At 41.5% G+C, this 121,896-nt stretch overlaps 2 protein-coding genes across 4 annotated transcripts; both read left to right on the forward strand.

Annotated features, from left to right (window-relative positions):
• The first annotated feature begins 14,076 nt into the window (after nucleotides 1–14,076).
• On the forward strand, nucleotides 14,077–55,787 carry ITPRID2 (ITPR interacting domain containing 2). Of its 2 annotated transcripts, XM_086466288.1 has the most exons (18): nucleotides 14,077–14,302; nucleotides 14,503–14,551; nucleotides 20,075–20,124; nucleotides 20,927–20,983; nucleotides 23,703–23,739; nucleotides 24,998–25,096; nucleotides 25,611–25,819; nucleotides 26,754–27,448; nucleotides 30,969–31,041; nucleotides 37,619–37,710; nucleotides 40,240–41,454; nucleotides 43,850–43,930; nucleotides 44,279–44,406; nucleotides 45,460–45,610; nucleotides 46,738–46,803; nucleotides 47,476–47,889; nucleotides 54,058–54,182; nucleotides 54,586–55,787. In XM_086466288.1, exons 1-17 carry the CDS (start codon nucleotides 14,077–14,079, stop codon nucleotides 54,166–54,168), a joined length of 3,753 nt encoding a protein of 1,250 aa, XP_086322414.1. In that variant the 3' UTR covers nucleotides 54,169–54,182; nucleotides 54,586–55,787. The 2 variants fall into 2 exon arrangements, with proteins under 2 accessions (XP_086322414.1, XP_086322415.1); XM_086466289.1 differs by lacking the exons at nucleotides 14,077–14,302; nucleotides 43,850–43,930 and having other exon boundaries at nucleotides 14,510–14,551.
• Nucleotides 55,788–63,875: 8,088 nt separating this feature from the next.
• On the forward strand, nucleotides 63,876–121,485 carry PPP1R1C (protein phosphatase 1 regulatory inhibitor subunit 1C). Of its 2 annotated transcripts, none has more exons than XM_009953183.2 (5): nucleotides 63,876–64,126; nucleotides 66,440–66,500; nucleotides 90,009–90,046; nucleotides 91,868–91,928; nucleotides 121,397–121,485. In XM_009953183.2, the coding sequence occupies exons 1-5, from the start codon at nucleotides 64,046–64,048 to the stop codon at nucleotides 121,483–121,485; spliced, it is 330 nt and encodes a 109-aa protein (XP_009951485.1). In that variant the 5' UTR covers nucleotides 63,876–64,045. The 2 variants fall into 2 exon arrangements, with proteins under 2 accessions (XP_009951485.1, XP_086321947.1); XM_086465821.1 differs by having other exon boundaries at nucleotides 64,046–64,126; nucleotides 66,419–66,500.
• Nucleotides 121,486–121,896: the final 411 nt, after the last annotated feature.

The following is a 121,896-nucleotide window of genomic DNA, read 5'->3' on the forward strand; positions in this document are numbered from 1 at the left end:
AGTAATTTTTCTCAAATAGTACTAGTTGATGACAGTATTTCAGCTTGTGATAAAAGGAAACTAATAGTTGAATTCTGAACAGCCGCCGCCTCTTCTTCTGGCACGATTTTTCAGGTATTTAAAAACAATTGCTTTCTCCCTTCAGAACCTTCAGTGTTTCTGATCAAAACCCCAGGTTTTCTGACACCTGGGACCAGAGCTACTACTTGGTGATGATGGGGGGTGGCTGCTGCCAGCACCCCTGCCCAAGCCACAGTGCCACAGGCATAAATCAAGATGGAGAGTAGTGGTTTTTGAGATTTATGTAGAGCCTGGGATATTTGCCAGATTGCTGCCCATATCTAGTGTCTGAAGAAGTGAATGCTGCACCATTCTTGATGGACTTAGTTTGCTGAATTTCCTCCCTCCTGTTGGAACAATGTCTTATTGCAAAATAGATTCTGAATCCATATAACTGAGAGGTTTGGTAGTCTTCACTGAATAGCTTAAAATTCAGCAGAAGCAAGCACATATGCTGTTCTCTCTGGTGAACAAAAGCATCTTCAGGAACTTGAACCATCACATTTATTTAGCAGATCTGGGAGAAAGGACTCACATTTGATTTTTAGTTGCTTTACTTTTCATATTTCTTAGAGAAAAAGCAATAGCAGAAATCAAGTTACCTGGTATATTTTTACTACCCCTAATGTGGTGCTGTACCCTCTCAGGTACAGCAGCTTGCCACTTCTTGTCAGGAACAGCCCTGCCACTCCCGTAGCAGTTCACCGTTTTCACGATGTTTGGACATCTAATAAAGTTTTTTTACTGTTGTTGGGAGACAGTACAAATATACCCATTTCCTAAGACACCACAACTCTACCCGGATTCTTATGGTTTCTTGTTAACTCCAGGTCATGAGCTAATCTGAATGGCTTCAGTTTTTTTCTCCGAAGCTGCTTTATCATGCTGTAAGGAGTGTGCCCAGAGCTCTGAGATGTCTTTTTGCCCCGCCTGTTGTAAGAGCAAAGCTCACCTCTGTCCAAGGACAAGTGCTCCTTGTCAAAATCCTTCTGGATCACCAGCATGCATAATGTCTCTTGGAAACTGGTAGGGACAGTCCCTGCAGCCCCCGGAGCATTGCGCTTTCCAGAGCTAACTGTTTGGAAATGCTGAATTACTTAAAATCCCATACATATAGCAAACGCATGCAGTCAAGGAAGAGTAGGAGAGTCGAGAATCCAGCTGTATTCAATATAATCTTGCAAAAACTGTTTGATAATATCTTATTTTTGTGAAGTTTAGCAGAGGGGCATGCTGTCATTCACCTCCCTTCTCTAATTCATTTCCTATGTGTTAGCAAAAGCTAAAAAATACTTGAGTACTGCACTACAGCTGTGGTGGCTTTATATGAAAACAAATTCCTGAGGCTGGGATAATGTGACTGGTCTGTGCATTCTTCTTTTTTCACTTAAATAGAAGAAGTGTGGAAAGTTTGCAAAGGATGGGGGTGGAAGAAATGTTTGCTGTGTTCCAAAAGCGGGTGAGAGGTTGGAATACAATTGAAATTAGATTGTTCAGATGGTCCTTGATGGTACAGACGAAGCCTGTTTGGATGGAGCTTTTAACTACTTTATTTCAATTATCTTAACCATAATTTTTGAAACCTCAAACAGTTTACTTAGGGGTCAATAGGAGCTCAGCTGGAAGCCTACACCATCGAAAGCTCAGTATTTAATTTTCTAGCAAGCTGTAAGCTCAGTTGATTGATATGTTCACAGTGTAACTGCTACTAAAGCATTGGTTTTCAAGAACCGATATATTACAATACACATTAATGCACAAAAGACCTGTAAGCGGCTGCACCTTGGATGTTGTGAAAAAATCATCTGTATTTAGAGCAATTTATTCCCTCTTCTAATTGACTTCTGAAGTGGGAATACTTTATCAGTACTTCGCTCAGGAGAGCACTAGGACCTTTTGTGAAGGAAATCGGCTCTCACCTGGCAGGAGAGGATGAGGAGGGTGGTTTGGGCTCTGGCACTGCAGCTGTAACTGGCACAGGTCCTCAGTGCTGGCCTGACTCTGCCGCCTTTGAAGTTAGACAGAAACCAGGAGCTGATTCAAACTGTTTTTTTGGAACCACCGCCCTTTGCCAGAGCATGCTGATTCCCTAAACACCAGCGTGTTGGAAATAAACATGAACTCCTCCACTCTGCTTTTATTAATTGCTAATGTGCTTTGTGAAAATCAGCTAAAGGGTGTTACCAGCTTATGAGTTTGCCAAGGCAGTAAGGTGGAGTTGCATGTGGGAATGAAGCCTTGTTTAATCAGGTTTTATAATTACTTTGATACAATTTTAGCTGAAGCATGTTGGGTCAAGCAGTTCCTGGTTTAGTACACTTACAGTTTAGTCTTAAATTGCAGATTTAAGAATTTACCAAATACCTGTTCAATAACCATTTTTTACTGTTGCACATTGATCATCTACAAATATGCATATAATAAGTGTATGTTGTATTTTTATTTGTTTTTACTTCAGTAACCAGTTTTAGATGTCAAATCTTCCCTGGAGTCTACTGAATTTTGTTAGGTTTTAAAGATGAGAGAAGTTAACTCTCAGTTTGAACTCGTCACAAAGGCAAGTGAGCACAGCAGTACTAGAGCTTTTCCCTCTCTCATGTCATGGGTGCGGTTTAGTTTTACAGTGTTTTCTTGACTACCCCTTTAGATCTAGAAGAGAGCAATATCCTCCACGGTGAGGTGTAGCCTAGGAGATAGGGCTGTTTCCATGCAGAAGCACCTAAGGAGCACTCATGGGTGAGCTCTCTGGGGTAGGGAGGACCCCAGAAGGAAACTTCATAGCAATGATAACCCGCTACTGGAATGCACCACACCTACCTGGGAATTCATACAGAAGCTATTGAGAGTTTGTAGCGATGAAAAGTTGATATTATAGGCAATGGGAATGTGTTTGCAACTGCAGGTGAGCAAATAAATGGCAAAATTTTATATTCCTTTATCATCTTCATTCAGTTGTTAAACCACAAGGTTTCTGCCCCAAGCAGCATACCTGTTTCTTTGGATTTCTTGATTTAACATCTCTAACCAAGGCATCTGCCAGTTACTCCGAAAGAAAGTTTAGAGAACTGCTTTTTGGTTTTGTAATACTTTTTAAAAAAGAATTCTAAGGAGTTTGAGGGAAAAAATCCTCTTTTTTTTTCTGAGAAAGGAACATCTTATAATCAGGAATAACAAGAAATTCATGTTTGTAACAAGTGAATTATAGCCTACAAAGCGGCTTGAACTTTTTCAGCTGAAAGATGCTTTGGAAACTTAACACGGGATTAATATTTGAAATACGTCTGGACTATCAAGAAGTTAATCAATGGAGTGTGAGCTATACCCACTTAAAAGGCACGGACATGGAAATCAGTGCATTCTCCACAAGAGGCTCTTAATGATTTCCTTTCAGAGGCTGTGCACACTATCTTAATTATACAGGAGCCTACGTAAAGGTACCATTGGATTAGATCCAATGAAAGCTAAAGCAAACAATATGACAACAAAAAGGGCACTTGCGTCATTTCACTTTAGCGTTTATAATACAAACAATAACTGGCAAATAAAAACCTCCTAGCCTTTGGTGTGCTCAGTAGTGCCAGGACAATTATTCCTTCACATGTAATCATTAAAACAAAGAATGCCATAACTGAAAATACTGGGACAGTTTTTCTTCCTTCATGATTTGTCTGCATAAAAGCAAGACCACCTTTCAGCAAGGAGGCATGTTTCCTGTGGTGCTCTGCTGGCTTCATGAGATTAATCACCTCTATGCATGAGTGCACACATCCACTGTAAAAAATGCATCAGAAAGGATGAGTGATAAAGCTGGCAGTGAGATTGAGATGCTGGACCTCTCTCTCATTAGACATGCCATTGCTTCCTGTAAAGGATAGATTTGAGATGCCCAGTAATGGCTATTAAAACGATGATATTTCCTGCATGGCAAGCCTGGCACTCTGATCAAATCCACCTTGTGAAACTAAAGCTTCTGGATCCATGAGATCCCAAGTTATTGTTCTGGAGACCTCAACATTAACATGTGATTTTGGCTGTGGCAGTGCACTGTTAACATGCTTTCTCTAACAACAAAGGGGAAAAATGCCCAAATCTTTGCATGCTAACCCCTGAAGGGGTACTGATGTGCCTTTGAATGTCAAGCCACTCCAACATTTCTCTGCATCTTTGATTGGTTTAGGTATATTTAGGTGACAGCCAGCACCATTCAAATGTTTCTTAATATCGCTACAAAAAAGTTATCACAATGTTACTTAGCACTATGTCATTGCCAAACCAACTGGATGGTGTTGGGAGACTTCAGAGGGTGGTAGGTAGAGGAAGGAGTTCTCCCTCATCTCTTATCAGCCTTTCTTACCTTCCTCTGACCACTTTGGGGGCACTTCCTATCCCTCAAAACTTCAGTCCTTCATGGAGGCTGCAGAGTGCCGTGGTTGGCTCCAGAGCCTCCTTGCACTTCTGGGGAAGAAGACCCTGGCACAGCCTCCTATGCTGCCTTTGGGGGACACTGAGACCTACCCTTGTTGCTCGCTTTGCTGTGTCTGAGTGTGTTTTGAGGAGTGAAGAGCACCATTTTCTGTAGGAAGATGGGAAGATGAATGGCTCTCCCCAAGCTTTGCACAAGTCAAAAGCCCTGAAAGGGGTGTACACATGGCAGGACAGGCACAGACATGCTCACAGGACTGTCAGCATGAGAGCAGTGACACTCAATATATGTTAGAGATTAATGTACAACACCTCTGGTCCCTACAGCCACCAGAGTACAAGACAGAGGAAGGGAGGATTGCAAATGGCATGTTTCTAAGTTAACTGCCTCCATTCATGGAGGAGTCAAAACAGTTTTAAACATTAACAATACATTTTTTAACATAATTTATGTTTTCTAGTACTAGTAAAGCCTAACTGATACATGAGCAGTGTTTGAAAACCAAATTCTGCCTGCTGTCAGGAAGCCCTGATTCAAGGCATGCTGACCTATCCCTTCACATGGAGAGGTTAGAAGCCTGTTGAAAAGAGGGACATGCACCAAATACACCATCACAGTCCAGCACTTCCTGCTCTAACAGCAGTGATAAGAGCTTTGATAACAGTATGTCACATTCTCATCCTCTAGGTGGTGTGTTCTGTAGTATCTTCCCTAATCAAGCTAACTCCTAACTTACACAAAAGGCAGAGTCCTTATCTTTAGCAGGGCAGTTTTTTCTCACCCTTCCATACCTACCATCCTAGATTTTCTACCTATGATAATCGAACTGTTCCTGTAGTAAGTAATTGTGTGCTTGGAGAGAGGCACAGGTGCTAGGGTAGGTAGGGCATGCTGGCTAACTGCAGGGAAGTGAGAAACAGTACAGAAAGAGTGAGCTCTCTGGGTTTAACCAGCCTTGTAGGGAAGATGCAGACATTGACTCTTCCCAGTGTACAGCAAAGGGAAGCTTTCCTCTGGCTGACAGCTAGTTTTAAAGAGATGAGTTTATTTTTTGGACACTGCACTTGAAATTCCAGTTAATATTTTAATCTATTAATTGGATGGGAAAAATTGATGACAGAGTTCAGGGCTTGGAACCATGCGAGTTTGAATTAATACTTTCAAAGGCAGTATTAATCCAGCATCTAAAGGGGGCCGAATAGATAAAGGTCTCCGATAATTTAGCACCAGAAGGCTTGAACCTCCATGTAAAGGAATAATTTATCTGGGCAGCACAGGTTCTGTTCCTATTTATTTTTGGTGTCACATTTACCACTACCAGTCCCTGCTATGCTCTTTAAGGAGCTGAGTTTAAAGTTAATGGGACTTCTGAATGCAAAGGGTTTGCCAGCCAGGATCGTAGACAGCAATGAGGTACCAGATTAGTATAAAATGTGACACTTTTGTGACTTGGCCTTCTGCCCAATGTGAGCTACTTCTGTTGAGCACATCAGATGAATCCACATAAGTTACCAAAGAATTGCAGGCCAGAAATGGCTGTCGGTTGCTGCTGGATCAGACCTGCTTCTGACCAGTCAGCTAGAGAAATATCTTGCACTCCAAACACTGATGTATCCATTTATAAACATTTAAAAATACATACGACAAGATGGAGTTGTTAGGCTGGAAAATCCTCTTTAGCATGATACCATCTGACCGTTACATGTCTACGGAAAAGGTTTGAAATAGAATAGTGACTCATCAAGGAGTTATTGAACTGTGTAAATAAATCTTTTTTTAGAATTTATTGATCAGCGTGGAAGAGCTCATGAAGTCAAATATGCCTTTTCATCTTTAAGCAGCTTCATGCAGGAAGTCTGGCCTTTACACAATTCTCTCACTACCCCTAAGTTCTGAAGTAGTTACCTTATGCATACTGCAAGAGAAAAAAATGTGATTTTCTTCCTTTTATTCCAGCTTCATTTTAATGAGATTATAAACGGACCTTTTTAAAAAAAAAATTCTTCTGTTTCCTGCCGCAATAGTCTTTAACTGACAGCCTGTTGTTGGCCAAGTATTAGTTCAAAGGAGCTGTAATGCCTGGATCCCCTCCCAGCAGGCAGGTTCTCCCTCTCTCCTGTGCCCCCACTGCCGAGGATTGAGTGGATACCAATGCTCTTCTGAACTATATTGTTTGAACTGATGTCTCAGCACTGAGTGAATGAGACTTATAGCAAATAATACAAATATGCCAAGACTGTGTAGCCCATCTTAGCTGTGGTTTTGCTTGGGAACTCTTACTGGTTTCCATTTAGAATTTTCTCCTGATGTTTTTTGTCCTACTGTTTGTCACAGCTACAGGATAACTTGGTCAACGCCTTTAAGTCAATACTATTATCACTCTGGAATTTCTTGTACTTCCCAAGTAAAGGAAATGCATTAATTTTAGAGCTGAGTCAAGCCCACAAATGAATTGGCACATTGGGTAAATATCTGAGAGCTCATTCTCATTAGTAACTAGTCACGCACACTGAGCTGTTTCAGTTTCAGATGACAAGTGAGGCACATGTCCTCTGGGCTTGATTATGCCCAGCCTTTGTGTGGACTTTGTGATGAGGAATGATTCTTGAGTTCATATTTTGTGTTGCTTTTTTAAAAATCTTAATTTCCTAAGAAAACAGAGTTATATAGATTATTTTCCTCTCCTCCTCTTCTCATAATTTCTGAACTCACTGGCCAATTTCAGTCCAATTCTAGACAGTGAAGAGGACTTGATGACTTTAAGTTTTCAGCACATTTCATGAAACAGAGAGCTGGACAGCTGAGTGGCAAAAGCTGCACCATGAAATTGCTCATTATCAGACAATAGGAAATATACAGAACAAAGACGCGTTACAAATGCTCCAATGAAGGAAGACTTAGTAGAAGCAAAAATGTCCAACCACAAAAACCTAAATCCATAGGAAACTTGATTGCCTTCATTCTGGAGCTGATGAAACTTTATTTCACTGATTCATCGCAAAAAATCCATCCAGTGAGATTTCTAAATGGATTTGGAAGGAAATGTATGGTATGTTGGTCAGACCTGGATGTGCTGAGTTCCCTTGTTTTGTCTTCCTGCAGAAGGACAGGAACAGTCAGCAATGTAACAGCTACTCCATACCTCAATCCATGTTAAAAAGCTTAATTATTATAAATACACGGTTTCATCAGCAATCCAAATGAGAGCAGAAACAGGACTCAAAATATTAGCAGTGTGCTTTTGAATGTGAAGGATAAGACAAAGAAAGATCTTTCAAGTGCAGTTAAGCATCTCTCTCCTCTGTTTTCCATGGGTAGTTCCTTTATCAGCCATTTGGAACACACACATTTAAAACTTACAAAGAGGAGTACTATTTATAAATGAAAGTACTGTCTTAAAGTTCTTCAACTGTAAAAGTAGAGCACAGAATCCTGTAGTATAGGATACAGGTGCATAAACGGACATGGTCCCAATGCCATAGTCTTGTAAGGGCGGTGTTCAGAACAGGAATGAACATAGTCACCACATTTAAAGAAAGTCAGCATTGAATGAGAAAATTTACAGAATCAGCTTTAAAATAAAATGAACCACAACCTTAATTTTCTGCATCTCTGGATTTATTTCTTTAGTCTGTTCTCTTGGCAAACATATTAACATCTTCAAAAATTACAACTACCCACTGACATAATTCAGTGGCATGAAGTGCATTTACATTTGGAACTTTTCTCTTTCACATCTTTTACACTTTTATTCTTCCTTCTTCTCCATGGTGTTTGTTTTCATACATTTATGTATACTTGGCCTCAGTATCCTCCATCTGATTTGGTGGTGCAGCTGTAATCCACTTCAGCACAGATATCCGGCTCTTCCTTTAGAAACTTCCTCTAGCTATGCTATAGCTCTTGTAAACGCCCCAACGGAAGCGGGTTTTTTCCTCCTTCTTACTGCTGCAAGAGGTCCCAGAAATACAAGTCACTTGTAAAACAGACATTTGGTTTGAAAAGAGCCTGAGGAGATGTAGTTTTTCATTAACTTGAACGCATTTGTTTCTTACCTTATAGAAACATCATGCGTATCACTCATGTATAAACAAAATGACTGGCAAAGCCATAGAGGCTGTCCTAAGATTTTAATTTATTAGAGTAAAACTGCCAGGTTATTTTCCATCCTTTCTGCTCCATATAATTGAGAGAGAACATCTGTCTGGTAACAGTGATGGTTCCAAATCAAGTATATGATTTTCTTCTTTACAGAGAAAGATGCTTGAATGGCACTCTAGATGTAATTACCTTTAACTTGCAGCAGTTCACTTTAAATATATAATTTTAAAAATGAAAATTTAGAAAAATATGAAATGTCTAATATTATTGTTTCATGGCATCATTTTCATTATTTATTATCTTATAGCACATATATTTCATAGGATATGAGGGGACACTGTTCTGCCTTAGCAATATAGTATTCCAGTTACTGAGTTTGGTTCCTGCAAGCTGTGATGATATGAAACAAATGATATTTACATTTTTAAGTATGTTAAGAAAATCCTCAAAGTCTAAAATAGCAGATATTATTGGCGTGCTTGGTGTCAGCATTGTGAGAGAGACAAGGCTCTCAAAAAGCCTAAAACAATAGATAACAGACTATGAGACAAAAAAGGAAAAAAAAAAAAAATTAGGTGTTTCCACAGGCAGAGAGACGAAGACTATAGATGCTCTGTAGGAGGAAGAGGTGCTGGGCGGTCTCCTGCCATCACTAGAATGGAAGGACCAGGAAGGTGAGATACACTTGGCAAGTTGGGAAGTTGCCAAAGCAACTTGAAGAAAGCCAGCAGCACCTTCCCAACCACCGTTGCCTCAGAGGAGTTCTGCAAAGACTGACTTCCAGCCTTTTTCTTTCATTTGCAGATGCAGGATGTGTAATGGAAAAGTCAGGAGACCAAAGCGCCTACCCCTGCAGTGGGCCCTCTGAACTCAAATATCGCAAAAGGCGCAGTGGCAGGCCCTTTCTATTGCCATGGAATAGATGCTACCCATGTCTGGCCAGGCTGTCTTTTTCATTTATAGTGTAACAGAGGCCTCAGTAGACGTTCTTTTTTTTTTTAAAAAAAATAATCTTGGCTCAGAAAGAAATTGCTTAATTTAACAAAGTGCGTTTACTAAAATGGTGCTGTGGAAACTTTAAAGACGTACATGACACTGGGTTGTGTGTTTCTTCATGCATTCTCCTGCTTTTAAACACAAACCCTGCCAAAGCAAGTAACTGCGTAGTATTTATCATAGTTTTGTTACTATGCAGGAACATTTTTGGTTACAATGCTTGCTAAGGTGAACTATTTGTTAGTTCCTCCTCTCTTCTGTCTGGAAAAAGCCAATCACATGGAAATCCAATTGTGGTCATGAAACATCATTGACTGGGAGCTGCCTGTCCCAGGATCAGACCTACATTAGGCAGCAGTGTGGAATTTCTCCCCTTGTCAAGAACCAGTTCTCACTGCCATGTGAAAGTCCAGCAGAAGGTTTTTGTCACATTGCACCACTTCTCTAAATGCTACAGCCTTCAAAATCACTCCCATTTCTTCTGTCAAAGGAAGGCAGTAGGAACAGAGAGTTTTGCTTGGAGGTTTTGGGTTTTTTTTGGTTGGATTTTTTTTGGTCTTTTTTTTTTTTTTTTTTTTGGTGTGTAAATCTATTCCTAATTACCCTATCTAGTAGCTTCTGTATGTGTTATCCCCTTGCATGGTCATAGTGTCCCTTCCATGGCGAGATCTGAGCAATGGGGCTTTGGGGGCTGATTGACAGCATGTTGTCCTGCTGCAGATGGTCCTCCTGGTTTAGCCCTCTGCTGAGCTGGAAAACAGAGGAACCAGCTTCTGAGTCTGGCCAGTCCATTGCTCACCAGCACCTCTTGATCCTGTTTGCTCCCATCCTTCTTGGGGGCGCTGGATGTCTGTAATTCTGAGGAGGCAGCAGAGGAAGAAGTGTAGGCTCTGACCATGCTACCAAGGGCCCAGCTATGTAGCCAAATATTTATTTGGTTTCCAGAGGCTTATCCCTATCCCTGCATGCTATATGGAGTCATAGAGATAAATCATGTAATCCTTCCTGAACAGTGAAGGATCTAGACATACAGATCTAGCAGCGAAATGATCGGCTCAAAAGCAGAGGTAAGCCCAGCCTTGCTAGTAGCAAAGTGCTACTTACAGTGCACTCGGACATGGGAACCAGTACCTAAGGGAACTGGTGGAAGCACTTCATTTATATCTTTTTGAGTTATGTAGGAATGTATTTTTTAAGACAGTTCTGTATCTGAAAGAATCCTCCGCAAGCAAAAATTGCATTAAGTTATCTTCAAAGGTTTTTGGTCTTTTAAGACCACAAGACAGTGACTTAGCGGCATTCTTTGGGTTAAAACGTGTCTCTGTGTGTGTGTATTATTTACACATTTATATATTCAGGGACAACACCCAGACGACGAATGTGATGGTTCTTCTATTATTATTCTCAAAATGCGTGTGTGGTTTTTACTGTGCCGCTTGGTAGTACTGCTAACGGTGCTGTGGTTACAAATCTTCCTTTGGGAATTTATAATGCAGTGTAAACCACATTTTCTCTCTTATCTAATTACTGCCTATGCACTTTTTTTTAATTTGAATACTTTCAAAAATATTTGGGGAAAAAATAATTTTGTCTGATTTAACTGACAGGATGGCGTGACTGAGTTTTTTCCCCAGTCATTTATTTCTTTGAAGTACAACTGACAAGTTACATTCTGAAGCAAGAGAAGCTCTTGTTCCAGAACAAAACTACTGTTTGGTTATTACAAATACTTTGTACAAATTACAACACTTACAAGTTTTAAAAGCAACAACAAGCCAGATTATTTTCCTTAGAGAATAGTTCTACTCAATATAGGATCTGAGGGTGTGGTCCTTATTCTTATAGAGTCGAAAGGGAACTTGATGGGATGGTACGAAGGTGCAAGTGAGGGCCCAGTGCTGTACTGGCAGGACTTCATCACAAAAAGCTGCTGGCTGGTGTTTACATTTCAAACATTCTCTGAATAAGTGTTGTCACAACAGACAAGCAATTACAGACAATAATGTCAGTAATTTGTGGATTAAGAACTCCTTAAGGATGTATTGGCACGGCAGACAGTAGCTGCTTTTAGCTTGCAACTGTTCACCCTTGGCTGCACCAGTGAAACTGTTACTTCCCAGAAGCTATTGTGTTCCCTCCGAGGCAGCAAAACAATGGCAGGGGTTAAACTTCTCCCGGTCCTCCCCCCTGCCCCCAGGCCTCCCTAACAGCTCTCACCCAGACAGCTTAACCTCAAAGAGTCATTTTTAATAGATACATCTATTTATGCATATGCATAAAACAGAAATCTTGGCCATTATGTCAAAGTAATGCTGTGCTAGGCTCTTGCCAACAAACCCATAAAAAATAGATTTTAAGATTCTGGTACTATAAATACACCTGTGAGGAACTTCAGCCGAAGGCCAAGCCTCAGCACTGAGTGGTGGAGGGTGTGGGACAGGTGCTGACCCTCTGACACCCCTCAGGAGACCCACGGCTCAGCTTATTAGCTTATGCAAAAACACATAGTGCGTGAATCATGCCCTGCTGAGAAAATGTTGATCGTTTTGAGGATCAACAAGAAAGATTCAAGTGTAGTTTGCTCTTTTTTTTTTTTACAAATACTGCCATTTAAAAATACAATCCTGAAACATGTATGTTAACAAACACTTTCAGGGACACATTAAACACAAATACAGTTTCTTTGTGCTACTGTTCTTGTTTTAATTTCTATACAATGCTTTCAGAAAATTAGAGTGTTTAGGAAAATGACTCGTGATGAAAAATTAATCTTAGGAAGGCTATATATATATGTAAAGTAGTGGATGGGTTGTAGGGGTTAGGAAAAAGAAGAAATGTTTTGTTCTCATTAAGTTTGTTTTTGTGGTTTTTTTGGTTTTTTTTGTTTTTGTTTTTTGTTTTTTTCTTAGGGGAAAAATGTCTCAGAAATTCCTTGCAAGGTTTTAACTATAAAGCTGGAAAATGAAAGGGTATTTATTGAGCACCGTTAAACTGGTCCTTCCATACACAGATTTACCTTTACACAAAAGGTATCTCATGTGCCTACTTGTCAACACCAGCTAAACCTCCAGAGGACTCTGGTCCTTATTGCTGTTTGTGCTTAGTGATTCATGAAGACACTGTAAAAGACCTTTTAAAAAAGCTTATTTCTCCCAGGCGCCACAGCTGTAGGTGAGCTTGCTGGGTGTGCAGGGTTCATTTGGCAGTAGCAGGGAGGTGACAGCCAGACCCCACGCAGGGAAGTGGTGGGGTCCTGCTCCCCAAGGCAGGCACGGTCTGGCCCATTAGGCCACTGTCAGGTCAGGTGCAGCCAAGGCAGGGTGCCTGGCATCAGGCTCTTGCTGCAGAGAGAGCTGGCATCTCAGTGAGCAAGCTGGAGATGGTGGCTGAGAGACAGCTCTCTGTCCCCAACAGTGAAAGCAGCCTTTTGTGTCATACTTCCTTCCCAGATGACCGGGACTTGTCTTTTGCTGGGTTTTCAGTTGATTCTGGATGCTTGAGCACACCCTGAAGCAGATGATAAAGGCTTCAGGTGCATCTAAGATTTTAACAGGCCTTCTTTGGTGCTGCTGGTGTCTGCCTGTACCCGAGCAGAGCAGAGGCTTATCTGCTTTCACACCCCTGATGAAGAAGAGACAGAAAGTCGTGTGTGCCTAGACAAGCTATTTGTCTTCTTGTGCCTTCCTTCTCCCCGGTACTTCAATTACCCGAGGAAAAAATGTCACAAATACTCTTCTGCCTGCTCTGCATGTGTTGTGGTTTGCAAACACCCTTTGCTCGTGGCCGGCCGGGCCCAGGCCAAGGAGCGCCGCCGAGCCCAGCCAGGCCCAGCCTTCACCCCAGCGCGGGGTGCGCAGGGTGCCGATCCTGGGGGGGCGCGGCCCTTCCGCCCCTTCCACGGCCGCGCTGCCCCAGCACCGGCCAGCCCGACCGCCGCATCCCTGCCCCGAGGCGGCTCCGCGGCGGGCCGGGCCGGGCCGGGCGGCCCCGGCAGGAGGCGAGCTGCCGCCGGCCCCGCTGCCATCACGTGGCCGCCGAGTTTTCTCCCCGCAGCGGTATGAGGAAGTCAGAGCCGCCGCCGCCGTCCGCAGCCCGGGCGGGCGCAGCCTCCGCCGCCGCTTTCCCGCGGCTTGATATGTGAGTACCCGCGGGCAGGGCACCGGCTGGGCCGACCCCAGCCCAGCCTCCTGCCCTCCCGCTGCGTGCCGGGCGGGACCCGGGCTGGCACCTGCGAGGCCAGGAGCGGCTGTCCGGGGGAAACTGGGGGCGGCGGGGAGTGGGTCTGGGGGCGGGCTGGGGTGCGACGGCCGGCGGGGGTGGGAGCCCCGGGCGGCGGCGCTCCCGCGGGGCTGCGCGGAGGGCGGCCCCGCGACCCCCGGGCGCCCGTCCCCGGCGGCGGCCCCCGGATAGACGGCACGGCTTCCCTTCCCCCTGCAGGCTGGCTCTCTCCGGTAGCCGCCTCCCGGTGTGAAGCCCCTGCCGGCGCCGCCGTCCCGATGGAGGAGCCCCCGGCGGCGGAGGAGCGGCAAGGGGCGACCCAGAAGAGGAAGGCCTGGGCCAAGAGCCGGGACTCCTGGCAGGCGTCGGAAGCGGAGGATTTCTCGGCAGCGGCGGCGGCGCGGGCCCGAGGTGAGGAGGAGGAGGAGGAAGAGGAGGAAGAGGAGGAAGAGGAGGAGGAGGAAGATCTCGCCGGCGGAGAGCTGCCGCTGACCGCAGAAGCAGGTCAGTGCCAGGTGGCGGCGGGGCCGGGGCGGCAGCCTGCGGGCCCCTGGGACCCCCGGGGGCCGGCGGCGGGGCCGGGGCGGCAGCCTGCGGGCCCCTGGGACCCCCGGGGGCCGGCAGCGGGGGCGGCCTAGGGGGGCCGTCCCTGACGGACGGGCCGTTACTGACTATCGGCTTTTCTCTCCTGCTCTGCCCTTAAGGCCACAGCGTTCCCAACGAGAAGATCGCGATATGGCTGAAGGACTGCAGGTGGGTGCTCCCACCGTGTCTGCCCCCGCCCGGGGGGGGTCGCTGCAGGTGCGGGGCCGGAGCCCGCGGTCCCCCGCGCGGGGTGGCGGACGGGCAGCTCCCGCGTCGCGGGGGGAGGAGATCGCGGCGGGCCTCTCTCCCGTGGGTTAGCGTGGGCATCGCCGCCCTCTGGAGCGGTGTTTGTCATCGGCGCTGCCGCGAGCCTTCCAGGAGCGTGAGCACCCTTCGGTATCGCAGGGGCTGTACCTTCGGTTGGGGTTGCAAGGGGAGCAGTAGCGTGTGTCCGTACGGCTAGAGAAGGGCTGGTGTTTGGCACCTTGGCTCTCCTTGGCGTCTCGTTAACGAGGCTGAAGACTTTCAGCTGCTGAGGAAGGAACTCAGTTGAGGGTAAGGAAGGCAGCATTGTTTTGGAAGCTGCTCTGTTTTTCACCGAGAGGCTCCAGTTTAAAGCCTCCCTGTTGCTTTGCCTGGTTTTTGCTGCAGATTTAAAGAAACGGTGCTTCCTCAGCGATGGCCTCTGCTTAGGGGTCTTCAGGAGCCATGGCAAAATTTAGACTAACTTTGTTTGTCCAAGTCTCTCTCAGTGTCCCACCATCCTTAACTTGAGATGCGGTATGTAAATTCCATGTTTCTGTTAACTGTTACAAAATACTTCCTTGGTATTTGGAATAGGCCGACGACATTACTTTTTCTTCATCCTCAGTCACATAAAAAGCATAAATGCTACATCTAGTAGCAGCTGCTTTTGTCCCGTCTTTCTTTCCATTCAGTCCTAGCAGCCCTTGGAGCCAGAGTTGATGGGGAGAAGCTAACAATTAGCTTTCCAGTAGCTAACAATGACATTTCAAGACCTCTCCTACTTGATATTTCTGGTTTTCTTCTCCTTTTGAGAGCAGCTATGTTACGATAAAAACTTAGCTCTGAGATTAGCTGTGCCTTTGTGGTCCTTTGATCTGGTAAGCGTCTGACTGAGCTTACTCCCCGTAACTGAAGTGTGGATTGCTTTATGGCTACAGCATCCTCAGTATAGTTTTCTTCAGATCATTACAGGCTGTGTTTTGGAGGGGGTGTTGGCAGCTAGAGGCTTGAAATCATATTGTATCCCTAAAATCTGATGTTCAGACCTGACAGACCGTTCTTACAGAATGGGAGAAGAATTTTTCTGACTTTACGTGGTCTGGTGTCCTGTTGGTCTAGCAAAGTATATCCATAAAAATAAATATTACAAATTCAGTGCTTTATTAGAAGGGAAATTTATTGAGCAGGGTGGGCAAAAACCAGAGGAGTAGAGGGGGAAGAGGCCCCTGAGGGAGAAGTCCATATTAATGTTGCAGTGCCACTTCTCTCTGTATCTGCAGGATTTCTGTCTAGAACCTTCCCTGCCCCTGTGATCCTTACCATTTCTGTACAGAATTTAAGGAATAGCACAAAACTGTGAACTGACAACATGAACATCTGATAGATGGGCTCAAATCTTGGGTAATAACACAAAGCTTGGAGTTTTATTCTTGAGCTCTGGTAACTATCTGTTGTTAAAACCAGCACCAAATGCTTCCCTGGAGTGTGTTTGCATGTTCGTCAGTTGATTACCAAAATATGAGAGTCTTACTTTACACTCTATTTCCATATTTTACACATAAGGAAATAAAACATGAGTTTACCCTTTTGCTAATATGGAGATGCAAATTTAGTTAATGCGTGTTTGTGAAACCCATTGTGGCCCTTCCACAGAAGTCTCCTAAAGTATAGCTATTTACTGTTGTAAATCTTCTCAGAAGAGTCTTGTGTTCTCCTCAGAAAGATAAAATATGATTTTTTTTTTTTAAGATCTCTTAAACCAAGCTATTCAGACTGGAGTTCACCTCTGACTCTGTAACGTGCAGAGTGCAGGCACATACAGTGGTATCTGGGAAGTGCGATCCTAGCTGCCTGAAGTGGTGCACAGTCCTCTGTTTTAAAACTTTATAATGGTTTCAGTTTTTTATATCTAATATGCATGTGAGTGGTACCTACTATGTGCAGTAAAATGATTATTGAGCTTGCACCCTTATAAAATGACTATCTGTATAGAAACCCTGAACTGATTGTCTCTTGGTAACAATGTATGTAGGAAAAGATGGCAGCGTTGATGACAGCATATAGCCCTACAGATACTATAGTATGTTGTTCAAAGAAGAATACTTAAAAACAACAGTTGTTGTGAAATTTACAGTTGTTGTCCTCTCTGAAAATTTTTACTTGTTTACTAACACTGTTTTTGCTATCGAGCTTTGACTGCTACAAAGTGTGGGTAACATACGCAGACTGAGCTTCTATTTCTTGTCCGTCGCGCAACTTCATTCTTACAAGTTAGCTCTGTTGCAAAAATATAAGCATGACTACAAGTGAACATTCAGTTACTAAAATAAAGTATTTTCTCTGTTACATATTTTCTAAAAGCAGTCCTTCCCATTTTATCTGAGTTTCTATAAGCTTTTGTGAAATGTACATCAGAAGAAAATTGGCACTTTTAAAATCTCATTTTCTGGTTTGAGTTGGCAGCAGGACAAAAAAACTTAATATCAACCCACTGCATAAATAGATCTGCTTATAAGATTTATTCCTTTGTTTGTTTCCAAAAGCACTGACAGTGTTATAATATGGATAAAAAGAATTACTAGCTGTCCCTAGATATTCATGTTAGTGGTTTGGGGCTTTTATTACTTGGCATCTCTGTTTCACATCTGCTTTGGAGGAGAGAAGAAGGTTCCTAATATGCCATGCTATTTAACTTGGTAGACACGTGTGTTGCTTTTTAAAAGAAAAAAACAACAGCAAGGCCCCCCCCCCCCCCCCCCCCAAGCAGCAAGTATGTATCACACTGTGATAAGAATTATGGAGGCTTAAGAAATGTCAGATGTTACCCAAAGTTTCTGGTTTGTTAATGTTTCAGGAATCACATTCCTTTGAGAAAGACATCTTTTGCTCTCTCCCTGGTGTTTTGAAAAGGTATTTTGAAGTGATAAGAAAGCTTACAAAGCTTTTTCGTTTTAACTCTTGTAAAGCTAAGATGGAAAACACAAGTGCTTGTATTATACTGATAGAAAAGGAATTTTTGTCAACTCTGTGGTGACGTGTGTTATTTTGACTGAGTATATTTAAACTCTGCCAGTAATACAGGGGATGCAGGAGGTATTTAGGAGCCATCTCCTGTAGATGTGCAGGAAGAGAGTTCTTGAAATACCTCAGAAAGAAGAGATTTTTTGCTTCAAGTTTAAAATAAACATGGCTCCTGCCCAATTAGGGCTTTAAAATCTGAGGTTTAAACACTTCTACAGCACAGTGCAAAACCCTTGTCCCATTCCTGAAGACCACTCTACCACAACTGGTAGCTGAGCAAATTAACTTCTGAGATGAGAGGAAGCCTTGAGGCTACATGTGGTCCTCTTACCTTCTCAGTAGCTACATGCCATGGCAATGTGAGCATTTTGAGAGTTCATTCAGTTCTTTTGTAGACCAATATTGAGAGAAGTTATTGCCATATATGTTAAAATACTGTATAAATGAGTGAATGCAAATGGAAAACTGTAGCATCCCTTGATCCAGGCACATACCTGCTTACTTGCTCTTTGCTCAGGCTGCCCTCCAGTCACTGTTGGCCTCCCCGTGCTGCTCCAACCTGGCCAGCATGTGAAGGCTGGCACGACTGCTGGGGACTTGCTGTGATGCGCCTCTGGCAGGGAGGCCTCATCCCGAGGACTCAGCAAGTGGAAGGGTCCCCCAGCCTTAACCCTCTCCAGTGCACAGGGCCACTCTGAGACAGAGCTGGCCAAGCCGGCTCATAGGCCTCACCGGTGAAAAACAGCCTGGCACAGAAACGCAGAGCTGTCCGTGAGTGTTTTTGTGTGGATGCTTGTCCCTTGTTTAAACTCATGTTGTGTCTGGTTCTTAAATGCAAGTTTTTTGAAGGCAGGGTGTATAAGGCAGCTGTGCCTGTCCACAGCAGTGCAAGCAGGGCAGCAGATGGGTGGTTGGCAGGGCTGCTTTTCGGGTAGCTGCTAACATACTGTAGAGGCAATGGACTTAATTTCTGAAAGAAAACGCCAGCTTCAGTGGTTACTTTACCATTTTCTGCCAGCCGGTGCATGCAGGACTGACCTTGGCTGTCAAAGTCACTGCCAGCAAGTTTCTGCATTGAAAACGTAGAGATGTGGAAGTAGCTACCAGGTAAGGAGAGGGAGAAGGATGGGAGTGCACCCGTTAAAGCCAGAGAGTAAACAACCAGCATAGTTATTACCTCAGAACATAAGGCTCGTTGTAGCATGACAGGTTTAGACAATATACTCTAAGTTTTTTCAAATCCTGAGAGGACAGATATGCAGAAACCCAGGAGATCTGAACCTTGGCAGAGTTTGTCCTGTCACCCGAAACACGCTTGTGGACCTGGATGCTCTGGCTGTTTGCCTTGGTGTCTCACCATATTGGGGCTTTGCTGTGCTTTGCAAAAGGCGTGTCAAACTGAGGTTGCTATCAGCAGGCCACACGTGGAAAGAGTGAACTCATTTCAGAGGGAAAGAAAAATAAGGTTGTGAAGTGTAAGGTCTGTTAGAAAGCAGATGCAAACTTTCCTTGCTTAATTTGGCCGTGGCACCAAAACAAATACTGTATCAGAGCACTGCTTACTTTCAGGTCTTTGGGCAGGTTTATGTGTTTGTCTAATTAAAAACCCAAATGAAACATACATAATATAGGCACATAAATCATCTACTTTCCCCTTCTTTATGAGTATTGTATTTCTGAATTTGTTTTGGGCTTTGAGGGTTAATGCTGCGCTACTTAATAGTGACAGGCCTTTGGTTAAACATGTCTCAGAGGCAAGATGTGGAAACATCCAGCTAGTGTCAAGTGTGGCATGAACCCAGAGAGGGATTGGACCTGTCATTTGTGCAGTTTCTGCTGCACCTTTTGGGCATTGTGAGGTTTAGCAAATCCCCTTCCCTTCAGGGAGCAGCAATAGGAATGATCATCCAAGTAAGAGCCAACATGAAGAGTCTATAAAGTATCAGAACTGGCAAAGTGATAGCTAACATAGCTGTCAAGATTCTATTTTGTTCCTGATCACCAAACACAGCTTTTTACCCCTCTCCAAGAAGTTTTAAATGTGTAGAAAAATGACAACAATTTTTGTCATACAAATGAAATCGAATTAGTCCATTCAGAAACCCATGCTCATTTTTTCTGGGTGTTTTGCTGAGAAGCCCCTCATTTTCCTTGACAGAGGGCTGCTGACCCTGAAGCTGTGCCACTGTCTGCTGTTTGAGCGTTGCAGTTATTATTAACCTGTTTTGTTGTTTTTCCCTACAAAGTGTATTTGTTCAGAGGGCTGGGGATTGTTTAGGAAGTTATTGCCAGTCCTCAGATGTTTGTGCGTTCTGGGGGCGGAGGGAGGGACAACTGCTGCTATCACAAGCTTATTACACACTGTAAGGAAGGACATGAAGCAGCAAGTTTTTAAAGTAGTATTAATCTCTTCTGTGGTTTCAGAACGCCTCTGGGAGCCTCCCTGGATGAGCAAAGCAATCCTCTGTTGAAGGGTAAGAAAGCTCTTTACCTACTGAAATCTCTTTTGCTGGGAACTGTGCTTTTGTGGATGTTCAGCTGGGACCTCGACTCTTTAGCAGTGGCACAAACCACAGCCTAGTCAGCGTTGCTGAGTTATTCTCGCTGTATTGTGCCCGAGAAACTGGAGAAGGGGGGGGAAAGATCCTGAATAAGCCCTTAAAAAACCCCTAAATCGCATGGAATAGGGAGGTTATAATTTCCTCTCCGAGCTGGCGAGCATTAAGCAGTCTCTGCCTCTAGTAAGTCTGGTTGCCACACCTAAAAATTTTACTATCTGAGCAGGTATGAATACTAGAGTTCAAAGTACAGTGAGAATGTACAGGTAGTGACAGAGTGCAGAGGAATTACTTGCTGTGCCTGGAGTCTTCAATTATTAATCCAGTACAGGGAGAGAGAGGGGAATGCCTAAACTGGACTCAGACTCTGGATCCCCCTGGTAAGGTGTCTGGAGGATAGATAGGCAGAAGGCACAGATGTGTTGGGTGGTACCTCCAGGTTCCCACTTGCAATTAATTTGCTTGCAGGCTGGCCCGGGGATGTTGATGAGCGCAAAACTAAAGCAATGTTGTAGTTGTTCTCTTTCAAAATAATTTTTCTATGTTCTCAAATGTAACTTCTCACTTAGTGCGTTTTTAGTGCATGAGTGATGCAGGTGTTGTAAATACAGTCTGTTTATGTCCTGTTGTATGAACTGAAGTGTCTTCCTAATACATTTAGTTATGCTGTTGGAAAGAAAGTATTTTAGTTGTTGAACTGCTAACTGTACATTTTCAGGCATGCTGGTGAGAAATGGAGGAAGTTTTGAAGATGATTTATCCCTGGGAGCCGAAGGTGGGTGTGGCAGGATTATGACTCTTTTTTTTCTAGCAAAAAAAAAATTATGTTCAGTCCTCTGATGTTTATTTTGAAAGACAGCATTTCCCTTCTGGTCAAAGGCAGCTGATAAAGCTGGCTAAAAACCCAGCATGAAGCACATAGAAAAATGCAGGAAGATTTGTTTTTTGAGTTTATTAGACTATTGCTGGTGTTATACATTCTGGTCTAACCTGAAGGCAGCCCTGAATTTGCTTCTGCCCTCTCATTTTAATGCCCACAGTGGCAGCACAGCCTGGAGAACTCACTGAGGCTGTGAGAAAGTGGTTTCTCCTACTTACTCTTCTTGTCCATGGGTTACGCTTGGCAGCCGTGTGTGCCCCGCTTCCACTGAATCCCTTGGGAGTGGCATGTGCAGGCTTTTGAAAGGAGGAATGAAATTCTGTCAGCTAAGAGGCAAGCCCATTAAGGGCTAAGTGCTTTTAAAAATGAAAAGCACCAAAGTAAGTATTTTGGATCAGCCACGGCACACGCTTTGCTGTTGCTAGCTGCTTGCCTTTTCTTTCTCTTCCCTTTTTTAAGGGGAAGGAGATGTGACTATTCGTGGTGGACTTTGTAGAAGACTTTTAGCCTCTCTATTGATCAGGGGTTAGAGGTGTCGATAAACAAACAAACAAACAAAACCACTGTGGATCATGTTTAACAGCAGCATCTTGAAATAAAATAGCAAAAAAATAGTCTCACAAACCAGGTGCTGGGGTTATCTGCAGGATAGGGGTTATAAGACAATATCTGTTTTCAGTGTCAAAAAAAAAAAAAAAGACAAAACCACTCACCCCTTTTAGCTTTTAATGAACATCATTTTTTTGAACTACAGCTTTTGCAAAGTGTCAGAACTGTATAGTGGAAAGCCCTGTTTTTCCACAGCAGTCTTGCTAGTGGTGTCAAAGTAGTGGGACAGGGCCTGGAGGAAGGAAATATCTTTAATTTTTAAAGATTCAAGACTTCTAAGGAAAACAGTTGATCTGATAATGATGGAGAAGCAGTAAATGAGTCCCTTATTGCAATGGATTAAATAAAAATAAATTTTGTTTCTGACAGTCTTTTCTGCTTGTTAGGTTGACTGCAGTACAAAGATTTAATAGGAAAAGTTTCTTTGTACTGGTAATCCAAGCTCTAAGCATATGACCAAGAATACAAGAGTCAGTACATTTTAAAATATCATGTCACTTTTTTCTTTTCAATTTTTTCCCCTTATCATTCCTAAGGATTTTTGGGTTTTATGAGCCTTTAGTATGATTTAGGCAGAAGGTTGTTTCCCTGCTTTTTAGAAGACGAAGGTCCCAATACTAGAATCACGGGTTGATTTTCCTGGATAAGGACGCGGGTGTTTCTGCAGGGCTTTACTTCCCGTCTGAGAACAAGGGGACAACAGAGCTGCTTGGAGCAGTGCTGCATGCCCTGCCAGACAGACAGCCCCTTTGAGGCTGGTGTGAATGGCCTGCCCTTGTGCATCCGTGACTGGCTGAATCCAGATACAAGCCAGAGCCCTGTGTGAATGGTACGGAGGGCATTGGGCAGGGTCCTGTAACCCCAGCACCCTACTGAGCTGTTAAAACCTGTGGTTTAGCTCTTCAGGCATCAGCTAATCCATATAGATAGGCTTACCTTGATATTATAGGCAAGAATATAAAAAAAAAAAAAAAAAAAGGGGGGGAAAAAAGATGTGGTGTCTGCATTTTATATACATTTAAGTTTATTTGTGATGCCTCTGAAGAGAAAGGTTTTGAGGTTTCCATGTTTCGCTCTCCATTGCTGACTGCACCCCGCTGGCACAGCGTGTCGAGATGCAGAGTTTTCCTGGCAGTGCATTTGACATCGCTTTGCTCTTTTCTTAGCTGATTCTGAGGGCTGCTATAACAAATACACGCTCCTTGCCTGTCTCCTGGGGCAAGTTAGTTAGTGTTGAGTCGCCTCTTTGGGGAACCTGTAATTTAAGGCTGGGGCTCAACTCTCTGGCTTGACAAGGTGTTGATTTTCTGAAAGACTAATGTTGCCTGGGATGTTCCCATGTGGAGCAGGGCCAGTCCAGCTGCAGAAAGTGCCGAATTCCCTGTCAGAGGCTGGTGACCAGGTGCTTGGTACCTGGTGGCTGGCCTCCCTACCTCCAGTGCCCTCTCAACTCTGGGTGTGGCCATTGGTCCCATCAGCGCTGCAGGCTTCACCTACCTGGTGTGCATGTGGATGGCAGCCAGGGCCCTGCCCCACTTTGATAAAAAGACTAACGAATATAGTCTCAGTACCTGGCCATGGGGCCAGCTGCCTGCCTTATGTCCTTTGCTTTCCCTACTGGAGCAATCCTTGCGTGCCCACTTCTCCTCCCTTTCCTGTCTGGGAACAGCCTTGCAGCTGGTAATCACGTCTTCAATTGCAAAGCAATAAATGGCTTATATAACAATTACTAGCTTGCTGCACATTAAATTTCAAGTTAATATGATTAATGACAGTATGTAAACATGTGTCCATGTGAGGTTTTGTTTTAAACAGAGCCTGAATAAACTAGATCATCTTTATATGAGCCGTATACTAGAAACCCTTGACAATCACATTTATACGGGAAGAGAAAAATCTGGCTTATGCAGGAGTATCAGTAAACATCTCGCTACTGATTCTTCATACTGGTTGTGGGAAGTGTAATTCTGAAGAGGTCTGTGTGTAACTTCTTGTTTCTCTACAGCTAATCATCTACGGAGTGATACCCAAATGGAAACATGGTAAACATCTTTTTTGTTTGTTTGTTTACTTCAGAGAAATATTTATACTGGAGGGCAGGAGGGAGAGGGGGCAGTGAAAGTCGTGGAGGCTACCTCAGAGCTAAAGCTCTTCTGCTCATGTCTGTTTATGTGAGAGGGAAGGAGAAGATCCAGGTGACACAGAAACAGTCATTAGGAGATGCAGGGGAAAAAAAAAAAAATTATTCTTCCAGCAGACCTGATGTAGATTTTGGGGTAGCAGGAGGAAAACAGGGAAATGACAAATATGAGTAACTTAGTATGATTTACCTTCTTTGCCTCCCTGATCCTTTACCATTTCAGAAATTTCAAGGGAAAATCAGTTTTACCTTTCAGAGCAGATGTTCTTTGGGAGTGGTGAAGAAAAAGACTTGTGAGAGAGGAGAGGGTCCTGCTTTACAGGGAAAGCTTCTAAATAAAATGTGCTGAAACTAAAACCCCGTTGAGCCTTCAGCCTCTGTGGGCAGCATCCTCGCTACTCCTCCTGAGCTGGGCTCTGTAAATGCACTTTTAGGCGAATCTCTGTTGTCTTTGATTTCTGGGTGGCTGTTCTGTGGGGGTATGTGTGTTAGGATTTGTATCATAAAATTCACCTCCAGAGAGACTGGCAGTGACAGTATGTTTGAGCCAAGGTACCACCTAATGCTGAGCGGTTTCTCCAGATGCAGGGAGGAGATAGTTTGGGATCGGGAAAGAAACTGGCAAGCAGTCTGGGCTGGAGCTCATCATGCTCTGTTTCCTCCAGCCTGGAGTGTCTTTAGCTTCCCCGGCCACCTCTGGGGCAGCTCACAGCCTTGCGCTGCTGGTGGGTGGCAACTGGGGGTGAGAAGGAGCTGGGTACCCATGCCATGGAGAGGTGGACCTGCCATGGAGAGGTGGTCCTGCTGGAGGAGGCAGCGGCATGGGGAAGGCAGAGAAAGGGAGGGCAGGGCAGCTCACCCAAGACCGGGCTTCCTTGCTGGAGGAGGGTGGGGCAACAAGGGGAGATCAGGGATTTGTTTTCTCAGCTTGCATTTGCCTTCAAATCCTTACCGTCTATGTACATTTTTACTGAGGCGTCCCAGGGTTCGCTTTTGTTATCGTATTTCAATAAATGACATGGCTAATATAAACCAGATAACACTGAAGGGGAAAAGAGAAATTCAGCAGTGCTGGAGGCTTAGCTCTCCTCTGAGACGGAGAATCAGGTCCCCGAACAAAAGGGGTTTATTGCAGGGGTCTTCTCCATTTGTGTTGGCAGCAATGGTGTGCTGGCGAAGGAGAGGAGGCTGCAGTTCCACCAGAAGGGGAGAAGTATGAACTCCACCGGGTCTGGAAAAAGCAGTGCAACTGTTTCAAGGTAAAAGAGTACTATGCTTTGAAGGTCATGGCACAGTTTAGTGGAATTTGGCTCCATTTTGCTGGCAAAACTTATTTCTGTTCCTCAGTTAAATGGACTGGGCTTGATTCATGTGCATTGTTGCATTTAGTAGCCGAGAAGGGAATTTTCAGTTGCTTGAAAAACTGCTATTTGTTTTCAGTTGTGGTTTGCAGTAAATACTAACAAATGGGCCTAAACATTAGAAACATCTGACACTTTAATGACATTTTAAAATCAGAGCTCTGCAGCATAAGGGCTGACTTTATAAAGTACAGGATTGGATCTGAGATGTGTCTGGGCTGATGGCTCTGCCTATGGGAAGCAAAACTTCAGATGCAGAGATCTCCACAATTATTTCCTAAAGTAGGCTGAACTGTAGGGGTCAAAAGTTCGATAGACCAAGCTGACTACTGGGCTGATTTAGCAGCTGGACAGAAGGGACTTGGTCTTAAAAGGAGATAATTAGATAGTAAACATATTTTCATTTTTCTAGTGTTTCTGAATTACTGGAGCTTTATGAGGAAGATCCCGAAGAAGTGCTCTATAACCTTGGCTTTGGAAGAGATGAACCAGATATTGCTTCAAAAATTCCAGCAAGATTTTTTAATTCATCATCATTTGCCAGAGGGATAGATATCAAAGTGTTTTTGAATGCCCAAATACAGCGCATGGAAGTGGAAAATCCAAATTTTGCTTTAACAAGTAAGTGTGTTTTTGAAGCAAAGTTTATTTTTCAGTTTTTGAACTATGTAAATAACCCCAAAAGAAGGTGTATATCTAATATTCTGGCAACCCCCCTTTACAGCCTAAAGGCCAAATTCCACTCTGAATCCATAATAAAACTCTTGATTGGTCTTAAATATGGCAAGAGGTGACCGTCAGCGTTGTACATCTTGAGGTGAGGGGAAGGGATTTATAGTGCAGGAGGGAAATGAGAGGCATCCTGTAACATATACTGCCTTCTGGTTTGTATCATTCCTCTCTCTTGCTCCTAGGCTTGGCTTCTGTTGTAGCTTTAGAGCACTGAAACAAATAGCAGTATCCCCCTGTTTCTTGTGTTCTTCAGTATCCGGGTGGGATTTTTGAAAGCTGTCAGCAGTGACCTACTTCTGTCGTAGTTGAAGTCTGGGCCAGTATTTCTATTGACTTGGACAGGGGCTTTGTTAGGTCAGTAATGAGTGTTGCTGAAATGAGGGCATAGCTGAAATGTCTTGTAGTTGTAGATGGAGAGAGCCATGCAAGTAACCCTTTTCTTCCTATCACTTTGTCAATTACCTTGCACTTACATACCGGTGTCCCTTTTTTACTTTACGAAAGCTAAGCTTTCCATTCTGCTGTTGTGCATTTAGTAAGGACTTGCAAAGGTTTTTCCATTTTTTCATGCTGTGTGGTATCACTTTCATGTTACAGGACTAGGCAGTGTTCAGTCAACCTTTGGGGCCCTTGATATAAGTAGGAGGAGATTTGGCCAGGGGTGGGGGGGTGGGGTGCGTGTGTGTGGGCAGAGGTTATGATGAAAATTCCCTCTTAGATATGAAGAAAATCAAACCATTGAGTAGAGATGAATCAACAGGTCTGAGATGTGATGACAGCAAATGTCCTCATAAACTCTGCCTTACTTTTCATTCTTGTGCAGGTCGTTTTCGTCAGATCGAAGTGCTTACTACTGTGGCCAATGCTTTTTCTTCTTTGTATTCTCAAGTCTCTGGGACTCCGTTGCAGAAAATTGGTAGTATGAATTCAGTGTCTTCCAGCAAAGAGGCATCCAGCCCTCCCCCTTTAAATCGCAGCAATACGGCCAGTCGGTTAATGAAGACCTTGTCAAAGCTCAATCTGTGCAGCACACAGCAAGCCGATGGTAGCAGCTGCTCAACTCCTTCACCTGTTGAAAAAGGGAAAAGTCCAGCCGAACCAGGGAGCGAGGAAAATGATGTTAAAAATGAATCTAAATTACCAAAATACTCTAAAAAGAAAGACTCTCCCTCTTTTTTGGCTACTGTAAAGGAAGAGATAGCCAGTAGTCCGACAAATGTTGCAGATACACATAAACCTGCAAACCTTCCTGCTGGGACTGATGATAAGCGAGAGGGTACTGTGCCTCCAGCAGATGTGCAAAGCAGCAGGTTGGCAAGTGCCCAGGATAGACTGTGTGAAGAATCTGGTCTTTTGGGCTCGCCAAGCCTCAGCAGCAGTTCCGGTACATCCAACAGCAGTGCTCCGTCGCAAAGGCTGCCCGTGGCATCGCCAGGTAGAGACCCCTGCGCCCCCCTCACAAACCCATCCATAATGAATCTAATGCTGCAACAGAAGGACTCCTTTGAGATGGAAGAGGTAGGTGGAGCTATATGACTTTGTTTTTGCATACAGTTTACATAACTTGCTGGCTGCCAGCAGAGGAATGTTCCCTCCTGTGTAGCTGACAGTGTTTTCTCCAGGAATACTTTAAATTCTCCGAGTGATAGGACAGTTATTGCTCTTGGTAGGCTGCTCTGATTGATCCTCTCAATGAAATAACTTGGTGCTACTGCTGTTGATGTTGTTCCTGAGAGTCAGCAGAAAAGTTGTCACTCTCTTTTTTTCATCGAGCTCAGGTACTTGCAATCACTGGCGTAACTTCGAGGAACTTTTCCTGTGGAAATAGATCTAAGTTAGGATTTGTATATATAAAAGCCTTTGGTTTTAAATTTTTACTTTGCTTAAATTGCTAACTGGAGGTCATTATTTTTGTTGCCTAAAAGTAAATTCAGTTTATTAATTGATATTGATGAATGACACATTTGTGGATGGAACGAGAGTGTTGTTGCATGAAAGGGAAAGGGGCTGTCTTGTAGGGTGAGGTGCTCGTCTTGTGCAACTTTTGGTTTTGATAACAATCTACTCTATGTTGATTTGTTTGTTCTCTGGAAATTAGCACACTGAAAGTTGCTGTTTGACATGCCTTTGGCGATGGCCTAGTTACAAATTCTGTGCTAGCTGCCTTTTAATATCTTTGTGAACGCATTTATCCACTTTTTGATTGATAATTGACCCAAAGGGATTTTAATTCCCAGGTTCCTGTAAGTGCTTTGTTTATTAGGCTAGTAAACGCTCAGTCTACAAACTCAAGAATGCAATTTTTTGCATAGACTCACAGCTTGAATTGTAAAATCTGTCTTAACTTAAATTAGTAGCTGGTCTTGTGAACACATTTCAAAGTGGCTATTGTTAACAGTTCAGCAGTGAATTAGATACGTGAAATGAAGGACTGTGATTTCGTTGGTGAAATGACTGAAGAAGGCAAGTGAATAGAAAACTCAGAGTTTTACATTGAATGATGAAATGATGATTTAGTAGGTACTGTGTCTAGTGTTCTATTGTCATTACAAGCTCTTCTAGGTCAACTAATGTTGTAGCTGAAGGCACTCATTAAGTAGAAAAAGGTAATCCAGCCTCTTGTAGTTTGTGCTACTTGTTTGTGCCCGTGTGTCCTCATCCACATGTGTGGCCATCTACTGAACCAGGACAAAAGACTAGTGCAGTTGAGAAGGGAAAAAGAAACCCAGTGTATTTTGATTTATTTATTTTTCCAGGCTTAGTTTTCAGCCGGATAATTTTCTTGATCCAGTTTGTTCTGTAGCTGCATGGATGTTTGTGTTGGCGCAGTGGGAGGGGTCTGGGTGGCAATCTGTTTTGCCATGTAACCCAGAGGAAAACCTGTTTTTCAATACCCTTGGGAAAAGTCAAAACAACTTTTTTTATATATGTATGTGTGTGCCTATATATATTTATATATAAAGGAATGGAATTTTCCTTCAGAGCAAGTTGGACTATAAAATGGAGAAGACTTGCTGAATTCTGCACAAGGCAAATGTGATGCCTTTGCAAAGTTTTGGTTGACACATTTGCTATGATGCCAGGGCATAAACACAGCTGTTTTGGCAAGACAGCATGCAGTGTTGGATGGGATTGTGGTGAATTTCTGTTTATGCGGTATAATATGTGCATATCAACTGCCTACAGATCCCTGGGAGGGAGGGATTTGGTTTTGTTGAAGAAACGTTAGAACAATATCTGGCAGCATGATTTTGTTTTCGTGTGTCTCTAAGCAGGGTATAATGAACAATAAACTGTATTAGAAGCAGCGACAGTAACTCCTCCCCATTTTCCCAGCTTGGCTTGCAGTGGATTCATACGCATGAGAAAGATGACAGATATATCAAGGAAGCCCTTTCCATGCTTATGAATGCCTTGGAGGTTTGAGTGCCCTTCGGAAGTCTGTGGCTGTGAAGATAGCTAGTGCGGGAGTGAGTCAGGGCAGGATTTCCCCCGAACACCCACTCCCGAGGTGGCCAATTACAGTCCTGAAGGTCGTTTACCAGCATCAATATTGGCTGAAGGGACGGGGAAGGAGAGGGGAGTGCTTCCGCGCGCTCCTGGAACTGCACCGTGCTGCGGGCACAGCCATGATGCTGTCTTCCAGCCAAGGAAGAGGGAGTGGAGGGTATTTAGATGAGAAGAGGCTTAGCTGTTGGGCGGCTGCAAATTCAGCCATCAGAAACTGGTAGGTTTGAGAGAATCAAGACACCTTTTTTGGAAGGCCAGTCCAATCGAAGGGCCTGTAAGATTACTTGTTCCTTTTTTTTAAAAAAAAAAAAATTAATCTTTTTTTTTCCTAAATTTAATGCTGAGCCCCTACTATGCTCCCCTGCATTTGGACAAAATAAGTATTTACCCTTCTGGTACAGCCTTCATCTCAAAAAGGAACAGAAGCTTCTGGATTTAGTGTGCAAGAGTAATGCTGTTCACTTATTAATGGTGAAAAGTTCAGGCCAAATGCTTCTCAAAACCCTTGTAACTGAGCAAATGCACACTTGTGGCTGCTATACACGTGATATCAATTCAAATATAGCTGCTTCTTTAGCCAAATACTAATTTGGGCTTAAAACTCTCGGTATCCCGATTTTGCATTTTTAAGTTGATGAAAAATGGCGATGAAAATTTCATTGCTTGGTAATTTTGAAATTAGGCAGGCAGCCCATTAGAGGGAAAAGTTGGAGGTAGTTGGATTGAGGGTTTTGTACACGTAGACTTACATGTGAACCATTGGGATTTTTTCTGGAGCACACAAAAGAGATAACGTATTCTAGATTTTGAACTAAACAAAGGCCTCCCTGTTGAGATTTTAGGCATATTCTTTTCATTGTTTGAAGGGTTATCCAAGAACTGCTTTCTTAATCAGGCTGTTTCACAAAGTGATTGAGTAATAGGATTAATTGTCATGTAGTTTTAAGTTTCCCAGTTGGTATCTGCTCAGCTCTGAATACATTATCTTCCTTTTTTCTGCTGGAAAACACAAAAGTATTTCCACGAGCAGTGGCATGGTGAAGTCTGGAGTAGGTTCTGGCAGGGTCTGGGTCCTTCTGGAGGATTAATGGCTTGTGGAAAATAGTAGGTCAACAGGTAACAATCCTGATGTGCTGACCTCTTGATATATTTTTCTAAATGTATTTTGCTTATTCTCTGTGTTCAAATGAGGGGCCAAGAATGCTGAATGGAAAAGACAGTACTGTAAAGGTGGTCAAAGGTGTTTTCACACCAGAGAGGAGCCCTGTGCCTTGAGTGGGAGGTGCTGTCCTAAGGATTGCTGTTCTCCTACAGGAGCATTGCCGAGTACCTGATGAAATAATCTGTTGGTTCAAGGAGATATGATTTGCTCCCTCAGTCATCATAGGCTCTTGGACTGGAGAAAAAAAAAACCCAAACAACACCACCCCCCCCCCCCAGCATGTGTAGTCTATATAGCTGGGGCATTCTTAAGCACAGGAACATATTCCAGTTGACCTGGCAAGTATTCATCTCCTCTTCCTGACAGATCCAGAGTACAGAGGGGGATCTACCGCACGTTCCGGCTTCTCACCAGCTGGCAGTGACCAAGTCAAGGAAAGGTGAGTAGACTTCAACTCCCGGGAGACAGCAGTCTGCTGAGTGTTCTTCCCTCTCTGAAGTGCTAGTTCAGATGTTTAAAACTTCTCAAGTTTCTTTTCTCTTTAGAAATGAAAAAAGGTCTGTGTTTCTTTTTCAGCTAAATCACAGAACATTACTGCGAAGTGGCAACCAAATTATAGGCAAGACAACAGCCGTATAACCTCACTGGTGGTTTTCACTTTTGTACAATTGATGATAGCTCAGAGGGACTGAATGTTAATTCAGATTGTGTGGGATTTTTTTTCCCTGTCAGATGCTGTAATTTAAGATACCTGTTTAAACTAAAATTACATTGGTTTAAACCTAAATTGCATGATACATCCAGCTTTTTCCTATGCACTACTGCTCTGTCTGCAAGCTGGCTGCACAGAAGACTGCTGTCTTTGCACCCACCTGAAAAAGGTAGTCCTTCACATGGGGAAGCTCTTGTGCACTGGCTCTTGTGACTCAGTTTGTGCTTTCATCTCAAATTCTTATTTATGTATTTTATGGTTTGGGAGAGGGACAAAGCTGGTCTTTAAGTTCGTTTTGTGATTGTTTCTTTGCCCAGTGTTGGCAAGTGAAGTCCGTTCTCTAGCTGTTAACATGTGATTAAAGAAGAAATAGAGCTTGTACCATTTACTGAGATGCTTAGCTGTGATGCACTTTGTTGGTGAAACATGACTAGCATCTCTAGATACTAAGAGAAGCAGAAAAACCTGTCTTAAGAAACAGAGATCATCTTATTTACCTTTTTACAAATGAGCTGACAGTCTTGTGAACTGTCAGCTGAATTGCATTAACGTGAGTGAGAATGCTCTGGACTAAGCACTGAAGGTTAATGCCTCGTTATTAGGGATAGCTTGTGCTACTAGTTCAGCAGTGTTTTGCACAACACAGCGTTGCCCTCGTTAGGCTTCCTCTGTTACAAACATGGGCCACCAAGAAGGACCGCCGGAAACTGCATCTCTAACTGTTTGTAGCATTTCTCCCTTGGCTGTATCTTAAAGTTCATGCTTACATGCTTTACGTGATTACATGTAGAGATGCAGTCTTCACAGGTCAGGTCTCTTGTTTGCCTGGCCTCAGCAGTTTCAGAAAGAGCTTTTCAGAGAAAGGCAACTTAAGGAACCAGGAGCTGCAGTCAGGGAGGAGACAAATACAATTTTTTTAATCTTCTGAAATGCTAATTTTGTGTTTTCTGTTCCTATTAGCTCTCTTAGCCACCTCTTTCTCCATGCCAGGAAAAAAAAAGTCCTGTGGTGGTCCTGTGCATACCTGCTGAAAGGTACCAGCAGTTCTAGCAATGGGTCTTCAGCATGGCAGAAGCGGGGCATGCTGGCTCATGTTTCCCAGCTAGCTAATTCCCATTTCTGAATACTCTTGGCATAGATTAGCGATGACACTTTGTTATCGTGCAGGTATTGTCTAGAGTTTTCTATGACTTATCAGCATCTTAACAAGAATGCTGATGGTAAGCTTGCATGTTTGCTAAAATTAGTCTGAGACTAGCATTTTATTTCACTTGGAAGATGCAGAAAGCTTAGGACTTTGTTCTGTATACGTTTCAGTAAAACTGCCAAGAGGGAGAGCATTTGGTGCAGAGCTTAACCAAAATATTAAAAAACAGTAGTCAATTTTTTTTGCAAGTTGTCCAACATGAGACAACATAAAGGCCTGTTTTCTCAGTGGGTGCTCACCAAGTTTGAGGGCATCCACAGTTAATAGTCGCTTATTAAAAATTATGACCGCTGTGTCTGAATGTGAAATGCCACTCTCTCTAGCAGTCTCTTGAGATGGTATCGGCATGAAATTCAAGCACTGGTCTTCTGTTGCAATGTGATTTCAGTTGATGATCTCATACAGACCCACCTCTTTCAGTGGTGTTGACTCTGCTGTACATAAGCACCCATAAACAAAAACTTTATTCTAGATGAATGCTTCCCCTGAAGGAATACATTTCTACTTCTTTTTTTCATGTGGGAGTACTTCTATGTCAATTAGCAGGGTTAGTGCTGTTCGGTACAGACTGGTACAAACCTTGCAGTGTCCTTTTACATCTACACAGAAGCCTGTGGATGTTTCTCTGACATTTACAACAGTTTATAAGGCATTTTAAGAGGGCCTATAATAAGATGTGAAGTATTTGAATTTAAAAAAAAAAAAATACTCTCTTTCCTACTGAAATAGTCCAGAGACTTAAGATATGCTTGAATGACATTGAGTCTCCTGCTGCTTAGACTCCCCATTAAAGCATTTTTCTCATTTCAGATTAGCTTTGTTTATAAGTGGTGAGCATAGATTTTCAAAGTGGCTTGCAAATGTTTGCTTTGCTGTAGTACTGTCTTTGTTAAACACTTTATAGGGGATACAAAGAATTCTGTATCATATTGGCTAGCTTAATGTACTTTTTAGGTTGAGTCTTCCAAATGGTACTGAACTGGTTTATTCGTTATGCCCAAAACCGGCATTCTGTTCTTTGTTGTTGCAAACCTCAAGTGTAGATGTATTTTTGTGCATGTGGGTTTTTTTAGGAATGCAGTAGAGAAGAATGAAAAGCTTCAGTTGCGTTGCACTGTAAACACGCAATGCTGCTAAATGTCCACTATAAAAAAACTTGTTGCGAAGTTATCTGGAAGGAAGGTTTGTTAGTTGGAAAACAAAATTCTTCCTGACATATTTATACAGCAGCACCTTCCATTCCAAAAATGCCCAACAAACAAGACAAATATAGGTACAACGTGTAGAGAACAAAGTATTCTTGAGGCATGGTCATTTGTGAGTGTCTGGTTGCTGACATCAGTGGCTCTGAAATTTTGAATAGCCACAAACACGTTTCTTTTAAGACGTCTGACATTGATAGTCAAAAGCAGTGATAATTTTGAAAATTTAGTTCTTGAAAGTGAAGAAAGGACATCATCAGCACTTCCTGTCCTTAATATATTATTGTATTTATAGCTCTCTGTGGGTGCAGCTCCACAGGAGATTGGAGATGAGAGAGTGAGAAGAAACATTTGGAACAAATTTAGTATTTGTGGGAGTCTGTGTTTATCTGTCCAGAAGCTAGGAAATCCCCAGGGACTCTGAAGAGTTTCTGCAGCAGGGCTTCCTACTGGGCTGGTTTTGTCAGTGCTGGGGTGCAGGGTGCGTTCAATATGGGAAAAAGAGTCAGCAGATATTTAATCCTATAATGGAATACTTTATAGCTTAATTGGGAATGTCAATTCATTAATAATCTTGTGAAATATAAAGTACAATAGAACTTTGCCAATACTGCAGGTGCAAGAAATATAAATGTTACTATAGCTTCATGGGTAGTTTACACATATTTCTCCTCCTCTTGTGTGTGAGCAGTTGAGTGACACAGAAGGTGTAAAACAAGTCCCTGGTGGGACTGTTTGTATTGGTGAGACTGACAGTCTGTTGGTAGCTGAATATTATTATTGTACAATAGATGAATTATTCCATTATTTGATAGTGATTCTCTGATAAATCTGTGCTCTCATGTTTTGTAAACGGCAGACTTGTTTCTTCATCATCTGTTCTTGTTTAGAACTTTGTCAGCTTATTTGATATATTTCTAAATACCCACGTTTCTCTGACATGTATTCAATGCCTAAATATATTTTGATTTTTTTTTTTTTTTTAATACAGCTTAAAACAATAATCCAAGGGGCATTTCCATTTGTGCTATGTTTAACTGGGACATGAGTTTTATTGTTCCTTCTCGTTTTGTTCATTTTGGCTGGTCCTTTTCCCACACTTCCCTTATTATGCTGCCCCTGGCCTTCTCCTGCTAGTTCAGAAGATTTCCTGTATGTGGTGTTGATAATAGCTTTGGGCTGCTGGGTTGGCATTGTGCAGTGACCTTTTTGCTGAAGGTATAGTTGCCTTAGCTGGGGTATGCAGGGCAAGGGATGATCCCAGGTTAGCCCCTACAACCCAGCCTTTGGTGCTGAGTTTTCTGCATTCAAGGTGAAGAGAGGGGAGCCATATCTCATCACAACCTCTTTTTCTTAAGACTCTGCGTTGCTGGGAGGCATTTCAATCAAGATCTGAATGTAACTCTTTAGCTTTTTTGAATAATGTTTTCATGCTTTCCCTTTGTCCGAGAGACATCCAGGTGCCATAGAGCAGGTTGTACCTCTGGATCAGTAGTTGACAAGGAGGGTGGATCCCATTACGTATCAGTATATCCTAATGTACTAGTTGGTATTTCCAGTCTTTACAGAGCCAAACCTTGTCATTTCACTACTGAAGTAGCAGAGATTCCTGTTCTTTAAAAGTGTTTACTGCAATTTACATGATAGTGGTTTAATGGACAACTCTTAGAACTTGGAAGAGACAAGGGTAAGGTGTAGTAGAAGACAACTACTCATGCTTACAAAAAATGTCTTCTCTGATTTACTTTAAAACATTGAAGAAAAAAGCCTTGCAGCCCTGCAACACAGAAAGCAAGGGATGACTGTATTAAGGGGATGTCTCTTTAGGTGGAACCAAGGCAGTTTGAATCTGTTCGTGCTGTGCTAATCTCTTGCCATGGATAAAGACAGTGAGGCAGGTATGAGTGCCTCTGCTCTAGACTGACTGCTTGACTGGCGATATGTGTCATGTAAAGCTGTCAAAGCATGTGCATAACTAACAAAGGCTATAGAAAATAATACAGAACGCTGATTTTTGCTTTAGTGCTGTGTCTCTGAGGAGATGAAGAATTGATTTGGGAGACATATATACATATATATATATATGTAATTATTTTTTTTTATACCTGAAAAGGAAATATTGACTGAGAAGGAAATAGAAGGGCAGGTCAATATTTTTCTTGAGCAGTAATAAACTTGATGCACATGAAACCAAATGCCAGCACACGCAGTGGTGAATTGCTTTATCTGAACTCATTGGAATGTCTCCCCTGTGACTAAGGCTTTCACCAGTAGTGCTTTTTCCTTTTAAATTAAAAATCACCAAATAAGAAAAGAGACAGAGACAAGGCCAAAGTGGGTGAGTATTCACCCTGGAGGAGGTGGCAGCTTCCCACTAGCCTCAGCTGTAGTGGCAACCTGTTCATGGCATGCTCTTTCAGCTGTATTAATGGTATCGGGTGGTTAATAAGAGGTAGTCCAGTTCTCAGGGAAGTCATTCCATTGTCTTTACTGGGAGCTGGGTGGGGATGTCTGTCTTGAGGTAGAAAAGTTGTTTATCATTGCAGGATATTGTGGCTACCATGATAACAGCAGTACAGTTTGAAAGGCACTCCCTGAAAGCTGTGTGAAATCACTGATACAGAAGTTTAATGGGCAGTTTGCCTCTCCTGGTGTTCACAGCCTTCTGGGCCTGTGCAGGCTTTTATTTCTGCATTAGTGACGTGCTCATCAAAAGTAATACTAAAAAAATTAGTTCTGAATATCCAACAGTTCCAAAACAGTTTTCATATTGCATTCCAATGCATTGAGCTGTGAACTGGGATTAATTATATGATGACAGTTAAGTGGTTGAAGGAATGTGGGCAAAATTCTGCACTGAACCTCTGAGAAGACAACAATGAGCTTTCACCCCAGGGTGAGGAGGGAGGAGGAGAGGCGATAGGGTTCTGAGGGCTACAGGCCACTGTGGTCTCATCTGATCCTCAAGCTTTTACATTTCTGCTGAGAACTAGAGATGAGATATGGTTGTTGCCCATGCTGCCATCTGGCTAAGCAAAATGTTTATGGTGCTGTAAGGTAACCCCCATACCTGTGAGTCCCTCCTGTTGGGAACAATATACATGCAATACTGTACTGAGAGCTACTGAGATCTCCTTGAAAAGCAGCTTTGTGGCTATAGTGCTTGCACCAGAGGAAACCACTCCTGGATAGCACTGAGGATTTTAGAGTCTCTTTAGGCTATTTTAACACTTACCTAATGTAAGTAGAAAGGAACAAGGAGGAGGATCTTATCTTTCGTGTATAAAATGAGCACTGGGAATGTGCTTTGGCAGATTGCCTGTTGATGTGTCAGAGATGTTTTGTATTTGTCCGCTAAACCAGTGGAGGACTGTCTCTAGCAGTTCTTCCAAGTCCTGTGCATTGCCCTCTCTGCTCATGTGATGCTGTTCCTCTGGGTGTATGGGGTGGTGTAGGCTGGCAGGAGACGTGCGATCTCCTTTATCTCCATGATCAGGAGGGGTGGTGAATCTGTACGTGTCGATACAAAAGCAACTCTTCCACTGCCTGCATGTGAATTAACGAGTGATTCAGTTTTATGGAAGGAAAACTCTTAGCAGTGGCAACATCTGCAGAGTGGTTTTTTTTTCCACAGCACAGGAAAAAAAAATGTAAAAGATGGTTCCTCTTCCACCACTGCTCGAAGGCTCACAAGTAGAGGTTTGCATGAGAAGAGATTTTACTTGAAACAAACAAGTCATTTCTCTGTATTGTTCGAAGTGGAACTTGAAAAGGAGTTGTGTTATCCACTTAATATTACTTTAATGTAAAAGGAAAGTGTGTATTGAATGTGCTTGGGCTTGAAAGGTTGTGATTTGTGAAGTGATTATGGTTGGGTTTTGCTTGTTTTAAATAGATCAGCTGTTACGGACCGCAAGTCAGCACTCTGACAGCAGTGGCTTCGCTGAGGACTCCTCCACAGATTGTTCTCCATTTAATCAGCTTCAGGTGAGGTTCTGATACTGTGGTTGCAATATTACCGATTATTGTGGGACAGTAGGGACCTGGGGAGGGCAGGTGGGGTGTTGATGTTTGCTATCGTGACCATCAGTCTAGATCCTATAAAACTTCTCATTTTCAGAGCTGGACCTGCTGAGTCCCTTACAGAGCTGTGTTAAAATTCAAAAGCCTTTCTGGTGGGATAATCTGGGTATACTTGGGCCTGAAGTAAGCTCTAAGTTCAGTATGTCCTGTTTGCTCTTTCTAGTGTATCTTTTCTCACTGACTGAGGCTCCAGAATTGTAGTCTGTTCCTTGCATGACTGCAGTGGGTAGAGATTAAGGTTATGAAAGATTATAGCTTTTCTACTGATGATCATTTAATTTCTTGTATTATTTTTGCCTTCTCACGCCTTATTTTTTTTAATATTTTTCTATTTTGTTTAGTTAGCAGCTGACAGAAAGTGAAAACAATTTCATACTAACTTTACTGTGAAGTTATACTAATGTTTGGTTGATCTTGAGCTCCCATGCTCTTTCTTGTTCCAGTTCCTTTGATCTTGGTCCCAGAACTTGCCATGATACAGACCAGAGACGGTATGTCTTAGGGGAGGCTTTTTTCCCAGCATGGTTTTTAGTTGTCAGCACAATACACACATTTGCACAGTGTTGTACCTGATATTTAGAAGAGGTGTTCTCTTACCTCTCCTAAGACATTCAGTAATAGCCATGATTTCCTTGGCCTGTCAGTCAGCCAGAGAAAAGTCTTGAGTTGGATCCTGGCCTCAAGGCCATTGGTTAGCTGTCTGGGACCTAAACCACAGTCTGGAGGAATACAAAGATGAGATTCTGGGTATCACCAGTAATTTCATTTCTATGTCTTGCAGCTGCTGAGCTTTTTTTTAATGCTACTGTATGCTTTTTCCTTGTGGGACACCAAACATTTTAAAAGCTGTTTGGCACTTACTAAGAAGACATTCCCACCCTCCCTGTTGCTTTTCTTGTTTGGTACTGGTATTCTGTGCTTTCCAGTTTAGTAGTTCTTCAACTGACTAGCAAAATCAAAGCCATGACAGCGCAAGTCTGTTTGTCTCCCTTAAACATCAACGTACACTTTCCAAGAGCAGGAGATTGAATAAAGGAAATAATGAGTCTGAGTCTCTGTAATGAGCATAATAGTACAAGATACTCATTCTGCTCTCTACTAAACTGGGAGTGCAGTGGAGTTGACAGGCATGTTAGAAGGTGGCTCAGATTAGAGTTGCTCACTCCTGATCTTTATATTGGCTGCAACCTGATTAAGAGTCCACTACAAGCATGTTGCAACTAAGTGGCCTTTCACTGGAAGACTGGTGGAGTTTATTTGTGTTGGCTGCAAAGGGATGAGATTGTTCTGCTTTCTATTATGCTGGTTTGAAAAGAGGTATTGAGACTGCACGAGGTTTGTGCCATGGAATTGCTAGGCTGTCTTCTGCCACCTTCACTGCTTTATTCAGACCAAGTGCTGAGCTGACTTCAAAAAATACGGGTGAATGATGAGACTAGGGGAAATGATAACTTGGCAGCTAGTGAAGAGAACCTGTGAAAAGATGAAGGGGATACAGAGGGGTGTATGTTGTCTCTTAAAAGTATGGTAAGTTAGTGCCATCTACTGTTAAATAATTGCCTCTAGCAGCTATAACATTCCTCTGAAACTCAGGAGAAAACTCAAAAACGAACCGGATTGCTTTTCATCCGTGACATCCTAAATAAAGATTCCTAAGTGAGGTTTTGGCATTGAGATGGGATATTCTGCAGGGGAGTTTGATGTTACCAAAGAAGTTAGAAGAATTCTCCATCCAAGTTCTTGAAGTTTTGCTTGCCTGTCTTGTAAGTGAACAATGTGACAGAGGATTAGAGATGTGGATATGCACACATGTAGCACACCTAATTTCACCTAGACATTACAGTCTTTTGTTCTTTTAATACCTTTGACTTGAAGAGTATCTGAACCTGCACAGTCTTTCATATTAATTTGTGGCTGTGCCAGTGCATGCAATGTTAAGTACGTACTTATGAAGATGACCTTCATGACTGAAATCTTCTTCTAGATGGTTGGAGAAGGAACTATTGCCTGACATAGACCATAAGTAATCTCTCTAGAAGGAACTAATAGTTAATATTCTAACAGCAGTGAGAGCTGCAGAAATTAGAGATGGCAAAAGCTCTTAATTTCTAGTTCGTGTGTCAACTGTGGTAAACTTCCAAGACTGTACTTTATACCACATATTCTTATGAAAATGTCTTGTTGGCTTGTAAATATACCAGATTTTTTTTTTCCCCCTCCTTTTGGTGCTGTACAATATGCCTCTAACCTATCTGATACTGTGTCTTCTTTATTCTCTTTCACTGTTTTTCTTGAACACTAACTGCATTATTCTTTCTGCTTCCCGCTACAATGCCCGATGAATATGGACTTGGACTTTTAGCTCAACTTCTGAGAAGTCAGTAGTTGAGTCCCCAGTATGTTCATGCCTTTGCTGCCTCGTATCCTTCCTAGGTTCAGGAGTCTTTGCAGGGCATGGGCAGCAGTGCTGACAGCTGTGACAGTGAGACAACCGTGACGTCGCATAGTGAGGAACAGAAGACATCAATAGCCAAGGAACTGCCCAGTTTCAATAAGTTTGAGGAGGAGGAAGATGATGATGATGAGGAGGAGGAGGATGAAGAGGGTATCCCTCTAGTAGAGAGACAAAAGGTAGGGACACCTTCTGAGGACAGAAGGAGTGAAGATAGAAAAATTATTGACTGTGAAACTGAACAGAATCAAGGAGGAGAAAGTAAGACATCTCATATATCAGAGACAGTCCAAGGAGAGGTCCGCTCTAAAGAGGAAGACATTTCCAGTGAGCAAAAAGAATTGGACCTGCTGGAGGAAGGCAGTGTGTTTGAGTTTCCTCAGTACCACACACACCATATTCTCAAGTCAATGGAGTCTCTGGAAGGTGGCAGCTCCTCCCCATTGTCTGTGGACAGGGTTCATGTTGCCTTGCAAAGAGCTGAGATGAGAATTGTCAGCACATCTGATTCCAGGGCCGGACGCACTCTGCTTAAGTCAAAAGATCTCCTGAGGAAGCAGAGACACTGGTTTGCTGAATCGGGCTATCCTCTAAGGCGGTCTCAGTCTCTCCCAACTGCATTGCTGAATCCAGTGAAAGTGGTGTCCTCTGTGAATGTCCAGTTAACTCCAGGAAAAGAGACTCTGTGCAGTCCTCCTTCTTTCACCTACAAGTACACACGTATGGAGGAAGACGAGAAAGCGACGTCTGAGAATGACAAAAGTGAGGGTGAGGCAGCCGCCAGCCAGCCAGTGTGCAAATCCACACTGTTCATTGCACCTTCATCCTCCAAAAAAGAAGTGCCCCAGACTGGGCCCAACAGGCTGTCCGGGGAGCCCAGTCCCACCAGGGTACAGAGCTGCCCGCTGCACACACCAGCACACATGTCCCAGTCAACGTGCTCCCTTCACTCCCTCCCTGCTGAGTGGCAGGACAGACCACTCTGTGAGCACATGAGGACGCTGAGCACCCACAGCGTTCCAAGCATCTCCGGCTCTTCCTTCAGCACCTTGCTTTCCCCCTTCAGCTGTCCCTTCTCTCCAAGGCATACTGGGTTTCCTCATCGACCTCATGCCATCAACCCGCCCTCCACGGTGGAGATGCAGCTACGCAGGGTCCTACATGACATCAGAAACTCTCTGCAGAACCTCTCACAGGTAAGAGGAAGCCGAATTTTGCCCCAGGCAAAGGGGCTTCGTATTTTATCCTTACAAAACTAGGTTGTTAACCTGAATATTTCTTTGCATAGTGCAACAGGTCAGGAAAAAAAAGACATTTTGTGCAAGTTTGATTTGCTACTGTTTTAGGAGCTTCTGTTTAAAGTGACAAATGATCATCTCTTCAGTGCTCCACTGTTTTGCATGTAATTTTCCCTTGTTGCAGTTGACCCAGTTTGGGTTTTTTATTTTTTTTTCCTAATTAATTATTTTTACTTTTATGGATATTCTTGGGTGGGAGGGAGAAACAGTGTACTGTTTGTCAGCTGGTATTTTAAGGTGATAGTCATTAGCTTTAGATTTGAAAATAGATATTGACAGTCCTGTGACCTCTCCCTTCTTCTCTTTGACATACTTCCCATCCAACTGATAAAAATGTTTGTCTTCATTGCAAGTCACATTGCTTCACTAATGATGTTGATGATGATTGATCCCTATATATTTCTGTGCTGTTTTGTGCCAGTCTTTTGCACTTTCAACTCTGGAGCTAGTCAACATGTTCCTGACGTCATCAGTTGTTTATTAAGAGTCAGTTTTGTCAGAGCATGTGAAATTTTGTCCATCTCATCACTCAGAGAAGAAATGCTTTAAAATGCAAGCAATTTTTTTTTTTTTACCAGTTTCTGCCACACCTTCTGGTCTTTCTCCCCTGATTGCCAGCTGTCACTCCTCTGCCATCCCTGTACTGCTGTTCTCTTAGGCAGTGATCCAACTTAGGAGGCTGCAAGCTGCTTCAGGAAGCTACATGAGCAGAGCAGTTGCAGACTCTGCTTGTTTATATATGTGAATACATGAAGACTATACAGTTTTAAGGGCTTCAACAATTTCTGTGTTTTTTACCCAAGAACAAACATGCGCCTGCCTGCACCATAAGGCAAGTGGTAGGCTGTAGTGGGCTTTTTTTAGACCCCTGTTACTTTATTTATTTTGCCACTTGTCAAAAGTTAGAGGTTAGTCCAGCCTGAATTTGGTTATATCAGCTGGCCATACTTCTTGGAGCGAGCTTTGGTACTGTGACCAGCTCTGCAGTGGAAAGCTGCGGTCAGCTGTGTTTTAAGTCAACCATTGCTCAAGGTAGTGGATGGTGTGCCTGGGAGTAAGCACTTGCAGAATTTAACCTTCTTTGTAAAATTCTCTCATGTACCAATTGCAGCCTTGATTTCTGTAAGATTACAGTATGCTACAGTACTTTTACCACATGTACTATGCTAACTAAACCTACTAAGAACCCTCTGTATTATGTCCAGAACTCATGCTCAAGCTGTGTCATCTAGCCCACTTGTTCTGCTTTCAGTGTATTTTGTCTAGACTAGTTCCATTTTGGGGGCTTGGTCCCTCTTATTGCAGAGGTTTGTATGAAAATGTTTTTCCTGGTGCTGCTTTTTCCTACAGCCAAGATCGAGTTTGGCACAAAGCGTACTCAGCAGCTAAAGAAAAATTTGAGATGTTTCAAATACACGATTCTGATTTTAGGAAGGAATAAAGAGGAGCAGATATATTCCTGCTAGAACAGGGAACAGAGAAAACTAGGAGAGGAAAACCAAAACATCCCCTTGATACGATCATGTTTGAGCAAAACTCTGGATGAATGGACATGCTTCAGATTTTCCATGACATGTCAATAGTCCTTTGAATATTGGATGAGCTGTCTTTTTCATGTTTGAAAAGGTAAATGTGTTTGCTCTTTCTACTGTTCTTTGCTGTGCTATGTCTCTACACGTAACAGCCCCTGAATTTTATCTCGTTGCTCCATATGTTGATGCAACATGCAAATAGAGGTTCTCCAACAACCTTGTTCTCATGAGAGACCATCAGCACATGGGGGTCTTTGGATGTAGGCGATGTAGCGACATTCAAAATCAACAAAACAAACCCAAACTAAGAACTGAGCAAGACCCTACAACAAATGTGACTATAATCATGCTTTGAAAATGGGACGCAGTTTAATTTGCTCAATTCTGGTTTTGGAGTTGTTCTTTTTATCGTTAGCTAAGACAATTGAGACTACTGAGTTTTCTGGCATAAAACGCCTGATGCAGAAAAGCTTAGCTTTTATTCCTACTTACTGTGTCAGACAGGATTAATTTGGTTTTTCACCTGCAGCACATTTGCATTAGAGCTTTGGTGCACATCCTGCAGTTAAGAACTGGCACTGCCATTTTTGTAAGGTTTCCTTCTTCTGATACAGTATTTACGTAGTGATAGCAGAAATTGCAATGCCAGCAAGGTTGTATTTTAACAGTGGCTGCTTTTGAAGTATCTGCACATTTGAGAAGATGAGTTCATAAAGGAGATAGCTAACTTTCCCATTTCAAATGGTTTGCTTTTTCCCTAGTATCCAGTGATGAGGGGTCAGGATCTTTCAGTTGCCACCGGTTACACTACTCAGAGATCATCCATTCTACCTCTCTATGAAGTAAGTGACCCTGTTCACATAGTGGTACTTAGTCAAAATGAAATACAAAGAAACATCCTAAATGTGCCACGGATTGTGCTAACTTTGGGCAGTTCCCTATCTCTGCTCTCAAGAGATAACAGATGACTCCATCCTGCAAATAACGTTAAAAGGTAATTAATGATATGATACATCTAAAAATGTTATTTTCTTGAATTATTGTGAGTTCACAACATGCAGCCTCTGTAGTACACTGAAGTTGCTGAGGTTCTGCTTGACTCAAAGAGCATATCTGGGCAAATATGGTTATAGGATCCAGACATGTATTAATTCAATTTTTCCATGTAATGCATGTTTTTTTCCCCCCAGAATACTTTCCAGGAGCTACAAGTGGTAAGGCGAAATCTAAACTTATTCAGAACCCAAATGATGGATTTGGAATTGACTATGTTACGTCAACAGACAACAGTTTATCAACACATGACAGAAGAAGAAAGGTAAAATGATCTTTTTTTTTTAAAAAAGAGAAAACACTCTGGCCCTTCAGGAAATGTGTCACTGCCCCTGAAATCAGAGGAAGAAATCTCTAAGTTTCAATTTGAACAGAGTTGGAGCTGAATTTTTGCCAAAAACTTGTTTACTCTTTTCTTCGTATTTATTCATTCTAGAGTTTTTTTCCTCTTTGCTTCTTCTAATCCCTATTTCTCATTAATTGATGATATTTTTTTTCCTCATCCTTTCTCCAAAGTGATTTTACAGCTGTAGATTTTAAGGACTCTTATCATAGGATACATGAACATAGGATACTGTCGGGGGAAAGGCCTTTTAAGATTTTCAGCTTACATTTGCCTCCCTTTGTCTTTGTAGATGTAAATAAAGAATAAAGTTTGTAGCACTCGGATGCTTTTCCAGCTTACAGTGGCCACTTGGCAGGCTACAGATGGCATTCATATTCTGGCTGTGTGTGTGCTCACCATGAGTTTGCAGGAGGAGCTGATCTGGAACAATGTTCAAAACTGCTTATATGTTTACTTTAGTTGAATCCGCTCTTGACTAATCACTTTAAAAGTAAATATATTTTAAATCAGTTGGCCTTCTTATGCAGTGTCATCCTAGCCAAAATGTAGGTGCAACTGCTTGGGAATCTAGAACCATGCAGAAGTAATATGCAATTCCTGCATTGCTCTGTGATTTTTGTTGTTACTGGTTTTAAATTGGAATTGAGTAAATATATGTATAAATGCCAATCTCTTCTGCTTGCATATATTTAAGCATATAAACTAAAATTTTTGGAGAGTGTTCTATGATACACTACATTGTTTAGTTTTCTCCATTAAGTGATATATATTTTCTATAAATGGAGAAAGACTTTTGTTCCATCTAGGTGTTCAGCTAATTTTCCCATGAAAGAGGAATTTTCTGTGTTTCACTTTGAATTCCCTTATATGAAGTCCTTTACTCATGGGACTGTCCTGCTCAGTTCCTTCTTTTGTGGTGTGCAGCTGTGTGCAGTGAATGCCCTTGTTCTTTTTGTGATGGACTTGGTATAGATACGAAGCTGATCAGCTACAGAGCTTGAGAAAGTCTGTGCGCATGGAGCTACAGGAGTTAGAGATGCAGTTAGAAGAACGTCTGCTTGCATTGGAAGACCAGCTGAGAAGTCTGCACATGACTTCTCCTTACAGACTTCAGACACATGTAGTAAGTATTACTTTTGAAACAACATTGTATGTTTTCTCAGTGTAATGTTAATAACTCATAACTGTTAAAAATTTTACAGTGGGATGATATCTGGGGAATCAGATGATGCTGTGTATATTATCAGGGGTCGTATTTTATTATTTTCAGTCAGTGTTTCATCTTGGGGAAAAGGTGTGTGAATAGAGGGACTTTCTTAGTGTTAATACCTATGTTCTGGGGGTTTCGGTCTGAGATTTCAGACCTCTTCTGTCAGTGCTTTCTTAGTTTTCCTTGTCATGATCCTGACTTCTCACAGTTTTGGTAGGTACTGCTCATGTCTGCAATCCTTGGGGGGTGGTGATGGTCTTTCTGGAGTTTCCCTACACTGATTTTCTAGTGAAATTAGGGCAGAGAGATGAGAAAGGCACAGTGTTTCTCTCCCAAGAAAAGGGGTGTGCTTACCCTCTAGTTCTGCCGATCCATGGAACAAAGAAACAGGAAAATCCAGTTGTCATCTTCAGTTTTTTCCTCCATTGCCTTTTATAGCTCCTTCAGATGAATGTGTGGCTCCCTGCCAAAGAGTGGGAGAAGCTCTGCTCCCACAAACACTCCCCAGAAGCACAAGAGGGGGGATAAGAGACACTTGCATATGTTTATTGGTGGCGTGGCAACATGTTTTCTCTTCTTTTTCGCTCAGCGGAAGACTGTTCCTCTTTTTTCTGCTGCAATTCTGTCATCAGCCAAACAAAAGAAGCACAGATGAAAAGTATCACGTGTTCTTCCTGGGTTTCATTCCTCTTTCTTAGCCGATCGTCTTCTGTAGAAGCAGCACAGGCCACATCTTCCTCTTCAGTATTTTGTCATGGGAAAAAAACTGAAACCCAAGAATAGGAAAATATGGTATTACTGTGATCCCAAGCCAAACTTGCATTCTTTGAACCATATAAAGATCTTTTTATTTGTAAATCCTTTTATAGAAGAGGGCCAGCTTTAAAAATGACTGAAATAAATGTTCTCCAACCAGCTTTGCTTCCTGTTTCCAAGTTTCTGCTCTTACAGAAAGTTGTCTGAGACATGGCGTGTTTATATGTTAGCTTCTGAGAGCTCTAAAAAAATCCTCAATGCATTAACGTACCTTAATTTTTCAGGGTATGTATGGAAGCAGAAGTGCTGATAATCTGTCATGCCCTTCTCCATTGAATGTCATTGAACCAGTAAGTAGTTGTTGTGTGCTGTATGTTTTACTAAGAAAAAGAACCAGGAAGGGATTTCTTAAAAAAAGGTTGCAGGAGATGCATTTAACACATAATCTTGAAAATACTTTACTCACTTGAGTAGTTCTGTTGAGAACAGCTGCATTTTCCCTTAAGCAAAGTTAACCATAGGTGTAAGTAGCTGTGAACTCTTGCTTGTTTTTAAGAGGAACGTGTAGAAGTGAGATGTTGCTTGCATTTAGTTGATAGAATGACTACATGGTGAGTTTTCTAAGGAAAACTGTTTCTGTCTTTTCTATGTATTTTATGCTACTGAAACCAAATAGTTCAAAGACTGTAGAAAGGAAAGAACAAACTTGAATTGTTTTAGCAAAGAAAAACAAAATCAAGCCTTTACGTGTCTGTCAATGGCTCTGGCAGGATGCATCCGTATTGCAAAAGTCAGTGGCTTGGGGAACTGCCACAATTCGTATTTATGTTGGCTTTCAAAAAAACGTGTTCCATTTTATGATCCAGTTTGTTGCAGTCATAAAGGCAAAGCATATATTTATTTTATAGCTGTATTTGTTACATGGAGGGAATGAGTAAGTGATTGAACAAATAACAAGAAAGCATAGGTGTGTGACTTTATTAATGTGCTTGTTCAGGACTGTTTCTTTTCTGAATCCTTAGGTCTCCGAACTTATTCGAGAACAGTCATTTCTGAAGTCTGAACTGGGTTTAGGACTGGGAGATCTTGGGCTGGAAACTGTCCCAGCAGAGGGTACAGAGTCCATATTTTCTCATGGAAACTCTGATTCCTCTTCAGTGTGCTCTGGTCACGCAGGTAGAAAAGCTGGTGTTGGATCCTCTGAACTAACAGGAAAGTCTAAGAGTCAAAGCAAGAAGCTATACCGAGCCTCCATTGCCTTAACACCAACTCCCCCAGTGAGAGCAGGTACTGGACAGCAGGTGGAAAGCTCTGAGGAGCTCGCAGACTCCAAGACAGAGGTGGAGCACAAACTTGAAAAAGTCACTCTCATGCCTTCGGTTGATGAAATCCACAAAACTGTGGAACAGGAGGAGCTACAGCAAGTCATACGGGAGGTGAGGAGGGAGGGGCTGAGATCTAGGATATTTGAACAGTGTTTACTGAAACCTAAGGTAAGGCTATCTGTAACTTGGCCACTGGGGTTTTCTCTTCCCTCTCAAGCCAAGGCTCCATACTGTTACTGTACTACTGTCTGAAGGCTCAGAGCTTGTGTCTATATGTTCAAGCCACAGTTGTATTCTTGTGCAAAGCACTAAATGTTTATTTGGTGATAGTGGTTAGCACATGAATTATTAACTACTGTAAGTCTGGGTGAGACAGAATTTGCCATCTGTACTACTTGGTTAAGCAGCAGTATTTCAGATTCCCAAGTGAAAATTTCTCTGTTATGTTTGCTTGCTAAAATGCCAAGTTGGAGTTAATTTGGTTGATGAAATGTTCTTTCTGAAACAACTTGGTAGTAAATGTTAAAAATACCTTCCCAGTCCCTCTACCCCAAAGCAGTAAAGACTGTAGAAGTGTGAGTGAAGCAAGCTGAAGTTAGATGAGAAGTTATTTCAGACGTTAAGACTGATGCTGGACCAATGCTGTTGGACTAGTTTTATTGGCAGTCAATGAAAGTGAAGGGTGCTCGTTTATTTTTCCTGTGGGCCAGGTTAAAAAACAGGACTAAAACTGCATTTTTTGTTTGTCAGTAGCATGACAGAAAGCCATATGGCAAGTATTATAAATGGGAAAGGGAAGAAAAAGAAACTTCTTGCTCTCAAGAGCAGTGCCCAAGAGAAAGTGCAGCAAGCTCTCTGCTGTGAATACAGAAATGGGGATTGAGAACCTATGGGCTTTATTCCCTCTCCTTCACTGGAGAGGGACTACTTAGCCTTTAACTGAGGGTCATTGGACCCTTAGCCTTTAGTTTCTTGAAGCTTTTGTATGGCTCTGCCATAAACCGCTTGAAAGGCCAGGAAAGGTGTCATGTTCAGGAATATACAACAGGCCAGGCTGTAATGCTGTGGTACCATACAGGTCTGCCTGCATTGAGGCTGTGAATAATGGGAACCATCTCTGCCTTAGCTTTGTCTTGAAATGGCATGATGAAAGGCAGGCTGCTCATCTCATGATAAAACAGCAGCTGCAATCCCAGAGGAATCTTTTGCCACACCTCACCCCTCTTCTCTCAGTGCAGAAAGAGGCAGAGTGTACTGGACTATAAGTTATCCTTTTACTCATCGTCTTGACCACAAGACTCTGCTATGTCTGTTTCTGCAAAGTGGAGACATTTTCTTGGATGACTCACTGTGGGCTTTGCTATGAGTAGGCACTTTACACTTGGCACAGTGAGATTGTGAAGCAGTAGAGCATTACTAAGGAGTATTCTTACAGAAGATGATGGCTGGAAGCGTGAGAAGATATTTACTTTGTTTACCTTTGGTTAACTCCATAAATAACCAGAGCCGAGAGTGCAAAGAATAATGCATAGCCACAAGCATTTTTCCATCAGTGAACTGCTAGTGGTAGAAGAGGATGAAATGGAGACCAGCTTTCAGTAAGTAGCGGCATGATGCTGAATCGTGCTTCACCCCATCAGTAGCCCCCTTAGAGTCGGTGGGATGAGTTATGGAAAGTGGCATTATCCTGTGGGAGGGAGGGTACCTCCTGGTGAGGTACCACCAGACTAATAACCTCATCATTACTGTGCTCAGCATTTGGAGCTGAACACCTTCTGGCCATCGCTGATCTTTACAGTGGAGCTTGTAATGCTACAGCTTTACAACTCTACTTTGAAAGCAAAGGAATGAAGGAGGCAGGGGGGCAAGCATTCAGTTTTTAAATTTCTTCTCCCTCTGCCACCTTCCTCCTGCCATCTTCTCTAAAGTAGCTAGAGTAAAGTTGGAAGGAGTCTTGGGAAAGGCCTTGTTTCAGAGGTGTCACAAAATACTCCCAGACCTCCCAAATTCTCTCTCTTTCTGGTCCATTTTTTTCCTTTCATGCCTTTTAAAAGGGATTCTTTGCCTAATGCTCAGAGAAGACTTGCACATGAGATATTTATCATGCCTTGCACTTTGCTGACAATTCTGAAGTGAAGTCAGGCTATTGCGTTTATATCCAGCCCTTCTGTAAAAACCTGCATGTCAGAGGAGTGGTGTCATGGTGGAGGGCTGCTAAAGAAGAAACTGAGACAAAGAGGAGAGAACTGTAATTCAAATGTACTGCAAAAGCAGCAGAGAGAATAAAGGGAGCTGGAGTCAAAGTACAGAGTTAACTTCAGTCAATATTTTCTCTGAGGTTAGCCTGTGTCAAAGTTCTTCTTTACTTTCATTAATTGATAGCAAATAAAGATGTGTACTTTTTGCACAGAGGTTGTTCTTTGGGTTGTGTGGCACTGAGGACATTGTAATGCTCAAAGAATCCACACTGAACTGAGAGGCTACTATTCAAAGATGAGTAGTCAGCAAATAACTGAGCTTGACTCATTTCATAAGTGTTTGAGCACAGAGAGATTGTCCCTCAGTTTAATTTCATCGGCAGCCTGTTTCGGGTCAGCTCACATTCTCAGCATGAGAAGTTTTGCAGGTCAGAGTGAAGATGCATTGGCTTGAAGCAGCTGGTAATTTTTGCAGAGCCAGAATATGATACTAAATACTGATTAGGAAAATCCTTTGTATTTCATAAGATCTAAAATAGAGCAGAAGATATGTGTCTTCCTTAAGTAGCCCTGTTTTAGCAAAGGAATTCCAGTTTTGTTGTCAAAAGAAAGAAATCTGGTAGGATGCATGCTTTATGTATGCACTAACAAATGTTAAATGCTTGCTTATTCCTCTCATTTTCTGTAGCTGCATGACTTGTGTTGGGGAAGTAAAAGTCAGGCAGTGTTTCAGAATATGCCTGTGTGGGTTGTAATGCTTGTGAGCTTTGACCTGTAACTATTTGCTGGCTTTAAAAAAACCAAACCCCTCATGGTGTTAATTTCTAGCGTTTATGGACTAACTCCCATGGAACAGCATTCAACGACGTGAAATGTTAAAACGACAAACAGTGGCCCTCTTGTTTTGAAGAAAATACAGCCTGACCTCCCCTGAGTATCACATGAAGCACTTACTGCTTGACTCATAGGTCACACTGTCGCTAAGAGTGCCACCAGGCATCAGGAGTGCCCACTTGTTCTGCTCCTCTACAGTTTAAAAGATATGATAGTTTTAAAAAGCTTTCTGCTTAAAAGCAATGCAGGTTTTGTTTTTGCTAAAAGTTCTCTATTGTAAATGACATTTAATGAAGCTACACTTTAAAGAAATGTGTGATTTTCATGCCAACATCTGTTTTAAGAGGCTGTAATGGTGTCTTTATGGGACAGAGAGATGGTCTGATAAAGAATCTTCCCTTTCCCATTTTCCCTTCAAATCCATGTTAGCTCAGCATCAGTCAAAAATGTCTCTTGGTTGTTCATACTTCCCTTGTACAGGCATTGGGTTCCTCATCTTACTGTCTTGAGCATGAAAACTCACCAGCTGCTGCCATGAAGAAGTGACACAAGAATAAAATGGAGTTGAAAATAAGTCTATTAATTACAGAAAACTTATTGCAGTTCAGGAGTATGAGGACTGTGAAAAACCTCATGCCCATTTTCCATCAGTAGGTGAAGAACACCCATCTCCAGAATTGCCACTGTGTCACATTTCACTCTCAATCAGTTCATTATTTAGCAACAACATAATATTACAGTAGCGGTAATTCTTTCGTAGGGAGAAAGATCACTGGTTTGCTGTAGTAAAACTGTCTATGAATGTGGTACAGTGTTATTAATGTGTCTTAATATTAGTGTTGTATCAACGTAGTGTATGTACCATAAACGAGTGGGTTCTCTCCTCTTTCAAATGATCAATTTTTCATTCAGCTGCTAAAAGTACCGGTGGAGCGTTCATTGACTGCTTTCTGTCTTTTGTATGAGGAAGCTTTGGCTGCGGGCTGTGCCTTCTGCAGAGCAAATGGAAGGTGCACCTTGCCCTAAATTACTTGTAATGAAAAAGGCAAACAATGACCATTGTCATGACACGTGCATGGGACTGTCACTGCAGGAATCAGTGCCATGCTCGCCATGGAGGAATGACCTTGATGAGTCTGGAAAGGAGGGAGGAAGCAGTGGCAGTGAAAAGAAGCAGCAGCGGGTGGCTTTGTTGTTGTCAAGGCGGAAGGTGAGAAGCAGAGGGCTCAAGTGATCCACCAAGGTCAAGCCAGAAGTTGTTGGAAGAGCTGAGAATAGAACAGGAGCCACTTCCGTTCCAGTCTCCACCTTACCACAAGACTGTCTGTCATATTAGACCATTTACTTGCTAAATTAGGAAGCTTTTATCAGTTTTCTTTGGAAAGTGAGATTTATTTTTGTCTATTTGTCAAGAGAAGGGCATACAATGACTGTTTTGTAGCATACTCGCAGGCCCGCCCTGTGTGATCCTGGAGAAGCAGAGCGAGCAGCGCGGGGCTCTCGTATGACAGTGGCCTGCCGGACAGCCAGGCTGCTGCGTAGCAGGTTTCCTTGTGCCTGTATTTCTAAATCCCAAAGCCCTTACTGCATTGACAGCGATCCTAAAGCTTTGTACATCTGTGCGCGCATCAGCATAGACATCCTCAGGACTTGCAGCCATCGGTAAACCAGGTCCTGTTACACACTGGCTTTTCTTTTGTCAGTTAATCAGCAAACAACCGAACTGGAAACCTGTTTCCCAGTAACATAGTCTCTGAATTTCTGCTTGATGCAAAGTAGTAATGAAATAAGGAACTTTCCCACTAACGGTTTAGGGATTGAATTGCTTGCCAATGAGAGCAAGGGATAAATAACCTGTTGCTAATGCTGCTGCCACCCTTCTGACGTTGTTGTTAATCCTTTTGACACACCAGGAAAAGGGGAGATTTACAAGAATAATTGCAAGATGTTCATCAAGGTGATGAAAGGGCTATGCAAACATGGCAAGGCCATTAGGAAGGCTAGGTTTGAGTAAATAATTGGTATTGGTGGGGTATGAGAACACAAAGGGAATTGTTGCTGACAAAACGGATTAGAAATTTGGGCTTTTTTTCTGGCATCAAGCCTCAGGTTCATTACAGCTACTCAGGCACTTGAAAGCTACTTTGAAATTATACTATGAACAGTACTTTCTTTAGTCTAAGATTGGTTATTCATGCCAAATAATTATTTGCCCTTTTCATAAGAAAAAGAAAACCGTATTGCTTAACTGGGCTGATGAATGCTTTTGTGAGTGACCCCGGCAACCAGGCTCTGGCTCTTACCATTTGGCATTCTCTCACTATCGTCATCCTTCCCTGTCCTTGGAATCACATCTGACTTCTTAGTCCTTCCTGAAGACCATCCAGAAAAATGAGTTAGTGCCAAAGATTTCTCGTACTTGTGAGCAGCCCATATTACTTTTCTTTGTTGTGCCCTGCTCCTTTCCAGCATAACATGCTTTTGTAGAACTGTGTTTTGCCTCCTTTTCCCCTTTGTTTCCTTTACTGTAGCCGTCAATGCTATGCTCTTCCTTTGTTCCAGCCTCAGCCACACTCAGGTGCCTGCTAGTAGTAACTCCTGGGTTTGTTTTATGTAAAACTTAGTGAGTAAATGCTTTGTCACAGTCCTATGGAAAACAGCCTTTCCTGGCATCAGTAGCCAACTGATGATGTGAGCAACTGTTGAAGTTCTCTGTCTTTGCTGCTGAAAGTATGTAATTAGGGTTTGTCTCTTTTTGATTTATGTAAAAACAGCAGCTCATATTCATGGACTTAGACCTTTCCTACTGTGTAATCCATTTGTGAGGCAGATTGGTCCTGCCTTCCTTTTCAAGAGATGACTAAAGCCAAAAAATGGTGCAGTTGGGTTGCTTTTGGTGTATGTATCCTGAAATGCCATTTGCAGAACTTTGCATAGTTGAAATGTGTATGTTCTTAACATAAACCAAGTTATTCTAAGTATAAAACGTAGATATATTTACCATCTGGAAAAATAGAACTAGTTTGGTTTGCATTTGTATGATTTGCAAGAACTTTAAAATTACTTACAGTTATTTTTCCAAGAGAAACCCTCTTATGTTTTTCCATTTGCATTTTTTGAAAGTTGACTTTTTGTTGGTATACGTTTTCATATGTCGATAATGTCAAACATATCTGCAATATCATTTAGTTTTATCCATTGGTTATATAACTTACTGACCTTAAAACCTTTGGCTAATCCCTTTCAGATCAAGGAATCTATTGTTGGTGAAATAAGGCGAGAAATAGTAAGTGGATTGTTAGCAGCCGTATCACCCCAAAGTAGATCTGCAACTGCAAAACAAGATACACAGCCATGAAACTGCTACCACAGGTAAACTTCGTGAATCTGCCAGACCCAAGTTGTTTTTTTTTTTTTATCATATGAAATGTCATTGTTAACTTAAATCTTGCTTTGGTTGCATTTTCCACTTGAAATGTAAGTGATCAAAATGGAAGTTCATTAAATGTAGAGAATAGTGATAGTCCTGGATGGCTTTGGAAAATCAGATGGTTTACAGTTTGGCCCATTCCACTGTCAGATTTCATGCAGTGGTCCTTGATTTTTGGTTTCAGTGTGCTCCGTGGTGACTTTGCATATGAATGCATTATGTGAGAGGATTTCTGTAGTTTGCCTGCCCTAGATATGAATATTATCAAAATATGTACGTAAGCATAACAAGCAGACTTCAGAAAATCTAATTTAAATATTTGTCTTGCTTTTTCTTTTCCATAAGGTTGGATGTAGTCCGAAATGCTGTGGGATTCTGCTTTGGGCAGCATACACTGGCAAAAATGTCAAGTTATTTTTGCTTCAGGAGATGTTAAAGCTGCTGAGATAGGCTACTGTACTCGACGCTTGGTTCTATGATGTGTACCTTTCCTTGAGTTCATCTATAAAGACTTAGACACTTTTAACTAGTTCATTACTTTCCTTAAAGCATCAACAAAACTGTAGCACTCTGAAAGGTTTTGTATTTATTTGTATGTCCCTGTTGTAAATTTTTATGTAGCTAATTTCTTTGTCTAATGATGCATCATGAAACTTGAAGATTTCCAGACATAACCAATTTATGAGTAACACACATGCATTCAGCCTAGCTTTTTTTAAAAAAAAATTAAAAAAAAAAAAAACCACCACCCCCAAAACACTGACCTCTGTGAGGTATTTATTGTGCAATAACTGATCCACTTTAAGAGCTTGAAACAACCAATAATGGTTTCCACTGCTGTTACTTAGTGCCACTTCAAAAGAAGGAAACAATCCTGTTGTAAAAATTGCTGTTAATTCTTGGGGCGGTTACTATTAGCAGAGTGGTAGAATAACATGAGGTTACTTAAAACTACTTAAAGTTCTGACACTGAAAGCCTTATCTTTGTGTAGAAGACAACTTTTAACTGATTTTATTTGCTTCCTTACTGTTTGCCCATCCCTGTATAGAAAAGTGCCTTATTTTAAGCACTGTTTTTTGTCTTTGTATTAACTGCTGTCAGTCATACCAAGAGAAGTTTTCTTCTGCTTCATATTAACCAAAATGCAATAAAAGTACTGATCTTATGAAAGCAGTTAGGATGTGCAACTTGGAACGATGAACGACCTTGCTTGTATGATGGACAAAATGGAAAAAAATCTCTTTTCCTTCCTCATCCCTCACAGAGTGTACTTTCAGTCAGCCTGGTGAACATGCGTTTGTTCCGGTGGAGCAAACTGTAAGTCATTGGAGGTTTTATGTGGTCAAACAGATATTTAGTGGATATGTAATATCCCGTTTTGCTGTGCTTGGAATATCTTTACTCCTTTGCCATTTCTGTCTACTAAAACTCTTTACACTATGTCAAGGTCTTTAATCAAAAATAATTTCAAATATAACAATATTATATGAAAAAGGTTCTAAGATTTTAAATTGTGTTAGGAAGACACACAAGGGCTGATTTCTTAAAAAAAAAGTGTATATTAAACCAATAAAATATTTATTTTGCCTATAATCTGTGTCAATGTTTTTCATTGTGCATGGTTGACTTTTAAGCAAAATAAGTAACATAGATTTGATCAAATAGTACACAGAATGGAGAACAGCAGGAAAGCTCAGGACTTGGGTTTCCAAAAGCTTTCAGATGTTCAGGGAAGCCTATATGCTTAAGAAATGTGTGATACAAATTTGAGAGAGATGTTGGCACTTAAAACCAAACTCTTGAAGTTGTTGGCTCCTGTTGTAGCTCTAAGAATTTGTTTGGTTTTGACCTGTCCTTGGAGTTTGTCCTTGGGAGTAAAGCCAGAACCTTCTTGAAAACCTCATCCTACGTGTTTAAAAGTTGAAATATAAATGCTGACAGCACTTATGCATGACAATCCATATGAGATGGTAAGCTGCAGTAGGTTTCTGCTTTCCTTTGCAGCTTGCATGAGTACTTAGTTCCATTCCAGAATGCCACCAGAGAGCAACCAGCCAGACCCAAGTGCCTGCACCCTTCCTTCGCAAATGTTCAAGCCCAAAACCTTCTCAAATAATTGCAGCAGCAGATGTTCCCTTTGTCCTCCAGCCAGATTAATTAGCACACTTGACTGTTAATGTAGGTCCTGTGCCTGTGTGCTACTCTAAATGGCGTTCCAAGAAAGGTGGCAACTGTGGCTCTCACGGAGCGATGGAGGAACCAGCAGCCATCATGCAGCAGCTGCCAGCAGCATCCTCCACAGGTGCAGTAGCCTGGCTCCTTGCATTTGTAGGTGACGTCCCAGAATGTCTGGGGTGCTTCAGCTTGTAAGAACGTTTGATCTCAGCAGCAGAGTCTAGTGTTTAATATATCCTGAGAACTGGAAAACTACCAATTTTTCTTCTGATGGAAGGCAGATTTGTGAGGTTCTAGCATAATTTAAAATAAAGACATTTCAAAATGACATTTCTAAAAACTGTACTGAAACTAATGAATATACAAGCACCTATTTTTCCGTAATCCTGATTATAGATTTTTACCATTCTTAAAGACACTTCCAGCTAATATTTTCTGAGTGGCATTTATGTAGGTACAGGAACTTCTATAAACTCCTGTTAAAAAAAAAAAAAAAAAAAAAAAAAGAGTTGTAGTGCGCTGCTGTCATATAAGTTAAGCTGAACTAGTATCAGCCTTTATTGACATTCCTACTTGTGCCTTCAGAACAGCCATCATTGTTATTGGACACATGCCTAACCTGGGTGGCTTGCCCTTTAGTAATGTCAATTCAGCTGTAATGATTTTCTGAGTATGGATGTTTTTTCTTTTGTTTAATGATTGAAACTGCTACTTTCCTTACAAATCAGTGTTGTCTCTCTTTCTGCCAGCCTGTAATTTGATATGAATTCTATACAGATTAAAACAACTGTATTAGAGGTTGATAAATATTGGTCAATCAAATTTACTGTGACTAAAGCCCCAGTAATGCCACAGATATTTTGGATGCTTTTCTAAACTTCACTATGATAGTGGTCTTTGTGGTTGCCCGTTGCCTGCAGGAATGTAAAGCCAAGGGCTGTATTTTAGAAACCCTAAGAGCTAGCTGTTTTCTATGGGTACAGGACAGCTACATCTCTGTTGGCAGCAAAATAGACTTGTCTTTAGTCTGCTGCAGAGCAATATGTGCCTACGGCACAGCTCAGATCAGGCAGATGTTTAGGGGCCTAGTACTTGGGGGATACTAAAGATCAAACAATGTGGGTTTTAAATATGCACTTAATAAATTAGGTATTGTTATTACAGGGGGGATGTGCAGGAAAATTTGCATCTAGACATATTTTTGCACTGGCATAAGCAATGAAAAAAAGCTTAGCAAAGGTATTGATAATTCTTAAGTACGAGGAGTTAGCAGCTCAGGCTCATGAAGCTTGGAGCTTTGTTACAGTTAGTAACGTAAGACCAGCCACAGCAGATGAAACCAAAGGTCCATCCCCTTCAGTATCTTCACCCTCACTGTGGCCAGCAGCAAATGCTACTCTTTGGGAAGAGCGTACCCCAAGGGGAGCATCTCTGCTCTCCTGCTCTCGGCAGGTGGTGCCTCTGGGATTTCCTGGCCAGCAGTGGTTTCCTTGATGGATTTCTTTTCCATTAATGTATCTAATTGCTTTTCTAGCTCGTGTAAAGTTTTGGTGTCCATAGCATCCTGTAGCGACGACTTCTGCAATTTAAGCACAGCTTGCGTGGAGAAGATTTTTTTGTTTGAACCAATCTCTGAATAATTTTGTGTGATGCCTTCTAGCCCTGCTGCTGCCTCCAGGCCCTGTGGAGCTCCAGTGAGGGCACAGCCTGAATTGGGGTAGACTTTGGCTCCTGGTTTGTACCTGCTCATGGAGCAGCCCCATTCCTGCTGCTTCCGACACTTGTATAAGAAATAGCAAACAATTGTGCCCCAGCCACCTTCTCCAGGTCACCAACCCCAGATACTGCCCTCAAGGTGTGCCAGCTGTGCAGGTCCTGCCAGCCTGGCTGCTGCAGACACCACCTCGAGGATCACTGTGACTTCTCTAGGTCTAGCCTATCCTCTGAGGCAAAGAAAGAAGCAAGAAAGAAGGGGCATCTGAAGAGTCTCAAACTCAAAAATCAGAATTTTAAAAACATGTTCTGAATTTGGCATACTGAGCTTTTGTAGCACAGTTGATGACTTGCCATTTTCAGTCTGGTAGTGGGTGTTTATACACTGAATCTTCCAGCTCAGACTCTGAAACTGTAGAAGTTTATTCCTTGTTCAGCTTCTCTGTGTTCTATATTTTAACTTCTGTTTTAAAAAAAATTACAGTAGAAACTCAATTTTATGTTTAAATTGTTTAATTCAATGGTATAGTCAGTCAATTTTTGCATTAAAAATTTAATATGGAAATAAGATAATATGATTTCATTCTAAAGTCTATATAAACTGCCAACAGTAGTTCTGTTTATTGAAAATTATATTAGATTTACCCTCTTCTTGGTAAGGAAGCAAGTTCTAGCATGTTTTCCTGCTGAAATACCTCCCTAAAACTGGTACCAGAATTTTGGTTTCTGCACTATTGAACTTCTACTGTCTGATCAGGTTATGTCCCATTAATTCAGCTCATTCCTATGTTTTGGATGTGTGTATACTACGGATGGTAGTGGCTAGCACCTACCAGTAAATGTCTGTACATTACTTGATAGTCTGGAAAGCTGCGAGTCCCAGAGGAAGACTTGAATAGATAATATCAGTTCTTATGTCCTCAGATAAAGGTAACTTTAAACTGATGATGATTAAAATTATACTCCTAAGGAATTATTGTCTCAACTAAAGAGATCATGTAAATAGAAATAGCTGTATTTTTTACTTATCTAGGCCTTATGAATCCGTGTGTTCGTATGTGAGCATGTCCAAGCCTGATGTTCAATGGATGAGTAGTGAAGATGGAAATTTGGGTTAGGCTGCTAATAGGCCAACAGCTCTCACTGAATATCCCACTGACTCTGTTGCTGCTCAACAAGATTTTCTGTTCTTCTTCTTGACCTGCCTGTAGCAGCACTTACTGTTCACACGAGAGACATGATCTGCTCTGTGTCCTCCCACCCTTGCAGGTTTTAAATTCTTCACATTTTCTGCTCAGAAATAGCAGACTGTTTCCAGCGTTTGAGTGGGAGCCATCCTGATTGCAATGCCTATTTAGCTATTTGAAAGACAACTTTCAGGATTGTTTTGAATATGTCATTGTTTATTCTTGGAGGGCTCGCATCTGGGCTTAGCATGTATGAGCAATGCCCAGTGTAGAGCCCCAAGAGGAAAGCCTGTCTATGAACACGTATGGTGCACAGCAAAGACTGCGTCCAGCATTCATGCTTTCTGCCTCCCTTCTGCCCATGACCAACACAAAGCGCTGCAAAACTGATGCCTCTGGATGGACAAAGGCAGTGAAAAAACTTTGTCAGTTCGTTAGAAAAAGGCAGAAGGGACATGCTGAAGTCCCCTTTGGCTGCAGCAGAAAGCTGATGAGCAGCGGCTGGGAAGCAATGTGCTCTGCAGCATTTCTTCCCCTGATGCTGCTGGGGCTGCCCAGCAGTGTGCAGAGGAGGTGGTGTGAGAGGTCTCAGGCAGTGAGTCCAAGGAAAGCATGGATCAACACATCTTTGCAAAGGTTCTCGTGTATCAGTGACTACAATGGGGATTAAAGTTCTGTCCTAAGAGACACACTAAAAGAAATGCCACTTCCAAGCTGAGTCCTTGCTCTGCAAAGGCAGCCTGGTGGAGCAGAGAACTGTAGCTGAGTGCTTCCCTGCATCTGCACTGGTGACATTAGGAGCCAAAGCCTTAAGTAGGTTGGCTTTACAACAAGCTCCAGCTCTCTCCTCTTCTCCAGGCTGATGCTGCAGTAGTTGCTGACCACACCAAAGAAGCTGAGGCAGATCACAGCCACGACAGAAATTGTGTAAGGAGAGTGCAGGAAAGAGACCCTTGAATTCCCTTCCCAGAAGACTTTGGCTAGGAAAGAAATAGAAACCTCTCCTAACACAACAGGGAAAATATCTCAAGCAGGAACTGTGCCATGAGTACTCTGATAGTTGGTCACTACAGTAGGATATATTAAAAGGCAGTGCTTCATACCAGAACCTAGTGAATGACATAGGAAGGAAAGATCTTAGACAGTTGCTATTATTTTTTCTTCCATGATAGTTTTAGCTGAATCATGAAGGAATTTGAAACAATGTGAGGGAGTGCACTAAAAACAGAAGATGAGCTAAAAGGATTTGGCAATACATAAATGCATTTCAGCTCTTCCCCAGACTATGATGCAGTCTATAGAAAATGCAAGCATGCTTTGCCCGGAGACATCTAGTGCTGCAAATCAGGTGTAAGAGTGAGCTGATGTAGTAATCCTGAAATGCTATATCAGAGTGCGCTCTGAAATATGCCTCTTATACTGTTTTAAAAATACTTTTATTGTTATAGTGCATGTGAAGGTTGCTGGGCAGCCAGCTCCAAATAGGCACAGAGGAGAGCTGCAGAGGCAAATATCTCCACATTGCATCATCAGTGGGCCTCTCTCCAATGTGTAGCAGCCCCATTAAGGATTTGTCCTTGTGTCTTATCCCGTCTTGTTGTCTGGCTCCCTTCTGAACCTGCCAAGAATTGCTTTTGTTGGTTTGTTTCTTCATACGATTGTTGAGCTTTTTTCTCAGATACCATGGCTAGCAATGACTTTGAGACAAGATTCCTTTAGACAGCTATGCCCAGCAATCTAAAGCTGAAATACACCTTTATAATCCTTTGAGCATTTAATGTTTTGATATTTTTTTCACTATCTGAATGTGTTTTTTCAACTGGCTTTATCATTAACATAAGAAATTTTAAGCCTTTGTAATGGGAATTATAGCTCCTGTAATACAGTAACGTACACTGTAATTGTAGCATAATTTAATGCACAAAGTTTTATAGACAGCTATAATAGATATTTTATGGCAAGCAATCATTTTTTTCATAGAGAAACCTGATATTTAAAATATGCTATCAATATATATATTATAGCAAAGCAGCTGGAAAACATTTTCCTCACGTTATCTGGGACTGAGAAAGCAAAAATTATTTTCTTTCAAGTATGAAAATTTCTCAGAGAAAAGCCACAACTTCAGATCCCTGTGAATGTCCTCCCCTGGGTGTACCCCTGGTTAGATCTGCTGTGTCTGAAGCTGTCATTGAAGTTCATGGCATGTCTGTTCATGAAGGAGTTTTGAAATTGGCTAATTAGACTGTCATGAAAACAACTCTCTAATTGTCCTTAGTGAAAGCAGTGAATGTCTCTCTTACTTTGGTGTCTTAGACCCTTAGTTGTACCAGCAGAACTGCTGCACTTGTGCTGTGGCTCTGATTGTCTGTGGAAGTCTATAAAGCAAATTATGATTCATCTTTGTAGGAATAGTGAAGGCTTAATAATGATCATATGAAACACTGAATATCACTATTCTGTGCACTATTCTGTGCATCTCTTTTGTTTGTTGTGGTAAATGAAACTGAGCATTTCACCTTAGCACTGAAAATATTCAGGACTCAGCCTGAGAGGGCCCAGGATAACCTGAACTCCGACCCTGCTTTGAGCAGCAGGTGGGACCTGGTATCTCCCAAAGTCCCCTTGAAGTGGAACTCTTCTATGGTTCTACAATTCCAAGTTAATGCCACCTAAACTATCATAATAAGTCTGACAGGAAAATTGCTGGCTACTAGCTGTCAGCTGAAACTCACAGAGTTATTTTCGATCGTTGAGTCAACTGGGTCTTTAACTTTCAGTGTATTCTCACCTCTTGAACTTTACCAGGTTCTTCATAAACCAACTAGCTGGTGTGCTTGCCTTTGTCAGAAATACCCTGGCATTCCAATAATGTGTTAATAGTTTTCTTTTGTGTAAATCAAAGCCAAACAAATATTCCATCCCTGGCTTGCTGGTTTATTCTGCTGTGCACAGCCTGTATATTGTTCTTAACCATGATCCCCACTCCTTCCCTGCCTCCTCCACTGGCACAGGTGGGAAAATACTCAAAGACTCTGAAGAAACGTGCGATGAACTGTGAAAATCCATAGTGCTTTCAGTGCCCTGAACAAGAAACACATTTTGAAATTCCTCTGAGTTTTGGTGATGTCCAGCCTCAGCTCTGAATTCAGCTGCTTCTCTGTTTCCTTACTGCAGTCTGTAAGAGGCGGTCTCAAGTTGTTACTCTGTGAATTTTGTCTGTTTGCTCTTTCTTCTGGCTGGTTGTTTCCCTTCTCTGTTGAAAGAGTTCATAGACTCTCCAAAAACCTGACCAAAATGCGCTTTCTCTCTGCAAGTAGCCTCATCCCAGATAAAGCTTATTCTGTGACGGATTTGGTTAGTTTGGGTTTTCCTGCTGTACCTGATTTTCTCTTTTTTCCCAATTGATGGTAGTGTGTAACAAGAGATTGACCCAATGCTCTTTGGCTTAAACCTATCCTTTCAGCATAACCCTTTGAACTGGCTCTAGGGTGTTTTCCATCTGGGGATGCAGTTTTGGCATCAAGCATGCCTTTGTCACAGGAGCTCTGCTGTGCTGCTTGGCAGTGGCCAGGTACTCTAAGCAAAGAGGTAGGTTAAGTCCATGATCACTGTGTATTGTTTCATACACTTATTTTGAATTAAGGTGAAATGAAAAGTGAGAAGGTACACCAGAGGGTACTGTTGGTATGACTGACCAAGTTCTTTTCCTGGTCTTAGAAGGTGGCACAGATTTTGTACCCTGAAGTTGGATTTGGCCCTCTGAATTTTAGCCATCTAAAAGTGAGGTAACTAGTCTTGAGTCATCCTTACTTTTTCTAGGGTTAATGGAGAGAAAATGTCATCTCCAGTAAACACTGTATTCCACTTAACTAGGACAGGGTGAAATGCCCTTTGATGTGTCTAGCATGAGGGAGCCCAGATAACTGGCTTAAATGTGGATGTTCTCAGTATCTGGTCATGTGAGATGGAGCCCACCAGAAGAGATCACAGTCTAAATCTGCAAACTCAGCCTAGGGTGCAAACCCACTTAGCACACCAGATAACTTTGTGAAAGTGTAGGCATCTGTACAGCATCATCATCAAAAATCTTCCTGAAAGAGGTTTAGAAAAGGATTTGAAATAGCAAAGGCAAATGTTTGATATGTGAGAAGAGGAGAGCGGTTCTGGCACACTGTAACAGAGATGGAATTACTGCATCCGCCCCTCCTGCTACCTCCACCCCCAAAATCTGAAAACTTCCTGATTTGTGTTCATCAATAATTAAGAGCCCATCAGCAATACTCAAAGGGAGCTTGCATTGCACTTCTGAGCAGCCAGTTAGTAATGTATGGTGGAGAGATCCTCTTTTTCAAATCCCAGGGCTCCAGGCCATGCAATGTTAGTATTGCATTTTCAATTAGCTTCTGAGTGAATGCTTGGCATATGTAGAAGTGTACTGGTACACAATTAGCTTATTGTTCCTTTCAGCTTTGTGCTGAGGGGATCTGAAGGACTGCAAAAGCGAAGGGAGAGGGGAAAAAAAAAAGAAAATATCCAAGCCAGTGGCATCTCTGTGGATGTGGAATAAGGGAGTTGCTCGGCTCACACAGATTCCCGTGCTAAGTCGGGAGTTGCAGCTGTTACTGAGGAGCACTCTGCCTGTCTGTGGGGAGGGTGTCTGGGCAGAGGCACAGACCGAGCCCCAAGCTCCAGGCTCTTCTCTCGTCTGACTCACCTCAGCATCACGATGGAGCCCAACAGCCCTAAAAAAATACAGTTTGCTGTGCCGTTGTTTCAGAGTCAAATAGATCCCGAGGCAGCTGAGCAGGTAAGGAAGACAAGTTTCTTTCAGTGTTTTGAGGGAATGGGATAGGAACGGGGGTAGAAGGTGGGGTGAGAACAGGTAATACTTGTGCCCTAAATGCCTTTCTAACTTACATTAGTGTTACTACAGATTAAATGCTCTGGAAGTGTCCAGATGCGATGTCTGGATATACCCAAAGAGGGAGGAAGATACGTCCTCTAGCCAGACTAAGGCTTCTTTACCTTGGGTAGGCTTATTCAGTATATATTTGTTGTGCCTTTTCTATAACTAGACTTCTACCTTAATACGTACACTTCATATGAGTGCACATTCTCAGCAAATAAAGTACATAAAGCAAACCATGAAGCTGATTATAGATACCTCATGGAAATACTGCACAGAAGACAGCTTATTTACCATTCATGGTAACATGAGAAAATATGAGTTATGTTTTGCACAATAGTTATCATTTCAGTTACCTTCTCTATTTCTCATGATTTTTATACAGTTTTCTTTATGTCATTGTTACAGTGTTTTACATATTTCAAAAATATATATGTGTAGCAATGTCCACATTGGAATTATGTGTGTGCTATTTTAGGTTTTGACTCACTCCCAAAACATACACAAACATATAATATATATAGCAATACAGATTTCTAAGGAGGGAAAAATATCTATTATTGTGTGCAAATATGTGTAGGTGTACATAAAGAAAGACACAGGGACTCTTATGAGAAAAGCTGGATAAATTGTAATTAGGTGACCCATTATATTTCTCTCAGCGCAAGTCCTTCTTGACATTTGTTTCTATTTTTGTATGTCTAGTTTTAGATAATACAAGGGGAATATTACAACATTGACAGTTTTAGATGATACCAGGGGAATATTATAACCTTGACAGTTCTGTGGCATTAGTTATATGAAATTATTTGCACCTTTAGGACAGGTATTGGGTTTCCTGAATATTCTGATGTCGTGTCTCTTAAAAGGCAGCCACCTTTGCCAGAACATGATGAGTTGTGAGCGATCACGAAGAAATATTAGAAGGGTACAGGAGAGAATTGCTGCGGGTCTTCATTTTGTCCATAGGTACTTCTGAGCTGCGAGATGCCCATACCTTATGGAACGATCCTGCAATGAATTCAAGCAGAATGTGTTCTGATAGTTTTCTGAAATCTGTGAGAACCACAGGATTAGGATTTCCTGGAATTCCCATGGCTTTCAAAATGCTGTGGCCCAAATTCTGCCCAGTATTTATGGGCAGTCCTTTTTTTTTTTAATGTTGTGAGTTTAATTCCAGGTGCTATACAGTTTCACTGTGGGGGTGTGATGAAATTAAAGTAGTAAATTCTGCTGTCAGCTACAGTTACACTAGTCTGGAATAAACCCATTAACCCTGATGGTGCAATTTTCCATTTACACCCCTGAAAGCAAAATTTGAACCCAGCTAAATACAGATGTTGGCTCAGCAACTGAAAAGGAACAAACACACTGACATTGAGGTTTTGTGTCAGAATGGTTTCTAGCTTAAATACTCTTGGTCCCCATCCTAAATTAGATAGAATATCAATAGCCTGGAGGCTTTAGTGAAGAAACGCAAAGCTTTCAGTGCAAATGTGTGAATTGTAGGAAGGTTGTCCAATATCATGTAGTTCAACCAGTGTTAATGGAACAAAAGTACTTAACCAAATAAACTCTGAATAAGAAGAGTTGAACACAATTCAGCATTGTATATTGATATGTAAAGATCTGTTGTATAGTGCTCTTTGAAAATATTCTTTTGAAGGTCTTAGGTATTGTTTTTCTTTAGCTAAAGAACAGTAGTAACACCTCTGGTCACAGTTTAGAACTACCATAAATTCTTTGGAAGGCATATATGCAATATCATCTCTCAAGTGCACTTACAAAATATTAATATTAATGATTACTTATGAGAGCTATGACAGTACTAGGTATCTGCACATATAAGCTCACAAACTACTGCAATCATTTTCCTGACACAAAGCTGAATGTCAATATTTTAAGATACGACTGATATATGTCTGGATACATGTCCAAAAATTCATTCAAGATGACTGCAGATCCTAAAGGTATTTTGGAAAGCTCTCCACTGTGCTTTTGCTTTCCATGTACAAGCAGCAGCATGACCCTGATCGCTGTCAGACCAGCTGAGCAGTCAGTAAGACAATAACATATTGCTGTTCCATAAATATTTTATTTTTTAACTTTGCCTGGTCTATACTCAGGAGGACACCAGATAGATTTTTTGCTTTGCTTTGTGTGCGGGGCAGTTGATGGACCCTAATGACTCGCCTTGGTTTATGCCCGTTACAGATCAGGAAAAGAAGGCCTACACCAGCATCACTTGTTATTATGAATGAACATGTGCCCCCGGGTAAGTGCCAGCATGCTTTCTAATCCTTTGAACTTGTACACACAGGATTGTCTGTAAATCAGTTTTATTAACTATGTGATTTAATTTTATAGCACTAAATATCAAATAATGTATCTTAGAACTGTTCGGAGTAAACCCCACAAATACGTGTAACTCCTGGCCTCTGGATAATGTCAATAATTTCAGGATTTTATCCTCCATGTAAATTTTTTGTTATATGTACAAGGAGAACTAATATGACCAGATCCTGAACTGCCATCCACAAACATTTTCTTTCCCTGAGTGGATACTTTGGAGATCCATGAAGTCCTAGTTTTGGTTCTCTGATCTCTAGAGATACCAGGGTAGCTCTTGGGCTAATTCAGCTAAGGGAATTGCTTCTGCAAAACAGGTTATTTTCTAGTTTTCTGATGAAACATGTGACGTCTGTTTTCATTATTCCTTTTCAACTGTGAATGCATTATTTTCATCCAAGACTCCTCCCAGAAGATTTTCTGTGGGATGGGATGATTTGAGGTTGCAACATACTTTGTCATGTAAATGTGACTTCAGAAAGACTCTTTAATAAGCTCTTCAGGGAGTATTATAAGCAAAAATGGATTACAGGAAAAAGTCCTCAAGACATAATGCCTTTGACACACACTACCTACTTTATATCAAACTTTTCTTTTGTAGTGCTCTGCAACATGTTTTTCCTGCTTTATCTCTTCATCATGTGAATCTTTTTTTAAAAAGCAGTTCAGGCTTTTTCTCACTGATGTGTCTCTGCTGTCATTACTGCATACACTGGCACCTCAGTAAAACTATTTTAGCTCTATTAGGGTCTCCACTTACTGCATTGTGCTGATGGTCTCCAGTTCTGATTAACATCAATAGCAGCTGAAGTTCCTCAGAAATGTGCAGAAAGAAGCATTTGGAGTGCCCTACTCTTGGGGGTAAGATCATCGCAGCACAGCACATAGATTAGGGAGGTTCGAGCGTGGCATATGGCTAGGGTTATATTCTTCTGACACTGAGAGTGACCCATGCATTTGCTGCAAGGCTAACACCAATCCCAGTTCGGAGAGCAGCTTTCTGGCCTGAATTTCAGGGAGTTCAGCTCTTAGTAATCGTGTGTTAAAGAACTGTCTTAGATCAACTTTCTTTAATGGGATCTACAGTGTCTGTGTTGCTAGGACTTAATTTAAAGCAAATTCACCTTGACTGTTAATCTCCTCTGCAATTCATTTTGTACAATTTGTGCTGTCATATTTCCTTTTATAAACAGATACTTGGTACAATACCAAATCAAAAACAAACAGAGAATAAGAACTCTTTAATTTACAGGAAATTTTACTGTAAACAAAGTGGTGCAGGTCTGTTATCTCCTTTCCTGCAATGTTCATAATAAATCTTTAAATAAATCACTTTTATTATGAGTCAGGATTGCTGCAAGTATCATTCAACTCCCATATGAACCCAAAAGTTGGTATTCACCTACTTCACTTATTTGTAGTTGTTCCTTTAGATATTATCCCCTCTTACTAGATCCTGGGAACTAATATAAATGAAGGTATTCTTTGGTTAAATTATTACCTTGTCTTGTTTTTCAATTTTATCAGATAAAGATAAAAACTTTAAAAGCACCTTCATTTTCCTGCACGTCACCATGTGGTTTGTGCATAAGCATGCACATTTCCATATGGTGTGCTTGATACGGACAACTGTTTTGAACAGGGTGTGCATATGTAGCTGTGTAAACCTGCTGAATACAAGGACTGCAAAGCCAAATTGGAAAGGCAGACAATAGCTTTACAATGGAAGTACAAATATTAAAAAAATTCCTTATGATCTTGATCTTGCAAAGTGCTGTACAGCTTCTGAAATTATTGTATACCTTCAACTTTCAGAGTCAGCTAATCCTAGGGGCTCTTGATACCTTGCTGATTAAACCCCAAAATGCTGGTCAGTTATTCGATTTTGAATAGAATCCAGTGGGATGCTGAATAACAATTGGTCTCCAAAAATGTTAAATTTATCGTTGCACATGGTTGCAGTCAATAAAGTAGTAATAATAATAGTAGGGTGCTAACTTGACACTCAAACAAATTGCTTTAAAAGCATGATTCCCTACATCAACAGGGAAAAAGAGCAGTGGAGAATTTAAGTGATACTGTCAAAGCCACCTATTAAATTAGAGCTGGGCTAAACCAGAATCCTGTCTCTTGAATTTTACCCACTGGAGTACTCCAATTCCCTCATTAGGAGCAAACAGCTAGGGAAGGATATGCTTCCAAGGGTTTGAAATTTGTGTGCTAATGCAATTCTAAATGTTTGGATGCCCCTACAAAGTTCATTTAAATAATCTAAACTTCTTTTATTTTGAAAAACTGAGAGGCATTTTCTAAGAATCAGACTTTTCTATAGCCTTCTGTTGGAGCTGCGTCTGATTGCAGCAGGAAAAAAAGCAGCATTTTTGTGGTATCCTGGTGTTCTGGATGCAGAGTCATCTGGAAACCAGAAGGCAGTAAAATGTGTTTGGACATTTCAGAACTTCATAATAAATTCAATTTGAGTTGTGCCATATAAAGATCTAAAATAGTTGTTTTCTTCTAAGTATTCTCATCCATCTCTGATGTCTACTACAGCTTTGACAGGAATCTGTCTTCACTGATTTAGGTCAGGTCCATTGTGCTATGAAGTAAAGATGGAATATCTACTAAGGCTAAGTAATTTTAAACTGGTGACAGCTACTAAAAAACTATAAGAAGAGTCTGCTTGGCTTCCTTGCTTCCAAGGAGGCAGTGCTAGACTACACTAAATGATTTAAAGACAGGTGGGAGATGTGACTGCAGGAGCTAATATCCAGCCTGTGGTATCATTGACTGGTGCATTTGCTCATGTTCACTCTGCTTGGCAACATACATAATTACAATCAAAGTCAACAAAAGAGAAATTTGAATTGCAGCAGCAACAGTGATTGCAGTGGACAATATGAGCTTGTGAAGTAAGTAGCAATGAATAAACCCTAAGCTCTTTCTGAAAGTGCTCTGTAAAGTGCCCTTTGAGGGATTATGTCACATCTGAGCAGAGAAGCTAGCTAGCAAATTGAGTTATGAAGTTCTTAACTCTATTGTGCTTCAGTTGCCATCAATGGAGCTATATTTTCTGAGCATCTGATGTTTGATTTCACAATATCTAACCAGTTTTACTTTTATTCGGAACTATAAGACTCATTTACTAGATAGTAAATATCTGTGAAAGCAAAGACAAATATTAGTGGACAGAACTACAAAAATGTGCAGCATTTCATCTTGTGCAGGATGCCTGCATGGATTACTGGAGTAAGCCACTTGTATCCTGCTATAGCCACAGTTGCTCCATGTCTCTCCTTCATAAAAAGAACATAAGCACATGCTTAGTTTAACTATTTAATTATTATGCTGCGCAAGAGCTTAATCCAAAAATTGCTAAAGCTCTCCTGCTTCCTCTTTTTCTTGCAATATCATTGGAACCAACAGAAACTGAATATCACCATACGCTGAAAGCAACCTTTTCTGCACTGCCATAGTATACTACAACCTTCTGTCTCCTTACCAAGCATAGCAGAATGTATGAAATGTATGAAAACCAATTCTTATAATCTGAATTAAACGTCTGACCATGCTTTAAACAAGCAGGATATCAGACTGTAACTGCTCAAGAAAAAGCTGGTGGCAATGCAGAGAAGTGACAATTGAGGGAGGAAAACATGTCAGACCGCAACTCAGGTTTAATGCCTTTAGGGCTCACGTTGATCAGAAAATGATGCCAGTGTTCCTGTACAGACTGGCTTTGTCACAGAGCCAAGGCAACAACAGTCTGGCTGGCAAAGGCTGTTCAACTTGTGTCAAAGTATTCAATCTTCTTGAAGCATTAGAATATGGGTAAACATTAGGATCAACTTCTGCATTTCTGAACTTCCTATATATTTGCAGTTTCCAACTCTCCTTTCTGCTCAGTTGCCTGTTTAGATTCCTTGCTTGTAATGCAAATGTTACTCTGTGTTTGGAAGTGAGAAAAACATAGCAGTGTATTTTCATAACTCTTCTCCAGAGCTGCTTTTTGTCTTTTGCAAATCTCATTTCAAGGCAGAAAGTGTATATTATCACTGCAAAAGCAACATAAAACGTATCTTCCAAGTACAGCTCATTACATATGAGTTTTCTGAAGGCTGGAAAACATAACTTGAAGATAAGCAAGCTGTACCTGTCTCCAGACAAGAAACTTGCTTGCAGCTTGTCTCTGGGCATTAGCAGTTTTTCTGTCGTGTTCCCAGCTAATTTTCTGTTGTCTGGAGAGGGATTCACATGTATCAGCTTGCTGCCAGTTCCACAGGGGTCTGCTGAGGTGCCTTAGGAGCAGCCTGAGTTTTTGCAGTAGCAAATATCACAGCCAGATGGGTGGTGGGAGGAAAAACTGTCCTTACATCTGTGGCAATCCTATGACAACCAAAGTAGAGTAGGTTTTTTATGCTAAATTCCTTCTAGACACTCACAGACTTTCCCTACACCATTAATTGCATTGTCATATGCAGATGCACTTTTCTTATGAAGCAACTTATACCAGCACCAAATTCTTGAGGGGATAAATGTGATATGCTCTACCCAACATTAATATTTGTGACTAATATTTGTGTCTAATATTTGTTAATTATGCTTCTAGGTGAACGAATGTGTTTGGTTTACATCTAATTGTCACATTATTTTTTCTCCCAAGACAAAATAAGCTGGGATCAAAAAGACCTGCTAAGTAGAAGGCAACTGTTTCTGGGCATTGTCAAGCAATTCTGCTATACTTTCTTAGGCAAAAGTCTCACTGAAACTTGAAGCAGCAGAGAACTCTTGGTCTCACAGTTCATGAAAACTGATATGTTTTTCAAAAGCTTGAGATTCTGGTAGGACATACTGCTTATTTTTGTTCAGGAAATAGAAAGTGAGTAAGCCAAAGAGCAGCTGGTTTCAATTGCAAATTTAAGCTTCTAATGTGGTAATAAAGAATTCAGAAAAGCAGTACATAATAAAAACTGTCATTAACTGTATTTTTTTTGGTCAAACTAGTTGGCCTTTCTATATACTAAATGTGGATACCATTTAAGTATGCTATCTGGTTTTATTTCAGTCTAGGAGTTTGTGGAGGTATGGATATACACAGTGAAAAAGGTTGTGTCCCCTCACACCACAGGAATGGTACAACTCAGTGTACATTGCCATTGGTACCAGGGTGCTCAGAGATCAGGCAGTGCTGATCAGGGCAGTGAGAACCTTCATGTTCTTTCTGCCCGTACTGGAAAGAATTGTCTGAAACAGTGGAACAATGAAATATATAAAACAAATATTGCATAAGACCGGACAGGTGACAGGGATTCCAGACCAGAAAATGTCTGTGCTCGAAAATATCCTGCTGTTTGCAGACTGATGTGTGGCTGCAAATATTCAATGGCAAGCTACATCACTTTTTCTTACCTGCATACACTATGCTTGGATGACCTTTCACTTGAGTTACTCTGAATTTACTCTGCAGTTCAGGCTCACAGAAGTCTCTGGGAAAAGCCACAGCATAAGGTCCTCACACATATGCAGTGTGAGTAAAGACTCTATAATCTGATCCACAAAAATAAACAGAAAAGTTCAGGGACTTAAAAAAAAAAGACAAAAAGACAAAAAGAAAAAAGTCAGGAAACTGCTTGAGCTGTTTTTAATGTAGCCCAGAAGCGACAGCTCATAGGTTCCTAACAGAAGCAATGACTTTAAAAAAAAAAAGAAATTTTCCTTACTGTCTTTCGAGAAAATGCACCATTTTCATGAGAGGGTGAGGATTTTATATGTCATTGTCACCACCTGCCACAGGATTTGTCATGCTCTCTGCAGCAGTAAGACAGCAAGCTGGAGGACAAGGCCTGAGTTGGTTGGGATGTACTGGGCACTGCTGTGCCTAAACCAAAGGTTATCACCAAAGCAGCCAAATGAATTTTTGCTATTCTTTGAGGTCATGGACCCATTAGTTCACAAATAGAAATATTGCCTGGGAACATTTTAGTCATTGTGTAAAACACATAGTGTGAAACAGTAGGAAACACGTACTATTTCATGTTGTGCCCAAGCAGAGTCTGGACTGTCTCTTTGGTCAGTAAATAATGCTTTAAAGATGAGAAGAATCTGAAAACTATGGAGAGAACGTCAAAACAAAAAGGTGGTGTGCATGTTCTGGTCAAAATTCACTTATTTTACTTCATTTTTCATGTTTATTTTTCTTCATTTTTCATGTTTATTTTTATCCACACTTCCTTCCAGTCTTTTTTAATACCTTTATCAATGATCTGGATGAGGGGATTGAGTGCTCCCTCAGTAATATTGCAGATGACATTAAGTTGGGTGGGAGTGTTGATCTGCTCAAGGGTAGGAAGGCTCTGCAGAGGGATCTGGACAGGCTGGATTGATGAGCTGGGGTCAATTGTATGAGGTTTAACAAGGCCAACTACCAGGTCCTGCACTTGGGTCACAACAACCCCATGCAGCACCACAGGCTTGGGGATGAGTGGCTGGAAATCTGCCTGGTGGAAAAGGACCTGGGGGTGGTGGTTGACAGCCAGCTGAATGTGAGCCAGCAGTGTGCCCAGGTGGCCAAGAAGGCCAACAGCATCCTGGCTTGTATCAGAAATGGTGTGGCCAGCAGGACCAGGGAAGTGGTTGTCCCACTGTACTCAGCACTGGTGAGGCTGCACCTCAAATACTGTGTTCAGTTTTGGCTCCCTCACTACAAGAAAGACACTGAGTTGCTGGAGTGTGTCCAGAGAAGGGCAACAAATCTGGCGACGGATTTGGAGAACAGGTCTTATGAGGAGCAGCTGAGGGAACTGGGGTTGTTTATCCTGGAGAAAAAGAGGCTGAGGAGAGACCTTTTTGCTTTCTACAGCTACCTGAAAGGAGGCTGTAGCGAGGTGGGTGTCAGTCTCTTCTCCCAAGAAACAAGTGATAGGACAAGAGGAAATAGTCTCAAGCTGCACCAGTCAAACATTGTAACAGGCTGCCCAGGGAAGTGGTTGGGTCACCATCCCTGGAGGTGTTTAAAAAAATGTGTAGATGTGGCACTTTGGGACATGGTTTAATGGGCATGGGTGGGTGGACAGTTGGACTTGATGATCTTAGAGGTCTATTCCAACCTAATAATTCTATGATTCATTTTCAGTGTTTAATAACAACTGCATAGGTACATTTTACATGACACATGACCCGTATGAGCTTGATTGCTGCTACTGCCTACAGTCTATTTGGCTGAAGTGAGCAAATTTAGTCAAAACAAGAACGAGTCCCTCTCATTCACAACAGCCTGCCTTCCTTCTGTGGGATGGGGATGCAAACACCACCTAAGAAATTTCTGGTCTGTAGAAAGACCAAAGGCAGCCCATCAGACTGGAAATAGAGATTGGATTCACAACCAGGACTCAGATTTCTGGCCTGGATCAGAGAATTGGTGCAGCTGAGAGGACATGAAGAAAAAAAAAATTTTACTTGCTCCCAGTGTGGGTTGCCCTGGATTTGGCTGGGAGAGAATCATAGCCCAGCCGTGCTAAGCAGGTTGTTAGCAGTTTTGAGTCAGCCAGGGCAGCTGACCTGAGTTAACTACAGGTGTAGCCCATCCCATCATGTCAGTTTACCGAGAAGACAGAGCTCCTGTGGGGTTCCTTCTGTGGTTCCTTCTGCTTCTTTTCTGGCTTCTCCCGAGGACTCCTCCCTGGTCAGTTGTGATGACGGGACATTCATTTGGTAGGTGTAACTCTGTATATCTCTGTTGGTATTGGTGGTGTTTCATTAAATCTCTTTCACTTCTACCCGCGGGTCTACTTTCCTTTTACCTGACTCTCCTCCCTGGCTCTTGAGGGATTGTTGGGTGATAGAGTGATTATTACAGTTGAGCCCCAGGTACAGGCTAAGTGTAGACAATGGGTGGAATTGCGTTATTCCATTTCTCTTTTTCCAACCTTAAATCTCCAACAGGTGAATCAACGTGCTTTTCTATTTATCAGTGCAGCTAAGCTCCTAAAGCATACCACGACACTAATTGCTCCTCCTGCTCCCTGCCTCCTGTTGTTTTGTTAGAAGGGTCAATGTCCGTGGAAATACCTGAAAGTGAAGGAGGTATTTTTAGAGATGAACCTTGTACTCTTCATCTGTTTTCCTCATTCCTTGTACAAAAGCACCATAGAAACAGCCTTCTTTCACCCTAGGAGATTATTTGCAAATAATTTTTAATATATATAGCTTCATGTTGCAGATCCCCAGCTGCTTGACTATTCAGTGTGAGGAATGATAAGCTTTTGGACTGTTTGCCTTTGTTATCAGCTCCGTGTGTATTAACGTGACAAAGAGTTGTGCCATGGGTAGATAATAGCATGGGCGGATAATGGTAGTAGCAACTACCTAACCTGGTGAACAAATTAGTTGCACAGATTCTAACTTTATTGCATTGACAAGGTTTAATATTTTGCTAGAGGAACTCTATTAGATTTGCCCTGTGCCAAATACTTATACACCTCATACAGTTTGTTTTAGTGTGAATTCTGAATATGTGGTGAGTTTTCTATTTAAAAAAAGAAATGCCTAGGTGTAACTAACTACTTCTTATAGTCATACTTAATATAGGTACATGAGTACACAATTTGGGGGAGGGGGTTGGTGGCATTTAAAAAAAAAATTTGGATCAGAGTAGGTCCAGTTTAGCCTGTGGCAAATATTTTGTTTGTATTTTGAGTGTGGTGTTTTTGTGTTGTTTTTTTTTTTTTAAAAGAGTAAAAATTTTTAGACACTATTTGAAATCAAGTCCATTTAAAAACTGTAAGACAAAATGCTTTGAATAAGAACGTTAAAGTAGTTTGTTTTGAGATTATGTTTAAATTACACTTCAATAACATGATAATATTGATTTTTTTTTTTTTTTTTTTTTTTTTTTTTACATCGACTACTAATCTAAAATCCATTAATAGTTGTTTCAACTTTGGGGGGGGGGGGGGCGGGGCAGGGACCAACATAGGGTTTTTCTGACCTCTACTATTTAGTGTTTAATGCAGCACTCATTTACCATGGTGACGTGTGTGGAATAAATAGATAATGCAGACAGATGAGAGAGAATCCAGCTTTTAGCCCTAACCTCATTATGTTCCGAATATTAGGAAGGGGTTGTACTTAAAGCATCAATCAAGGTAGCCCCATTTATTGAGCTTTCAGAGACAAAATTTAACTCTTTATGTGGAGCAACTGAAGTTAAAATTTCACTTCAAAACTGATTGGAAGTGGGAATTTAATGAATGTGAGCTGAAAGCTAGCAGAGACTCTAAACAAAATGACGCTATCAATCATGAATGTTTTTGCCAGCCACACAAGGCTTCAGAAATTCAGAGAGAGTGCAGGGAGTTGCAGAACTTACCTTTGCTTTCCAGTGAGTCTGAGCTGTGTCATCAGCTGGTGTAAACAAGATCAACCGGACCAGCCAAATCTCTTTTTACAGTAACCAAAGCAGTTCTAGGGTAGAATTAAACTATAGGATGAAGCCCCGTTTTCCCCTTCTTCTCCTCAAAATGCTATTCATATGTCTGTATCTTAAATCATCACTTCTAATATTTTTCTCAAATGGCTTTACTGGAGGATAAAGAGAATGTCATAGTAGCAGAATGAAGCACAATTACATGCTCACTCTTTGTTCATGTTTTCCCTGGGATACCTGGCATGCAGGCATACCACAGAGAATAAATGTCTTGGTATTATTCATCTTCCGGAACTAAACTACACTTACAGAGTCAGCAGTGCTAAGGAGATGAATGGATTTTAAAGGCTGAGTTTTTCACCTGAGGCCGTGTCCTTCATTTTGATGAGACAAGCAAAGAAAAGCCACACCAGGCAGAAAATTAGTTCGAACAAGGCAGATAGAAAGCTCAATAAAGCAATGAGCACTATTGCATCCTACAGTACTGCTTATCCTGGTACCCATAGTCTAAACACTTCAGCACTGAGCCTCCACCACTCAGTGCCTTGTGATGATAGTATTCCCTTCAAGTCTCTCTGAAGTTCTTTGCCATAGCTGCTCTTGGGCAGCAGCAGAAAGCACAGAAGGTCTGGACAAAAGTTTCCTGTTCTTTCTTTGATCATCATTGAAGAGTAGTATCTTTGGGATCAGCCACCACATAGCTTGCTCCACCTTCTCCTTGTTATATTAGGATCTGCAGGACAGTTACAGAATCAGGGAACAATTTAACTTACAAGCCCAGCTGGTCTGAATGCAACATGTTTATATTACCAAGTGTTATTTTATAACCTTTTGTCTTTGAACTGGAATTGTGCTGATGAACAAAAGAGTGATATGGGGGGTAGGGGAGAAAAAAGAATTTTCCCTTTTAAAGAATTGGGAATATGTTTGATCAACATCAACATTAGGTTTTTACTGTCTGCTTTTGAAATACAGTAAGTAGACAGCAGGGCTGTAATTGTTTAGAAATGTGTTTTCAAGCCTCCTAAAATGCTGATGCTAGTGTGTAACTTAGGCTTTAATATGTACAGCATATCCCATAGGAAGTTGTAGAACAGCTTATTCCACAGGAATCGCAGTGAGGTGTTTCTGATTGTCACAGTACAGATGGAGATGTATAAAACAAAACCCAGGGTCCCCTCTGGTGTACAGTGAGGTTAGTAGAAATTCTGAAAAATGCCTTTGGAAACTACAGCTGACTTATCTGAGTTAACAATGACTGCCCTGGCTTTTCCATCCCACCTAGTCGTGCTGATGGTGAGAATGAGATTACGGAACGTTGTTTTGCTAACTCTTTGAAAGCTTAGAAAACCAAATAATGACTTTATTAAACTGATATTTTCATCATCTTTTTGTAAAAAGGGTCATAAACCCCAAGAAGTACTGTTATTAGTAGCTCACTTGATTCCTGCATGAAAGGATACGTGTACGTGAGGAGCTTTATGCATGTGCATTCTAACTAAAGGCAGGCCACAAGCAGCTGGCCAGGACTAGCTTTACAACACATTCTTACTGAAATCCTTGAGGTATTATTCCAAAAGGAAGGAAACTGCAAAGGCAGCAATAATAACTGGCTAAGGAAGAGTTTTATTGTTTTGCATTTGTTTTCTTCTCCCCTGGCAAATGTCCCTTTCCAGAATGTACAATAGACAACTGTTCAGCTATTTTTTTTTAGATGAGTTTATGAGCCCTAGCACGCTAAGAAATGTTTGACTTTTTAAATTTTGTCTGCTGCTGCTGTTTTTTATTTTAGAGCTTAGAATACTCCTACAGCTCACAACCAAGAAAGGAACAGCTCAGTGATAGCTATTGCAGTTGTAACTCAAATACAAAGATTGCAATTGGTAGGTCAGTTCTGAGCAATTTTCCATCACAATTGTTTCCTGCATTTGAAGCTATTAGGAGATGGTTTAAATGTATATCAGGGATTGGCTAGTATTTTATTTTTCTTCATGATCTTTGCCTCAGTTGTATTTAGATCTTCAACCTCTTCAATATGCCATTTGAACATAAACTGAATATAAAGCAAGCAAGCAGCTGGAAAGTAACACTTTACTAGTACTGTTCAGTATTGCTGATGAACTCACAATTCTGAGTAACTGTCTTCTGAAGGTACTGAGCTTCCTTCTGTATTTGGAAATACTCAATTAACATGTTAAGTCTTTTCACAAACTAGTACATTGTTAAAACTGAGTCAATGGACTGTGCAATTACAAGCTATTTGAGATGGTTTTTGCGTAGGCTCTTTGGTAACATTTGGTAAAATAGTAGCCATTATTTGCAAACACTTAGTAGCCTTGCAGTATGTTTGGCCTAGGCACATTCATTTCAGAGGAATGTTTCTGCTCTTTGAACCTGTTTCTCTGAGTAATGGCTGGCAGTCACTCAACAGCTCAGGCCCTCCTCTAACCTCTCAAAAGCTGTCTTTATCTCCATTACCCTCCTATTTCCTTCATGTGAGACTTTTCTTTCACTGTCAGGTTTCAGGCCAGGTGAGATTATGCTGTGGGTGTGGAAACTGCCCTTACTCCATGAAGCAAAGATGTAATCTTTGACGTCTGCTTTTGTGTCAGAATAGACACTGTGTCAAGGTAACCTTAGAATGAGGTGAGTTCTCCTTCTACACAGTTGGACAAATTTTGAGACACCACAGTGTGCTTTAGGGCTATTTTCCAGTCCTTGTCCTTTGCCTCATTCCACATCTCTGTGAAAGTCTATATTTCCAAGGTCGTCTTGTAGTTCAGTTTGGCCCTCCAGCATTGCCTGGGGCACCCAGAAATGCTGGCTGTTAGATTCCCCTTCTGGCTCATGCCGGAAGATAAGTGTCAACCTGGTTTACATTTATTTGCTTCAAGAACAAGGGGATTTTTCTTGTGTATATTTCAATTTGAGAGATTCAAATCATCCTAAATAATGTGCATGAAAGTTATATGTAGAACATCATGTATCTTTTAAATCTTACTTTGCACATTTTGAGACTTGAGTTTACCATCAACCTTCCCAATAAGCCAAGATTCTTAAATTTTGTGTCACCAATCACAACAGCTTTCTTCAGTTTGTCTCATTTATTTGTACTTAATTGAACAAATTAACCTGGGTTTTCAAAGATGCAGTGAATATTAATATGACTGTCATTGTTTAGTTTAGATAAGGAGTAAGACTTCTGACTAAGAAGCCAGTTTATGTATGGCTTGAAGTCCTTTCCCAGTTACACTAAATCTAGAACTCGCTCATTAAATGAAAGTAGTTTGCTTTTTTTTTTTTTAAATACAAACTCATGCTATATATCCAGGAAAAAATCTTGACTTTTAAGTCAATGGCAAAACTTCCTGTTGCTTATGACCTAATGAAGTCAGTGGTAAAATCATCTTCTGCCTTTCACTTCCCTCAAAAGTTCTGTTCTGCCTGATTGGTTTTGCTGATGCGGACTGTAGATTTGCCATAGTATTTGTACTAAGCAGCTCTCCACATGTGTTGAACTGCTATGCTGGACTTGTTTTGCCTGGAACACTACTCAACTACCCTTGATGCCCAGCTGAGCTGGGCACTGATGGAACTCCTCTTTGTGGAGGGTCAGTGTAACAGGCAGCTCAGATTTGTAATTAAACTTAATTTTGTTGTGTTGGAAATGGAAAGTACTACTTTGCTGTTAACTTGCTCCAAAAGAATACCGTTTAGTTAATTTAAGGGGGCTCTGAAGCAATGTAGGGGCAGACCCTGACTTGAAGCTTCTGGACACAGTGACACTGTATGGTCTTGCAGGAGGTTCCTTCCAGCTCTGATGCCATGAGTCCACACTGGTCAGCTGCAAATTATATGAAAAGTTTAGCTCTGAGTCCAGGTAATCTAGTATGAGATTTATATCTGGTCCAGAAAATATCTCATCTGAGAGATAAAAAAACCCCTCACCTCCTCTTTGTTCCTCTTTAGTCATTTGTTCTTTGAAATCTGTGTTTCTTTCACTAAAGAGGAGTTTGTGCTGCTTAGAAAATAACTAGAAGAAAACAACTTCAAGCCTAGCATTGCTTATATTGTGATTTAAAGTAAACCTTTACATTGGTTATCCAAACAGAATGTTTATTTTGAGCTTATTTCTCCCTGGATTGACTACTTTCTCTGGGAAGACCTGCCAAGTCTAATTGCCTCCATATGACAGATGAGGGACTTCATGTCAGGAAGGTCTGCTCCTTGCTCACCTGACCCTCTCATGGAGCAGGGCTACAGAACATGGCCTCTTGAGCTGTGAGGAAAAGAAACCTCTGCATGGAAGGATTTTTTCATGACAGGTTTTTCCATAAAGCCTGTTTTATGTTCTGTCATTCAAAGCCAGGACAGTATCAGAAAAAGCCATACAAAGCTGGCAGCAGCTGGAAGAGGGTCAGTCAGAAGTGTAACTCCAAGAAGGCAGACAGAACAGCTTAGTCCTTATTAATAAGAGGTGAGAAAAAAAATTAATTTGCATTATCTTCCAATGTGTATTTTGAGAAGCTATATTTGATTTATGGGACTTATTTAGAATTTGTTTTATATTTAACAGGTATTGTAGGGAAGGAGTATGAAAAGTTCTAAACAAAATACTTAAGGATTATTTTTTGTGCTTGTTGTAATAATTTGTAACTGCTCTCTGGTAAGGCTTCAGACCTGACTCATAGTTATAGTTGAGTTTAATGCCAGGGAAACTACACTGATTTCCATGAGACTGGCATGAAACTGGAATAGCAAGGTGGTGAATCGGGCATTATAATTCCTTTCTGAGGTTCATGTGATGTAAACAAATACATTTAGATTCACATTTGAGGTTTGTAATGTCTTCAGTTTCTTCCAAACCAGATTACAGTCTCAGGACATATGTTTTAAAGAAATTTTGATCTGTGTAATTTATGAAAGGTGGTTTTATTTCATATTCTTATGGCTGTGCAGTTGAAAGTGGGTCCTTGGATACTGTCTGTATGATGTTCAGGGATATAGATGTTGTTTGGATCAGATGCTGTTTGTGTTGGGAGGAACAGGATGATCAAAGTCAATGCCGAAACGAAAAGAGTGAGCATCATTAGGAAGGATTTGGTCTAACAAAGGAAATTATTGCCCCTGCTCTCAGTACTAGTAATGGCTACTTGAATATTGAAGGTGGGAAATACAGAGCTATGTGAATATAAATAGGTCAATTTACCTGGAAGTAAAATTTTAAATATCCAAACAGCTGATTCATCCAGACTGTGACATTTTAGTGAACTATGAAGGGCTGGCTAAGTCAGGAGTTAGCTGGGAAAAGTTGCCCTATGATAGCCAGAGTGATGAGAGGTCTCTTGATGATGGTACTGTCAGGGTAATGTGGGACCTTTCCCATGTTACACAACTTCCTTGTAAATGCCCAATAGAATAAGCATGCAAATGCTTGTGTATATAGCAAATTCCTCTGTCTCCTATGTTTTTATTAGCATTTCCTATACAAATCTTGTTATTAGTGTTCCCTAAAGGGCCATCAGTAATTTACATGCTGATTAGTGTGTGAGATGCAGCACAATGTACGAAATGTTTTGTCAGCACTTGACTGAGGAGGGGAGCAGACCCTCCAGCTACGTTTACCACAGCAGCTGGGAAACTGGAGTTTAATGAGGTGCTTTTGCAATGTGAAGATTTTCAGAAACATACTCACGCCAGGAGGGCTTACCAGGATATTTTTTTGTAATTAAGTGTAATCACATCTATACCCATACTCAAGTTTTCATTGCTAGATACAGGCAAAAAAAAAAAAAACAAAAACAAAACCAAAACCCACAGCAAGCAAAAGTCAAACAGTTAACTACATAAGCATTTTTTATATTTTTCTGTTTGGACTTCTTTCCTCTTCTTACCTCAGTGGTTTAGTAAAAAGCAATGAGATGCTAGTTGATCTGGCAATGCATAGTTAGAACTCTGGCAAAATCAAAACAGTAAGTATTTTTAATCTTACTTTGCCTTCTGGAAGAAAGGAAAAGTAGCTTTCGTAGCAGGAAAAAAACCCCCAAATAACATTATTCCAGACAATTTCTAAATCAGATTTTAATTAGCTTGTTTTACAAATGCCAATGGTAAATACAAATGGTGGTGGTCAAACACCAGTGAGGCAAACACGTAGATTTTAAAAATACTATTTTACTGATGAAGCTATCGAAATGTGAAACGACTGAAACCAAATTTTCTGAAAATTTGAGGTTTGCATGCTGCTAAGTAGCAGGAGGATGAAGAATTATTTGGAAAACTATCCATTTCTTTTCTTGGTGCCTAAAATTGTGTGCCGTTTAAATGAAAGGTTTTGAAACAGGTGATCTGCCTTGTTGAACAATTAGCACACAGCAAGGCTGGGAGCAGAGCTCTGCTGCCCAGGCACACAAGAGTCCCCCAATCCCACAGCAGCAGGAGGGCACCACCCTCCTCTTTGTCACAGGAGATGGCTAAGTGGAGCCAGAGCTAGGAAAATCATTTTCTTTTTCCAGCTGTGTCATCATTGACCAAATTGATTAGAAGTCAGCAGTCGGTTCATCTCTTTCACATTTTTTGAGAGAGAAAGCTTTGCTCGTGGACATGATACTGTTTGGCCATGGAGACATTTCGTCAAAACTAATGAAATTAAACTGGCTGAACTATCACATAGCTGCAGCATTATCTGATTTGTCTCTGTGTTAGGGTGTCCTGCACTAAAGTTTGCATGTGAAAGCCTGGATCCATGCTTCTGTTCATCTACTTTGCTCTCTCCGGTGGCACTGTTTATACATGAGTGGGGGCAGGATTATAATAAGGATCCAGACTGACAGTGACATTGTGTCCAGCTCTCTTCTTTCAGATTCAAACCATTCTTGTTTAAATCATTCTTTAACTAAAACTGGTTATAGACATGCGGCTCATGGGCTATTTCCACTACCTGAGCAATTAAAAGTTATTGTGCATATTATTTTTAAAGGAAAATTTAGACACTATGACAAAAACTAACCAAATCCAAAGTTCTATCAGCCCCCTATGGCTCTTATCTGAAAATTCTCAGCTTTATATTCCCAAGGAAAATTCCAAACTCTCTACAAGAAGCTTTCTTCAACAATTCTACCAGCCTTTTTCTGAGTATCTTTTGTGTAAAAGCTGACCGCTCTGACCTGTTCTGTTCCTCCAGAACCGCCTGACTGAAACGCTACAGAAAAGGCTTTTACTTGCTCTTGCCAAGGGGAAAGAAAGCAGGGTACTTAGCTGGATGAGATAAGCCTTTGCTGGATGACTCCACTGCAGCGCCCATGGGTGATATCAGAGGCCAAGTCTTTTAAAATAGGTCACCTCTTGCCCTGCATAGCTGCTCCAAGTGCATTAACGTTATCCAGTGGGAGAAGAGAGGCAGATGACTTTTGGTCTTACCCTAAAATGACCACAAGGCTTTCCCCAGCATGGTCATGCTGTTTTCACAACAGTGGAAACTCATGGAAAAAGCGATCAGCAACATCAAGCAGTTGTCATCCTAGCTATAACTAGCCTCCTTACACTCTGTTCTTTTCTGACCTCATGTAATGGCACCTTTGGGGTATCCACTGCATATTATATCAGCTTGACTGGGTGGATATGTAATAAACATTCAAAAGAGCTCTGCTAACAAGAGCATTTGGGAGACAGGAGGAATTTATGGCCAAATAGTTCAGTAAAGAAATTCAGCTTATAATTATTAATGCATTTGAGAGGGATTTAAGGGTGGGAAATGCATGGCTTGTTTGACTTCCAAAAGTGAATACGTCTGATATGCAGTAGCTAACTGATAATGTTATTTCTTACCTTGTAAATTCCATTCTCATCATAAAGTTTGTTTGTCACAGAGATTTTCTACATGGAATGTCTTAATGCCTGAACTGACCTGTTGTAGTGAGAGCATGGATTTCCACATGCATTGACTCTCACAAGGACACTTAGTGAGACTGTTATAAGCGCATGCTTTCATTAATTTATTTAGACTCCTTTCAAAGCATTGTAAGTTACACTGGAAGAACACTGTTTGTCCAAGGAAGAATGTTCACACAAGTATTAATGTAATCCTTCACTTAGACCAATATGGCTCTAAATGCCTCCTCAGTTAGAGAGCTCTTGAATGAGCTCCAGGCCACAGGACACTCCAGCTCTGCAGTCTGTCACCACCAAATTTCACTTTTTACACTGTGGACTTTTTTACAGTGGACTCTTTCCACTTTTTTTACAACCCCACTGTCCCTGTCTCTCATTACTACCTCAGCTACACACAAGCACTTCTGTCTTCCTTCTGTGTCCCCCTTGCCTTTTATCTTTTCTCTCTCTTCTACAGAAAGAATTCTTGTTTATTTTCTACTCTCTACCTCAGTCCATGGCATTCAGGGATCTTAGATTCCCTTGTTCCCATTCCTTGTAACCTCTCCTTAAAAATGTACACTCTCCATTGAGTCTTATCCACCAGAACGTCAAAAATAAGCATGCAATCATCTTTATGTCCTCAAAAATAAATGCACACCAAAATATACCATTGACCAAATAGCTTCTCCAGTCAGCTCTACCTTTTTCTTAATCTCACAACTGACTTGAAACACTTCATGTCCTCAAGTTTGTCTCTTTTGCTCCTTTGGGTTCATTTCTGATCTCTGTTTACTGGATTCGAAAGACTATTAGTTTCTGTGATTTTTTTGTAAGTAATTCTTAAATTTCCATGTTGTCTGATGCTATTCATTGGCACTATTTGCTCTGTGCAAATCCATGTTTGGGGCAACGAGGAACCCCCTCCTCGCCCACCTTGACCCCCCAGGTGCCTCTGTACAACAAGTACGATGCTCTGGATGTGGAAGGCCAGTCAACAGATGATATGGATGACAGTCCATCTACACTAGAGGTGTCACCAAGGTCAGAAAGGCCTATGTCCTTTGTCACAACTACCTCCGTGAGGAAAAAATGACAGGTTATAATTGTAGAAGACTCTCTTCTGAGGGGAAGAGAGGGTCCAATATGCCAGACAGGACCCCCTCTTAGGCAAGTTTGCTGCCTCCCTGGGGCATGGGTTAAGTACATCACTAGGAAACTCCCTAGTTTGGTACGGCATACAAACTGTTACCTGTTACTGCTCTTCCATGAGGGTGGTGATGAAGCTGCATGCAACACATAGTTCAAGAGCAATTGGAAGACTTCAAGGTCTTGGGACAGCTGGTAAGGGAATCAGGAGAACAGGTTATTTTTTCCTCTCTCCTTCCAGTCGTGGGCAGCAACATTAGAAGAAACAGATGGACACAGTTATTAATATGTAACTCTGGGGCTGTTGTCACTGCCACAATTTTGGTTTTTTTTTGATAACAGAATGACCTTCATGACACCAGGCTTGCTGGAGTGGGATGGGATTCACCTTTCTCAAAACAGGAAGAGGGACTTTCCTCAGGATCTTGCAGGACTCATTGACAGAGCTTTAAACTAGACCTGAAGTGGGAGGGGAATAATATCCGGCTTCGCCATGATTAGAGGAACAGGGTGCTAGCGATGGCCCTCAGCCTGTTGCTCTGAGGCATGCTGGGTACACTGCACATGCTTGAAGTCTTATGGAGATGAGCTAGAGGCTCCTGAGCTAATAGAAGCCAAGAGGGAAACACCAGTGAAATACCTCAAAGTATTTAAGGGATGTTCCTCTAAGAGTCACATTGCCAACAGCCCAGATGAAATGCCTCTACACCAGTGCATGCAGCACGGGCAACAAACAGGAGGAGCTGGAAGCCAGTGTTGCTAGAAAGCTACAACTTGGTTGCCATTACTGAAACTTGGTGGGATGAATCCCATGACTGGACTGTGGCTGTTGATGGCTACAGGCTCTTCAGAAGGGACAGGTGAGGAAGGAGTGGTGGAGGCCTTGCCCTCTACAGCAAGAAATTGATAGAGTGTGAAGAGCTGTCTCTGAAGAATAGCCATGAGCAGGTTGAAAGACTATGAGTAAGAATTGGAGACCAAGGCAGCAAAGGTGGCTGGCATCTAACTACAGGCCACCCGACCAAGGAGAGCCTATGGATGAAGTCTTGTTACTCTAGCTACAGAAGGCTTCATAGTCAAGCTCTCATCCTTCTGAGGGACTTCAGCCACCCTGACATCTACTGGAAAAGTAGCACAATGAGCTGTAGGCAATCCAGGAGACTCCTGGAGTGCATGGAGGATAACTTCTTAAGCCAGGTAATAGCCCTACTAGAGGGGATGTGATACTGGACCTGATGGCCACCAATGTGAGCTAACTAATCAGTGATGTCAAGATTGGAGGCAGCCTGGGCTGCAGTGATCACACACTGGTGGAGATCACAGTCCTGAAGGATATGGGTCAGGCAAAGAGTAAAGTCAGGACCCTGAATGTTAGGAAAGCAAAATTCCAGCTCTTCAAGGAGTTAGTCAATAGGGCCCCCTGGGAAGCTTCCCTCAGCGACAAGGGCACAGAACAGAGCTGGCAGATCTTTAGGGACACTTTCCATAGAGTGCAAGAGCTCTCGATCCCCAGGTGTAAGAAATCGGGAAAGCAAGGCAAGAAACAGACATGGCTGAGTCAAGACCTGCTGGTCAAACTCAGTGGCAAGAAGGAAATACACAGGCAGTGGAAGCAGGGATAGGTAGTCTGGGAAGAGTATAGTCTGGGAAGAGTATAGGGACACTGCCTGGTTGTGTAGGGATGGGGTCAGGAAGGCCAAGGCACAGCTGGAGCTGAACTTTGCAAGGGATGCAAAGAATAATAAAGAGCTTCCGCAAGTATGCCAGCCAGAAAAGGAAGGTTAAAGAAAGCATATCCCCTCTGATGAGCAAAACCAGTGAGTTAGTAACAACGGATGAAGAAAAGCCTGAGCTACTCAACAACTTTTTTTCCCCAGTCTTCACTGGCAACATCTTTTCCCAGGCTTCTTGAGTGGATGGGCTGCAAGACACGGACTGGGGGAACGAAGTCCCTCCCACTGTAAGAGAAGATCAGATTTGTAACTACTTGAGGAACCTGAACATATACAAGTCTGTGGCACCTGATGAGTCGCATCCCAGAGTCCTGAGGGAATTGGCTGATGTAGGTGCCAGCCACTCTCTGTGATATTTGAAAAGTCATGGCAGTCAAGTGAAGTCCCTGGAGACTGGAAAAGGGAAACATTGCACACATTTTTAAAAACAGTAGAAAGAAGAACCCTGGCAACTACTGCCCTGTCAGCCTCACCTCTGTGTCTGGGAACATCCTGGAGCAGATCCTCCTAGAAGCAGTGCTAAGGCATATGGAGGACAGGGGTGATTCGGCCAGCATGGCTTCACCAAGGGCAAGTCCTCCCTGACCAACCTAGTGGCCTTCTATGATGGAGTGACTACATCAGTGGACAAGGGAAGAGCTATGGATGTCATCTATCTGGACTTCTGTAAGGCCTTTGACACAGTCCCCCACAACATCCTTCTCTCTAAATTGGAGAGATATGGATTTGACGGGTGGACTGTTTCGTGGGTGAGGAATTGGCTGGATGGTCACATCCAGAGGGTAGTGGTCAATGGCTTGATGTCCAGATGGAGATCAGTGACAAGTGGCATCCCTCAGGGGTGTGTACTGGGACCAGTGCTGTTGAATTTCTTCATCAACAATATAAATGGTGGAATCGACTGCATCCTCAGCAAGTTTGCAGACAACATCAAGCTGAGTGGTGCGGTTGATACACCTGAGGGACAAGGGGCCATCCAGAGGGTCCTGGACAAGCTTGAGAAGTGGACCTGTGTGAACATCATGAGGTTCAACAAGGCCAAGTGCAAGGTCCTGCACCTGGGTTGGGGCAATCCCTGGTATCAATACAGGCTATGGGAAGAAGGGCTTAGGGGTTCTGGCGGATGAAAAGCTGGACATGAACCAGCAATGTGCACTCACAGCCCAGAAAGCCAACCACACCCTGGGCTGCATCAAGTGAAGTGTGGCCAGAAGGTTAGGGGAGGTGATTCTCCCCCTCTACTCTGCCCTTGTGAGACCCCACCTCAAGTACTGCATCCAGCTCTAGAGTCCTCAGCACAAGAAAGATGGACATGTTGGAGCAAGTCCAGAGGAAGTCCACAAAAATTATCAGAGGGCTGCAGCATCTCCCCTATGAGGACAGGTTGAGAGAGTTGGGGTTGTTCAGCTTGGAGAAGAGAAGGCTCTGGGGAGACCTTACAGTGGCCTTCCAGTACTTAAAGGGGGCCTGTAAGAAAGATGGGGGCAATCTTTTTAGGAGAGCCTGTTGTGATCTGACAAGGTGTAATGGTTTTAAACTAAAAGATGGTAGATTTAAACTAGATATAAGGAAGAAATTCTTTACAAGGAGGGTGATGAAACACTGCAATAGCCTGCCTGGAGAGGTAGTAGATGCCCCATCCCTGGAAACTCTCAAGGTCAGGTTGGATGGGGCTCTAAGTAACCTTATCCAGCTAAAGATGTCCCTGCTCACTGCAGGAGAGTTGGACTAGATGACCTTTAAAGACCCCTTCCGACCCAAAGTATTCTATTATTCTATGATATGAATGATTTCTCTAACTCCATACAGGACCAGTTCTGGTGCCCAAAGTTGCCTGTCATGTAAGTGCTGGTGGGTGAAAGGCTGGAAACTGTCCAGTTCAGGTAGGTTTAATGTCACCGCAGTAAGAACATGAAGCGCAAGTCCAAAGTGTTAGAGTTGTGTGCATCCTTAGGAACAAGACCTGAAACCCAACAAAGCTGCTGATTACAGTTTTTGTTCCTTACCCAAGCCTCAGCTTGGTTTTACAAAACACATTTTTAATCTGGGCATTTAGAGTTTCATGAAGCAATGGGATGTAACATACTTTTCATTGTTCTCTGCTGAAAGCTCCTGATTTATTAAAATTTCAGCCTCCAAACTAAATCCAGGATCCTGAGGTAAAAAAAAAATCCAATGTTGAATTATTGAAGTCTGCATCTGTTTGGTACACAACTAATAAGAAAGATTACAAGCACGTAAATTATCACCCATTTAGCCAGCCTAGCTTCATACCCCAAAGCACTTTGCAAAGGCAAATAGATGCTGGTATACTTAAATAGGCACTGCTATACTTATTTATAGGTAGGGAAGTCAAGGAAGAGATTAGTCACCTTACCAAAGTTCGTACAAATGTCAATGGCAGGAACTGCCTTCCTGATTGTTCTGTCTAATTCAGTATCTGTGGGACCATGCTTTAGTAATCAGCACAGTTTTCAACTACACTTTTTAACCTCAAGTATAAGCCATCTGAATGTCTTTCATATAAAGATAATGGGAAATATATAAATTGAAAAAATTCAGTAAGTCAATCAATTAATGTTTGCAAGATGCACAGATACAATGGTAAAGAATACAATAGAAGATGCAATTGGTCTACCTGGACTGGCTCTTCCCCTCATGCACAGCACAGCACACCACAAGCAGCCAATATCTAGAGAATAAATGAGATGAAGTGATGTTGCCTGGACCTAATTCTTCCCTCAGACCTACATTTACAGATCTGCCACACCTCAGTGGAAATTGCACAGTGACGTCTACTTGAGGTTAAAAAGTGAGGTGAGGTTGTTGATTATTATTTGAGTCAAGAAGAGACCTTCATGAGTTTGCTGCACGTCATTTGGTAATCAAGACTTTTCCGAACATAGAAAAAATTGCAGTCCCTGGGCAAAGCAGCCACGTGTCCCAACAGCCATCGTTGAGCACAGAGCCCTGCTCTGAACCTGGCCAAAGGACTTGATGCTAAAGAAGCTCCATCATTTGCTGTTGATTCACAGACAAAAAATGGGAGTTAAGTGCTTTAGATGCATTGCTTATGTCTAAATGCTAATCATGGCCTCTGGTTTTCTGAGATACACAATAGAGAAAGAAAAGCTGTAAATCAGAAGGGTAATTTCTTATTTACAATAGTGCTGTAAGGTTCAGGGCAGAGCTGCAAGGCTTAGCACTTAGAAATGTTTTTGTACTAAGTTTTCTCTTTCTGTATCTTTCCTTCCTCTAGAAAAAGATGAGAAGAGAACAAATATCTCACAGGCAGAGGTAAGTGAATTTATTTTTTAAAAAAACTTAGGTTTTTATTTAACTTGTCACACCATCTCAGGTACACAGCCTTTTAAGGCCCGTCACTTTCAAACAAGGGCTATGTAAAGCTGTGCTGCGTCTCAGCTCTGCCAGTTCTCCCTTCTCCCTGCAGCAGGGAACAGGGAAAGGCAAGTGTCCCCCCTGCCTGGCTGCCATGCCCTGGCAAGTCATAGCAAACCTGGCCCAAGGTGAACCTGCCAAGTCATCTCATCCAGCATTGCTTTGAGTCTGCAGATCACTGCTGGTCTACAAAAGCATTGCAGTCTTCTCTTCCCATCATTTGCCAAGCCCAAGCAGGCAGTGAATTGATGTTGTTTGCACGGGAGTTAAAAAAGTCGACTCCTCTGATCTCATTTTCTAACCTCCTCTTGCATAGGTACTCTAATTCCCTGATCTCTTTCTCCTTCACTCTTTGCTCAGAGAAGCAGGCAGTGCTTTAAATAGCAGTAGGAGGTATTGATTGGTTGAAATTTGGACTCAAATACAGACTTAGTAAGATGTACCGGGGTGAGGATCAACAACCTATCCCACAGTGTTTATAAACAGCTTTCTCTTTCAAAAGCAGGCAATATTTTATTTATAAATGTTATCATTCCACCCATTGTGATAAGGTAAGGTAATAGCATTTGCCACACTTTTGTGAAAGTGATTTTCTTAGGAGCTGTCTCAAATGTTCCTTGAAGAAATAGATCTGATTAAAATTCACAGACTATATACTAGTCAAAGTACTCAGGGGAAAAAGGCATTTTTAGCAAATATTTGGGAAAAAGCAACATCGTTATGACCAAATACAACTAGAAATTGATTAGATGAGGAAAAAATAAAGCTTATCTATGCAGATATTTTTTTTAACCTTTTTTCTTAGCAATGTGATGCGGTTCTTACATGTCCAAAAGTTAGCTATGTGTATGACCTTATGTAGTTTTATTATCCTTTGTATATGGACATATTTCATGTTGGTCTAATATGGATACCAATTTAATTTTTCATTTTTCGTTTTTCAGAAGTTGCTCTGCTTTAGCACTGGAATATATTCCAGTTAGGTTTTGCTAACTATACATCTGTATACTTATACTACTATTACTCTGTGTAATTTTACTACCAATATTTTGGAATAATTTATCTTTTCTCTGTAGATGTGATTTTGTGACCATGAAATTTTAACTGTGTCTAAATATATCACTTAAATCAGGCCCAGTTAAAGGCTCAGTGATTTGTTGTTGAAATTATTCTTTTAGGAGTAACAGAACCCATTGAAAAAGTGCAGGGGGAGGGATCTTCCATTTATTTATGTAAAAAATTATGTATTAATAGTTTCAGTACTACCTTACCTATATACATAAACATTCGTTACATGTATTTTACTGGAATATTGGTTAACGTAAATCTTGCAACTATTTTAATATATGTAAACACTTACTTGTCTTATATGAATCAGCTTCATAGACTGTTAAAAGCACAGACTATCTTAATTTTATGCTTAACAATACTCTTTTAGAGTGAAGGGTAATTTTCAGTAGTATTGGGTCTGTTTTGCTTGGGAGCCATAAGGGTTGTCCGTTAAACATGTGGTTTTTTCTGTCTAATCTTAGTTTTCCCTGTATGCATGAAAGCCAGGGAGCTGATATCAGATTTATACAATATAATTTTCTTTGAAACTTCAGAGTGCTGTGTGCATCCTCTGAAAGCAGCTGTGGGGCAAGACCCGGAGCTGCCATGACCAGAAAACTCTCCCCATGCCCATCTCTTACTGCCTCTCTCTGTGTTCTGTCCCCCCAGTCCCAGAGCGCCTCTCCAAAGCAGAGGAAGCAGAGCGTCTTCACCCCGCCTGCCCTCAAAGGTACTGTGCAGGTACTGTCTCTGCCCTGGCACCCCGGCTCTGCCTCTTCCCTCGCGGGGCAAACACGGGGCACCAGCAATGGCTCTCTGCCCCTGAGGAGCACAGCTGTGAAAGGTTCATGCTTAGCCATCGTGGGTTTCACACTTTGAGGTGACTATCTGCCATTGACTACCTGCTGATGCTGACTGTCCATGTATCCTTACCAGTAGCAGTGGCAAATTTATCTTTTTTTTTTTTTTAAAAAAGAAAAAGCTTCTTTTTCTGCAAAGGCTTGATACTTTTATTAGTTTGATATAACAGATAATTCAATGCCGAACTTTGAAGAGAGCTCCTTGAATACATATGTTTTATCAGCGCTGGCCCCATACATCTCTCTGGTTCTTTTTTAAACTGCTCCCATATATCCTGCCTCCCTTTCCAGGCAACTGTGAAAAGGAGAATAGCCAAAACTGTGGGCTCAGTATCTGGTCATAGGAAGCGTGAAGCCTTTCTTGTGAAGATAAGGAGAAATGAGAAATCTCTGTAAATGATTAAAGGGCTTATATGCTTTTCAGGAATGAACATAATTGCAGCAGGAACATTAGCTGGGATCAGAACAGCTACATTTAGGCCTTGTTTCTCAAATGGCTCTGAACAGAACTTGACTTGATGGTGCTTGCAGCGAAGCAAGACCTGTAGTGATTCACCAGCATTTCTGACTGACACTTGTCAGTGCGGGATTATTTTCAGACTGCAGACCAAAGGCTGTCGTACCAGGTGTCTCTTGATAGGTAACGAACATCCTAAGTTTCCATTCCTTCTGCTTAACGCAATTTATTACCTGGCAAAAAAGGTAGGATATCTCATTTGTTGTGTGAAATACTGCTGCTGTCATTAGGTAATTTACCGTATCAGCCAGTTCTATGTGTCTCATTCTGTAGCTTCAGTTCTCTAGTACTTGTCTTAGCAACACTTAAAACATCACTCAGGTGCCGAACAAGACTTACTATCTATTTGTCAAAATGGGCTAAAGTTTGTGTACTGGATATTATAAATAATCTTATTACAGTCAATTATAATAATTTGTGGAAGGAAGAGGTTTTGCATGGGTATCAATAACATCTATTGATCTCACTGCTGTTTTATTTTGCTGTACAAACCTAAACTAAATACTGTACAAATGAGAGGAGATAGAAGGACCTGTTTTACAGAGCACTTCAAGGACTGCATCCTACTCGGTGTTACTTTAATATCCTGCTGAGATCTGGGGAAGGACTTGGCATAGTTTGCTTCTACATCAACTTAATTCCCAGGAAACGCTAGGAATGTAGGAAAGTATGTGATTCAAGATAGAACACAACTAACCTGAAGTATCTTGTAAACAGAAGAAAGTAAAGCACAAAATGCCTCTCCTTGATATCCCAAACTGCATAGTATTCCCAGATACACAGGCAGACACCTGGAATTTGATAAACCTTCCTGTAAACAGGCTGGATTGCTCCAGATTTACTATCATAAATAACTGTCATAAATACTATCTTTTTTATTTAAAAATTACTTGAAATAGAAAATTCATTATTCCTTCGTCTTCATTGTTATGAAAACATCAATGTTGTTTTGTTTAGACAAAGAGATTAGGACGCAAACATGCAGCAATGTGAAGTGCACATTGTTATGAAAGCATTATTGAGAAATACAGAGGTTTTATAATGATTGAAATTATTCTAGTTTTATAACAGTTAAGGATGGCAATATTGAGCAGTATTTTCAGAGTAACAGGCTTCATAATTGCATGTCATTCACACAGCTTTGCATATGTTTATTTCATGTGGGCTGCTTCTCCTTCAGTATATTCACAATGTGATATTCAATATTCAGTAATGAATGAGATTCTGGATGCTGAACCTCTCTTCTTTACACCCCTTTTGGCTGCTCCATGTCCTCTGGGGCTGTTACTAATTGAAGGTGGGATAGACTGTAATCTGTAATCATTCAAAGATGGGGATAATAAATCTCTGTAAAACAGAATTTGCAGTGGAAAGAGGGACAAACATTTTGATCTGTCAATTTCTCCAGCATTTTAGTAGTTTTTATCTGCTGTTAACTCAAAGTTCCCAGAAATAAGCCAACTTGCAGGCGGGTGCAATGCCTGGAAGCCGAGACAGCAGCTGTGTGCAGAGAGCTGTGGGAGAGACAAGGGGCCATGACACCAGTTTTGCTCTATGGCTGCAGCATAGTGGGGAGCATCATGCTTTAGCTTGACTCCAAATGTCCAAGTAGCTCTTGAGATTCTTATTTCTTCTTTGAAATGAAAACAGTTTTTCTGCACTACTTGCAAGTTCCTTGAAATAATTATAAAACTGTGTGAGAGATTTTTTGCTAGTTTCATGAATTCATTGCTAAGCAAGAGAGAGAAAGCAAGAGTAAATGAATCTGTATGTCGTGATTATAAATGAAAGAGGAAATTGTTAAACATGGTTAAAAGGAGCAGAAGCAGCATCAGACAATAGTGATGACTAGAACTAGGACTATAGCACATATTACATGGAATACGCAAATACAGGAAAATCTACAAAATAGGTCACGGTAAATAAATGGAGATCAGCATCTTAGTTAAATGTGGGCATATATTTCCCCTCCACCGTAGCAGTCACCCAAACTGAAAGACAATGTGATTATGTGCCTAAGATTGCCCCCAAATATTTTGGTTCCGTCCTTACAAGGGCTTGCTCTAGCTCCAGGCAGGTCTGTAGTTGCTGCAGCAAGCTGTAGCAAACCTGTGTGTCTGCAGAGCTAGTGTCATGTTATGGTGCAACAGGCAGGTTCTTATTACTATATATTGCGTGTACTTTGGCTCCTGCTTATATTTTCCTAAACGAAAATACACCAGAGTCCCTACAGACGGAGCAAATAGCTGACTCATTTCAGAGCATTGTTCTTTTTACTGGAATACAGTGTGCTGGAAAAATCAATGTGAGAGCTATTGATTTAAGTGGTAATCTGGAGAGTGAATCAGACAGCAAACCAGATAACAGCTCAGTACAGTGGTCTTGTTAGTATTATATTACCAAACCTAATGGATGTCAAAGAGATTTTCCATTTTGCTTTAAAAAATACTTTGTTTTCTAACCCTGCTACACTAGTGTGTTTTAATTCCATGCTCTTATGTAGCATACAAAGTTGGCAAAATTCAGTGTCTGAAGGATGCACCAAATTAATCCATTGTATTTTCAGTTTGTTGTGGTTTACCTCTTGTCACATTTTTTTTTCTAGGTACAGCATCAATCATTCATCACCTCTATTTCCCATTTGTGTCACTTTTTTCTTCTCTTACTCTTGGGCTTTATGTCTCAACTTCAGATTGTTTCATTCTTCTATAACTTCCAAAACTCAAATGTGCTAATCTTGAATCTCCATCACTTTCATTTATTTTAAGATGCTCTTTTTTTGTGTGCAGAAGTTGGCTTGAACCTCCCTATGAAAAACACCATAAAAACAACCAGAGGAATGCTTCTCAATTTGAAGAGTCATCAGTTTTACCTAATGCAAACTTTTCCAGTCAATTGTCATTGCATAAGGCCTGTTTCTCCTATTTACCCATCTGCTTCCCATTCTGTAAAATAAAACTAAGAAGAATCCTTTGGTCCTTTTTGTCTGTACCAAAGTAGACATCCAAATGTTTCAGCACAAATATCCACGCATGCATGCATCCATCCATCCATAAATAGCATCTTTAGAGATATCTCCATCATCCTGGTCAGTAGGTTAGAGAAGCCCCTGGAACTCTTGCTGGAGTCTCACTTTTTTCCCCTCACACTCACCAGAGAAGTCTAAAATGGGACAATAACCCTCCTAGGTAGAAAGGGACCAAGTGGAAGGCAGCTTAGACTGCCAAGGCAAAAGCAGATTGCACTTATCCCAGGCAATGGTGCTTCCTTAGTGTCTCATTACCACTTGAAAATCAAGAGTGCATTTGAGTCTCAGAGCTACAGCTGCAACTTTCCATCCCAAGGCATACTTTGTACCAAGGCAGGTTTCGTTTTACCTAGATAGTCACATTTTGTTTGGCACCGCAGCTCATCCTTGAAAGGAAACGCAGCCTGAAGTGACGTGAAGCAAGGTTTACAAAGACAAACAGAAGACAGCCTGAGCTGTTCCCAAACCTGCATTGCTCCCTAGAGCTCCCAAGTCTCCACATTATCTACCAGATATTGCTATTAATACTAGCAACTATTTAAGTACCATCAAGGTCTCCCCCTGTGAAGGAAGCATAGATTCCCAAGTGGTTTGAGGACTTCATTAACAGTGAGTCTACTGGCGTGGGTGTGCTAGAGGTCAGGGAAATAGGAAACCTTCACTCATCCTAGTTCACTCTGCAGGAGGCTATTTAGATCAACATAAAGATCCTACTAATTTCAGTGGGCTTTAAAGAAAGTTCTTGCTGCTTTCTGTGTTTACTGGACCACCTTTGCAATTAGTTGCCATCAAATCATAATTAAAGTCTTTCCCCACAGAGGTGAAAGGTACTTTTGACTGTTTTCCTTTTCAGCCTTTTGGGAAATACATACTTTAAATTCCCCTCTTAATGTGTTTTTCTTTGCATAGAAACAAAGACTTTCTTGAGCTTGGCCCCAGCTACAACATTTGAAATGGGATTAAATCTGAGTTGTATAAATCTAAGGAACATTCAAAGACATCATTTTGGTTTGTCTCATTAAAACAACCAGGACTCACTGGCTGATCCCAGAGTGTTCGACCCAGGGATTTGATATATGCATAATTCTAGTATTTACAATGATGGTTGATATTAAATGAGCTCATTCTAGCTTCTGCCATGAATTTCAGATGCTCGACTTGTTTAGTGCCTATTTGTTCTTCTCTCCAAAGGAAACAACATGCAGAATAAATGATTAAAATCATGATGTCCCTCCTGAAATATGTAATTTATTAGAAGCAATTAGTAGAGTATGTGGCCCTCATCCAAATCTGTAACCCCTTAGGCCAGCTTGATTATGTCTGATGCATCTCATTACTTTGTGACTGAAGGTTAACAAGGAACATGGAGAGAGTCTGGAGACATAAAGGATTATTGTTAGTGTGGTAAGCACTGAGTTTGGAGCCCACGAGAATCATCACAGAACAAAAATCTCGTGCTAAATTTACTTAAAGTGACAGAGGAATGAAGTTTGTAAGTCTTAAGCAGTGACTACAGAAACTTGCATCATTTTACAGGCTCCCCTCTTATACAGCAAATTGTGAAGAGCGCCTAGCGTAAGCTAAACACATCAGCGTAAGAACAAGAAACATCATGTTATAATAGAAAGAAAAATACTGTGTCTTTGTGTGATTTCTGCTTCATACACTGGCTTAAATTTAATATTTAGGAAATTAATATTAGCCACAATATAACACCTTACACAGTTTTCTAAACATCAAGCCCAGGTTTGTGAAAATTCACAGACTGAACTGGTGCTCAGTCAGACTTTTCTTATGTGGGTAAGTCATTTTGTCTCAGGGTATTACATTTTCCCAATCTCTCCAATTATGATTTTTTTTTTTTTTTTTTTTTTTTTTAACATGATTGTGGTGCACATGAGCCACGAGGCCAGGACAAGAGAAGGAGATGATTTTCAACTATCCTCTCAGTCCTGAACATGTACTTCAGACCTCCTTGCTTTTCCAGTGGGCTAAAGGGCTGTGATAAATACTGGGTGGATGGCTAGGACTGCTCCATAAAAGCAGACACCACCCAGCAGCTGAAACAGTCCCTGAGGCTGGGTCCAAGTCCTCCTCTAACCCCTTAGCAGAGCTGTGGTGCTCCTGGAGAAGCATCTTTCTTTAGCCTTGTAACATCCATTCTTCAACCCATTCCTTTTAGTAGAAGATCTATCTCAATACGTTGGTTTTGGGGTAACAGAAGGAAAAGCTCTGCCTCATTATCCGTATGCGCTGCTCTTTGTTCATGTATTGTGATGTGACAAAGCAGCATCAGTGCATTTAGTTTCATAGGTGGAAGTCCCACAACTGCCTGGACTTCCTGAAGTACTGGGAAAAGAAAATTCATTCTGCAGTCTTGTATCATTGCATTTTTGACCTTTGCCTAACCAGGTCACAAAAGAAAGGTGCAGCTTTGGTTCCAAAACTAGTTCCTCTCTTCATTTACATACCATTCTTACCCACGTCTTAGTCAGACTGCACTTTGACACAACCACATCACTCAATGTATTATGGCCTTGAACAAATTTACTTGCTCTTTTCCAAGATGCTGCCTTCCAGTGCTTGGTCTCTTTTTCTCACTGTTTCCACCCTCCTCTCTCCTTCCTCAGACTTGTACAGTAGTATGATGACAATAGATAAAATTTAAAACAAAATTAGAGCTAAATTAATTAGTGAATCACTGAGTTGGTGAATGGGATACATTAGATTTCTGCCACCTCAAGTTCAGTTGGCTGCCACCATTCTGCTGCTGCCCAAAAAGTTGGCAGATGCTGCCATAGTCTGCATTCAATTTCTTACTGTTGGCAGCTTTGAATACATTTCATTTCACACAGCTGGCAGCTTCTGCTTCAAAATGGCTCTGGCCTTGGCTGCAATAAATACCACAGTACCTTTAGAGAGACCAAGGTGTTCAGTGGAGACTAAGCTTGACATCTGTTCTACAGCAAAACTGGGATGTTTGTGTTATAACTTGTCATCTGTCACTATTACCTGGCATGTGAAAAAGAAAAAATTGTGCTGAGCACTAATATTGCTCCCTAAATTAACACGTGTGTTTTAAGGCCTGATCCAACATGGACTGAAGTCTAGGGGACTATTTCCACTGACTTCATTTGGTTCAGCGTGAAGTCCACATATCTGATAACTCTTTCTGATCTTTGTGCAACAAATGTTAAACTGGCCTCTTTTTGAGGGTACGACTTTTATTTTTACGATAGAAGGGTAATTGTAGACATGTCTGTGGAACAGCATTTATGACTTGAAAATAGTATTGCTAAGAGTTGTTGTACTAAAAATAGAGCAGTATAAACATCATGGTATTATTAATTGCTTCTAAGCAGTAACAGATGACATTAAAAAGTCAACCTTTTAAGAGATAACAACATAAAATATTATAGAAAGAGAATGTGGGAGACTGAGTACTTATTTTAAAATATAAAGTAGAAAGCCCAGGAAGGGCAACATGTGTTGTTCCAGTTACTTTATATCTCAAGATGTATTTATAGTGAAATTCCAAAGATTTTTTTCAGTGTTTTACTCTGATTTGAAACATCTTTTGAAGAAAAGATAATGGTTTTTTAGGAGAAGATATAAGGTTCGTATGAAGCCAGTCACTTGGCAGGGTATTAAATTTTATTTGCTGGCTTTAGCTGTATGTTCTACACTGGAAGTTAACAACCAAGCCACATGGCAGACATTGACTCAAGCAAGTCCTACTGTAATAAATAATAATTGCCCCTTTGTTTCGTCTCAAGCATTTAAAATCCTGAATTTGATCCCAAGCAAGATGAATGGAATGAAGACCTAGATTAGATGTGTTGCTCCTGTTCAGCGTTTGACATCTCCTGGGCTCCTGGACAGGAGATGCTAGATCATGCATAGAGTGGCAGCAAGTGTATTTGTCAGGTCCTCACCCCTCCTCGGCTCTGTGCCGTGAATCAATCCCACTGAGGAGAGCACACTCCTCCTACAGCACTGCCGGGGGCGTCTGGCATGTGGAGAGACAGTGGGAGAGCTTGCTCTATTTATATTATGTTATTCTGGAGACAGAGAAAGATACAGTGCATATAAATGCAGAGGTACCCCTCCAAGTAGTATTTTTCCAAAAAGCCTCTGTACTATGCGGGCTCATGTCTCATTTAATGTATCCTTAAAAGAAAAGCCTTCCCTGCATTTGTATCTAACTATGTATTTCTACAGTTCCCCTATGTCTATTAATGTCTCCTCTCCATGAAGTCAGATCTCATAATGAAAATCTCCACTCTGAAAAGGCAAACCTGTCAAAAGACAGCGTGACAAGCTACAGGAAAGCCCAAAGTTAATAGTGAATTTGTATAACATGAATGGCACCACTGCGCATTGTGCAGTGCCTGATACACCAAAATCATCCCACAGCCTTCCAGCTAAGACTCCATCAACTGTGCTGGTCCTTATGAGTGTGTGTATGGAGGTGCAAGCTTGCAGCCCATCAGCAGAGCTCCCACCACCTGCACTCACTTCTCCCAGGATCAGGTCTGGGAGGTTTGAAAAATGCAACGATTTCCTTGAGAGTGGCTTCTCCCCACAAACTTCTCTTCCAGGAGCAGTAACTTACTGTTAGCTATTTTACTTTCTACCAGCAGGTTTCACTCTGACCCAAGTAAATATCCTTGTTAATTTTGTGATACTTCTGGCTCTAAACAACATGGTCCTTATTTCTGCAGTCAGGCTAAGAAAAACCTTGCTTCTGATTCTTAGGGACCATCTGTGTTGGGTTTCTTGCAGTGGGGATGTTGTCTGTTACTTTTATGATTTGATTTTGGTTTTCCTTTTGAAGTGGATGCCTATTAGTCTGAATTTATTGAAAAGTAAAAATTTCCTAAAGAAGGCTATGTAGTTCTTCTCCTCTCCATAATTTCTCCCTTCCTTCACCCCTTGGAATGCAACATTGCCCAGTTTAGCAGGAACACGTTGTTCCCAAAACCATCCACCAGAGCTTTGGCATGGAGACAAGAACACGAGCAGCCTGAAGATCTCAACCACATCCTTTCAGGCCCACAGCTAGGACTGAACACTCGCATGAAATATGTGTGCAAATGTGACCAGAAAAACACTGCAGCAAGCATATGGATCTGAAAAGGGATTCATTTCCCTGTAAGCTGCATGGGCCAGAAGGATGTTGTTTAAAAATCTCTCATCTGGTGTAGCTGTTAATTTTTCTTGAAACAGTAGGAAGATTTTTCAGTGCTCACCCAACCTGTGAACCAATGTTATTCCATGGATCTTTTATAGCCAGAGGAGGTCATCAGACCACTCTGAGCAATCTGCAGAGTAACTACTTTTAAGAATACATTTAAAGGATTGCAGGATCTAATGACCACTCAGAAGCAAAGAACAAACCTGAAATATTTGCCGTGATTCTCCCAGCTCAAGGTGCACCTTCACTGCATACTTCACACACAGCAAGAAGTATACATAAACATGTGTTTGGTAAACCCTGGAAACAGTGCAGTTTCATGGGCTACTTCCTGAAATGGCATCTTTCCAGGAGACAGGGACATGGGACACACCGGGGTTGCACCTGTACCTGGAGAGCAGCTGGTGAGGCATAGGAAACCCATGCACATCTACCCAGCTTAGCTGGGAATGCGTCCAGTTTGAGACATTAGACTCAAGAAAGATGAGGTCAGTTAAACAGATAGCAGTGAAAACTGGAGGCAGTGAAACACCACTGAAGAGAAAGAAGGGCTAAATATCAATGGGCAGGAGAGCAAGTAGTTGCCTGTATCCCACAACACCAGAGTACCCACATGCCAGCCATCCCCCAAAAAGGCAAAGGGAGTCAGCAGGTTTTTCCTTTTCTTTCAGGAATGAAGAGAAATTATGTAAATTCCGCCTTCAATCTCCTTGCAATCCCTAAGAAAACTGAGTTATTAAAAAAAAAAAAAAAAAAAAAGGCAATGGGATTTTTGGCATGCAAGCTCCCCCTGGTGACACATAGGTGTAGTTCCTTACCGCTAGTTCTGGTGAACTACTAAATGGCAAGAACGGTTATAAGAGGAGGAGTGGAATTATATTAAAGTTTGACTGCAATTTATAACTTCCAGCTAAAATCTGTAAGCTTATTACTACATTTCATCTGCATGCCAGCGGTTTTCCCTAAATCCGTGGAGTGGCTAGAGCCTGACTTTTCTTCAAACTCACTCTTAGCGATATCAAAAGTAACAACAGTGTTAAAACTCATTTTTACAGAATCTACAACTCTGATACAAATCTGTATAAGCCTTTAGAGAAGAGTCTACCTTTTCTGTACTTTGTATTTTCCACAATGAAATTGAGTAAGCTGATATTCGTGTTTATGCTTTCCAGAAAAATTTAGAGCAATACTTGTTTTCAGGCTCTGACTGTTTATAGGACTGCCAGATAGTGTGCTTCCACGGTGTAATTACATTCTGGTTGTACTGGATGCTGGCTCTGGGGTATTTTGATGCCTTAGGCAAACCAGAAGAGGTAGGTTTCTCACAAGCTCAAGTCACTCACACAATAAAGAGCCACTAAAGATTTTGCCCCTGATGTTTTACTGCCCATGGCAACTGCAAAGTGAGACCGGTTGTATCTACTGTAATGCAAATAGTTTGAGTAAGTGCACTTTATGTTGGATAACTGATGTCTTAACATTGGTTTTTAACTTGCCAGCAATCAAAAAAACCCCTTAAATATAAGAATTTGGTGGGGTTTCAGTTGTTGGTAAGCTTAATGACTTAAAATGAAAATATTTCAAATTTAAAATATTACTAAAGATGTCAAAATAAGCCTTTCACTGTTTTTGTCTTCTCTTTTCTCCTCTCCCAAAAGATCAGTGCAGACACACTGTCCCAGACCTCTTCTGATGTCTAAGCTAGGACTTTGGTTTTGCTGAATTTGTGTAACAGGGAAGCACCCTGGTTGTGTATAAGCACTATGTACTAAATTGTTTTGCATTTCTTTTAGGAGTGTGAAAACCCACCTATATTATTGTGCAAAACACCATAGATCTCTATGTTTTGCTTTGTCTCACTTGATTCAAGGGATTTGTACCCTTACCCTGTGACAATTGTTCCTTGCAGCAAAGAAATGCTGTTCTCCATCTCCTGTTGAAGTCACTGTGGTTAGGCAGTTTTGGAGAACCACTCTCCATCAGATGTTTCTGATTCGATGTTGTGTGGGGAAGGGTCACCATTTTCCCCTCATGCCAGTCAGGGAAATAGTCCCCCTTCCCACTTGCCCCCTGACGAACACGTGTGAGGGAGCATAGTTCTGCCCCTGGTTAGGACTGACAGAGGTATCTGCTTCCTCCCCTTCCTCCTGGCTACAGCAGCGGGACTTCACAGACCATCAACCGTCTTTTAAGAGTTAAAGGCATCAGCCTGCATCTGGGTGGACTTTTCAGCAGGAGCCCCAGCTAGTGGACAAACAGCACCTGCTGCTTTGCTCCTGCTTTGCTGCTGGTTCGCTGCTGGTTTGCTGATGAGGCAGCCCAGCTCCACATGCCAATTGCCCCTTGAGCCCCTAGGACCCTGCCAGGCTGGCTGCCTGGCCAGTGGATGAGGATACTCTCTGCCCTCGGTGTCCCACCTCAGTTTCAGGTTGGTGAAGACCCCACATAAGCTTAGGGTCTCTGTTTGGAGGTTGCTGTGTGCTGCAGGACCTCATGGTGTTTATTCTCCAGCTTTGATATCAAATCTCAGCCGCCACAAACAACTGCGGCAGCCTCAGGGAACTGTGCTAGCCTGTTCAGAGCAGCCTGTGTCTGAGAAGATTCAGCACATTAAAATATCTACATGGTCTCAGATTTGATCAGGAAGTTAAGTGGGTAGAAACATTGAGCGATCACATAGGGTGTATCAGTTACTTACTATGCAGAGCCATAGTTGGGCACAAGGTCAAAACCAATGCTTCTAAGAGTATTTAAAACCCACAAACCTGTTAGTAGGTCAGTGCTCAGAGCTGCCTCCTGGTGCTCTTTACTGTGTTTTTTTGTCTGCAGTCTACAAGATGTGGGTTCTCAGGGGCCAGCACGCATTTAGGAGTTAAGAGCATGAATTCTTTGGAAAAGCTTGTGTTGAACACTGGGAACAGTATTGAAAATCAGAGAAATCTATCTGCCATCCATGCTGCCTCTTCTACGCAGTTACTTCCTAGACTAGAGATGCAATTTTATGTGTAAATACAGTTATGTCTTATGAAGCAGTAATGATAGACACAGTTCCCTTGGCTACACTTCTCTGTGCTAGAAAATGAGGAGCTCATATGTAATGAGAGGACGAGTTAATTGGCACAAATTGAAACCCAGGAAATTCAACTTAAACATAAGAAATTTATTTTCTTTTTTTTTCTTCTTCTTCTTCTGTGACAGTGGTCAAACGGTGGATCAAGTTGCCTAGAAAACTTGTGGAGTCTCCATCCTTGGAGATACTCAAAAACTGACTGCATCCAGTCCTGGACTACCTGCTCCAGCTGACACTGTGTTGAGCAGGCATTTGGACTGGGCTGTCCCTGGAGGGACCTTCCAGCCTCAGCAATTCTGTGATTCAATAGCTGGTTTACTTACCATTTATGAAATGTAAACTTTTCATAACACAGTAATGACAACCACAGTGAAAACTCCATCACACAGATGCCTATATCAAAATTTCACCTTTCAGTCCAGTGGAATGACATCTTATTTTGTGGTAGTATGTTCCTCATTTCTGTAAGAGCGCTCTCTAAATGTCAGTTTGTCTGGACGATACAGTGTCTTAGGAAAATGTCTCAGAATCAAAAATTAGGATTAGGGCAGGCTGCAAGCCCTAAATAAGTTAGCTCTTAACATGATAAAAACCTTTCTAGCACCAGGGGGTGTTAGTGAAACCAGAAGAAGGACTGGCTCTGATCGTCCAGAATGCTCCAGTGCTCCTAGGCAGTGAAGACTTGATTCATAACGCATATTGTAGGCTTTGCTTTGGTTAGCATGAAATGCCTGCTGCAGAGGAAGAGGGGAAGAATTCAAGCCATCTTCACCTTCAGTCTTCTGAAACGGATCCTAGCTGCTTGGGATGATCTCAGCAGATCAGAGGCACTGAGGTGGTGAAAACTAAGAGGCTCATTCTTCCTGACGGAGTCCTGCTTGGATGTAAGGACTCCAGCTACAGTACCTGTAATATAAAAAGAATGGTAATTGGCTGGTATTCGCATGCCACCCGTGAAGTAATAGCAATGGGTATAATTTAATGTAAACACTGACCTATCAGTCCCTTGTGTAATCATCACAATGTTTTTGTAATTTTGAAGGTGTTTATAAAATACTTAAAAGAAAAGAAGAGCTCATACCAACATTTACAGTATTACTGATGTCAGGTTATGCTGATGCCAAAATCTGTATCTCCTTTGTCATCATAAGAAGGATCACAATGAAGAACGTAATTATAACTCAGTAGGGGATTCACCAGCAAATTAACAGAGAAGCTTATAGACTTCTGACAGAAACCAAACAGACTGGATTAATTAAAAGTGAAAGCCATACAACACATGGAAGTTTGGAAGAGAAATACCGCCTTGGATTTTTGTCTGACCAGAAAAGATCTTTCTCCTGTCTTCTTTTTAAGAAGTACAACTCACTGGAAAGCTTTTTGTACTCATCCTAAAAGTCTCAGGCTGCACAGAGTATTCAACAAGAGATTTAAATCTGCCATTAACAAATTTTGCTCTGTATCTGCCCCAGACCATGGAAAGAAATAATAACCACAAAAAGAATAATGCAAATAGAAAATATGGATCCAGAACATAAACCAAACAGAATGCCAAGGGTACCATGCCAGGCCTGAGAGTGAAACAGAAGAAGCAGTGAAATAGCAAAAGCTGCTCAGTCATTACACACAGGACTTCATTCACCCTATCATGTAGCCAGGCTTCTGCTCAGTATTACAGCCTTCTCTTCTCTGTCAAGGATTCTCTCCCCTCAGGATGCGGCAGTAAGTTTTTTCGCATCTGTTTAGGTTTCACAATCTCAGAAAAATCCACGTCAGACAAAATATAAAAAAGTAGAGTCACAGTGCAGTTGTCCAGGATAAAGTAAGCGGCTGGATAATGCTATTCATTAACATTGAAGTCAGATAAGAATGCCTAAAGAAAACTGAAATACAGCTGCTTGGAAACAGCTTGTGAAGCTGTGGAGATGAAAATGTTTCATAAAGCATTTTCAGAAACATTTCAAATGCAAAAAACTTGATTTTCTTTGAGTTTTGAGCTTGTATAAAAATTAAATTAGTTTTCCTATAGAACGTCTAGAATTTCACGTTTAACAAACTAGGCCAAACTGAAAGTTTCAGTGCTGCTAATATTAAATGTTTTGGTGAAATGTTTTTCTTTTTTTTTTTCCTCATAAAGGAAATTGTGAAATTTCAGGGGTTTTAATAATCACAAGCAAACAAAAATGGTGAGGCTCCAAAGTACAAATATTCAGCTGTTGAAGTCTGCTACTGTCATTTTTATAAATGCTCTGGCCTGAATCCATCCTGCTTAAACCAAGGCAGGCATGGAGTTATCCTGGGCTTGTTATAGGCTGCCAAGTGAAGAATCAAGCCCTGGAATTCTGCTCTGCTGACTGTATGAGGAATCACAGGCATGTGCATTCGATATTAAAGTACTGAAAGGTAAATGGGCATCTGTGCTTAGCTACAAACCCAGGCTGCCCTTGGACATCCCACAGGGACAGGTCTTATTTTGCCTCAGCAGTGAGCATGAAACAAGGGAGCTAAAGACCTAGGAAGCAGCGGAAAAGCAAGGATGGCTTTGATCAAGTTAACTTTTTACAGGGTTTATTATTATTACAACAAGGAGGAGAGTCACAGATTTTTGTACTTAAACCAAAATGAAACCTCCCCAGTGTTTAGCAAATAAATCTGCACCAAGCCAGGCAGCATGGCCAAAAACTAGTGAGACTGTGGTGGCATGGGCCCCAGGTAACTAAGCATAAGTATTTCCAACTACATATTCTAGCAAGAGGGGGCATAATTAAAATCTTGGTGAAATCTGATCCCAGATTCTGTCTACATCTGACCTGTAACTGGACATACATTAAACTGCTGGTCCTTGAATCATAATTGAATCACAGCTCTCAAATACCTGGTACATCCAGTCTGGATGAGGTCTTATGTGTCTCGTATCTCAAGTCTGCCATGGTATTCAATATTGCAGAAGTACCTATGTCCCCTTATTCCTTATAAACTCCTTTTTTAAGATTATCTTTTGTAGTTAATAGAATTCTGTACCTATTTAGGACATAAAAGACTACTTCCTACACAAGTTAAGTTTTGCAGAGAAACTTTCTAAGTAAACCTTACCTGCCTGAAGGGGTGTGCACTGCAGCTGTATTGCAGTGCAAAGGCTTGCCTGAGCAGTACAAACTGAGCCTATCAGGATGGGAGTCCTATTCACGTGATTAAATTCTACATCTATAAATGTCCCTGGGATTAAAAAAACCCTTCCTTGCTATCCAGAGACCCAAGCAAACACAAAATTATGTTGAGACAAATATTTGTTTTCACAAAGGGAATGGACTTAATTCTCTTTTATTTGTGTACATTGATCTTTGACATTGATCTTTGGTATTATTTAAAAGGGAATCAAGAAAACCATCTTCTCCAAAATAAAGTTTGCAGAGGGGCTGCGCTGAGAGTGAAAAGGTGGTTGTTATCATAATCAATAGCCCTGCGACACACTGAGAACCTATTTCACTGTATAAAATTTCATTCTCCTGCTTCACTAATTGGTGTTTATATCACTTATTTCTTTTGATTTGGGAAAAAATCACTGTAAGTAAAGCATAGGTAAAGATGTTACACTTTGTTCTTGCTGCTCAGAAGTTTGCAGTTAAACAGCAGTTTCCCTTTTCATTTTGTTTCTGCTTGCCAGAGCAGCAGCATGCAGTGAGTTTGCTTTGCTCTGGGCTGGCTATCACAGCCCTTCCAATCATCTGAGGCACCACACACTACCTTTGTTGCAGATTTTCCAGCAGAGGCATATTGCTTCATCTGTCCCCACCATAAACAGATCTCTGCCAGACAATACATTTTTTTACGCCCTAATGGAAATTGCATTTGAATGGAAGCAATTTAATTTGAAGTTAAAACACATGGCACAATAAAAAAGCCATGCTAATGTTCTGTCACAGTGTACTTTTCCGCGTAGTGGCAACCATAACTATCTCACACCCCAACTAGGCGCAAGTCTCAGCCCATCTAACACCTAAACATCTCACATTTCTTTGATTCAGGTTCTCTAACACAGCATTTTTCCCCAAGAATTAATTGCTGAAGTAAAATCTGTTAGAACTGCTTATGCATTTGTTTTGAAGACTGGTTTGTGCAGCCTCAACAGCAGTTTTGGGCAAGAATGCATTTCTGCTTTTTATTAGAACAGATAAAGTCTTGAAGTGGCCTTCTAGTACCTGAAGGGGGCCTACAAGAAGGCTGAGGAGCGACTTTTTACAAGGGCCTGCAGTGACAGGACAAGGGGTAATGGTTGGAAGCTAGTAGAGGGCAGGTTTAGACTAGATATAAGAAAGAAGTCCTTCACCCTGAGGGTGGTGAGACACTGAACATGTTACCTAAAGGAGTTGTTGATGCTCCATCCCTGGAAGTGTTCAAGACCAGGTTGGACAGAGCCTTGAGCAACCTGATCTAGTGAGAGGTGTTGCTGCCATGGCATATATGATATTTGAGGTCCCTTCCAACCCAAACCATTCTATGATCCTATGATAGCTGTGCTGTGGATATTTCCCATTAAGAGATATGGAGGGGAAAAAAAAAAAAAAAAAAAAAAAGGAGAGAAAATGTTCTTGATTGCCACTATTGGCAAGAACAGATACGGGGAAAATAAATTGATATTAGACTCAATTCCCTTTCTCACGTATAAATCACCATTTAATATATTAACATACTTAGAACAGCACTCTTTTTTTCATCACCAGAAAAAGGAATAGTAGCTATGAAACATTTGTTCCTAGAGACAAGAGGAGGATCACTTTTGTAAATGCTCATTGATCTTAAGGTTAGAAAAGGCCCATAATTTTTATATAATTGAATCTCTGGCATAAAACATACCCTTCAACCTAATTCTACGCTTGATCTGTAATTTATGTTGAACAATGACATAAGTTTTAGAATATGCAGAAGTTAAGACCCCTTGTGAAAGTTAAGATTTATCTAACTATCCTTAACCTTTCCTTTCATTTACTTACTGCAAGTAGGACAATAACATCATTTTATTTTGTACATAGCAGTCTATATATCTAATATTTGTCTTGTCTCTACCTCTAAACAGACTTAACATGCTGCAGTTGAAATATTGAGCATCATTTCATTTTGTTTCAAGCATCAGCTTTCCCAAGTCTTGACTAATGTTGTCTAGCTGTAACATCTATTTCCTGCTTTTCCCCTTCTGGCTTATTTTAAGGTAGTCAGCCTATGGAGTGTCTCAAACTGGAAACCTAAACGAGACTGGAGCAGCATGTGAGTTGTAAGAATGACAGAAGTTGCCTGGTAATATGTAAAATGTTTCAATTTTAAAAAGCCATGCTTAGAAAGTGCTACTCTAAGCTTTTAAGGTCAGAGAGTTCTAATATATATTTTGTAACAGTAGCAGAGCTATTGACTTCTATTATGGAGCAGCTGATTCAGGTTTGAAAATGTGACCCTTTATTTGATGGAATTACTGTAATCCTTTGACACAAGGGAATAATTCTGCCAGTCCTATGATTTTGATCTGCTCTTAGACAGACAGCTGGCTGGCTGCAAGTGGTACTGGTGTTAAAAGGGAGGGGTTTGTAATTCCAGCAAATAAACACATTGCCCAGTAAAACTTGCCTTCCAGGCAGCTGCTTTCTGAGGGGACATTCTGACCATCTAAAGAGATTCCCAGGACCTCTCAAAGCACAGCACCTTTGAAGATCTGCCTGTGTTAGTTGAATTCAAGCAGACTTAGCCAACAGCTCTAAGCCTATCTGAAAAATTGGGATGAAAATATGTCAGTCTAAAAACTTTAATCCTGGTTGCAGCCTCCAGCTCCCAGACAGCCCAGCACATGGAGTCATGCAAGAGCAGACCCTTGCAGTACTGCCCAGCTTCGTCACCAATGTGGAAGTCATCTCTGCATGTTTTTCTACTCAAGTTGTTCTTGAGATATTTGACTAAGAGTCATCAGCCACAGAAACAGCTGATAAATGTTTTCTGTCTTTCCAAAAGGTAATTAGCATTGGCCTGAGATTGTTACATGCTGAAACATCCACTTAGCTGATTGCAGGGGCTTCTGCTCTTCATTTGAACTCTTAAGACTGGCTGACTTCTGCAGTCTGAGGCCTAGAGAGGGAAGGAAGGAAGCAGTAAAATGAGATGTTTACATACTAGCAGAAGTTGCCTGGGGCAACAAAAGCCTCCCTGTTTACTCTTTTGGCTACAGTAAGTGGGAGATGCAGTCCCTTTGGCCACAGTGAAGCTGACCTCTGTCTCCAGTACATGTTCTGGCCAGCCTGTGGAGGATCCACAAAAGCCTTTCTGTGCTGAAGCAACTCCTTCACACTAGTCTTATGGAGACAGTGCTGCTTCAAGCAACTTCTGAGAGGGGAAAAATGAAGTGGAAAGTGCTATGTGAGAGAACAATATGGAAAGCAGCCAGACATTTGCAACATGAATTTTGCTGCTCTCATACAGTCTTCATTGTGATAGTTTAACACTGAGTCTTTTGACTGGGAGAAAGTAGCATGAGTCCCAAAATTTGTCATTTAAAAGGAACACCGTGAGGATTGAGTATTTTATGGCTGGAGCTGAGAGAAGAGTTAGTAACAATGAGCAGACATTTAGAAAATTAGTCAGTCCTTGTTGCTTGATTTCCAAATGATCCACAAACATCTATGAGGCCATGGTGACCTGCTGGTTATGCTGATGATCTGATCTGCTCCAGATCAGATATGTGACCTGCATAAACCCGTCGTATTTGCAAATGCTTCAGATCATTTGTTTTGATTTAGTCATCAGCATTTGTGAGATGCATATTAGAGGGGGAAAAAAAAGTAGATTAAATTGCATGACTAATATCTTGGTCTCATAATCATAAAAAACACAAGAGAGTTTTTTTTCTCCTCCTCAGCCTGAGCTTAAGTATAAAATAATGTAACACACAAGGATTTTTGCTGATTTATAGCTTGCTAAAATGTCAACATAGTTTAAACCGCCGCACTCGTGCTTCAGATTCCTTTTATTCTAAACGTTGAAGCCCACCATGTCTAGTGGCCTTTGAAGACTCCGTCAGCTGTAACAGACAGAGTGACAGCCTGACTTTGCTTTTCCTTGGATAATCTAAACAGGAGTTTGAGAATATGTAGTATGCCAATTTTTTGTGTCATTTTGTTTATCTCATAACTCAAACTTTAAAGCCACATACAACATTAATTTATAGTATTTTACATATGTTCATTGTAAATAAACAGGATTGGTTTGAAGTAATTTCTTCTTCACAACTAGAAATTAAGATAAATTACGAAACCTGACTCTTCTTTCTTTGAAAATGGTAAAAGAAAGTCTTATTAATTTCTGGAGGAGCAGGACAAAGCCCTGTGTGATAGTAAATTACCAGGTTGTGTTCAGACTCATTGACCACAACAGTAAGGGCAGACCTTTGCATGTTGGTTATCAAGCTTCAAGTAATTAGTTTTACTTTGCCATGAAACCTTGGCTTACAAAAGCTTGATAGTGCCTGCACAGGCATGAGTACTGTTCAGAGTCCTTTGAGAGAGTTCCACAGAGCAGCATTTTTCAGCCTTTCTCAACAAAGAACAACCTAACTTTTAGGAAACTTCCAAAGTCTGTATCAAGCAGACTGTTCATAGGTGCCTACACCTGTAAAGCAACATTTTCCACATCCATTTACTTGTATTTTGTCTTGTCTCACTCAGGTTTTTTCTGATGCTCACTTACACATGGGAATTGTCAAGGTCCAGGTCTGTGTGGTTTGTTGCTGTCATGTCATGGATTACTTTTTGGTGTTCTTTGGACCACTGGTGGCTCAGGGACCAACCAAGAGAGTGGCTGTCTTGGGACATATCAAGGCTGCCGCCCTCAGTGAGGCTGGACTGCTGCTCTTGTGCTGGGTCTGCTTGGAGGCATGGCTAGCCTCCTGCCACAGGTGATCTGGAGTGATTTATGAACATGAACATCAGCAGATTAAATAATTGCTTCAAGGTTGGCAGATGAAAGGCATTCTTGTAGGTGGGAATGAAGAAACACATGTAAAACACATTTTCTGTTTGCATACAAATATCAGTCATGGTCTAGCTCTTAGTTTGTATTCAGTAATACCCTCTGATCACTGTATGTCACAGTTCTTCTCATATTGTATTGAAGTTAACATAATGCCCAGGAACCCACACCAGGGATTAGGATTATGCCGCATTAAACCTTGTTCAGATATTTTACAGAAGTTGGGTGTTGCACTAGGGAACTCCCAGCTGGGGTGTAGCAATCAAACCCCAAAACAGACACAGAGTGTTAGGGAGGAATGCGGCAGTCTTTGTCTCAGCATGCTGGCAAACAAAATGTGCTCAGGTTGTTTCTCAAATTCTGTAACTGAGAAGTGGCCATGAAGGCTGATAGTTGGATCTCTCCAGCATTTAGTACAATGTGGGAGAAAGGATGAAAATGCTCATTTAAAAGCCTAGCAAATGGAGCATCGAAGCTGTATCTGTTCCTGATTTGAGATGAGAGCTGGTGGTGCTCATAATATGCGAAGAAACTGATTTTTTCTTGAAAATGTAAATAGCCACAATTAGTCTGAAATATCTTGGAGGGAGTCAGTGGAGGGAACTCAGGAAGGAAAGTGAGTTGCTCAGTGGTGGTATAGGAAGGGATCATGGAAATGAACTGGGTGATTGTAATTGCAGAATGCTGAATGCAGGAACAAAGGTACGTTTGTAAACTCAGAGAAGAAGATGTGGTAGTAGTGAAGACCCTGGGATAAGAAGAGTTTCCATGGCTGTCTTCACTGGGTAAATGTTAAAGACTGTATTGGACACATTAAGCAAGATAGATGTGCAAGACTTAGATGAAAATTGCGTATGATGATCTAGAGAAGAGTGGAAATCAGAAATCTGTAAGCCTGAATGTCAGGGAAAAATGATGGTATGGTTCCATAGTAGATGAACAAAGCATTTTGGAAAAGACTTCAGATCAAAGGACTGCAGATTTGAGATAATGTCTTAAACTTCTGCAAGCTTCTGCCAAAGATGCACTCTAGAGTTTTAATTTGGACAGAAAGAACAAACTCTTTCCATCAGAGCCTTTACAAAGGTGCTTATTATTTCTGTATTTGAGAATACTGTTGAAGATTGGGAGTACTGTAAAAGTAGAACAAAACTTGCAGCCTCTGCCACCCAGTCTCAGAGGCTGGAGTGAACGGAAAAGGACTGTCAGAGTCCGAAATGGGAAAAGCATTACAAACAGTGGAAGAAGAACCAGGGCAAAGAAGTGTCAGAGGCAAAAGATATCAACAAACTGGAAAACATGAAGATAGAGATCACTAGGCACTTTTGCCAGAAAGCTTTCAGGCTGAGTCCAGGGGCAACTTGATCAAATGAAGTGGAGGATGTAAGGGCGCAGGGGGGGGGGGGGGGGGGGGGGGGGAAGCTGAGGTAGAATTGGTGAACATCATTTTTGGTGAGCTTAGTGGTAGAGGGAGAAGAGCTGGGCAGCAACTGGGGAGGCAAGTAGGGTTAAGGATGGGGTTAATGTTTTTTAAGGCGTTACTAACAAAATCTCAGGCACTGAACTCTGATTTGTATGTGAGGAGAACTTACCTAAATCACCGAATTAAGAAAAAACGGATTAAAGGTTTCAGGAACTGACTGTGCAGATGAGGGAAATATATAGATAGCAGGCCATTTGTGCAAAAAGAAAACAGGAGAATGCTCAAAATAGGCATTTGGGAAACTATAGCATTTTCCTTACTGGTTTACTGTCCTGCTTTTGTATGGAGTATTTACCACTCTGTATTTCAGTTGTTTGAAACAAAAAATTTATGCAGTAATAATTAATATTTTTCCAGCCAAACAACTGAATTTTTGATTAACAACATCAAAGTACCTAGGATATGTGTTTCCAGTGTGTGTGCAGGGTGGTAAGCTTTGAGTTTTTCCATGACCAGTAATGACAGCTGTGTTTCTGATACCCTCACCAAATGGGGCAATGGCAAGACAAGACATGCATCTCTTACATTTAAACTTCGATGAACCAGAAAATGCTGAGAATGGAGACAGGTTGAGCTGTATTCTGTTGAACTGATGAAAGTCCCAGAGAGGAAAAAAGTTCAATAGTTGCTCAGCTCCTGTGGAAATTTTCTGCCAGGCAGCTGCTCCTGCGGGCTCTGATGGTCCTCAGCTTCACTTGGAGGTGACAACAGCAGGAAGCGCTTCGTGCTTTTCACAGCATGGAACTCCCTGGAGCAGGAGACTGTGTGCTGTGTCTGGCTGAGCTGTACCGCAGTGCCTGTCGCAGGGAGAGCCTCGATACAATCCTGCTAGCACTGACCGGCAGAAGGGAGCGTATTTCCTCACATTGAGCACCCGATGCTTCTGGAAACATCTGGCAAAACATTTTGTGAAGTGTTGAGAGTCTGTGTTACTTCCATTGTGCAGATGCCTAGTTGAGCAAGAAAGCAATTTCTTTTTTAACAGGAGTGCATAAGCTTTGTTTTTTGTTACCACAGCATATGCTTTTTAAATCCACTACATCTGCAGGCAGCAAGCACCTTCTTTTAACCACAATGATAGCAGTGCTCAGCCACCGTGCACCAGCAGAGAGTGACTGAGACAAATGATCTGCCCCTGAAACACTGATGGAAAGATGCACCATTTCAGCAGCAGCAGTACATGCACTAGGACTTGCTCTGCAGGACAGCCTGCTCCTATGCCTCCCTCTCAGGAAATTAAATTCTTTTCTTTGACCTTTCTGTGCACTGGGCCATGACTGGGCCATGATTTCTATGGCAGATTTTGTCTGTAGGTATATCCGTCATATGCAAGAGGTGTTCCACATTGCTTGATTTTAGAAATATAGAAGCACTGGGTCTGAAGCATTACTCCGTTATTTTCTTCCCTTGTATTTGGAAACAAATACACACATCACTCACATATCTGTATATATAGGTCACATATATGTATGTGTACATATAGATCACAATGGGTGACATATCCTAAATATGAGTTTGTATGTTTCCCAAAATCAGTACTGAAGTGCTGATTTAGTCTGGCCCCATGGATTTTAAGGAATGAAAAGAAACCTTGTTCCTGAGATCGGTCTGACTGATGCTATTAGATGTTTCATCTCTGTTCCAGGGAAAGGAGGCATTTGAAGCTCCCATTTGGGTGAAAATGCAGCCTTCAGTCACACAGTTAATCACACAGAACCACAGAATGTTAGGGGTTGGAAGGTACCTCAATAGATCATCTAGTCCAACCCCCCCGCCAGAGCAGGACCACCTAGAGTAGGTCACACAGAATTGCATCCAGGCGGGTTTTGAATGTCTCCAGAGAAAGAGACTCCACAACCTCTCTGGGCAGCCTGTTCCGGTGCTCTGTCACCCTCACAGTGAAAAAGTTTTTCCTTATGTTGATGTGGAACCTCCTGTGCTCCAGCTTGCACCTGTTGCCCCTTGTCCTGTCATTTGCCATCACTGAGAAGAGCCCGGCTCCATCCTCCTGACACTTGCCCTTTACATATTTATAAACATTAATGAGGTCACCCCTAAGCCTCCTCTTCTCCAAGCTAAAGAGACGCAGCTCCCTCAGCCTTTCATCGTAAGGGACATGCTCCACCCACTTAACCAGCTTTGTGCCTCTGCCCTGGAGTCTTGATCAGCTCCCTGTCCTTCTTGAACTGAGGGGCCCAGAACTGGACACACTATTGCAGATGCGGTCTCACCAGGGCAAAGTAGAGCGGGAGAAGAACCTCTCTCAACCTACTGACCACACCCCTTCTAATACACCCCAGGATGCCATTGGCCTTCTTGGCCACAAGGGCACATTGCTGGCTCATGGTCATCCTGCTGTCCACCAGAACCCCCAGGTCCCTTTCTCCTACGCTACTCTCTAACAGCTCATGTTAATATACTTTTATAAACTACAAGATGGATATACTGAGTTTTGATTTCATAAAATCATATAGTTATGTAGGTTGCAAGGAACCTTGGGAAAGCACATAGTTCAACCTGAGGCACATAGCAGAATCAGAACCAAATTTAATCAAATTGCTCAAGGCTTTCTCTAGTCCAGTACTGAACATCTCCTAGGAGAGAGACTTCACAGACTGCCTGGGAAACTGTGCTGGTGCTTAAATATACTCAGTGAAATAATTTCTTCCTTACATCCAGTCAGAATATACTCTCTTCCAATTCATGACCAGACATCCCCATCTTCTGAATAAGCTCCATGCAGGTTCAGGCAGGCTGCTGTTAGGTGCCCCAAAGTTGCTCCTTCTGGCTGAGCAAGCCCAGGTCTCTCAGCCTCTCCTCACAGGTCACAGGCTTCGATCCCCTCACCACCTTGGTGGCCTCCACTGGATTTGAACAAGTCTATCAGAATCTTCTTGTATGGAGGAGGGGGGCAAATATATTATTGCAGGCACAGCCTAGTGCATGGTGATTAATTGAGGACCTCTCCTGGGGTTGCTGCTTAGCCAAGATGGTCTTCTGATACAGCTGCTTGACTTCTCTATCAGTATGGGCCACTCCTGTGCCTGGAGAAGGCTGTCCCTGAAGACCTGCCAGCTCCTCTGGGATCTGTCACCTTCACAACTGTCTCCTGCTGCATCCAGCTTAGCCAAGGATCTGTGGTGGATGCTGTTTTTCATTACATTAGTTTTGATTTTTTATATTTTTTTTTTTAATTCAGAAATTCGTTTCAAAAAAAAAAAAAAAAAAGAAGGACTTTCAGAGAAGTCAAAACATATTTGACTGATAAATTCAAAACAAAATGTTCCATAAAAAAGAAAAGTTCTTTTCCTGTTTAGTGGTGTGAATACATGATTTTTGGTTTGATATTCTCATTTTGGGTGAGGGAACCAGAACATATTTCATTTAGGATTGGCATAAAGTGGACATTTTTATTTGGCTGTTATCCTCTTCACCAGATTTCAAAGTGATTTAAGTTCTGAAACTCTGAAAATCAAGCTGCTTTGTCTACGGCTCAGCTTGCCTTTCACTGCTTTCTGAATATATGGAAATGTGTTTTTGATAGAGAGAGGATCAGCTCCAAATCATAAAACTAAATAACCCTTCAAACTTTAGGGAATTCAAATTGCCAACCAGACTTCAATCCTGAGTTTGGTAAATGTCAACACCATTCCTTGGGCAGTGAAGCAGGGTGAAGGAAGTAGCATTAAATAGGATGGGGAGCTGCCTTAATTATGTGAATCAATTAATTTTTTTTCCAGGAGATATTTAACTCAGGAACACTTGGTTATTTCATATCTTGTGTCACTGCTTAGCCTTCTAATCTGGTGCTTTGGTGGGATGGAGAGAAGTAAAAATATAGCTGTTGATTAAACAGCATAGATGTTATTATGTGACTGCAAAAATGCCAGAAAGTTTTTCCATTTGCACTTACAGTTTATAAGTAATCTAGAAATATGCTTTGAGGCAGTGATTTCATCTAAAAAGAATTACCAGTTCAAAGTGTATTAGTGCATGGCTGCTGAATATGTCTTGGCATTAAGGGTTTCTTCATCAGCATTAATTGGATTAAATTACCTGCAGTGAAATATAAGCCCTTTGAGGAAAAACAATTCTTGTCCTGTTGGCTTTTAGAAGCATAAAAGGCGGGGTGGGTGGGTGGGGGTGTGTGTGAAAAACCAAGAGGTGATGTTCAGACAGGCTTTGTTTTAAGACAGAATAAGAGTGAGTTTGAACATAGTGTGACTATGAAATCGTTGCCAGGGAGCAGTGAGAAGGAGCAGCCTTCGGGCTGGAGGGGGGGTTTTTGCTGTCAGACCTCCCAAGTGAAGAGTAAAGCCTCAACCAGGGAATGGCATTGTGGAGCAGCAGTGAGGATTGGGGACTGGTGGCATCAGCAGGACAGCTCAGACCCTATGGGCCACCTCCACAAGGGGAGAACAGGGCAGGGCAACCCAGGCTGGGGGGCAGAGCAGTGATAGGAACGAAACAGCATCAGGATGGTGCAGACACACTGCTTCAGGAGGGTGAGCGTGCCCACAAATTCAGAGTTACCCACTGCCTGGAATAAGGGACATTGATAAGACAGGGTGGCTCTGTGGATCAGCATTGCAATGCTGCCTATTTGCAACTACTGTTACAAAGTTTACGTAGTTTACATAGAACCAGTAACCTGATGTTTCTAACTTGGGTCTGCTATATGTACAAAGATAATCTTCTAAAATATCCCCCATACATCGCCCCAAATATCCTGGCTTTGTTTTGTTTTTTTTTTCTATAGGTAAAATCTTAAGTCTATATTTGTTGCTCATCTTTACTACTGTGCTTCATCAATGGATAGACACAAACCCCAAACAACAGCACACTGGTGCCTCATTACTATTATTTTAGAAAGCTGAGGGCATGAACTGTGTTACCAGCGTATGGAGGTTAAAAAGATGAGAAGGAAATATCTTTTCTAATAAATTAATGTTACCATGGTAGCAGTTGTAAAAACAGTAGGTGTGACCTGATTAATAAGTTTTCACTCAGTGTCTAGCAGAACGTAACCTTTCAGCAAACAGTTCAGATATTGCTAAACAAAGACACTGGGTATGAACAGATCCATCTTAGAAAAAAATATCTTTACGGATAGAGCTTCACCTTGCTACCTGCTTATCATTTGCTTCGTGTTGGCAAAGGGCAGGGCATACAGCTTGAATAACACTGCTGCAGTGACACTCAAGAGCCACTATAATGGCCTCTTCTCTTGAATTGTTTTAGTTGGGCAGGAGCTCAGCCCTGGATGAATATGCCAGTGTTCTTGTGGGCATGCCCAGATCCAATTCCTTCTGACAACCCTTGGCAGCCACTGAGGGTTACTGCAATATTAGGGGGCTAGATATGCTTTTAATCTAAGAGTATGATTGCTATTATTTAACTATTTTTATTACCCCAGACTTTTTTTTCACTGTAAAAGTCCGATGCTTTATGCATGAAATGTATCTTTTCAGGAAAGCCACCAGCTGATTCTGTCACGCATGTTCTTATGCTACTGACAGGAATTTCCTTACCTGTACATCAGTTCACACTTACTTTGCTGTGTAGCTGACCACATATTTCATAATGCCACATGTAGGGTCAGTTAATTCTGACAATCTGATGCTGTCAGAACATTTTGAAGCTTATGAATAATGACACCCAGACTTGTACAGTCATTGGTCAGTGCAGGAAACCCTGTGAGTCTTTAGTTTCAAATGCCACTGTGGTATTAAATGACTGGCAGAGGTGAAGGCAGGCTGTAGAACAGAGGTTACGAAAAACCATTAATTAAGATTGATAGTTGCCTGGTGAAAATCCATGTGTAATGCTCATTGACGTAATTTCTCTCCATTTTCCGCAATTTTCACATTGAATATTGCAATTAAACCACACAGCTAAAAGTCTTCACTCCTACCAAAAACGCCTTTCCATGAAGCTTCTTCACACTAACTGTATATCACATGCTTTCTTTCCTGTCCATAATGTTCCTTTTTTTCATCTTTGAAAAACTCCCTGAAAAAATGATGCATTCTGGCTCCTTGTAATTCCTGTCTGAAATACTGAATAGTAGCTGTTAGATGGGTACTGTGAATGTGCAAGAAATGGCTCCATAAGCCCAGAGATAAACAACAGGAGACAGAATTGCCCTACAAACAATATCATTTTGAAATGAATGTCCATTAACCTACAGTTAGGTGAAATCGTATTTAAAGTGTTTGTCTTACTAAAGTGTGTTGCTGAAGAAGCCAGCTGGGGGGTAGCTGAGCACTCTAAGAGTTTCTTCATGTATCGCAGACACTTAGTTGGAAATGGTTTGATTATTGCAGGGCACACTTACGAGTATTGTGACTTGGGAAGCATTGATTTATTTGCTTGGTTTACACCTGAAAAACAGTTTCCCAGGGAACAAAGTACAGTCGTTTGTGTGGGGAAAAAAAAGAGATCAGCCCAGAGCCCAGATGGGCTTCTGTTGGAAGTAGAGCTGGCTGCACTCCTGTTGTATGATCCATTGTAAAATCCTGGTTTCAGCTATTTGTAACTTTGTTGAACTGGAATAACTTACATCGAAATTTTTTTCAAGTGATGTATTTGGAAAAATCTTTCCCATATTTTGGAGTGGTGTGGACATAAACAGTAAAGTGTAGGAACATCCCAGGTTAAGTAACACTGGGGCCACCACTCTTGAACGTACACCACCAATTTCTCTTACTCACAATTTGAGGTAATCTGGATCTTGCTCTGCATGCCTTAAGGGTGCATCCCTTTTTGAAAATTGTGCATCTACAAGTGCTATGACAGTGAGGTGTTTGATCATCCAGCTGTGATTATCTAAGGCAGCTGTGTTGCAATATATTCTCAACAAGCAGAGGAACTGATGTGCATGGAAAGTTTTTTTTCTGACAATTAGAAATGGTGAGTAGAACCATGTATGATCGGTAATGAAATCAAAAATGTTTCCACGTTATGGCAGTAATGACACTGGAAAACTTAATTCAGGCTCACATCTTGTTGAAATCATGCATTTTTAACTAATAGTTATGTTCCCAATACAACTGTTTTTGTAAAAAAACTAAGGGACCCAGAAGGTAATCTTGTGCATTTGCTCATTAGATATTTTTGAAATAACATGCTTGATTTTGCCTCATTTTTTTTTGGCTTGAATTTTTCTATTACGCCAAGGCAGAGCTGAGAAGATGGGATTAGGCCCATCCATTGAGGCCTGCTTGCTTGTATTGAACATGGGACAGGGAAAATAACTGCAATTTGATTAATTGTCATGAAGCCTACTTCAATTGCTAGCTGAAACCAGCCACCAGCAGGAACTTCACGACTTTCCTCAAACCTAAACTTCCAAATACCTTGTGATAAGTATTTACTCTTTTCATCCAGTCCCACGTGGTATTTGGAGACCAACAGAATACAGTCTCCATGTGAGAAATGGTCCAATTTTGTCATGGCTTCGGCACTAGCAGTTCCCACTGTGAGGCACAAAGCTTTCTTTGCATCAGAACAGCTCTGCAGGTCATGTGCAGGCTGTGGGGATGCATGCTGGAGAACACCTCTGGTGCACACAGGAAGATATGATCGTGGGGCACTGGGGTGGCGTGAGTGATGACCTTCAGCAGATCAGTCGTCTCAGAAAAAGGCAGAAGTTGAAATTCTGGTAGAATAATTCCCACATCTACTGCCTGAGCCTTGAAAACTTTCGTCTTGCTTGAGGTGGGCAATAATAATCTGACCAAGCATTCTGAAGGAAAAAAGGAGAAGCACGTACTGTTCTGTAAGGTATCTTTCAGCAGTTTTTCCAACAAAACGTGATAAATTTCCTAAAAGCCTGTATTCAAGGAACAGAATATTTTGGTTGGAAATACACTGTACTATTGTTTGAACTAAGAAGTTTGTGAAATAAGGGAGTCAGTACGGGCATTAAAAAACTTGCCACTAGTTTGTTTTTCTGTTTGTTTCTTCCTCCAGGAAAAAAAAAAAAAAATGTCTGATGCGAGCTAACACAACTTCAACCATGACTTCTATATTTTCAGGGATTAAGCACCTGAAGAGTCAGAGTGAATCAGCATTTCCAGAGGAAGAAGAGGGAGTTGGTGAAAGGGAAGAGGAGTGGAGTCATTAAACAGCACAGAGCTGCTTCGAGTCCTGTCACGGAGAGTAACTGAACTGCACAGCCGTGCGTGTGTCAAACCATTCGCCACCGCTTGTGTCCCCGCACCACAGCACTCGGTGTGCCGGTGGCTCCGGGGCTCCCTGGGGAGCACCTTGGCTGGTTTTCACAGCCACCTGCAAATGTGTTCTGTGACCCTTATACCCGAAGATAAAAAAAGTTATTTTAAAGTCATTTTTCTTTCATTTTCTATGACTTAGAAATGTTATTTGCAAATGTGTTAGCGACCTGATGTCAGTACTGCCAGAGCTTTAACTATTGTGTGTGAGCTGTACTCTAAGGCCTGTTGTAAACAAAACTGATTTAAAAGCTACAAAATAAATATGTTCATTTAGACAAGATTGTATATTGTACAATGGGTTT

Source organism: Leptosomus discolor, chromosome 5, assembly GCF_034619465.1.
Source record: "Leptosomus discolor isolate bLepDis1 chromosome 5, bLepDis1.hap2, whole genome shotgun sequence".
Taxonomy (NCBI): Eukaryota; Metazoa; Chordata; class Aves; order Leptosomiformes; family Leptosomidae; genus Leptosomus; species Leptosomus discolor.

What these genes read in the sequence shown, in the direction of transcription:
- PPP1R1C (XM_086465821.1), top strand. Translation starts at nt 64,046, where the DNA reads ATGGAGCCCAACAGCCCTAAAAAAATACAGTTTGCTGTGCCGTTGTTT. An exon ending in ATCCCGAGGCAGCTGAGCAG is followed by an intron (nt 64,127 to 66,418) that starts GTAAGGAAGACA and finishes CTAATGACTCGC; the next exon opens with CTTGGTTTATGCCCGTTACA. An exon ending in CACCCCGCCTGCCCTCAAAG is followed by an intron (nt 91,929 to 121,396) that starts GTACTGTGCAGG and finishes CTATATTTTCAG; the next exon opens with GGATTAAGCACCTGAAGAGT.
- ITPRID2 (XM_086466288.1), top strand. Translation starts at nt 14,077, where the DNA reads ATGGAGGAGCCCCCGGCGGCGGAGGAGCGGCAAGGGGCGACCCAGAAG. An exon ending in TCCAAATTTTGCTTTAACAA is followed by an intron (nt 25,820 to 26,753) that starts GTAAGTGTGTTT and finishes ATTCTTGTGCAG; the next exon opens with GTCGTTTTCGTCAGATCGAA. An exon ending in CTCTGCAGAACCTCTCACAG is followed by an intron (nt 41,455 to 43,849) that starts GTAAGAGGAAGC and finishes CTTTTTCCCTAG; the next exon opens with TATCCAGTGATGAGGGGTCA.